The sequence below is a fragment of the Acomys russatus genome, chromosome 28 (assembly GCF_903995435.1).
Source record: "Acomys russatus chromosome 28, mAcoRus1.1, whole genome shotgun sequence".
NCBI classification, from domain to species: Eukaryota; Metazoa; Chordata; class Mammalia; order Rodentia; family Muridae; genus Acomys; species Acomys russatus.
In genome coordinates, this window is record NC_067164.1 from 26,428,981 (window position 1) to 26,573,159 (window position 144,179).

The following is a 144,179-nucleotide window of genomic DNA, read 5'->3' on the forward strand; positions in this document are numbered from 1 at the left end:
TCTGTGTAGGTCACGGGACAATGCATATTGGTTGGTTCTCTCCTTCTACAATGTGGTCTCTAGGGACTGAACTCAATGAGTCAGTTGATTCATCCACTAAGCCATCTCACAGGCTCTAGCAATCCCCCTTTTAGGGTAGTTTAGACTAATCTAGTCTGTTCAGAAGACTACCAAGGGTCCAGTGACAAACTGTAAATTCCAAAAGAAATCATAGATCGCCCTCTTGTGGCCAACACATCTTGGTTGGCCATTGCTGGTGGTGCAATTCTAACCTAGAGAAATGGCAGAAAAACAAGCCCCTGGCTCCCTAATCTTATACAGCCTGTGAATGGTGAATGCATATGTATATATTTTCGATTATATATACAGTATTTCAGTGTTTGCAAAAGCAAATGAAGGAAAATATTTTGAAACCATAAGACATTTGAGAAACCATAACATCCACATTTCAGTGTCAACGAAGCCATTTTTATTGGATTGCTGAGCTCATTTACTATCTGGGACTACTTTCACACAACAGCAGATGTCACCAACTGATAAAACTGAGATTTTTTTTTTTTTTGTATGGTTTGGTTTTGGGGGGTTTTGTTTTGTTTTGTTTTTTGAGACAGGGTTTCTCTGTGTAACTTTGGCTGTCCTGGCCTCCTTTTGCAGACCAGGCTGGCCTCGAACTCACAGAAATCCACCTGCCTCTGCTTCCCGAGTGCTGGGGTTAAAGGCGTGCACAACCACACGCACCTAAAACTGAGATATTTATTCTCTCCTTCTCTTCAGAAAATGGTCCTGTATTCTCAACTCAAAAATTAGGGTGCAGTGGCACATATCTGCAATCCCAGCACTCAGGGAGGCAAGGACAGGTGGATTTCCATGAGTTCGAGGTCAGCCTGGCCTACAAAGGGAGTCCAGGACAGCCAAGGCTACACAGAGAAACCCTGTCTTGAAAAAACAAGATAAAACAAAAAATTTGGGGCACAGCAGGGAGTGAGGTGAATGCCTTTGATCCCAGCACTCAGGAGGCAAAGACATGTGGATCTCTGAGTTTGAGGCCAGCCTGGTCTACAGAGTGAGTTCCAGGACAGTCAAGGCTACACAGTGAATGCCTGTCTTTAAAAATAAACAAAACGGGGTAGGGGCAGTAGGGAAGTCCTGGGATGCTGGGTTACTTTGTAGAGATATAAAATTCAGCTTAGCTTTGGGCTGGAGAGATGGCTTAGTGGTTAGGAACACTGGTTACTCTTCCAGAGGACTCAGACTCATTTCTAGCACCCAGGGGACCCAACATCCTCTTCTGGCCTCCAAAGGCAGCTGCACATACACACAAACAGGGACACACTCATACATGTAAAGGTAGTTTAGCTACACTCACCAAACCTCAACAAAACATACATTTGTGTCAGATCCTAAAGTCTACCCCAGGACACCACAGTCCAAAGCAAAAGAAAGGTTGGGCCACAGGAGAAGAAGGCTTTAGCACAGGCCTCTTCAACACCTCTGACAACAGTGGTGCACATGAGGCAGGGTTCGAATTTGGAAAGTCATTAGTACTAATTTTAGGCATATTGGTTTTTTTGTTTGTTTGTTTTGTTTTGTTTTGTTTTGTTTTTCAAGACAGAGTTTTCTCTGTTTAGCCCTGGCTGTCCTGGATGTTACTCAAGGCTGGCCTTGAACTCAGAGATTTGTCTGCCTCGGCCTCCCTCAGTGCTTGGATTACAGGCATGTGCCACTATGCTGTGTTGGCATGCTAGCCTGAGAGCTAACCACAAAAATTCCCTAGGTTTCATCAGAAAAGGTTTTTGTTTGTTTGCTTGTTTAGCATTCTTTTTCCTGGAAATGTTTATAACGGTACAGCAAAACTAAACTTCCGAGACAATGGATGTCATTAGGTGTCATCAGGGAAGCATTGGAATTTTTTACATGAAAATAGGTCAGAGTATCAGGACAGGCACCTTCATCCGAACCATTTCAACAGTGATTTTAGTCAACATACTTTTCCAAGAACGTGACTGTCTCTAAATCAAAAATAATCCTGTCTCTTCACTTACCAGGAAACTGGGACAGAGGGGAGGACATCCTATTGGGACTCTAGATAAGAGAAGCATGGGAGAATGGCAAAGTCGAAGGATCCAGAGGGTCCTAGAAACCTACAAGAAGAACATTATGACAGGCAGATCTGGGCCCAGGGGTCCTGTTCAAACTATGGCACCAGCCAAGGACAATACATACAGTAAACTTCAAACCCCTACCCAGATCTAGCCAATGGACAGGACATTCTCCACAGGTGAGTGGAGAGTGGGGTCTGACTTTCACACAAACTCTGGTGCCCCATATTTGACCACATCCCCTGGATAACGAGACCTGGTGGCACTCAGAGGAAGGATAGCAGGCTACCAAGAAGAGACTTGATACCCTATGAGCATATACAGGGGGAGGAGGTCCCCCTCAATCACAGTCATAGGGGAGGGGAGTAAGGGGAAAATGGGAGGGAGGGAGGAATGGGAAGATACAAGGGATGGGATAACAACTGAGATGTAATATGAATAAATTAATAAAATATTTTAAAAAGTAACTCTGTCGCCCAGAACTACTTGGGCGCCTCCGTGTTCTGGGATAACTTTGTGTCCAATTTTCTCACTAACTGGTTGGCTCTCTCCAGCCTTTCCTCAGAGCCTGAACCCATGGTTACTACCATTGCTTGCAACAGTTTTCCTTGAGATTTTTCTGGAAGCATAATATCACTTTTGGCATTAGGTGTTGGTGGCCCTGCCATCACTCACGGTGCCACAGCTCCGACTCTGTGCTGACACCACCGCTGTAAAGAGTCCTCTTATTCTTCAAAAAAGACTTATGGCCGGGTATGGGGCGTTCATCTTTAATCCCATCACTTAGGAGGCAGAGAACCCAATATGAATAGATGTGTCCAGAGCAAACATCCTCATCTCACTCCCGAGGCCTTGCCCTAATGCTGTAACTAAGGTGCACGCACTGGGTGTTTAAGGAACAGATGCTTATTTTCTTACAACCCTGGAGGCTAGACAGAGATCAAGACGTGGGTGGGCAGTGTTCACTTCTTCTGAGGCCTGTCTCAGTGGCTGATGAGCGGCTGCCCTTTCTCTTGTGTCTTTCCACGTCTTCTGTGTCCGAATACCCTTTGTATAATGTCATGAGCCATAGTGGAGTAATTAAATAACCTCTTTTCAAGACACTGTCTCAAAGTACAGTCACATTTTGAGTTACTGGGGTTTGGGTTTGAGTTAGGGGAACACAGTTCAGCTCCTGAGAGAGCATTGCGGATTGTCTTTCTGTGTTTAAGTACCTTGCGAGTCTGGACAATGGGCTGTTTAATGTCTTTCATGTGTGGCTAACCTCAGTTTGCTGGAATTCCATTGAGTTTTGTTATTTGTTTGTGTTTGTTTTTAGCAGCATTGCTGCCGTTAGTCCTATCGTCCAAGGCACAAGCGCACGTCCCGTTTCATTCACCTGTCAACAGACTTCCACAGGGAATGTGCGCACTCAAGGTCACCATGGGAAATGGAAGCATCAACATTTGTGGTAGCATAAAGCATAAACTGGACTCTGAATGACATCAGTGATTTCTTTGTTCAGTGATTCCCACGGAACTTAAAAAAAGAAACACGGATTTGACTCGGGAGTTAGCTGCAGGTTGCCAACTCCTGCCCTCAAACTATTGAGTCCTCTGGTCACTACAAAACCAGGGATATATTTGGAAGTGAAAAGTTAATTTGTTCATCTTTTCTCCTTTTTGTTTTGACACCAGTAGCAATACCTTATTTCTAAATACAAACAGCCTGAAGAAAGAATATTCTGAAACTATTCTTGAGGGAAATGACACACCAGTGACATCAGAGCTGAGGGAATTTGCTGACACACTGAATAAGAATAAATAGGCCTAGCCAGGCTTGGTGGTGCACGCCATTAATCCTGCACTCAGGGAGTAGAGGCAGGCAGATCTCTGTCTGGTCTACAGAGAGAGCTCCAGGACAGACAAGGCTACACAGAGACCCTGTCTCAAACAAATTAAAATAAATAGGTAGAGAGATAGGTCCAGTTCTCGGGTGCTGACAAGCCTAATGACCTAAATTCAATCCCCAGGACCCAGAAGGTGGAACCAGAAAACCAATTCCTCCAAGTTACCTTCTGCCACCAAAGGTGTCTGCCTCAACATATATGCACGCAAAACAAAAACGTAATACAATGTTTAAAGAAAGAAGAGAGCCAGCTGGCGAGATGGCTCAGAGGTTAAGAGTACTGACTGCTCTTCCAAAGGTCATGAGTTCATTCCCAGCAACCACATGTTGGCTCACAAGCATCTATAATGAGATCTGTATACATAATAAATAAATATTTTTTTAAAAGAGAGCTATGGTTTCAATTTATGCATTCCATTAAACCTGGCAGGGGTAACAATTCTCATTCATTCTGAGAACGTTATTTGGACAGGTGAACTAGAAGGCAAACGAACAAAAAATGTGGTGACAGGAATTTGTTGTATCAGTTACAGAAGTCCCAGCCCGCAGACTCTTTCCTGAAAAGCTGGCTTCCTGGAAGGCAAACCTCCATGTTCATTTCCAGCTCCCACTCTTCTCTGTGTAGCACTTGAATGCCCATGCCCACCCAGGAAGGGAATGATTAATTCAAATTCGGTCACTGGCCCTGACAGATTATGACTTCCAAAGCTTAATTTTTTTTCAAGACTTAATTGTGTTATCAGACATGAGCCAAACTGAACATCCCCTAAGCTCCCTTTCGCTTATGACAGAGCTCATTTGGTGAACAAAGCAAGTGTGGATTCCGTTGACTGGAAATTTCAAACTGTAATGATTCACTAAGGAATTAGCAAGGAGCAAGGAAGCCTTGTTGAAGATAGGGAGCAGAGCTAGCCAGCTAGCCAGGAAAACACAGGCAACAAATTCAGTGGGTGGAGGAGGCGTCCTCAGAGCTGGGAATCTGTAAACTGTGTTACATAAGGTTGCTATCACTAAGGATGCCGATGAACAGCTCCCATGTTTTCACAATAATATAACGAAAAGCAACTAAAGCTAATGAAAAGCCAGGTCAGAAAGTCCAGCAAAAGGCCTACACCCAGACTTGGTGGGTATCGCTCACTGTGAGTTCCAGATGAGCTGGGTCTGATGCTCAGCAGTCACCCAGAAAGCTGGACGTGTGGAGGGAGAATGTAACCTTGCCTTAGGCTGGGCCCAAGGTGACAGCAGTCTTGGGCAGCTGGACCCCACTGAGCCCTTGTCTTTACAAACTGATAAAGATCTTACATAGACTCAGAGAGAGGACGTTTCAACCCAAAAGACAGGCTCCAGCAACTCTGCCCAGAGTATTGTATTGCAAAAAAGGAAATTCAGTTAGGGAGGAGAAGGACATTGGGGAATCAGAGTGAGAGAGACCAGAGGTTCCTGGACAGTGCAGGGAGTTGGAGGATTTGGGGGGGGGGGGGGGATTCCTCCAGGTCTGGCCCACGGTTGATGATGATGCTTCTTTCAGATAGAGGATCTGCTAGACTCCTGAGCTTTACGCCAGGGGATTTGCCCTGCAGAACTGATACCCAGAGGTGTCGTTCTTGTTCTCCTCAGTCTCCTTTCCCTCCTGCTGAGGGTAGTCAGGTTGTAAGGGAGGTACATGCCTTTAATAAACCCCTAATAAAGTAGAATTAAGGAATCAGAGCCAACAGATGTGGTGGTGTGTCTACAGTCTCAGTGCTCTGAAGGAAAAGAGAAGAGTCATGTGGGGGAGGCTCACAGGCCTGCCAACCTGGAGCGTACAGGGCAGGAAAAAGAAGAGAGACCCTGCTTCAACTCCAGAAAGTTCTCCTGTGGCCACATGAGCTGTGAGTATGTTGTCTCACAAACACCCATCCTCAATATTAAAAAACCCAAACAAGTATCACTGAGTTCGAGGCCATCCTGGTCTACAAAGTGAGTCCAGGACAGCCAAGGCTACACAGAGAAACCCTATCTCAAAAAAGCAAGAAACAAAACAAAACAAAAAAGACTAGCTGGGCACTCTGGTGCAAGCCTGTCATCCCAGGATTTAGGTGAGGCACATCTCTGTGATTTCAAAGCCATCCAGAGCTACAGAGTGAGACTTTGAAGCACCCATTTTTAGGCCAGGATTGTGGTGCAGTTCACCGTGATGCACCACAGACCTTATTCTCACTCAGGACAAGGCCTGGCTCTTGAGTCTCTCATATGTATCACTGTCAGGCCATTTCTATGAATCGCTGTAGTATGACCCAGGTGTCAGGAGAAGTGTTCCCATGAGCCCCACCCTAAGCATGGATCTGTGGACAGATGGCAGCTCTGGGGAGGGGGAGCCAATTCTCTTTAAGGCCATGTCGAGACTCCACTCCCAGAAGCATATGGGGAGCACACACTGGAGTTAATGGGTTAAACTAAAAATAAATTCACTGTATGATAGTCTCAAAAAGTAACAAATATTTATTTAAAAATACCAGGTGGGACCGTAATTAGGAAAGCCACAAGAGGCAGACTCAGGGGCAATAGGCTCTAGTTACTGAATACTCACGAGACACATCCCAGGCAAAAGAGGTAGAATGGGCAGATAAAACCTGAACCACCCAGTACACACTCTAGTCACTAATGCTAATTAGTGCAGAAGTACACTGTCTGCACAAGTTAGGCTTTACAACAGAATTTTGATGCCTGTCTGAAGGAAAATAAATTACACATATGGTACAAATTAAAAAATGAAAAAGAAAAACAAACACTTTACAGATTGTGCTTAACATCATGGAATGCCAGACAGCGTCAATTCTTAGAACAGAGATGTATGTCCCAGCAAGACCGCTTGAGCAGTGTAAGATGGTCCTCACTGCAGAGGACCCGTGGCCGGCAAATGCACATGCAGCTCCTCGCGGGACATCCCAGGGTGCACCAGGCCCCTCCTGCAGAGCCCTTGCTTTCCGGCTGAGTTTCTACAGCTGCTTATATGTCTTTCGTCTGATCGTCTTCTTCAAGCTTTCGGATTTCATTTTTTAAACAATTTATCGTTTCACGACTTGCTTTTAATCTCTCCTTAAGCTCTGCGATTTCAAAGCTTGTTTTTTTCTTGGCAGCTTCTAACTTTTCTCTGGTTTTCACTTCAAGTTCTGCAACTGAAGAAGAGCACTTGAGCTGAGCAATGCTTTCCTCCTACGTTAGGAAGCACCACACAGAAACAGACAGCATTGCCTTAGGCCACGGCTTCCAGCATGAGACGCGGACAATCTGAGGTACAGAGCACTGGACGGGGATGTGGGGGATGGAGAGGCTGGGAAGCCCACGTTCCCCAGGGAGGTGTGCTCTAGAGGATGACATTGCAGTCCCCAAGTCACAGTTAAGGTTTGAGACATCATTTCTCTGTTTGCTCTAGCTACATATTACTTTGGAGTAAGGGGCATACAAACCCAGTGAGCCAGTGAACCAGCCAAAATATTCTGAGCTAACGCACAGATGCAATTTACATAACACAATCACACCACCAAAGCACACCTCGGGTTTAAAAAACACAAAGCTGACTAAACTTGAAATCTAGCTCTACTAGCCATGACACTCTCAGCTCACATTTCCAGTGACTTCCTCATTCTGACATAAGTTACAAAGGCACAGGCCTCACACTATTTGTTGGGAAGACCGTGTGCACTAATGCGCATGTGTGTGGAGGCCAGACAGACATCAGGTGCTTTCTTTCCTCCATCACTCTTCACCTACTGTTCTGAGACAGCGGCCTCACTGGATCTGGAGCTCACCGACTGGGCGAGAACAGGGGCCACGGAGCCCCGTGATCTCCCATCCCTGTAGCAGCAGCTCTTTGCCACCATCTCCAGCGTTTTACAGAGGAGCTGGGGATCCAAACTCAGGGCCCTGTGCACACAAGTACCTCACCAACCAGACCACCTGCCCAGCCCCACTCACAAGACCGAACCAATGTGCACAAAGTACCTGGAATACCCAGTGAGGTGTAAAACACTTCATGAACTATTACTATGATTATTCATGTTGACAAAAAAATGTTATTATTTGAAAATATCTAGAGGGTGGTGATGCAGCTTGTGGTACAATATGCCTAGTGACAAGCTGGATTTAATCCTCATCAATACAATAGCAAAAATAAAAAACAAAAATCTTACCTGGATACATTAAAAATTACCAAATAAGCGGCTTCATTATAAAATAAGATGCATCTGCTTAAATATGTTACTTGGCTACAAAGTATTGCCTGCGGCCAACATCGCCATCTTGTGGACGCCTTAGGTAACTGCTGCTCACAAAGTACAGCGGTTCTCACAAACATCAGGGGGTAGGTACAGTGAAAGAACCTAACCTTGAAATCACAAAGACTTGAGTTCAAACATATCCTTCCTCCCTATTAGCTGGATGCAGCTATTTTAGGTTGCCTCAATTTCTTCTACCACATGACAGTGGAAGGCAGGCATTTCCTAAGGGCCTATGAGGATTAAGAAGGAACTGAGGTTAAATCAAAGCATCACCTAAAAACTGAGCTCACTGTTGTCTCGCATGGTAATGCATGTCTTGTTTCTTCAACTCTTTAGAAATTTACCTTAAAAAATTGGCCACTATTCCAAGAATTCTTTCACCTCACAGAGCATGTGCACACACTTACATTCTGTCTCGTGCTTGTAGGCTCCTAAGGTCAGCTGGCGCGACGTTGTTAACAGTTGCTGCATCATTGCTGTCGGGTCTTGAAATATCTTAAGGGATAAGACAAAAAAAAAAAAAAGGCTGAATGACTCCAAAGATCTCCAGCTTAAGTCTTTTACAACTCACTGTAAGAGCGCACACAAATGCTCAGCAGGAAAAGTATTTGTTGCCGAGCAGGAAAAGTATATGTGAACCTGAGTTCAGCCGAGACCCAGAGAAAAGGAGAGAACCACCTCCCCCACACACAAAGCCGCACTCTGACACTCCCGTAACTGTGTTTAAAGCCCTCTCACTACAAAGTCTCACCATCTCATCGTAGAACTCGGAAACCACTGTCTTTTTCCCCAGCATTGCATTGGTGTCAGACTGGAACAACTTTAGTAAGTGATACAGAGTTACCTATAAAACAGAAACAGGTGTCACTCCAGCCAGTGGTTTGTCACTAGGAAACGCGCCTGCAGTCAGCAAGTCCTTCCTCCCTTCCTTCCTGGATTTTAGAGACCTTCCAGACTGGCTTCAAACTCACTCTATAGCAGAAGGTAGTCCTGGAACCTCCTATCTCCACTTTTCTTTTCTTTTTTGGTATTTCCAGACAGGGTTTCTCTGTGTAGCCCTGGCTGTCTTGGAACTCTGTTTGTAGACCAGGCTGGCCTGGAACTCACAGCAATCCACCTGCCTCTGCCTCCAAAGTGCTAGGATTAAAGGCGTGTGCCACCACACCTGGCCAAGAGGGCCTTGTCTTTAAGCACAAGTGTGCGGAGGCCACAGGACAAGCTCTGTGCTGCAGCACATGCGCCATCACCCCACCAAGCTGTTAAAGTAACTTTATTCTCGAGTCAACTGTTGTCTGGGAGGCTTACTGCATCCTTCTATTAACCTAGGCCTAGTCCTGGAAGCTTCTAGCCTCTAGGTTACAATCTAACCTAGGCCTAAATGTTTTCAGCCTCTGAGACTTACTGCTTAATAAGCTCGCCCTTTCTTGTTCTTACTGAGCTCTGGGCTGGCTGGTTCAACTCAGCTGTTCTGGCTCAAACTCTTCTTCCAGCTGACTTATTAAATCTGGCTTCTCTCTTGGCCTGGAATTGCTCCTCTTGGCCTGGGATTGCTCCGCTTGGCCTCAGACTAACTCGGCAATCTTCTGGCTTCTTATTTTCTGGCTCGTTCCGCCTTCACCTGAGTTCTCTCTCTCTGCAACCCATCTCTCTATTACTGTCCTGGTTAAAAAAAACTACCTCCTCTCTCTATAAAACTGTCTTTTAAGTAGCTTCCCTTTCCTCTCTCTTCTCCTGAGAGTTGGGTGTATTGTATTCTGTCAAATCTTCTGATTCGTCGCCTTTTCTGGCACCCAATTAGACATAACCTTCAAACAGGGGAGCTTTCTTCTACAAACTAACTTTCCCTTTGTTTGGTATTAAAGGCCTGTACCACCACGCCTGGGTCTAAGCTTTTCTTTACCTAACACTTGCTCTATACCAGGCTGCCCTTGAACTCAGGTCTGTTTGCCTTTGTCTCCTGGATTAAAGAAATGTTTGTATTCCAGCTGGATCACACGGATCTAGAAGATCTTTGGATGTGATCTCCTGCCAGAACAGCCATGTTGTTCTGAATTAACATTCCTCTATGCAAACAAGAGCTGGCAAAGGAGTACAAACCAATCCAGGAGCAGAGGATTTCCCAAAAGGTTAGCTAAAGGCTAAAGTCATTATAAGGAAGCAGGACTCTCCCAAACAATCAGAAAACAGAACGCATACTCTGTAGAAGAAAATGAACAAATATCTGCCACTAAATGTCAACAAACAGACTGAACTTACAGATGCCTGCCTTTTTGGGAAAGGACTTGGCCAATGGCAATATTCTACATTTTAAGGGCATTTTCCCGGTTCAACGGGGGATGCACTGGGAGCTTGGGTGGCGCTGGATTACAGCTCTGAAGGACAAGGTCTAACCTCGAGCTAGAGCTCCAAGTGGGGATGTAGGGAAGGGAGAAGGCAATCCCCAGGAGATCAGTGAACAACAGGGACGGTCTTAGATGGGAGGAGGAACTGCCATGAGCAGGGAGCTGCGGCTCCTGGGCCTCCAAATGCTATTAGCTCAGGACTGGCAGGTCTCGTCAACAAGAAGTCGGGCACAGTGGTACGTGCCTGCAATCTTGGGGCCTGCGGCAGGACGACTGCATTAAGTCTGAGCCAGATTCAGTCACAGAGTGATTCTTAGGGCAGTTGGGGTTATACAATGAGAACCTATCACAAAACAAAAACCAAAACAAAAACAAAAAAACCCAGACCAGCAAGCAGGCTGACACGATGGCCCAGTGGGTAAGGCACCTGCTGTAAAGCCTAAGGACGGGAGTTCAATCCCCAGACCTACACGGCAGAAGGTGAGACGCAGGTGTCAGAGAGCTGGCTCTGAGATGAAGAGCACTTGCTCAGGCTCAGTGCCCAGCACATGGTGGTCCACAACCATTCACAGCTCAGTTCCAAAGGATCCAAAGTCCTCCTGTGACCTCCGCTGTGCATTGGTGCTCAGGCACACACACACAGGCAAACATTAGTACACACAACATAAATCATTTTAAAAATGAGAACCAATTCCTGAAAGGTATCCTCTAATGTCCACAAGTGCGCTGCGACACCAGCACACCACATACACAAATAAACATTAAAAAAAAAAATGTTGCAGGGAGGGGAACAAAAGCTAGGAGCAGTAGTGCACATCTGTAATCCCAGCACTCAGGGAGGCCAAGGCAGGTCAAGGCCAGCCTGGTTTACAAAGTGAGTCCAGGACAGTCAAGGCTACACAGAGAGACCCTGTCTCAAAAACAAAACAAACAAACAAAAAGAGAAGGCCATTGGGTGGCCAGGCCTGCTGACCTTGTTTTTTTCCTGGTTACCAAGACAGAGATGGCATCAAAGGTGATGTCATGGCAGACAATGAACAAGGCCTGTTGAGGCCTATATGTACAGAGAGAGTGCTCTACACACCCAGAAGGGCCCACATCCCATTAGGCCTGGCAGACTCTGACTCCTGATCCAGTTGGTTGTAGGCAGCTAGAATTTTCCAACTTTCTGTTTGTTTTGTTTTGTTTTGTTTTTTCCGGGTCTTAACTCTGTGGCTGGCAAGGACTTGAAGGCATTGACATTAATTAGCCTGAGCATATTCAACTTTGCTAGGACATTAACACGGCCCCACCCCAAGTCAACAGGACTCTGGAATCCTCTACCAGGGGCCTGTCTGAGCGTTGCATAGATCTATGGATGGCGGACTGATAATAAAACTGAGATCCTATGAATCAAGGGAATCTTAACTTATGGCATGATCACTAGACATAAGTGTGCATAAAGACCATCTGCACAAACAGCAGCTCGTCAGCAAGTGGTCCGGGTGAACATTTATCACATGATCTCTTTTCTTCTTACAAAGGTTAACGCTACTCACGGGTCGTTCGTTGGGGTCAATGAAAAATATTTTGATGATTATTTCAAATTCACCCCATCCTGTTTCAGTAATTTCATACGGAGGCTTAGTAACAACTAGAGAGAGGGAAAAAAAAACAAAACAATTGTAAATTACTCATTCTGTTCCTGTTCCCTGGTCCTTTATAATTTTGTACGATCAAGAACCCTACCATACCTCTTAAAGGATTGCCATAGCTTTCATGTAATTTAAACTGGATTTTCTTCACATATGCTGACATATCCTAAAATAGAGAGAAATTAGTTCTCCAACAGAAACCCACTTAGCATACGCACACAATTTTATCAAATATACTTTCCTTCGAGATTTACAGAACATAATTAAAACAACATGAGCTGGCTCACCTGTGAGGCATGCCTGTAATCCCAAGTAGCCAAGAAATTGATGAGGAAGACTGAGTCTGAGGGCAGCCTGGAACTTGTCACAACCAACAAACTGAACCACCCACCCCCCAAATCCAACCAACCAAGCAAAGACCAAAAACAAACAAACAAACAAACAAACAAAAACAAAACACTACAAAATAATTATGTCTGGGAAGTAGCTAGGAGGAAAAGAAGAGGAGGAGGAGAACTCAATCTCCAGAAACAATTTATCTGTGTACAGCGTATGTAAGGGAGGGGGATGCATGCCCACACGGCCAGGGGCCCATGTCAGGTGTATGTAAGGGAGGGGGAAGAATGCACACACGGGCAGGGGTCTATGTCAGGTGTATGTAAGGGAGGGGGATGCATGCATACATGGCCAGGGGTCCATGTCAGGTGTATGTAAGGGAGGGGGATGAATGCATACATGGCCAGGGGTCTATGTCAGGCGACTTCCTCTATGGCTCTTCACCTTATTTGGGGGTATAGGGTCTTTCACATAACCTGGAGCTCACCAATTATGTAAGACTAGTTGACCAAGAAGCCCAGGGCTCAGGTCCCCAGCCCCATCCCCGTTCCAGTGATGAGATTACAGGCACCCAGTCCCTCAGCCAGCCTTCATTTGGATGCTGTAGAGCCATCTCAGGTCCCCAGGCTTGTACTGCCTGCACTTGCCTGGTTTAGCCATGTCACCAACCTCCTCCCTCAATTTTTAAAGACGCCCCCATATGTATGTATATATCCATAAGTTCATGTTTGTGCAAATGTGTGGACATGTATGTGTGAATGTGGGTATGAGCATGTGCATACAGGTGCCCAAGGAGGCCAGAGGCGCCAGATCCCCTGGAGCTGCAACTGCAGGCCTTGTGAACTGTCCTATGTGGGTGCCGGGATGAAGTCAGGTCCTATGCAAGAGAAGTCGTTACTTGCTCTTACCTGCTTTCCAGCCCCTTCCCTTATTTTAATCAGAAGACACTTTTGAAAACCGTCACCACTAACTCCATGAAGATGAGGGTTTCACAGTATTGCTTCAGGTGGAAGGAGGGGTGGGGGTTCCCACTTCACGCTCGGAAAGGTAATGTGCACAGTTCACAGTTTACTGTACTTCAAACAACAGTTTCAGGAAACAGCAAACGCCTACCTCATTTCGATACGGCTTTACGTACACTGTCCACTGGTGGGTGTGCCCATCTTCTTCTCTTTTCTTCCCAAAATACCGGGCAACGTTACCGTAAACTATTGGCTTAACGATGGTAACACCCTGAAAGAAGAGCAAGTTTAAAATGGGTAAATATTTCACCATGCCCTGAATAAACAGCATGAGCAATGGCAACTTGCTCTAGGGGACGGCAGTCTGACCGCGCACAGGCTGAGCTAGAACAGGGAGCTCCTCCAGCCAATCTCACTCTCATCTGACATTAACACAATGTGCCCCGTGTGAGGGGCTGGAGCCAGCACAGCAGCTGCAGTTCCCAGTACCCGCGTGGCAGCTCACAGTGCGCCCTATGTGATGGTGCCAGAGACCAGCTCCAGCTTTAAGGGCTCAGGTCCTGAGACCGGGAAGGGACATCAGTGTGAAATGAAGACACGATCACCTGCTGACTTTCAAGCAAGTGGCCCTAACAGCTTGAGCTGTCTTTAAATAAAGACACAATCCTGCTCCCTTGAGCAATGACATCAAGGGCTATTTTATTTAAAGAAAACATAACATCAACACTACATAAGCCCCCTCATTATGAGAAGCTCAATAGTTTCCCTTCCTCCTTCTCCCCTCCCACTGGGTCAGTCACCCCCACCAACCATATTTTGCACTACAAAGCACAATTTCAGCAAGCCAAAAATAAATGTCAAGCCAGCTATGTAGACAGAGTCGTGTCCACGGTACCAAGCAATCTTTCCTGATAAGCACCTACCACTTTCTGATACCATCTTTCTAAGAACCATATTTTAAGTCTCTTATCAAGCACAGCTTCTCCATTTTTCAAGTCTCCTTTGATCAGACATAGCTTCCTCAGAACAGGTATACAGGAAGGACCCATTGTTCTCCATAACTGCCACAGGCCTACTCAGTGTGGCTGCAGCTGTTTCTCTAGGGACATGACTCTATGTTCTAAAATACCCAGGATTAATGGTCACATCTGGAGGATCGATAGAGACAGAGAGAGGAGACAAGGGTCTCTCTGTGTAGCCCTGGCTGTCCTGGTACTTGATCCATAGACCAGGCTGGCCTCAAACTCACAAAGATCTGCCTGTCTCTGCCTCCCAAGTGCTGGGATTAAAGGCATGTGCCACCACTGCCTGTTGAGGAAAGAAGGGTTTTATCCCTCAAAAGAGTATTGAGAGAAACACAGAATCATCCCCAGAGCTTTCAGTGTGTGGGGTTCCAGCCCCACCAGTGACCAACAACGTGAAACTATATTGCAGTGAATAAAAACAGCATGGCAAAAGCAAGGCCAGCTGGTGGCACATGCAATCCAGGTAACAAGCACGGAGGCCACCAAAATTCACCACTGGTCCTTGCTTGGTAGGAAGGGGCCTAAGAGCCTGGCCACAGAACAGTCTGGACAATGAAGCACGCATACGCTACTCCCTGCAGATGCTGCATGGCTACCGCCAACATGTGCGTTATTTTGTGTCTGCATGCAGTACAGATTTACAGCAGTAGATTCCCGTCCTTCCATCACCTGGGTCCTGAGGCCTGAACTGAGGTCATCAGGCTTGGCGGCAAATGCCTTTACTGGCTGAGCTGCCCACGGCTCGAAAGATGGCCTGAAATGCTCTCCTCTAAACCACACTGCCAATCTGACTGGCACTGCTTATTGGGAAAGGCTTTTAAATTAGCCCGTGGCAGTTTATGAGGGAACTTCATTGTTATTATGTACACTGCAGTTTGGATATGAAGTATGCCCCCCCCCAAAAGGCTTATTCTTGAAAGCCTGGTCCCCGGCTGGTGGCACTGAGAGGTGGCAGGGTCAGGAAGCACCAACCTCATCAATGAATTAGTACACTGATGAGCTCACAGCTGAACAGCCTAGTAGGAGGTGAGGCCACTTGGGCTGGGTCTCTCTCCAGGGTCTATCTTGTTCTTGGTTCACCCAAGCCGTCCTCAGCTGCCATGGAGGAAAATCATTTGAGGACTGCAGGCCTAACTTTCTCAAGTTATCCTAGGCTGAAAAGTACAACCTTCTAGAACCTAACATGTGCAAGTACAGAAACATTTTTCACGTCAGCTCTTTGCTGCGTAATCACTTCCTGCCAGCCCAAAGCCTTACCTAAGCCCTTGGGCAAATGGATAGCTCTCTGAAGCCACTTAGAGTAGCAGACGTTTACCTGGCTCTTCTGTCTCCTCTCACATATCAAGACTTTTAAGGTTTTTGAGTGTTTTACACATTCAGTGTCAAAACAGCTACCCATGTATAGATGCTATGACTAAGGCAATATAAAAATAATGACACTGATAAAGATTTTTTTTTTTATGTAAAAGTGATTTGAGGAAAAAGAAATCTTTTTTGTGATAAGCACGAGTGAAAGGGGCGCGGGGAGAGCAACAGGAAGCGGTTGATCCAGCACCAAAAATTAACCAGTGGATGTGGGAAGGTTGGAGGGGGCGAGCCACAGAGATGGCACACTGGGCAAGTCTGCAGCTCAGAGAACCAGAGACTGACACTAAGGATGTACCCACATGGTGACACCAGACAACCGACTCCTGCAAAGGGTCCTCTGGCCTCGCCACCACCCCCCCTCCCATTAATAATACATGTAAAATGCTAACATAAACGTGAGGGGATCGAGTGTCGCAAAGTCCAACATTATGCTGGGACTCTATGACAACGTTCTCTAAAGACGAAAGAAGCTAAGTGCTCTTTGATGACTTTATTAGCCCGGGACCTCGGGAATGACAAGCCTGGGCGAATCTACCCAGGCACCACAGTTAAAAACAGCAGTAAGCGCCCGAGGCTGTCCCAGCCACCCTGGAACCTTTGTCTTTGGCGGGATAGGAGGCGGTGACGGGGGACTCGGGACCCAATGAGCGCCGAGCTTCCGCTCTGCCCGCCGCGGCTGCGCACTAACCTTCACTCTCCCGCCGGAGTCAGGCCCAAATTCCGCCATTCTCTTGAACATATTGTCCCAGGGAAGGAGCCGCGGCCGCCAGGGAAAGAGCTCAGGCCGGCGGGGTCGCCGCTCCCCTCACAGGCCCGCTCCTCCCGCGCGAGCCCGGGCCGAGGGGTTCAGGCTGGAGGAGGACGAGTCACCTGGGCTCGCGGCGCCGAGCAGCCACCTCCTCCTCCTCCACACCCGCCGCACCGGGGTCGGCCATTCAGCCCCGCGGTGGAAGAGCCAAGCGGAAGAAGTGGGGAGCCGGCGACGCCCGCGCATGCGCAACAGCCTCAGGCGCACACTGCGCAAGCGCCGGGACGCCTGCGTACCAGGGGAGAGCCAGTCCAGGAGTTGTAGGGAGAACCTGACCAAACAAAGGAAAAAACGACGGCAGTAATTTTAGGAAGAGCTCCATAAGTTAAGGGAGTTTCCAAGGCACCACTAAGCACCCCAACACCAAATTGATAAACGTTTGTAAATTTAGAGTAGAGATAATCCCACACACTTCCCCAAGATAGACACTGGAATCAAAGCTTCCTGTGGGGGGCGTCAGAGAATTGGTGGCTGAGGGCATGAGGAGGTGAAGAGATCGCTGCCAAGCCCGCAGACCCCCCAGGACCAATATGGTGGAACTAGAGAAATGACTCCTGTTCTCCACCCCCTCCTCATGGCTCAATCTGTTGTGCCAGCCATGTTCAGTCTGAACTCTTTCAGATGCCTCAGGTTTTCTCTGCCTCAGACCTACAACAAAAGCCTCCTAAACCATACCTAGGAGTGGCCACCGTTCTCACTATTCTCTTTCATCCCACTTCCCCACTTAGAACCCTTCTTTCCACCAAGCTCCCCTTTCCCCACCTCCTACTTGAATGCCCCCTCTTAGTTCATGACCTACTGGGTTTAATTTGCATTTCTTGGCCTACTGGAGCAAGAGTAACTCATCTGTGTCTACCTTACTTTAAAAAAAAAAAAAAAAAGTCACCCTTTTCCCAAACAGCCATTGACTGCCAATAGTCAATCCCTTAAGGAAGAGTGAGACCTATAGACCCCTCCTCTCATATCCATGATGAAATGTTAACATGCCAATCTCAGATCTTACGCAGATAACCACAGCTTCAGTAAGTGCATGGCTGCAATAGCCATGTCATGGCTAGAAGGTGCTGTTTTTGCTGCGTGTCTCCTCTCTCTGTCTCTTACATTCTTTATGCCCCTTCTTTCACAATATTCCTTGAACCCTGGAAAGAGTAATACAACTGCCCCATTTGGTGTTGCGCACCCTACCATCTCTTATCCCCAGGCATTTTGCCTAGTTATGAGTTTCTGCATTAATCACTACTCATTGAGGTAAACTTCTCTGATGAAGGCTGGGCATACCACTCAATGGGAGTAATCATGAGATTGAGAAGGAAATTTGACAGCATGGTCAATCCATTTTTGCTAGCTTTTTAATAATTTTTTTTTTTTTACTTTATTTGTGTGTGTGCAGTGTGTGCGTGTGCACATAGCATCACTGGACTTCAGAGTGCACCTTGTGGAAGTCATCTCCTACAATGTGGGTTCTAAGAATCCAGTTCAAGTCATCAGGCTTGATAGCAAGTGCCTTTAATTTTGCCAGCCCCCCCCCCCATTTGATAATCTTGGCTGTTTCTATAGTTGTCCTGCATTTTGGGCCAGTCCTGACAGTTCTTTGGTATGTCCTATCTGTATCTTAACTGTTATGCAAATGCCATTCCTCTGGCTTGATCACGGTTCATGTTCCTTATACTGCAGGATATCCTGATATCCTTAGATGTTCTAAACTGAAACATTCCGTCCAGGAAGGAGACGGGAGGTCCCTGAGATCCAGGAAGTAAACAACTCACAGGTTCAAGAAGTTCTGAAAGAAACAAAGTTCACAAAGCCCCTCCCAAGGTTAAAGGTGATTCCAGGAAAAGAGGAAGCAGAGGTCCCTGGAGAAAGCCCACGTGCATCCTGTGGAATTGACTGGAGGAGAGTCTGTATCCTACTGAGTTGCTTGAGAATCACACAGCAAATTCAAGGTTGTAGACGTTGGGAGCCGTCACCCGTTCTGGCCTGGGCTTTTCAGTGGCGCAGCTGCCTTTGAGTGACCCCTCACTCATACTCTTGTGACTAGCCCCAGTAGATTCATTGCTTTGCCAAGGTGGACTTTAGTGTAATTGTTGCTTTGACCTGTCATCGGTTTCCTCCCCAGGAAAGGTCTCATATGACATTTCCTATGGCTGATTTCTGCTCTACATTTACATAGACTTGGGATACGACCTAGACTTCTTTGAGCTGTTGTACTGGAGTCATGTGAAATTGAAGGAGAGGGAAAAAAAAAGTGGAATGCTCAACATGAACTATACAAAACAATCAGCAAGAGACCCCACACATCTCCTATTTGTTGAGCATTTACCATGTTCTCCTCATTATTCTAGGTGTTTGGAATGTGGAAATAGACAACAGTAAAGAAATCTGCCAGGTATGGTGGTGAACACTTGCAATCCCAGTACTCAAAAGCAGAGGCAGCGTTGTTTTAAACAAAATCTCAATAGTGTGTGATTTTACCAATAAGACTGAGGAGCCAGATGCTGGGTAAAAGCCTGCTAGCGCAGAGAGGCAAGGGAACCACCCAGGCAACTTTCCTCCTTGGCCTATGTCCCTGAAGGAATCCCCCTCTTCCACACTGTCTCAAAAATCTCCTTCAAACTCAATGTCCCTCCCTTCTACGTCCTGTGCATCTCTCTATCCATTCTCCTGACTTCCTCTTCCTCTATATTTTTTTTTTCTTAAAAATCCTATGTTCACTCCCTGTCAACTAGTTGCTTGCTCTGCCTCTTACCTATGGTTGACTTTATTTAATTCCATTTACAAAATTCAAGCAGAAAGCTCTTGGATTAAAAGTGTGTTCTAAAGCTGAGCCACACCACAACTAAAAACAGGTTTTTTCCAAGTAAACACAATCTTGGGGTTTATAGTGTGATCAAATATACTGCAACAAGGCAGGAAGTGTTCAAAGCCAGCCTGAGCTAAATAAAGTTACAGGTAAAGCTGGGCATGGTGGCCTAGCACTGTATTCTCAGCACCTAGGAGGCTAAGGCAAGAGTTTTGCTGAGAGATCAACACCAGATTGGGCTATAGAGTGAGACCTTGGCTCAAAACACAAAAGAATAAAAAGAAAGATTTAGCCAGCCTGAAAAGCTTGTGGAGACCCTGTCTCAAACATCAAAGAAACACAACCAGCCAACCGAGAACAAGCCCTACTTCCTTTTAGGATAATGGTTTAGCATAGTGCAGTGGTTCTCAACCTTCCTAATACTGCGACTCCTTAATACAGTTCCTCATGTTCTGGTGACCCCAACTGATAGGTATTCTCAGATGACTAAACTAGCCAATTCAAACCAAATTAAAGTATAAGGCAGGCTTATTGGGGAAAGCCCTCAGCTACGTTCACCAGTCCCAAGGAATGAGGCCAGGGAAGCCGCCGTGCAGAGAGGAGAGAGAGAGAGAGACAGACAGACAGACACAGAGACAGAGACAGAGAGCTAAAATGCCTGGGTTCCTGGGTTATATAGTGAAGAGCCTCTGGGTGAAAGGAAGCCCAGCCCCTGGCCTGGAAGTTCAGTGTAGAGGGTATGCTAGCCATGCCCTGACAGGAACAGCCTAAAGGATGCTGGGAGAACCTGGAGGCCAGGTGGGCTTTGGTATGTTAAAAATGCACCTCAGCTGCTTGTCCTGGATATGAAACCCAACACCAACGATAAAATTATTTTCGTTGCTACTTCACAACTGTGATTTTGCTAGTGTTACGAATAATAATATAAACCTGTATGCAACCCCATATAAAAGGGTCATTAAAGGCAGCATCCAGGTAAAGGAGGAAGCAACAGCTCCTTTCCCACTGAGGAGTTTGGGAGCCTGAGGGGAGGGCATCTATTACACAGCAGGGTAACGTTAGGTTATCGATTACACCAAATCTATAATTGTCAGAGAAGAGACTTAAATGATTGAAAGGGAAAAAAAATTAGAATGAACTTTGTGATAGAGGTATTTGAAGCGGAAGTTTCTGGTTTCTTTTAAAACTCAGTTGTGTCAGGTGATGTTTTTCTGGAAACTGTCTTGTGAGAGGGTACGTGATATGTTTTCTGGCAACTGTCTCATGAAAAGCAATGTGATGCTTTGTTGAAGAGCAGCACAGATCATTAATCCCTCTCAAGTGACATCACAGTCAGACCAACAGGAACATTCTTTAAGGGTGGAGCAATTAACACAAACAATGTGTGTTTATTTTGAAGCAAAACAAGTGGAAGGATCTCTGGCAAACACTTAGGCCAAAGATCAGCACGTGAAGACAAGTGGCTAATATAAATCTCCTGAGTTCAGCCATGTAGCAGTCGCCTTCAAATTTTTTATTGTAACAGAGTGGGCAACTTAAAAGTTTTTTGGAGAAGTCTAAACAGATGGAGGTCAGATACCACCAGAGCTATGATTTTTGCCTAATATATATATATGTATATATATGTATATATATGTATGTATATGTATGTGTGTGTGCTCACAGGCTACAGTTCCATTCACAAGCTAAAAAAAATAGAGGCTTAACATGATAAATTCACTAGTTAGCCAGGCAGTGGTGGGGCACTGGAGAGGCAGAATATCTGTGAATTTTAGGCCAACCTGGTCTATGGAGTGAGTTCCAGGACCCCCAAGGCTACACGGAGACACATGAAGTTTCTAGTTAACATGAAGCATCTTAGGATAAAGACTGTAATTTGTTACGGCTCTTGCTCCTGTGAAACTCCTCTTTGTTTGAAGGGGAGCTACAGCAGTGTGACCTTTTGCCTAACTGTTCACCATGATATGAAACAGACGAATGATCCGAACAGGGAACCAGCTACACTCCACAGCCCTGAACATACCAAGAGAGATTTCTGTTTTCACAATGTCTTTTCCACGCCACCCTGTAGAGAAAAGTAAATGGAAAGACGTTGAAATAGTTCTTCTCCGTAAGATGCACATTTCAAAACTCTAGATGATCAAAATAACACGCCAATAGCAAAATAGCCATAGGTGCTTCCAGAAGGCGGAACCCAGAGTGGGCACAAAGTAGCTAGCTCTTCCCAGCACCTTCAGGAGAGTGCAGGGCAGCAGGCGCAATCTTCAGTCCTGCTGTGCATTCACTTCCACACAAATAGCTTCAAGAATTGGCAAAGAAGTAGTAGGGTGGTGGTTGGGTGTGTGTGTGTGTGTGTGTGTGTGTGTGTGTGTGTGTGTGTGTGCCCACACACATGTATGTAGAGAACAGAGGAGAATGCTAGGGTTTTTTGTTGTTGTGGTGGTGGTGGTTGGTTGGTTTGGGGTTTGTTCTTGTTTTGTTTTGTTTTGTTTTGTTTTTTGAGATAGAGGCTCTGGTTGGGCCTGCACCTCATCCTGTCGGATAACATAGCACCCTGGGACTGCAAAACCTCCCTTGTTCCTGGCTGTTTCACATGGCTTTTGGAAAGCAATCTCAGGTTTTCATGCTTACGTAACAGACATGTTTACTGGGAAATCTCCTCAGCTCTTAAATGTGAGACATCTCAAAGTATCCTAAAATAAGTCTAGCAACACAAGTGTGAGATTCTGAGTTTATTACAGGATGGTTTTTTGCAAGGTGAAAGTAGTACATTTGTTTCGCTGAAGCCAAGAACTGCAGTTTTTAGCTTTCAGATTGACACTGGCCTTCCAATGTCTGTCCTCAGCAGAGGGCAGCAGGAGGGGAGCTTGAAGAGGTCTGCCTCACCCCATGCCCCACCTCAGACAGGTTGCCCTGTGTAGCCTTAGCTGCCCTGGAACTCACTCTGTAGACCAGTGTGGCCTTGAACTCACAGAGATCTGCCTGCCTCTGCCTCCCTGAGTGCTGGGATTAAAGGTGTGTGCCACCACCACCCCACACAGTTTCCTGCTTTAACGATGTAAACATACATTAATACTTTGCGAATGCTTCACAGTTTTGTTTTTTTGTTTTTTTTTAATACTAGCTGCTTCGTTTCCGACATCAGCCCGCAGCAACTCTAGAGAAGGGTGAGGCAGGAAAGAGGCAGCACAGCAAATGCATCTTCAGTTTAGATTTAGTCAGCTTTGTTCTGTTACGTTCAGCAGGCATGACAAGCCATTCTTTCCATAGTCCATACATCTGTGGCTGTTGGAGGCACGCTGCTCTTTATTCTGTCTCTTTTATCACGGCACGAAGGACTCTTTGTCACTTAAAGAAGTCACCTGGAAGTTCTGGAGTTACTAACCAACATGGTTGAACTTCTCTTTGTACTTCGCTCTGAAGTAAAACATGCTTACAGTTTTTGACTCAGAATTTCTGCAATGAAAAATTTGCCCTAGAGACCTAATAGGGGACTAGAGAGATGGTGCAGCCATTAAGCGCGCCTGTTACTCTTGCACAGGACTGGGATTGCGTACAAGCACCCACGTGGTGGCTCACAACCTGTAGCCATCTATAGCTCCAGTCTCAGGGAATCTGTAGCCCTCTCCTGCCTTCCTTGACCACTAGGCACGCATGCAGTGCACACACATACGAGCAGGGAAAACATTCACACACACAAAACAAAAACTCTAAGCTTAAAAAAAGAAATAATATGAAAAATGGCTAAATACACATGCAGGAATCTGTCCATAGCAATTTGTAAAAGGGAAAATGAAAACAACCTAAGTGCTTAACTGCAACATTTGAATTAGTGAATGACAGGGCGAACATAGTGGAATTTTAGTCACACCTTAAACACACAATAGTTTTGCATTAGTTGATGTGGCACTAATTTTGAGTGGTGAGAGTCTAATTATGAAGTATATGTATGTATGAATTGAACTCTGTCAAGCACACATTAAGCATTTGTATGAGCATGATATAATTTTGTTTCTTTTTTTGTTTTTTGTTTTTGTTTTTTTTTAATACTTTTATTTTATTACACATGTATAAAACAAACTACACACAGCAGGGAGAACCATGTGACAATCATGAGAATAATGAGTTCTATACATATTACATTCATAGTGGCTTGGCCATCTGCATTCGTCTCGTTTGAAGTCAGTGTCTTTCCTGTCTTGTTGGGTCTAGATCTCCGAATGAGATTCAATATCCATCTTACCTCAACTCTAATAGCTTAACTCCTTTATCTTGATCTAAAACGATCTTGTCCCCTAACCAGCTAAACTTGGTTATAGAACTATATTATCTTGTCTTCAAGGCCCCTCAGAGACTTGAGAAGGAATACAACTTAAATTCCTGAGTGAACCAACAGTGTGGGCTAGCAGCCTCCAAAATGTACAGATTGACTTAAGACAGTTTACTGCCTGACCAGTCACCCAATACACTTCATAACATTGGAGCCTCATCTTCAGCTTTCTGGCCTAATATTTCTTCCAGACTTGTTCACAGGGCAGGAACTATTGAGGACTTGCTTACCCTGACTTGGCAGAGTGCGGCGTCGACTCTGCCTGCATCTAAGTTGCCCATTTTTAGGCAGATTCTGTTAGTGGCGGAATGAGGACATTTTGCCCAGTGGCTATTTTGCCACCTTTGAAGCCATCTCCATAAGGAGGCTCTTTGATGCTCATTATCTTCTTTGAGGTTGGCTGGGTGTTGTCAGGAGTTAACTTGTCTTGTTGTCGAAGAAATTTAGGATTGTGAGAACAACTTTAAATGCCATATTCTGTGTGTCTCTGAGGCCTGTGAAGACCTTATTCAACTATTTTACCTCATATATCGATAGAGTCATATTTATCTGTTAGACTTAGGATATATATTCTTGTGTTAAAATCTGCCAGTTATTTGACATGCCCATGTTTTGTATCAATATATTAAATTCTATAGCAATGACTTAGACATAACCTTCATTATAAGTAGCAATTAAGGCCTTGAGTTAAGGAGAAGGTTCAATCATCTAGCTTTTGTTCTATCCTCCCTCTATGTACCTAAATCTCCCTTTCTTTCTTTTCAGCTCCCATCTCCTTGCCTACGTATGCAAGATAAAGGCAAAGAAAGACATTCCTGTGTTTTCCCTAATTTTTCCTCTGTATAGGACCAATAATAACTTTTGACCACCTCCTGATGAGAATAAGCATTTGTAGATAAGGCAAGCATACAGCAACCTATACAACCGCCCCCCTCCCCTTTGAAGGAATGGGGCATTGTTCTCTTAAGGTTTCTTCAGGTTCAATTGGGGCACATAATACTTTGGAGTGGGCCCCCCAAAACTGGAGAGAATGGTTAAGCAATCTAGTGATTGCATTTGTGGTTCAGTTTCTAAATGTTGAGAGATTCCCGGCTTAGTAGGAGATTGCAATGGTGGTCCTAATTGGATCAGAAGTTTTCTACAATGTTGTTCAGGAAGCTGTCCAACTCTGATGAGTAAAAGGAACAGAATCATCCAGGGCTGGATCTAGGAGGATGCAGGATATCAGTGTCCATTGTGCTGGGGGGAATGATTCCTGTCAAGTCTGATCCAGCTGGTTATATAATTTTGTTTCTATACACATGGTTGGTATGCATTCTGGAAGCATATACACAGAAAGTCAGTAATGTTTGTAAGTCACTGGAAACTTACATTGTAGCTGCTACATTTTCTTACTTGTGTTTTCAAAGCTTTATCATGTAGTCATAGATTATTATACAATGCTAAGTGTATTAAAAAATAAACAAAATTTTAAAATTAACATTCTCTTCTGGTAGCTTTAATATTTAACAATTTAATGATTGTTTAATTTTAATATTTAAAATATATGACAGTATCAGAGCTGATGTGTATTTCATGAGCTAACAGCCATGTTCTTTCTTTCTAATATGCATCAGGATTAATAGTACTGGACTGTAGCACATTGTTTTCGTTTTTTAAAAAGTCAGTTTTTCCAATCCATAAAGCCACAGTCTAATTTTCCAGGAGTTACAGTCATTCTTAAGGAGAGTATTTATTTTTTGAAATACAAACTATAAAATTTGGAAATAAAATATCATAATGTTTTAAATTCACTTTAAACTTAGTAAAATATGTATGTAAGCATTGACAATATATTTAAAGTGAATTCAAAACTTTATGATATGTTTGCATGTGTTTGAATGCATATATATGCAACCCTAATGTTTATATATAAACATTATTTAAATACTAAACATATAGTCACATGGATGCTTATTAAACTAATATCTAATTTTCTGTGTTTTAATAGCATTTTACAATAAAAGGACATAGAATCAAATTAACCCTGATCTCCCCCTAAGAAATAGGAAGAATGCATTATCTGAAACAAGTAACACCAGGGCATTTTAGAGACATTCACATACCATTAGAGAAATCTTTCTTTGTGGAAGCACTATCTTTTTATGATAACTATTCTTGTTCATTTTTTTTTTTCCTTGACTGGAGACAGAACCCAGGATTTCATGGATACAAGCAGAGGCTCCACATGAGTGTCACTGGACCCTCCGTTCTTAGTTGAGGAGACAATAATCACTACTTAGAGGTTAAGATGGGATGCTTCTAGGTCTGTGATGAAGCCAAAGTTATGCCGTTGGCGCTGAAGGTCTGTCTTGTGAGTATTCCTGGAGGGTCTGGTGATACCCTCCAGTATTCTCTTGTCTGACCCCTCCCTGCAGGGTATCCATAAGGATTCTCTGTTGGTGGAGTATGGCCATCATCACACCAGTCAGTACCAGCTATTGGTCTGAAACATCCCATAGCTCGTGCTTTGGTCTCCAGGGTTTTCGTTTATAGCTCGTGCGTTATAACCACTCTTCCACTTGGCCAAACACATCCCTGAAAAGAATTTACTTCAGGAATAGATAGCAAGACTCAATGCTTTACACTATCCACCCTGGTGGTAGCCGGTTATACTGTTATTAATAACTTGCTTTATAAGTATAATGAAAGGGTTTGTGTGTGTGTGTGTGTGTGTGTGCGTGTGTGTGTGTGTGTGCGTGTGTGTGTGTGTGTGTGTGTGTGTGTGTGCGTGTGTGTGTGCGCGTGTGTGTGTGCGTGTGTGTGCGTGTGTGTGCGCACGTGTGTGTGTGCGTGTGTGTGTGTGTTCATACTCTTCTGTAGCAAGTGTGTTTATCATCTGAACCATCTCTCTCCTTTGCTCACTGTGTTTCCCAGGCTAGTTTCCCGGGCCCCAGCAAACGTTCCACCACAGCCTCTTGAGTAGCTGAGACACCGTTTGCGGTTCAAAGCCTTAGCTTTAACGGGGCCCTGGGAGAATTTTTTTTTTTTTAATAGTGTTAGTACTTTTGTGATATTAAGCAAGATAAGGTGCTTCTGAAATTACCAAAAAGGCACTTCTGTTGCTTTTATACTCAGCCACCCTTTCTGATCACCCACTCCTTCCCACACATGCTCCATAGTGCTATTTCTCTGAAGGTATGAAGCCGAGGACACTCCCAGTTTGCACCGTCTAGTTCAGTGTCTTTCAGCATTCTGGCCAATTCACATCGGTCACAGACCTTGCCCTGGACAGTGACAGAGAGCAGCAGGCACCCCAGAGTAAGGAGAGCCTGGGAATCACCTCAGCAGCTGCCCAGAGCAACCACACCCCAGAATTTAAGCATCCTTTAAGTCCCTTCACCCTCTACTGGTTTGGGGACACTGCCTAATGAGCTTTGTGCAAAGCAGGAAGTTCTTAGCGGTCCACAGACTTCAAAAGCATTGTTTCCCCCTACTGTCTGAACAGAGATATTCTGGTCTATAGAAAAGGAGGAAATGACACTGTGTGAAGAACTTGGCTCACAAAGAACTGGAGATAGCCCTGTTCCAAAACAGGAAGCTTCTTCTATTTTATCTTGACCATGAGCGTTATAAGGAGGAACAAAGTGGTTAAGCTTGACTGCTTAAAATAAAGTGTTGTTATAAATCAACAGTCTCTTAGAGTTCAATTGTTTTCCGTGCACTTACCATTTTGTAATCATGTTTTTCCATTTAGTACTATCTTGCATAGACCTCCCCACAAAATGAATCTTTTAATATTTACTGCGATATAACTTTGTTTACTCAGGTTCCTTTTCTAGACTTTCTTGATACTATTATGCATTTTGAATGGTTGTGACTAGCGTTCCCCCTCGCCCAAGACAAGGTCTCACTGTGCAACTCTGCCTGGTCTGGAATTACTGTGTAGACTGGGGACACCCTTGTCCTTTCCTGCCTCCTGAGGGCTGGCATTACACACATGTGCCACCATGCCCAGCAGCCAGGCTTCCTTTTTTTCTTTTCTTTTCCTTTAAGTTGCTTATTTATGTCATCTTCCATCATAAGCCAAGGAATAGAAGATCCCTACACTGGTCGTCATTTGATATAAGAAAAGGAAAGAATAAAGCCCTGCATGCTTTCTCGCTGACACCAAGAGTAACAGTGCAAATGGGTGCTGTGAGCCACGGGAGGATGTCCTTTATTCATCTGCGTAGCTGGATGAAGCTGAGTACATGAAAGCTATGAGAGAGAGAGAGAGAGAGAGAGTATAGTTATCATCTCCCCCAGGGACAGAGCTTGGTCCTGATGCAGAGATGGAAATAACGATGAACTTGGATGGCTTCTGTTCTCAGCGATGGTGTCGCTTCAGCAAAACTGTCAGCATGCTCCCTCCTCAGGGCAGTGTGAGGATATAAGTGAGAGCCTCCCGTAGCAGAACTGAGGCCTTCTTGGTGTTGCTGTCGCTGTTTTTGTTCTTCTTGTTCCAGACCCACCTACCATTCGAGAAACCCAGGTACTGCCACAGCATTTTGGACCTGGACCCATAAATCAATATTTTTAAGGATAAAAAAAGGTTATGTGGAGCCGGGCGTGGTGGCGCACGCCTTTAATCCCAACACTCAGGAGGCAGAGGCAGGCGGATGGCTATGAGTTTGAGGCCAGCCTGGTCTACAAAGTGAGTCCAGGATGACCAAGGCTACACAGAGAAACCCTGTCTCGAAAAAAAAAAAAAGTCATGTGCACAACATTCCTAATATCGTCAACACAGGATCTTGTCCCCCTATACCCATACCCATTTCCCTATTAGAGCATAAAAGGTCACTATGAAGCAATGGGACTTCAAAAAGTAATGTCCCATTTAAATTAAAAGTCAAAGCTGTCAACTCAGGGAGCTATGCACTTTCTTTAACAACACTCCCAGAATCCCCAAAGAAGCATCTGCATAGGAAGGAAGCTCCTGAACATAAAAAGTGACACCTCTATAGTCAACTCTGCTTTGCAGGAATGGGCGTTCCTCTCTGCATGGCCCTAGTACTAGTCTTGGCTCCAAGTCATTGTTTGTGCATCCTATTCAAAATCAAGATCAATGACACTTTTTTCTCAGATTAATTTTGATTCTCTAATAATAAGTACTGAGATGGATTTGGAGGATTCAAAATGGCAGAAACCAGATAAATGTCACCAGCTAGTCTTCTTTGTGTCCTTCCTAACCGAGTGCTCAAGATTGTTATCTGTACAACTTTGTTCATTCTGTTTAAAAATCTAACTTTTCAGCCAGGTGTGGTGGCGCACGCCTTTAATCCCAGCACTGGGTAGGCAGAGGCAGGTGGATCGCTGTGAGTTTGAGGTCAGCCTGGTCTACAAAGTTAGTCCAGGGCAGCCAAGGCTACACAGAGAAACCCTGTCTTGAAAAACAACCAAAAAAAAAAAAAAACCCAGACAAACTAATTTTTAATTACTAACATTTGAATAGTTATAAACCTGTGCTTTCTTGTAGGTGCAATAAGCAATGTCTACTTAGCATCCAGAGCCAAGATGCTCTCGGCCATTCAGAGGGACTACTTCAAAGGCAAGGGGTGGTTCTATCTCACAAGTTATTTCTTCTGGTGCAGGAGCTAGAGGCAGTGAAGTCATTCAAGTATAATTTTTGTTTCATTGGAAAAATTGAAGAGGCAATGTAAAAATAAAACAGCAAGCACACACAGTTTTGAACAGAGATTTCAGTCTTCTTTTATAGAATATATGCATTTGTCGTACTGTAGGTTTATTTATAGATTGCAGGTGATTTTGTTGTATTACATTAAAAAAAGAATGTGCAATGTGTTCATAATTAATAATGTATTTTATTTCCAAAAATAAAGGGGTTAATTATGATGCACCTGTGGGCATTAGGGTAGGGAATTGGGAGTTGGCTGTGGATCTGTCAGAAATTGGGCTGTGTCCCCACAGTGGAAACCAACTTTCAAGGTCAAAGTTTTCGCACAACCTATGATAGTCCATAGAATGGACTTGGAGCCTGGGTTAGAAGAACTGCTCTGGACACAGGGCTCTGACCTTTCCCAGTCACCTACAACGACTTGAGAAAAGCAGTTAACGATGAAAAAGGCAGAGGAGATGTAACCCATAGAGAAAGAACTGGAATATAAGATGAGAGGAAACAAATCCCCAGGTGCCCACAGAAAGAGAAATCAGAGGAGAGCAGCCTAGATCTTCCCTACCACGTGGAAGACAGAAGAGAACCTGGAGACAGCATGTAGGGCAGCCATGGACACCAGGACAGGTTACAAGTCTGTCTGTGAAGTCGTTTAAACCCCTCAGGATTCTTTTTCAGGAGGGAGAAGAGCTTGTTGCTCCTTTTGAGGCCAGAGGAAGACTGGGACAACCCCTCTTTTTTGGAGAGAGTGAACTTCGCACTCTGAATTCGAGACTCGGGCACAGCTGAGGGACTGGGATGTGTCTCAGTGAAAGAGTGCATTCTGGCACATGCGGACCCCAGGCTGCTGTCCTGTGGCTTTCTCCTCCCGGGAGAACATGATTACCATCTTGGTGTAAAGAGTACACCCGGGAGCCTTGGCTATGGGCAAAGTAGACTAGCACAGAGTAGCCAGGCACTACTGATAATAGGATTGTCAATACTTCTTAGCAGGCAGAGGAAGGGAGAGTCCCGGGGCCTGATCATGGATTCCAGACGTTACTCCCTTCTGCTCTTTCCCAGTTGATAGTGGTCTTGGGAGATGCTTGAGTGCAATGTAGGTTAGGTGAAAGGGGATGTGGTCATGATGGGGTGGGAATTTACAGTGATGCAGCTACCTGTTTAGACCACTTGTGACTCATTCTTAATGACCCAAATATTAAGATATTGAAAGTAAGTACAGTGAACTAATTCGTGGAATACCAGAACATCTTTTTATCAAAGCATAGGAAAGAAAGGTCAAATTCTGAAGTCTGTAGAACTGTAGGAAGTTCCTGCTTTGCACACAGCTCAAAAGTTGGAGGTCAAAATCTGCCAGAGAAGGGAAGAACTCAGAGGATGCTTAAATAAGAGGCTTGCTGTCTCTAGCCAGCCAGCAGCTGATCCAGCTTCCAGGTCAACATGAAGGCTCTCCTCACCCTGGGACTTCTGCTGCGTTCTGTTCCTGTCCAGGCCAAGGTCTATGAACCCTGTGAGCTCGCCAGAATTCTGAAAGCACATGGGATGGATGACTACTATGGAGTCGGCCTGGCAAGCTGTAAGTCAGAGAAGCTTCCAGAACAGAGATAGGAAAGCAATGAGTGACAAGGCAGGGAGCTGGAGTCAATACATTTATGTGTTTCCTGGGAGTTTGAGTAATTTGACTAAAAGCATCACTTTTTGTCTTTTGAATTAGAGCTGCTGGGTGCGGCCATGCAATACGAGATTCTGGGCCAGGCTAAGGTAATGGGACATGAGGTGCTCTTGGCCTGTTGCTGGTTTATCAGTTGCTTCAGACTCAATAGCCCATGAGAAAAGGGCCTGAGAAAGGATGGGAAGACTCAGTCAGTCATAATGTGGGATCTGAGATCCTGCTTGACATAGTATTGGACTTCACTTCTCTTACCATGGTATGAAACTTTTGAGATAAAAATTTTCAATTTTTTAAAACTTTCTACACAGAGTAGAGGGATCCTATTTGTCTCTAGTGGCTGCATAAAGGAAGGCCTCTGAAATTGAATATAAAGTGATTTAGTTCTGTTCTTCACTCTGAGATGGCCTTCTGTTTTACACAATGGCCCATGTGGATGAGGAAAATCTTCAAGTGTTACTGGGTGAATTTAGGGTTAGGGTTATGGTTAGGGTTAGGGAATAAGTGAGTATATGGATGGATGATGGATGGACAGACAGATGGATGGATTGATTAATATAATCATAGACTAGCCTTTCTTGGTCTATTTGTCTTATTGAGAAGATTCTAAGTAGCTAGTTATGATGCATTTATGTGTAAGCTGGAAACTGAGGCAGAGACTGCCAGTCTTATTCAACATATGATATTTAGTGACATGTTTTGTAAAAATAAAAAGTAATTTTAATGTCGCATGAAAATTCAGCTTGCTATAAGAACATTACTCTGAGGAAAAAAATGTTAATTTTTAATAAATTACTTTTCATCTTCATATATATCCCCTATTAACTTATTAAATCTACTAAACAAGTATTTTTTATTTTAGTATGAATAGAAAAATGAGATAGGAAAATGTTAAAGCACTGAAAGAAGTAGCTATAATAATATTTTTAAAGTCAGGGTTTCAATATGTAGCCCCAGTTAGCCTGGAGCCTCTTTCCTACAGAGGCTGGTTTCCAACCCACAGAGCTCCACCTTCAAGCTTCTGCCTTCCAAGGGCTGGGATTAATGGTGTGTGCCAGCATGCTGCGCTCATGTATTTGGAGTTTTATTGTCTCAATCTTCGACCAAGTTTTTATCAAACAGGCTGCCTCAGTTGTTCTTTCTAGAATGAAGCAGGTGTCAACAGTATGTGCAGTAAGCTTCCTTTCTTCTGTGGCAGTTTCTTTCCTCTTCTGGTTTCCTGGTAGCTGCAGCCATTCTCTGGGCTTCTTCAGCTTCTTGCCGTCTGCAGTCCTCACTGGCAGAGAGACATAGACTTTTTGATGCCATCTCAGGCCTTATCTTTCTTAAACAGAAAAGCAACATCCCTGGTCTTCCTGTACAGTTCAACCTTATCCCAACCACCAAAGGTAGTTCAGGGACTTTCTCAATACAATAACCTTTAGAGCTCACCCAAGCTGTGGAGACTGAGGCAGCCATCCAGGGCCAAACACAGGGCGTGTGTCTTTGGGGTTGTGTTCATTGGGTGAAGCCAAAGGTCCCGAATGCTGTTGGAGCAAACATGTGGTTTCCCTAACACAAATTTTCAAAAATATCTCTGGCCAAGTGATAGTCCAACAACCTCCAACTCTGGGATTTTATCCAAGTCTCTACCAACAACAGTCAAGATACTGATCTGATGACCCACTAATTCATAACAGCAAAGGGCTGAATGCTGTTTTTGTACAGTCAGTGTGAACAGAATTCACATTATATGGTCTTCTGGGAGCCATGAACATATCTGGCAATCCTGGGTGACAAGTATTTGTCTTTTCCAGAAGACTCCTCCTCAGAGGATACTGTTGAGGAAAGAGGCTCATGCTATGGTGGGAGGAAAGATAATCCTCCTCTCCACAAAGGAAAAGGAAGTACTTAGTGCAGTACTTTAAACTTTTGAGTACCTTTTCTTGTGTATTCTCTTACATACTGGTTTGTCCTCAAAATGATTCTCTTTGGAGCACTTGAAAATTACTTGCTGACTTGAAAGGCAGAGGCAGGAGGATCACGTGGAAGACCATCCTGAGCAACACAGCCAGACCCAGGCTGAACTCGTGGAAGCCTAGTGTACAATTTAACCATATGACTGTGCTCATAAGTAAATCCCTTCTAAAAGACAGCTCAAAGAGCAGATTGTGGTATCAAATATAGATCACTTGCTGTTGCTGCTTATTGATAAGTTCTCATTTTCTTTTTAGGGTTATGCTTAGCGCACAATGAGACTGGCTATAACACCCAAGCCACAAAGTACAACCCTGGAGATCAAAGCACAGACTATGGGATATTTCAGATCAACAGCCAATACTGGTGTGATGATGGCAAAACCCCAAGATCAGTGAACGGCTGTGGGATCCCCTGCAGTGGTAAGACAAGGCAGGTTTACAGTGACAGCAAACAACCCATCTGCTCTCATTGTAAGAGCAAAGGTTTTGTGAAGGGAGATAACAGTGAAGGAATCATCAGGAACCAGGGGAGACTGTCCTTACTGTTAAAAAGTCATTCTGAAGTACATCAAAATGACACCAAGACATTAAGATAGGGTGCAGTGTGCTGATAGAATGCTCTGCCTACACATCAGAGGACACTGGGTCCTGCTGACAAAATCAATGAATGAATAAATAAAATAGAGGCTGGGATGATAGCTCAGACAGAAGAGTCACCTAAGGCAATGTTTGACCCTCAGCAGCCACATAAAGCTGACATCGGTGTCAGTTATTTGTAACCACAGCATTGAGGAGTCTATGACAGGCAGACCATGAAGCTCACTGGCCACCCAGCACAGCCTGGTCTGCGTGCTAGTTCTCAGTGGCAGTCTCTGCCTCAAAAAAATGTGGAGTGTTCCTGCAGAACAGCTCCTGGGACAGACCTCAGACTTCTACACACACACACATACATGTGAGGTTCAATGATGTAAATACCAGCACACATATAGACACACATGTTAAAGTTATAATTAAAAAGTAAAGACCTAGCCAGGCAGGGTGCCACAGGCCTGTAATTCCAGCACTCTGGGAGGTAGAGACAAGTGGATATCTGTGAGTTCAAAGCCAGCCTGATCTCCAAAGCTGGATGTGGTGCGGGGAAACAAGCCCTCTGCAAGAGCATGCAGTGCTCTTAGCCACTGAGCCATGTCTCCAGCCCCTGGTTTTTCTGTAGGATGAATTTTCAGAGGTAGAGGCCCAGGTGAGAGTTCTCTGCTTGCTCTGTGTTCCCGTGTGAGGATGAAGAGGGGCTTCCCTCACCATAGCTGACAGCCCCACTCCCTCAGCGACTCCTCCCTCCTGCAGTGCTTCTTCTCTTTGCATCAGTGCTGGGATCCTAGAAACACAAACACATGCACATGCTGAAACACCCCTACCGCTCAAGGACACCCAGGCCTTCAGAGACTTTATGATTGAGAAACAGAGTGACACAATGTCGCATACAGAATCAATGGCTGTCTCCAATAATCACAGATGCAGGGACACTTGGGAAATGATTCTTTTTTAAAATACACTGCTCAGTGTCACAGAAGAAAGCTGGCTGGATGTGAACGGAAAATAGCTCTATAACTGTCCTTGTCATTCCTCATCTTTGTCTTTCAGCTCTGCTGCAGGATGACATCACTCAAGCCACACAATGTGCAAAGAGGGTTGTGAGGGATCCACAGGGCATTCGAGCTTGGTATGTTGGAACTTTGCTTCTGGTGATATATGCAGTCAGAATCTCGAAGGCCCAAGTGTCATTCTGAGAACTGTGGGTTCAGTTGGAGGCTTTCCCTACATCATAATTTTCTGGGAATTTCTGCAGATTGTGAGATCCCACCCATGACTGCTTCCTTGTCAGGCCTCCAGACAAGGGACCTGTGACCCGTACAACACATGTGATGCAGCCCTGACCTGCAGCATGCTGTGCTCTCCTGTGGGATTGGAGAGGACCAAACTGCCATGTAGACATGGCTCCATCAGTCTGTAGCATTTCTGGCTGCACCTACAGACTGTGTTTCACACTAGACCTTGGCCCTGGAGTGAAACTCCATTAGTGCCATGGTTCCCCTCTCTCTCCTCAAGGGTTGAGTATGTGTGTGACACAGATGTAACCATTGATCCCCATGTCTCACTTTCCTTTACAGGGTGTATTGGAGAACCAAGTGTCACAGAGGAGATCTGTCTCAGTATATTCAGGGCTGTGGAGTCTAACTGCTGTGCTTCCCTTCTGCTAATGCTGTCTCTTTCTCACTGTAGGATAGTCATGTGAAAGTTCATACCTACTTCCTTGCTTTACCCTTCAAATACTTATATCATAATATAAAAGGCTCAAAACCATGTAAAAATATAAAGGACTAGACTAACTTGTTTAACAGATGAAATCTCAAGACTTGACAGCACTCAGGATGAATCATGGTCACTGCTTTTATCCAGGTCCAGAAGTAAGACAGAGTGAAGCAGAAGAAAACGGTATAAAAAATAATGTGTGCAGTTGTCAGGGAAAGGAGGAAGTCCAAGGTTGCACATAGCTGAGGAAACAGCTGCCAAGAGACTAACATCCTCAGAGGGAGACCTTCAGTGTTCACAGGAGCAACAGGAAAGAGCCCAGAGGGCAGGAGTGTGCTCCACCTGGATAGGATTCAAATAATGTGAAAGCAGAGAGCAGAGAGTGAAATGCTACTAGAGCTGTTTCCTTAACATAGAGAACTGACCAGGAAAATGTTCCCCGGGGCCAGCAAAGGAAAGACAATGCAACTGTGCTCTAAGAGGCCAATGCAACTGTGCTCTAAGAGGCCAATGCAACTGTGCTCTAAGAGGCCAATGCAACTGTGCTCTAAGAGGCCAATGCAACTGTGCTCTAAGAGGCCAATGCAACTGTGCTCTAAGAGGCCGGCCTACATCCCAGGCTGGTAGCTGGACCTGATAAAGTGGTGTCCATGAATTACTGGTTCTACAGGCAGGAAATAAGGAAGATTGAGGGGTTATGAATCTTGCACCATGATGTGAGAGAGCAGCTAACCCAGGCAATGATTGCTAGGGTCAGAGTTCCTTCTCAGAAGCCCTGAGAGGCCATAGTGTGAAGCCTACATTTTGCTGGTGGCCCAAAGATGTTGATGCTGCCTCTTGGAGGATGCAGGCATAGAATGGAGCGGTCCAAGAGAGGGCCTGTGTATGCTCTGAGTTTCAGAGCTGGAGGGGCCAGCTGTCCAGGGGTTTCAGAGGTGGGTGTGCACCAAGGGCACAGAGAGCTGCAGGACTTGCTGCTTGCATGGCTGTTTTCAGGTCTCCCTTAGGTCTGCTATTTCCTGGCCATGCCCCCATTCTACCCTTTGAGGATGACAATATTAGCAATGGGGACATGGCTTAGTTGGCAAGGTGCTTAACACTAGAGCGGGGCCCTGAGTGTGAATCCACAGAACTCAAGCAAAGGCAGGCCCAGTAGTGAGCAACTGTAATCCAAGTGTTCCTTCTGCAAGGTGGGAAGTAGTGATACAAGAAGCCTGGGAGCTTGGGGGTCAGAAAGTAGGGCCAGCTAGCCTGCTGAACACAGCAGTGAGCAGCACAGCCAATTGGTCTGAAACACAGTAGGTAACGGCCAATCCCTGGGGTTGTCCTCTGGCCTCCACATGCACCCTTACACTTGCGTCCCAATACTCAAACACATGCTTGCACACACATGCACATGCACCATGCAAACCCCTATACACCACACACGTATGAGGTGCTACAGTATGTTGGCAACACACAAAGTGTGTCCATTTCAGCTAGTTTGATTGGGGTTACTTATAGGAGCCGTATAAGAGGTAATTTATAAGATCGTGGAGAAGCACCTTACCTGTAGCTATACCACTGAGGAACATGTCTCTCCCTCTCCTAATAGCTATTAACTCTCAGTAGATCAGCAGGGAGGGGTGGGCCTTGGGATGGCCATTCGTGTTCATCCACTTGACTACATCTGCAGTAAACTAAAGCCCAGGCAGCTGGATACACCAATGAGGGCTATTTCTTAATTAAATCATTTGAAGTGGGAAGACTCACTGTTAATCCAGATCTTATGGGGTTGAAAGAGCCTCCTTTAATGTGGACCACACCTTCTGGTGGCAGCCTATATAAAGGACACTGTAGAAGGAAGCTTTTGCTCTCTGTCTGCTTGCCCTCACCCTCACTGGGAGTCCATTCCTTCACTGGCAGTAGAGCCTGCTTCTTCAGGATCCCTATGTATACTGAAGACCAGGTGAAACATCCAGCCTCGTGGACTGAACAACTGCTGGATCATTTTCCTTTAGACACCATTGTTACACTAGCTGGAACGTGTTCTGTGAGCATCTATCTGTGTATCTATCTATCTATCTATCTATCTATCTATCTATCTATCTATATAATAATATTCTATATATTTATCCTATCTGTTCTGTTCCTCTAGAGAACCCTGAATAATTCAATCCTGAATACTTCTCCGTTTGATTTTTATTATTCTCACTTTATTTTTTCTCCCTCACTTTATAACCCCCCAGGAAAATCTTTCAAGCAGTACAAAAATCACAATGAAGTTATATTCTATTTTTATGTAAATGAACAATTAAAATGTGTATACATAAGAAAAACATGTTCCCTAATACGTTCACTAGTCCAAATGTTTATATATTATGGGTGAGAAACAAACATGAACAACAAGTTATTCCCAAGAACGCATATACATTTGTAACTAAGTAATTTGTTATATATTAAGAGTGTGAGCACACAGGGTAACCTCTCAGCCAGCTTTTTTTTATGTGCAGGCAGCTATTTGTGCATCCAAAGAAAAATCAATTACCATCAAAAGCAATCTTGTAGAAATCTTAAAAGAATCACAAACGTAAAATTTTATATATAAAGCAGTCAGCCATTTCTACTTTAAATCATTAAGGTGTACATCTACTCATTAATACTTCTTGTGAAATCATATCAGGAAGCTGAGGGTGAGAAACAGGATAAGAAAATTAATCATCATCTCTGTCACCATCCCAGCTTGAAATAGTCGCATCCGCCAGTGCTGCTATGAGCCATTGTTCTTGCAGGCTAACCTTCAAAACTCCCTAGCTTTGCTATTAAGAGTGTAGTTTTTCTAACTTCAGATTGTCCCCTAAGATTTTCTGCATGAGATTCAATAGCTGAACCATCTATACCTAAATTTGCTAAACAATCTATTTTTTTCTTAAAACTGTCTATATGAGAGCCACTAGCAAAAAATCTTTACCTAACCTTGCTAAGCAATGTAGTTTTCCCAATTCTTTCTAAGGGTAGAGGTCATTGCCAGCAATGTACATCTGAGGTTCTTTTCCAGGCTGGTGTCTGAATCATTAACCTGCTCCAGCCACAATGCCTGAATGAAATCAAGCATTGTTGTTGTGAGTACCAGTGATACTGCCCAGGGAGGAGCTAGGAGTCCCCTTGAGTATATTATTATATATTATGACAGATGTGGTGACCACAAGGGCAACACACAGAGCTGTGCTCCATATCAGCACAAAGTCTTCAGGACATGTAGTCCTGGGTCATGCCTCTCTGAGATACCCATCGTGGGTATGTTAACCAATGAGGGTTAGCATGAGTTCTAGAGTTGTTTTGCTTTCCTCCTGCATTGCCCCCCAACAGATGTCTGTACCTTGTGCTGACACTGCAGGTTCTGTTGATGTCTGTGGTACATGTTAGGACCAGAGGATGTGAGGATGCCTATGACTTGTGCTGCTGCTGTGGGCCGTGTATTGTCCATGACCCTGCTGTACTCAGGGGCTACTTTGGTGTCCATAGTCTGCGTTACCACCCAAGACCATGTTGGTGTGTGTGGTCTGTGCTGTTGCCTAAGGCCATATTGATGCCCACGGACTTTGTTGCTTCTAGACATCATGTTGTTGCCCGTAGTCTGTGCTGTACTTGAGTTCATGTGGATGTCCATGATCCTTGCTGCCTCTGACTATAAAGGACAAGGAAGCTTCTTTTGCCATAGTATTGATGACTGAAGACTCACCATTGAGAGTGAGAGACATAGAAGGCTTCTGTGACAACATCTCTTCCCAACCCCAACCTCTTCCCCACTCCCCCACAAAAGAAACATTCTAGACAGGAAGCCATTGAAGAGGACTCTTTAAAATTGTGATACAGCTGATGGCTTCAGGCAGAGGTGGGTGTGGAGGAAATATTCAGTTCTTTATGGGGCTGGTCACTGAGAGTCTGACCATGCTTCTATGAGTGTATGACCACCACTTGGACATGGTATTTTTTTTCTTCTTTTGTTTTGGGGGAAGTACAAGGGTAGGGGTGGACCTGGGAGGACTGGGGAGTGAATATGAATGGGGTACATTATGTAGAATATTTTCACTCCTCCTAAGAAGACAAAAAGCCATATAGTATGCTAAATAATATCTGCAATATATAGAGAATTATTGTGAGGACAAACTTTTATCTCTCGATCAAGTGTACTTGCTATTTATGTTTTAAAATATTTAATCACCTCACTCTAGTATTTCAAGAGAAACAGTAAAATGGAAGCATCTGTTTTTCCCCTATCTCCTGCTACAGAGAATGTAATTCAGGGAACTAATGCCATCTCCTCCATTAAAATATATATTGGACCAGTCCCTTAAGTTTGTTTTAGAGTGGCAATAAATATTTAGGTCTGGCCTACAATGAAATTCTTAATTTTAGAACAGGGTCCCAAAACAGTAAGTTATAGTACCTGGTATCTTAGTTTAAGTTACTATTGCCGTGATGAACTCCATGACCAAAACCACTTGAGGCGGCAAGGCTGTATTTCACTTACAGTTCCATATAATGGTTCATCATCAAGGGTAGTAAGAGCAGGAAGCTGGAGGCAAGAGCTAAGGTAGAGGCCATGGAGGGTGGTGCTTACTGACTTGCTCCACATGGCTTCTCTCAGCCTGACTTCTTATAGAATCCAGGGCCCCCAGCCCAGGAATGGCGTCCTGTCCCATCAGTCACTAATTAAGAATATATCCTACAGTTGGATATTATAGGTTCTTTTTCTTGCTAAATGTTCCCTCCTTCTGGTAGGGAATGTGGTGGTGGGGGGGGTGGCAGATGGCCTGGAGTCAGCCCTGAATATAAGAAGTTCTACACTTTGCCAAGGACCTATTAAGGAAGGAGGGAGGGTGGTCAGGTTGCTTTTAAATTTTACCTAGAAATATCCATCTGGTTACTTGCAGGTGAGAATGTAGACACAGGCTATGTGCAGGGGAGGATGTTGACACAGGCTATGTGCAGGTGAGTCTCTAGACACAGGCTATGTGCAGGGGAGGATGTAGACACAGGCTGTGTGGAGGGGAGGATGTAGACACAGGCTATGTGCAGGGGAGGATGTAGACACAGGCTGTGTGGAGGGGAGGATGTAGACACAGGCTATGTGTAGGAGAGGATGTAGGCACAGGCTATATGCAGGGGAGGATGTAGACACAGGCTCACACTATATGTAGGTGTGGATATAGACTCAATTCTGAGTGCCTTGTTGATTTTTTCAATATATAAACAATTTCCCCAGAGACACCACTTCTGAGGAAACGAAGACAAGGTGTGCATCAAAAATCATTTAATGTGAACAGGTGGTGGTGGCCCACACCATTAATCCCAGCACTCGGGAGGTAGAGGCAGGAGGATCGCTGTGAGTTCAAAGCCAGCCTACAACGTGAGTCCAGGACATTCAAGGCTACACAGAGAAACCCTATCTTGAAAAACCAAAAGTAAATAAATAAATAAATAATTTAATGTGACTTGTAGTTTTTCACAATGAGCTTAGTTTTGCCTCTTTGATTTTGGCTGCTACAAGCTCATCTGCCTCAGAGTTAGTTCAGATGCATGAAGCTACTTAAGGAAGGTAAGGACTAGCATAGTTCATTAATGTCTCTGAATACCCTCATGATCAGCAAGAGGCAGGGAAGGCTAACTCAAGGGGTAAAATGACTGACACATGGGTTGAGAATTTACTTCTTAAGCAGTGTACATGGGCCATGTCCAAGAACATACTGTTTTGAAAGGTCAAACATCTGACAACAATGTCTGAGTTCAGGCCATCTCAATTGACACTGACTCAGAGTTCTGTCCTCTTAAATACCCACCTTGCCCACCACAGTGGCTGTTCTGTCTGGGTGCTGAGCCCACTCGCAAAGCCTTGGAGCCCACACAACTACCATTTTAACTCAGACCATCCTGTCTCTTGTAAATGGCTTTGGTATTTTTATCCAACACAAAGGCCATTAAGACAAATTACAATGAAACTTAATGTGAGTCATTTCATTGGTGAAGAACTGATATAAACAGATGTGTGTGGTCAAAGTGATGGATGACTGTCCTATAGTAATTTTTTTCTTTTCCAGACAGGTTTTCTCTGTGTAGCCCTGGGTGTTCTGCAACTGCTCTGTTGACCAGGCTGGCCTTGAATTCCTTGTAGTGTCTGGATTGCTAGGAAACAGCACAACATGTGGGCGTGCCAAACACAAGACCAGTACATTCTCATTTGAAGATGATGACCACTTTCTGGCCCTTTGGTAGCTAGTGTGTCTGCAGTTGAAACTCTTACTTAGTGAAAGTGAGATTAGGGGATGTAGGAAATTTCCTTCCAGTCTTCAGACTCCATCCCATCTCTGGGCATCACCTACATTTAATCTGAGCTATACCCTGGCTCCTGTTGCCCTTTGTAGCAGGAAACAGCTTAATAATACTTTTTCAAACTATGCCAGAGGCCCAAGTAAACAGTGATATTTCTAGCACACTGCCGATACTGTGATAGTTTCTAGTAAAAAGCAAAACACAACAAAGCATGTTAGTGTTGCAAACGCGTCCCTGATGACCCAGCACAAGGAACAGCAGTCTCGGGGGTCTCAGCTGTGCATTTGCCCAGGCACATGAGAGGATTCTCTGTTCCAGAGGATGCCTGCACCCACTCTCTCTGTGCCTGCCCTTCTGCTGTTTCCTCCCTCCTTTGTTCTGCTGCACCTGTTTCCTGCATGCGAAGCCCACTGGTGCTCTGCAGTTCCCCCCAGGGCCAGCAGGAAGAACTCTCCATTCCTATGTCCTTTCATCCACCGTTTGCTTTTCTTACTCTAGGCTGCGAGGGTCTTGTATCCATCTTTCTCTTGCTGGCACCTAGCTATGCCCCTAGAGAGAACTGTTAGATAGGAATAACGGCTGATAAAGACCAATGCTGAGGGCTATCTCAGGTAAGCAGGTTCTTCTGATAACACGAGCCATCAAAACAGGGAATCCATCTCAGGCCCCAATAGAAGGAAAGATGCAGGGAACAAACCAAAGTCCTCATTTTTACAAGATTCCAAAGGGAGTGGATGTTTTAGGATATATGGCTTTACTGTCAGAATAAGGCCATAACTGGAGTTTGTGGGTGACCTCAGGGCTAAACCTGGTACAGACACAGAGATAAAGAAGGAATATTTAGGCTGTGCTTGGTGGTGCTTGCTTGTATTCCCAGCGCTCGGGAGGCAGAGGCAGGCAGATCACTTTGAGTTCAAGGCCAGCCTCGTCTACAAAGTGAGTTCAGGACAGCCAAACTAACAGAGAAACCCTGTCTCTCAATAAAAGAAAGAAAGAAAGAAAGAAAGGAAATGTATTTTACATTGTTGTTGCTGGTGAACAAATTAGAACTCAGGGCTGGAGAGATGGCTCAGCGGTTAAGAGCATTGACTCTTCTTCCAGAGGTCCCAAGTTCAATACCCAGCCACCACAGGGTGGCTCATAACTATCTATAGTGAGATCTGATTGCCTCTTCTGGTGTGCATCAAAACACAAAATAAATAAATAAATCTAAAAAAAAAAAAAAAAAACTTGGATTAAAGGTGTATGCTAGGGCTCAGCCACACCATAGCTAGATACAGGTTTTCCCAGTACACAATCTCAGGGTTCATGGTGTGATCAAATATTCTGTAACACCTACAGATCCAAGAATCAAAATGCTTATTAGAGCAACAGCCATAGATATAAGCCAGAAGATCCATGAAAGGTTCTCAAGCCATCTGTGCAGTGACTCTCACATCTGTTGTCTGATTCTGATTCTTAAAGCACAGTCAGTTAGCTTTTCGGCTCTCTTACCTGGCTAGATTGACAAGACTACTCCCACATTCATAGATGGAAATAGAGGTCCAACCATCAGCTCCACTGAGCAAGGCATGCCCTGTGCCCAGACTCTGGCATAAGGGAGGAACTAGGCACATATCATCCTTTTCTGTAGGCAACGGTTATGTGTAGGTGAGGATGAAAGCAATGTTTATGTTTAGGAGAGTGTGCAGGCACTGGTGATGTGGACTCCCTGTCCAGGCCTGCATGGAACCTCACAGGGGGTCATCTCAGGCTTGCTCTGCCTGTGTGGGCTATGTGCAGCATGCCTGGGGATTGTTTTGCTTGTGGCCTCCCCACTCCACACTTAATGACCCATATCCTTAAGATATTGAAAATAAGCACTGTGCACTTATTCATGCACTGCCAGAACAGCTCTTATCAAAGCAGAGGAAAGAAAGGTCAAATTCTGAAGTCTGTAGAACTGTAGGAAGTCCCGCTTTGTGCAAAGCTCAAAAGTTGGAGGTCAAAATCTGCCAGAGAAGGGAAGAACTCAGAGGATGCTTAAATAGGAGGCTGGCTGTCTCTAGTCAGCCAGCAGCTGATCCAGCTTCCAGGTCAACATGAAGGCTCTCCTCACCCTGGGACTCCTGCTGCTTTCTGTTCCTGTCCAGGCCAAGGTCTATGAACGCTGTGAGCTCGCCAGAATTCTGAAAGCACATGGGATGGATGACTACTATGGAGTCGGCCTGGCAAGCTGTAAGTCAGAGAAGCTTCCAGAACAGGGACAGGGAAGCAATGAGTGACAAGGGAGGGAGCTGGAGTCGATACGTTTTTGTGTTTTCATGGAGTTTGAGTAATTTGACTAAAAGCATCACCTTTTGTCTTTTGAATCAGAGCTGCTGGGTGAGGCCACGCGATAGGAGATTCTGGGCCAGGCTAAGGCAATAGGACCTGAGGTGCTCTTGGCCTGTCACTAGGTTTCCCAGTTGCTCAGACTCAACAGCCCATGAGAAAAGGGGCTGAGAAAGGATAGGAAGACTCAGTCAGTCATAATGTGGGATCTGGGATCCTGGGTGACATAGTATAGGTCTTCACTTCTCTTATCATGGTATAAAACTTTTGAGATAAAAATTTTCAAATTTTTTTCAACTTTCTACACAGAGTAGAGGGATCCTATTTGCCCCTAGTGGCTGCATAAAGGAAGGCCTCTGAAACTGAGTATGAAGTGATTTAGTTCTGTTCTTCACTCTGAGATGGCCTTTTGTTTTACACAATGGCCCATGTGGATGAGGAAAATCTTCAAGTGTTACTGTGTGCTTTTCAGATGCATTTCCACCAGCTACCACATAATAACTAACTTTCAGGGAATAAGTGAATATATGGATGGATGATGGATGGACAGACAGATGGATGGATTGATTAATATACTCATAGACTAGCCTTTCTTGGTCTATTTGTCTTATAGAGAAGATTCTAAGTAGCCGGTTATGATGCATTTATGTGTAATCTCAACAGCTGGAAACTGAGGCAGAGACTGCCAGTCTTATTCAACATATGATATTTAGTGACATGTTTTGTAAAAATAAAAAGTAATTTTAATGTGGCATGAAAATTCAGCTTGCAATAAGATCATTACTCTGAGAAAAATGTTATTTTTTAATAAATTACTTTTCATCTTCATATATATTCCCTATTAACTTATTAAATCTACTAAACAAGTGTTTTTTTTTTTTTTAATTTTAGTCTGAATGGAAATACGAGAGCATGGAAATGTTAAAGCACTGAAAGAAGTAGCTATGTTAAGACTTTTAAAGTCAGGGTTTCAATATGTAGCCCCAGTTAGCCTGGAGCCTCTTTCCTACAGAAGGCTGGTTTCCAACCCACAGAGCTCCACCTTCAAGCCTCTGCCTTCCAAGGGCTGGGATTAAAGGTGTGTGCCAGCATGCTGCGCTCATGTATTTGGAGTTTTATTGTCTCAATCTTCGACCATGTTTTTATCAAACAGGCTGCCTCAGTTGTTCTTTCTAGAATGAAGCAGGTGTCAACAGTGTGTGCAGTAAGCTTCCTTTCTTCTGTGGCAGTTTCTTCCCTCTGCTGGTTTCCTGGTAGCTGCAGCCATTCTCTGGGCTTCTTCAGCTTCTTGCCATCTGCAGTCCTCACTGGCAGAGAGACATAGACTTTTTGATGCCATCTCAGGCCTTATCTTTCTTAAACAGAAAAGCAACGTCCCTGGTCTTCTTGTACAGTTCAACCTTATCTCCAACCACCAAAGGTAGTTCAGGGACAATGACCTTTAGCGCTCACCCAAGCTGTGGAGACTGAGGCAGCCATCCAGGGCCAAACCAGGGCGTGTGTCTTTGGGGTTGTGTTCATTGGGTGATGCCAAAGGTCCCGGTTGCTGTTGGAGCAAGCATATGGCTTCCCTGACACAAATTTTCAAAAATATCTCTGGTCAAGTGATAGTCTAACCACCTCCAACTCTGGAATTTTATCCAAGTCTCTGCCAATACCAGTCAAGACACTGATCCGATGACCTGCTAACTCATAACAGCAAAGGGCTGAATGCTGTTTTTGCACAAGTGGGTGTGAACAGAATTCACAATATATGGTCCTCTGGGAGCCATGAACAAATTTGGCAATCCTGGATGACAGGTATTTGTCTTTTCCAGAAGAATCCTCCTCAGAGGATACTGTTGAGGAGAGAGGCACATGCTATGGTGGGAAAGAAGGTGATCCTCCTCTCCACAAAGGAAAAGGAAGTACTTAGTGCAGTACTTTAAACTTTTGAGTACCTATTCTTGTTTATTCTTGTACATAATGGTTTGTCCTCAAAATGATTCTCTTTGGAGCGCTTGAAAACTGCTTGCTGACTGGTTACATCAGTTGCACCTGCTTGAAAGGCAGAGGCAGGAGGATCACGTGGAAGACCACCCTGAGCAACACAGCCAGACCCAGGCTGAACTAGTGGAAGCTTAGTGTACAATTTAACCATATGATTGTGCTATAAAGAAAATTTCTTCTAAAAGACAGCTCAAAGAGCAGATTGTGGTATCAAATATAGATCACTTGCTGTTGCTGCTTATTGGTGAATATTCTTTTTCTTTTTAGGGATGTGTTTACCTCGGCATGGGAGTGGCTATAACACACAAGCCACAAAGTACAACCCTGGAGATCAAAGCACAGACTATGGGATATTTCAGATCAACAGCCGATACTGGTGTGATGATGGCAAAACCCCAAAATCAGTGAACGGCTGTGGGATCCCCTGCAGTGGTAAGACAAGGCAGGTTTACAGTGACAGCAAACAACCCATCTGCTCTCATTGTAAGAGCAAAGGTTCTGTGTAGGGACATAACAGTGAAGGAATCATCAGGAACCTGGTTAGACTTTCTTTACTGTTAAAAATCTTTCTTAAGTACATCAAAATGATATCAAGACATTAAGATAGGGTACAGTGTGGTGACAGAATGCTCTGCCTACATATCAGAGGACACTTGGTCCTGCTGTCAAAATCAATGAATGAATAAATAAAATAGATAGAGGCTGGGATGGTAGCTCAGATAGAAGAGTCACCTAAGCCAAGGTTTGACCCTCAGCAGCCACATAAAGCTGACATCGGTGTCAGTTATTTGTAACCACAGCATTGAGGACTCTATGACAGGCAGACCATGAAGCTCACTGGCCACCCAGCACAGCCTGGTCTGCATGCTAGTTCTCAGTGGCAGTCTCTGCCTCAAAAAATGTGGAGTGTTCCTGCAGAACAGCTCCTGGGACAGACCTCAGACTTCTACATACACACACATACATGTGCAGGTTCAATGGTGTAAATACCAGCACACATATAGACACACATGTTAAAGTTATAATTATAAAGTAAAGACCTAGCCAGGCAGGGTGCCACAAGCCTGTAATTCCAGCACTCTGGGAGGTAGAGACAAGTGGATATCTGTGAGTTCAAAGCCAGCCTGATCTCCAAAGCTGGATGTGGTGCTGGGAAACAAGCCCTCTGCAAGAGCATGCAGTGCTCTTAGCCACTGAGCCATGTCTCCAGCCCCTGGTTTTTCTGTAGGATGAATTTTCAGAGGTAGAGGCCCAGGTGAGAATTCTCTGCTTGCTCTGTGTTCCCGTGTGAGGATGAAGAGGGGCTTCCCTCACCATAGCTGACAGCCCCACTCCCTCAGCGACTCCTCCCTCCTGCAGTGCTTCTTCTCTTTGCATCAGTGCTGGGATCCTAGAAACACAAACACATGCACATGCTGAAACACCCCTACCGCTCAAGGACACCCAGCCCTTCAGAGACTTTATGGTTGAGAAACAGAGTGACACAATGTCGCATACAGAATCAATGGCTGTCTCCAATAATCACAGATGCAGGGACACTTGGGAAAAAAATTTTTTTAATTTCCTGCTCACTGTCACAGAAGAAAGCTGGCTGGATGTGAACTGAAAATAGCTCTATAACTGTCCTTGTCATTCCTCATCTTTGTCGTTCAGCTCTGCTGCAGGATGACATCACTGAGACCATAAAATGTGCAAAGAAGGTTGTGAGGGATCCACAGACCATCAAAGTATGGTATGTTGGAACTTTGCTTCTGGTGATATATGGAATAAGTCTCTCTAAGGCCCAAGTGTCATTCTGAGAACTGTGGGTTCAGTTGGAGGCTTTCCCTACATCATAATTTTCTGGGAATTTCTGCAGATTGTGAGATCCCACCCATGACTGCTTCCTTGTCAGGCCTCCAGACAAGGGACCTGTGACCCGTACAACACATGTGATGCAGCCCTGACCTGCAGCATGCTGTGCTCTCCTGTGGGATTGGAGAGGACCAAACTGCCATGTAGACATGGCTCCATCAGTCTGTAGCATTTCTGGCTGCACCTACAGACTGTGTTTCACACTAGACCTTGGCCCTGGAGTGAAACTCCATTAGTGCCATGGTTCCCCTCTCTCTCCTCAAGGGTTGAGTATGTGTGTGACACAGATGTAACCATTGATCCCCACATCTCACTTTTCTCCACAGGGAGCCATGGAAAACCAAGTGTCACAGAGGAGATCTGTCTCAGTATATTCAGGGCTGTGGAGTCTAACTGCTGTGCCTCCCTTCAGTTCACCCTGTCTCTTTCTCACTGTAAGGTAGTCATGGCAAGGCTCATATCTACTTCCTTGATTTCCCCTTCAAACACTTATATCATGAAATAAAAACCTAAAAACCATATAAAAAATTAAAATAATGGACTAACTTGTTTAACAGACGAAATCTCAAGACTTGATAGCACTCAGGATGAATCGTGGTCACTGATTTTATCCAGGTCCAGAAGTGAGACAGAGTGAAGCAGAAGAAAACATTATGAAAAAATATGTGTAGTTTGTAAGGGAAAGGAGGAAATTCAAGGTTTCACATGGCTGAAGAAATAGCTGCAGCTGCTAAAAGACTAACATCCATAGAGGGAGACCTTCAGTGTTCACAGGAGCAACAGGAAAGCCACGCAGAGGGCAGGAGTGTGCTCCACCTGGATAGGATTCAAATAATGTGAATGCAGAGAGCAGAGAGTGGAATGCTACTAGAGCTGTTTCCTGATCATAAGGAAGTGACCAGGAAAATGTTGCCTGGGACCAGCAAAGGAACACTAATACAACTATAGTCTAAGAGGCCAATGCAACTGTGGTCTAAGAGGCCAGTATAACTGTGTTCTAAGAGGCCAGCACAACTGTGGTCTAAGAGGACAGTGCAACTGTGGTCTAAGAGGACAGTGCTCTAAGAGGCCGGCCTACATCCCAGGCTGGTAGCCAGACCTGATAAAGTGGTGTCCCTGAATTACTTGTTCTAGAAGCAGGATATAAGGAAGATTGAGGGGTTATGAATCTTGAACCATGATGTGAGAGAGCAGCTAACCCAGGCAATGATTGCTAGGGTCAGAGTTCCTTCTCAGAAGCCCTGAGAGGCCATAGTGTGAAGCCTACATTTTGCTGGTGGCCCAAAGATGTTGATGCTGCCTCTTGGAGGATGCAGGCATAGAATGGAGCGGTCCAAGAGAGGGCCTGTGTATGCTCTGAGTTTCAGAGCTGGAGGGCCAGCTGTCCAGGGGCTTCAGAGGTGTGTCCTGAAGGCAGAAGCCCTACAAAGAGCTGCAGGTCTTGCTGCTTGCATGGCTGTTTTTAGGTCTCCCTTAGGTCGGCTATCTCCTGGCCATTCCCCCATTCTATCCTTTGAGGATGACAATATTAGCAATGGGGACATGGCTTAGTTGGCAAGGTGCTTAGCACTAGAGTGGGGCCCTGAGTGTGAATCCACAGAACTCAAGCAAAGGCAGGCCCAGTAGTGAGCAACTGTAATCCAAGTGTTCCTTCTGCAAGGTGGGAAGTAGTGATACAAGAATTCTGGGAGCTTGGGGGTTGGGGAGTAGGGCCAGCTAGCCTGCTGAACACAGCAGTGAGCAGCACAGCCAGTGAGGGTGAGAGCAAAAGCTTCCTTCTACTGAGTCCTTTATATAAGCTGCCACCAGAAGGCGTGGTCCACGTTAAAGGTGGCTCTTTCAACCTCGAAAGATCTGGATTAAAGGTGAGTCTTCCCATTTCAAATGATTATTAAGAAATAGCCCTCACTGGTGTATGCAGCTGCCTGGGCTTTAGTTTACTGCCGATGTAGTCAAGTGGATGAACACGAATGGCCATCCCAAGGCCCACCCCTCCCTGCTGATCTACTGAGAGTTAATAGCTATTAGGAGAGGGAGAGACATGTTCCTCAGTGGTATAGCTACAGGTAAGGTGCTTCTCCACGATCTTATAAATTACCTCTTATACGGCTCCTATAAGTAACCCCAATCAAACTAGCTGAAATGGACACACTTTGTGTGTTGCCAACATATCATAGCATCTAATAGGTGTGTGGTGTATAGGGGTTTGCATGGTGCATGTGCATGTGTGTGCATGCATGTATTTGAGTATTGGGATGCAAGTGTGAGGGTGCATATGGAGGCCAGAGGACAAGCCCAGGGGTAGAGATCGATTTACATTCAGAATTTTTTGATGCACCAATATTGGAAAGATGTTTTCTTCAAGGCTGTCAAATACAAATAGCCAAAACACTAAAAAGGTGACATTTATATGATTCCTGATTGTGTCATGGTCCTTCTTGCTATAGATAGTAATGTAAATGTATATGTAAAAAATAAAAATGTTTAATTTAAAAAAAAGGAAAAACCCACCAGGCATGTTTTACTTTCTAGTATTGAGTGCAAAAAGAGAATTTCACCATGTTCAGTAATAATTCTAGAGATTCCAACTAATTTAAAGTAAGAAAGAATGCGCTGGGGACTGGAGAAATGGCTCAGCGATTGAGTGCACTCGCTGCCCTTTCAGAGGTCCTGAGTTTGAAACTTGGCACCACATTGGGTGGCTGGAAGCTGCCTGTGTCTTCAGCTGCATGGTCATCCAATGCTCCAAGCTTCAGTGGGCACCAACACTCATGCACACACTTTCACACAGACACATGGTTCAAGTGAACACATAAACAATTTTTTTTAAAGTGTGTGTCTTATCATGTCCAGCACGGTAGGATGAACACAGGTTTCCCACAATTTCATAACAATCACAAGCATGTGCATTCTTGGGAAACACTTTCATGATAGCTTCTTCTTACCCTAACAGAATAAAGCTGGCTAAATCTGAAGAAGGTGCAAATTCTCTGGCAGTCCTCTTTGGTCCTCACTCCTGTCTTTCAGCTATGCTGTGAATGACACCACTCAAGCCATACCCTGTGCAGAGTGTTGTGAAGGCTCCACAAGACTTGGTTTATGTTTTAAGAATAAAAATACCTTACTCTGCTGTAGACACAGGCATCCTCCATCCTTGAACAAGCTATTTCTGTCAACTGATTGAGAGTCTTAAGCTTTTACTTTATCCCACACTCATGCCATTGGGGTCAGCTATCCCGCACTCAGGTCACCAGGGCCAGCTCTCCCACTCTGTCTTAGGGGCCAGTTTTTCCAAGCTTCCTAGGCAAGGGCCATGGACACCCCATGCATGTATACACCACTGCATGGCTTGTGAGGAGAGGCGTTGGCTTTCCTGCACCCATGGCATCAGGGCCAGTTCTACTGTGTTGCCTGGGTGAGGTGTAGGGCCTGTTTTCTTCTGACGGGCAAGGCCAGCTCTGTGTATCCCTTGGCTATAAACATGGTCTCAGGCAGTAGCCCAGACCAGGCATATCTGCATGGCCTTTGGAGGTAACATGGCCCACAGATGTCAACATAGACCCCCACTGCTGCAGGGCCAGGAACCCAGATGTTACTCTTGGTGGCAGCATGGGCTGCAGCTCAGGCAACTCACACCAGGCAGTCCCTCGCCACCCTCACCTATCCAGTTCTGCCTCCCTTCATTGTGCACACAACTCTCTGTCTCTTTCTTTCTCATCTCTCTACCGCTTACTTGTTCATCATGGCAGGCAGAGGGTGGTCTAGGTGTAATCCGAGTTGTGGTGAATGGATGTTTCCCTTCATTTATCTGGGGATATTTCAGGCCCCACAGACTCCTCCAGTACTTCCTGCCTCTTCTTGTTAGCCCTTGGAGGCTCCGTGGGTTTCTCAGGCTCCTTGGAGCTTCACCACAGTCTCATAGCAGAGTGCTGGCTTCCATCCCAGCCATGCTTCAGGTTTTCATCCTTGATGGCTCCCCCACATGCTTCAGCAGCTCAGAGATGGAGCAGATGTTGGGGTGGATCAACTTGAAGCACTAGATCTGAGTTCAGATGGCAGCCAAGTTGTTCTATCCATGGGATGGGGACTTTTCTTTATTAGTGATTGATATGAGAGGGCCCAGCCCATTGTGGGTGCTCTAAGAAAGCACACTGAGAAAGTCTTCAGGAGCCATCTGGTAAGAACACCTTTCCACAGCCTCAGCAGCAGCTCCTGCTGCTAGATCCTGACCTGCTTGAGCTCTGGCTGTTTCTGTCCTTGACGCTGCACATGTGGAGGTAGAGTAAAAATAAACCCTATTCTCCTCACGTTGGTTTTTCACCACAGCAAGCAAAACCCTAACTAACACAGGCTCATCTTTTGGGAATGCAAGCTTAATAGACTCTTTTATGATTATTTTAAGTTGCCTCATTTATGGTATTTTTTATCACATAACAAAAGGGGAAGTAATAGAAGTGTCAGCAAAAGACGCTTTAATGCACAAGATGGGGGAAGGGCACTATTGGCTCAGGCTTTGGAGGCTGAAGTGAGATTTCACTTGAGCCAATGATGCACAGTATGCTCTGAGCATATAGTGAGCATTTCTTCCCACCTTCCAACCAATTAGGTGTAAAGCAATGAGTACATGAAAAGGAAAACTGAGGATGGACAAGAAACAACCACTAAATTCTGTGACAGAGAGTAGAAGAATGGGGATTTAGGATATAAGGAAGCTGATGCCCAACTGTCTGCACAGTGGAACTTTGCTACAGGGAAGACACCAGCGTCAGTGGAGGAAGCACTGTATGGAAGAACACGAGAAGGAAGACTGTGCAGGCTCCATGTGGAGCAGATGAGCTCCTAGATCTTCTCTAGAGGCCCTGAGACTCAGCAGCTAGCCATTTGGACTGTAAAGGTCAGAGGATGAGAAGGAGACGAGCAGCTTAGAGAGGATGAACTGGGAACTCAGGACTTGGACAACAAGAGCAGAACTGAAAGGCTGAGATGTAACCCCATGAAGTGCTTTGTTCTAATATGCATGAAGCCACTGGTTGACCTCAGAGCTAAGAGTCAGTGAGAACCAATAAGAAGATGGCTCCTGCCATTGCCTCCGAAGTATTGGTGTTACAGGTGCCACCTACTAATCCATCACTCTCAATCCACTCCTTTTGAAGTGAGTGTCCTTATTTCTGTCTGACATAATGATCCCCTAGGAAAGAGTCAGCAGGATTCCTCTCTGAAGCCAAAGGAAATACTCACACAAGCCATTATACAGGTCTCCAAGAAACAGCCAGGTTTGCTCAACTAGGTGTATGATCCACCTTGATCTCAGTCTTTCCATTCAGCTTCTTGGTGCTTAAGACTCTACAGTCAACAACTATCACCAGAACTAGACAGAAGCCACTGAAGGAAAATCTAAATGAAGGGAGGGTTTAAGAGGGAACAGAGCAAGAGTAATGATGAATGCCTCAGAAAAGGAAGAGCATTATAATGACCAGCAGGGAACAGAATAAGCCTTATCGTTGACAACAGCACATTTCCTGAAGGAGCTGAGGCCTTCTATGCACTCAGATCTAGGCAAGAAGCTTAGAGCAGTGGAAGAGAGGTCTCCCTTGGGCAGTATGCAGCTGCTGAGGAAGTTGGGGAGGCACTGACCTACCTGGTCAGTCAACAAGCTAGGGAGGAGCCTGCTGCCTCTGAATGAACACTCTGCTGGCCAGTAATTGCCATAGGACCATGCCAGACATGACCGTGACAGAGCAAAGCCAGATGGGGGTCCCTCCTGATTTCTTCAAAGCTTAAACAATGATATGAATTATATTGACTGCTGGTGACAACGGCCTGAGTGTTTGAGCCGTGAAGAGCTGCCCTGTCTATTGGAGGCAGGTACATGTGTGTGTTTGTGTGCACATGCTCATGTGTGCTGTGGAGGTCAGAGCACAACTGGCTGGAGTCCATTTTCTCCTTCCATCATGTGCATCGTGCTTTTGAACTCAGGTAGCCAGGCTTGGAAGGTGGCATCTTGATTCCTCATCCTTATTTCCTGACGTTTGGAAGCTCTTAGATAGGGGAGCTGCTGGGAGATTTGAAGAGACTGCCATGCCTCACACTTATCCAGTAAGTGCTCTGAATTAGAATGTGAGAGCACAGTGAAGTGTGCTGAGTCCATGCCTGGTTAGAATTCACATGCTATGCTCTCTTTGTTCTAGTTCTGAGGGCTCCTTAGCAGATGGAAACCACAGCTAGTGTACCGAATCCCACAGACACTGTGCCTTTCCCAATATGTATTCCCTTGGCGAAGTGTAATTCATGAGGGCAGCACGGGAAGAGATCGGTGATTGGTAATAAGACAGGATCATGATTCAGTACAGTAACCTAAAATAACTAAAAGCTAAATACTGTCACGTGAGCACTCAGATACTGACAAGGTCTCAGTGACTAGGAAGTAAGTGTATGGTGAACACAGTGTGGAAACACTGCAGAAGGGTGTGACTCAAGTGCTAGACAGAACAGAGCAGAGCATTGGGGTTTCCACACATGTGGGACAGGATAGATAGGAAAGTCTCACAGCAGCGATTGTTTGCTTCTTGCATTTTTTTCATTCCATATCTTCAGATCATGGTTAATAATCGGAACAAGAGAGAGATAATGGAAAGTGAGTAAATAAATCAAAGAAAAATGTAACACTGGTAGATGACAGAGCCCATAGCATTCCCACACTTAGAAGGGAAGTCACAATCTAAGAGCCAACGACTATTTGAGAGGAGACAGGGTGTGGGATGCTGGGAGGGGGTGTGGTGGTGGTGGGGTGCATCAGACGACTGGAGTAGACCCTGAAAATAAGAAGTTGTTCACTTTCTCAAGGGTCTATTACGGAAGAAGGAAGGCTGGTCAGGTTGCTTTTAAATTTTACCCAGAAATATCCAGCTGGTTACATGCAGGTGAGAATGTAGACACAGTCTGTGTGCAGGGGAGGATGTAGACACACGCTATGTGTAGGGGAAGATGTAGACACAGGCTATGTGCAGGGGAGGATGTAGACACAGGCTATGTGCAGGGGAGGATGTAGACACAGGCTATGTGTAGGGGAGGATGTAGACACAGGCTGTGTGCAGGGGAGGATGTAGACACAGGCTGTGTGCAGGGGAGGATGTAGACACAGGCTGTGTGCAGGGGAGGATGTAGACACAGGCTGTGTGCAGGGGAGGATGTAGACACAGGCTGTGTGCAGGGGAGGATGTAGACACAGGCTGTGTGCAGGTTAGGATGTAGGCTCAATTCAGAGTGCCATGTTGATTTTTCCCAACAAAGAGACACCACTTCAGAGGAAACAAAGACAAGGTGTGCATCAAAAATCATTTAATGTGATTTGTAATTTTCACAATGTGCTTAGTTTTGCTTCTGTGGCTTTTTGCTGCTACAAGCTCATCTGCCTCAGAGTTAGTTCAGATGCATGAAGCTACTTAAGGAAAGTAAGGACTAGCATAGTTCATTAATGTCTCTGAATACCCTCATGATCAGCAAGAGGCAGGGAAGGCTAACTCAAGGGGTAAAATGACTGACACATGGGTTGAGAATTTACTTCTTAAGCAGTGTACATGGGCCAGATCCAAGAACATACGGTTTTGAAAGGTCACATATCTCCAGACAACAATGTCTGAGTTCAGGCCATCTCAGTTGACACCAACTCAGAGTTCTGTCTCCTTAAAAACCCACCTTGCCCCCGACAGTGGCTGTTCTGTCTGGGTGCTGAGCCCACTCGCAGAGCCTTGGAGCCCACACAACTACCATTTTAACTCAGACCATCCTGTCTCTTGCAAATGGATTTTGTATTTTTATCCTACACAATGGCCATTAAGACTAATTTCAATGAACCTTAATGTGAGTCACTTCATTGGTGAAGAACCGATGTACAGATATGCATGTGATGGTCACAGTGCTGGACGGCTGTCCCCAGCACCCATTGCATTCGCTAGCTGAAAATGGAGGCTGGGCTTAACACAATGAACACAGTAGTCAGCACTAAGCCCCTTAGGAAAAAGCCTCTATTTTGCTCCTGTTTCTCTTTAAATGCTGCTAGTTTGAAGGGGAAAACAAGGATTTTTGCTGTGATGTCCTACAGTGAGAAGGAGACAGCATTAGCTGAAGAGAAGCACAGCAGTTAGACTCCACAGCCCTGAACATACTGAGACAGATCTCGGTTTTGACAGTGGTTTCTCCATGCCACCCTGTGGAGGAAAGTGAGACATGAGGGTCAATGGTTACATCTGTGTCACACACATACTCAACCCTTGAGGAGAGGGAGGGGAACCATGGCACTAATGGAGTTTCACTCCAGGGCCAAGGTCTAGTATGAAACACAGTCTGTAGGTGCAGCCAGAAATGCTACAGACTGAGGAGCCATGTCTACATGGCAGTTTGGTCCTCTCCAATCCCACAGGAGAGCACAGCATGCTGCAGGTCAGGGCTGCATCACATGTGTTGTACGGGTCACAGGTCCCTTGTCTGGAGGCCTGACAAGGAAGCAGTCATGGGTGGGATCTCACAATCTGCAGAAATTCCCAGAAAATTATGATGTAGGGAAAGCCTCCAACTGAACCCACAGTTCTCAGAATGACACTTGGGCCTTCGAGATTCTGACTGCATATATCACCAGAAGCAAAGTTCCAACATACCAAGCTCGAATGCCCTGTGGATCCCTCACAACCCTCTTTGCACATTGTATGGCTTGAGTGATGTCATCCTGCAGCAGAGCTGAAAGACAAAGATGAGGAATGACAAGGACAGTTATAGAGCTATTTTCCGTTCACATCCAGCCAGCTTTCTTCTGTGACACTGAGCAGTGTATTTTAAAAAAAGAATCATTTCCCAAGTGTCCCTGCATCTGTGATTGTTGGAAACAGCCATTGATTCTGTCTACCTGACATTGTGTCACTCTCTCCGTTTCTCATTCATAAAATCCCTGGAGGGCTGGGGTGTCCTTGAGCAGTAGGGGTGTTTCAGCAGGTGCATGTGTTTGTGTTTCTAGGATCCCAGCACTAATGCAAAGAAGCACTGCAGGAGGGAGGAGTCGCTGAGGGAGTGGGGCTGTCAGCTATGGTGAGGGAAGCCCCTCTTCATCCTCACACGGGAACACAGAGCAAGCAGAGAACTCTCACCTGGGCCTCTACCTCTGAAAATTCATCCTACAGAAAAACCAGGGGCTGGAGACATGGCTCAGTGGCTAAGAGCACTGCATGCTCTTGCAGAGAGTTTGTTTCCCAGCACCACATCCAGCTTTGGAGATCAGGCTGGCTTTGAACTCACAGATATCCACTTGTCTCTACCTCCTGGAGTGCTGGAATTACAGGCTTGTGGCACCCTGCCTGGCTAGGTCTTTACTTTTTAATTATAACTTTAACATGTGTGTCTATATGTGTGCTGGTATTTACACCATTGAACCTGCACATGTATGTGTGTGTATGTAGAAGTCTGAGGTCTGTCCCAGGAGCTGTTCTGCAGGAACACTCCACATTTTTTTGAGGCAGAGACTGCCACTGAGAACTAGCACGCAGACCAGGCTGTGCTGGGTGGCCAGTGAGCTTCATGGTCTGCCTGTCATAGAGTCCTCAATGCTGTGGTTACAAATAACTGACACCGATGTCAGCTTTATGTGGCTGCTGAGGGTCAAACCTTGGCTTAGGTGACTCTTCTGTCTGAGCTATCATCCCAGCCTCTATCTATTTTATTTATTCATTCATTGATTTTGTCAGCAGGACCCAGTGTCCTCTGATGTGTAGGCAGAGCATTCTATCACCACACTGCACCCTATCCTGATGTACTTCAGAATGACTTTTTAACAGTAAGGACATTCTCCCCTGGTTCCTGATGATTCCTTCACTGTTATGTCCCTACACAGAACCTTTGCTCTTACAATGAGAGCAGATGGGTTGTTTGCTGTCACTGTAAACCTGCCTTGTCTTACCACTGCAAGGGATCCCACAGCCGTTCACTGATCTTGGGGTTTTGCCATCATCACACCAGTATCGGCTGTTGATCTGAAATATCCCATAGTCTGTGCTTTGATCTCCAGGGTTGTAGTTTGTAGCTCGTGTATTATAGCCACTCTCATGCTGAGCTAAACACACCCCTAAAAGGAAAAAGAGTATTTATCAATAAGCAGCAACAGCAAGTGATCTATATTTGATACCACAATCTGCTCTTTGAGCTGTCTTTTAGAAGGGATTTACTTTATGAGCACAGTCATATGGTTAAATTGGACACTAGGCTTCCACGAGTTCAGCCTGGGTCTGGCTGTGTTGCTCAGGGTGGTCTTCCACGTGATCCTCCTGCCTCTGCCTTTCAAGCAGGTGCAACTGATGTAACCAGTCAGCAAGTAATTTTCAAGTGCTCCAAAGAGAATCTTTTTGAGGATAAATCAGTATGTACAAGAATAAACAAGAATAGGTACTCAAAAGTTTAAAGTACTGCACTAAGTACTTCCTTTTATTTTGTAGAGAGCAGGGCCACCTTTTCTTCCCACCATAACATGTGCCTCTCCCCTCAACAGGTATCCTCTGAGAAGGACAATTCATCTGACAAAGACAAATATCTGTCACCCAGGATTGCCAGATGTGTTCACGGCTACCAAAGGACCAGATGTTGTGAACTCTGTTCACACCAACTTGTGCAAAAACAGCATTCAGCCCTATGCTGTTGTGAATTAACAGATCATCAGATCAGTGCCTTGACTTGTATTGGCAGAGACTTGGATAAAATCCCAGAGTTGGAAGTGGTTGGAGCATCCCTTGGCCAGTGATTTTTTGAAGATCTGTGTCAGGGAGACCACATGTTTGCTCCAACTGAAACCTAGGCCTTTGGCAGCACCCAATGAACACAACCCCCAAAGACACACGCCCTCTGCTCACCCTGGATGGCTGCCTCAGTCTCCACAGCTTGGGTGAGCTCTAAAGGTCATTGTATTGAGGAAGTCCCTGAACTACCTTTGGTGGTTGGAGATAAGGTTGAACTGTACAAGAAGACCAGGGATGTTGCTTTTCTGTTTAAGAAAGATAAGGCCTGAGATGGCATCAAAAATTCTATGTCTCTCTGCCAGTGAGGACTGCAGACGGCAAGAAGCTGAAGAAGCCCAGAGAATGGCTGCAGCTACCAGGAAACCAGCAGAGGAAAGAAACTGCCACAGAAGAAAGGAAGCCTGCTGCACACACTGTTGACACCTGCTTCATTCTAGAAAGAACAACTGAGGCAGCCTGTTTGATAAAAAACATGGCTGAAGATTGAGACAATCAAACCCCAAATACATGAGCGCAGCATGCTGGCACACACCTTTAATCCCAGCCCTTGGAAGGCAGAGGCAGGTGGGTGGAGCTCTGTGAGTTAGAAACCAGCCTTTTCTAGTAATAAGTTCCTGTCTAAGCAGGACTATGCATACAGTGAAACCTTGTCGAAAAATAAAGTAAAACAGCTACTTCTTCCATTGCTTTAAACTACCTGCTCTAATCTTTCAAGACAGCTAAGCCTAGAGGCAGGGGAAACATCTCTAGTAGATTTAATAATGAAAATAATTTAAGAAGAAAAATAAGGTTTTTACCAGAGTAATTTTTTTTTAGCAAGATGGATTTTCAATCAAGCTAAAATTCTTTTTTTTTTTTTTTTTTTTTTTCCTTTTCAGACAAGATGTCACTAAGCAGTTTACGTGGGCATAAATCTGGCAGTCTTCTCCCTCAGTATCTGATGTTAAGATTAAAGATGCATGCATCACATCATGCTACTTAGAATCTCCTCTATACAGGATTATTATACCAAAAAAAGCTATTCTATGATTATATCCATCCATCCATCTATCATCCACCCATATATTCATTTACTCACTGAAGGTTAGTTAGTACATGGTAGCTGTTGGAAACACATCTGAAAAGTACACAGTAGCCCTTGAAAAATGTCTCATCTTCCTCTATGTGAAACAAAAGGCCATCTCAGAGTGAAGAACAGAACTAAATCATGTTATGCTCAGTTTCAGAGGGCCCCACTTATGCAGCCACTAGAGGCAAATAGGACCCCTCTACTCTGTGTAGAAAATTCAAAAAGTTGAAATTTGTCATCTAAAAAGTTTTACCCCATGGTAAGAGAAGTGAAGACAAATACTATGTCACCCGGGATCTCAGATCCCACATTATGACTGACTGAGTCTTCCTATCCTTTTTCAGCCCTTTTCTCGTGGGCTGTTGAGTCTGAAGCAACTGGGAAACCTAGGGACATGCCAAGAGCACCTCAGGTCCTATTGCCTTAGCCTGGCCCAGAATCTCCTATCGTGTGGCCTCACCCAGCCGCTCTGATTCAAAAGACAAAAGGTGATGCTTTTAGTCAAATTACTCAAACTCCATGAAAACACAAAAACGTATCGACTCCAGCTCCCACCCTTGTCACTCATCACTGTCCCTGTGCTGGAAGCTTCTCTGGACCTACCAAGAAGAGACTTACAGTCTGCCAGGCTTACTCCATTGTAGCCATCCATTCCATGTGCTTTCAGAGTTCTGGCGAGCTCACAGCGACCATAGACTTTGGGCTGGCCTTGTTTATCACCCATACTGCCAGGGAAACAAGCTGCACATCTGACTGGAGAAAGCAGCCCCAATGTTTAAATGTCTTCTGCCTCCCTCCTTCCAGTAGGAAAGGGTGGGGTCTCCACATTTGAACTGTGTGCCAAACAGTACGGACTAGCTGTTCTGTTCTCCGATCTCACCAGTTTGGTTTTACTTTCCTTTTTTTTTTTTTTTTTCCTAAGAATTACTCTGGAGTAGCAGGAGTAAGTGTGACAAAACTAGTGTGCTGTTGTTAAAGACTTGGCTCTGACACAAATGGGAGTTATCAGTGAAAGAGGAAGTTCCTTATGAGCAACTATGGAGGAAATCCGTAAGTATTTTATACCACTAAGATAAACGACGACTTCTGACCAGTGTTTCCTTTGCTCGTATTATTTTGTGTACATGCTCCATTTTGGAATCATAGTTTTACTTATATCATATCATGCACATTTTCCTAAAACTGCCACCCCCCCCCCCCGATGTGTACCCTGTTCCCTGGAAGGATGTGTCACAGGGCATCACATTGCACAGGCAGTTCTATTCCAGAACGGTTACTATAAATGTGTATCATTATGAATAAGTGTTTTACCTTTATAGGGAGGTATCCCATGAACATCAGTCCTACCTCCTTTGCACAATGCCTCTCATCTCTATGTTAAAACACAATCTGTCTCTATAAAGCAACAGAACTGCATTGTGGAGGTTGGTCTGATGTATTTTGATGCTAATTACTGCTTGCTGCCTCTGTGACCCACTTGTACCTTGCCTAAGAGCCTAACCTGTTTGACCATTAAAAGCCATCACACCTGGGCGGGTCAAATGGGATAGCTGTGGCTAAGGTTCCAGAGCTTAGAGAGACAGAGAATCTTGGGAGGAAGAAGACTGGAGGAGAGGGGAGGAAGGAGGAGGCTGTGCCGTGGGTTAGGGGAGGAGAAGCACATGGCCGGCATTGATGGAGACTTGGCCCAGATGATGATAATGAGCAAGTATTTGGGATTATGGGCGGGAGGTAGCTTGATAGAAATTATTAGAAGCAGATGGCATGGGATTCCTGCCCCAATATGCGGAGTAGTTTAGGGGATTACTATCTGCCCTGCCCCAGGCTAACTAAGGCTATTTTAAAATGTAACAGGAGTTTGCGTGTTGATTGATTGCTAATGCGTTAGAAAATTCTGCTGTAAGCTGGGCAGTGGTGGCACATGCCTTTAATGTGAGCCCTTGGCAGGAAGAAGTGGGCAGATCTCTGTGAGTTCGAGGGCAGGCTGGTCTATGGAGCTAGTTCTAGGACAACGAGAGCTCTTACACAGAGAAACCCTGTCTCAAAAAAACAAAACAAAACAACAACAACAAAAAAAAAAAAAGGAAAATAAAATAAAATACTGCCCTAATATCATAATAAACATTATTAGACCATATTGGTAAATTAAGCACAACACTACACTATCAGACAGAAATCAAATACATACATTGTCTATGTGTAGTCTTTAAAAGCAATCATCTCACAAGCCTGTGGCTATGCTATAAACTATGCTCTCAACCCTCATATGCACCATGCCTTGGACGTGCATACAAACAAAGATCCCAAGTCATCCCTGTTCATTTACTCTGAACTTACATTGGTGGCAGGTATTCTCTTATTGGCCTGTAGAGATGACCAGGTGAGCTGGATAATCTTATGACAACTCGGCACAAGCTAGAGTTATCTGAAAGGAGGGAACCTTAAGTGAGAAAATGCCCCTACAATATGGAACTGCAGGGTATATTCTTAATTAGTGACTGATGGGGAAGCACCCAGCCCATTGTGATGGTGTCCTCCCTGGGCTGGTGGCCCTGGTTTCTATAAGAAATCAGGCTGAGCCAAGCCATGTGGAGCAAGTCAGTAAGCACCGCTCTCCATGGCCTCTACCTTAGTTCCCGCCTCCAGCTTCCTGCCCTTACTACCCTTGATGATGAACCATTCATTATATGGAACTGTGAGTGAAATACAGCCTTGCCTCCTCACGTGGTTTTGGTCATGGAGTTTCATCACAGCAATAGTAACCTAAACTAAGATACCAGGTACTATAACTTACTGTTTGGGGACCCTGTTCTAAAATTAAGAATTTCATTGCAGGCCAGACCTAAATATTTATTGCCACTCTAAAACAAACTTAAGGGACTGGTCCAATGTATTTTAATGAAGGAGATGGTATTAGTTCCCTGAATTACATTCTCTGTAGCAGGAGATAGGAGAAAAATCCTGATGTTTCTATTTTACTGTTTCTCTTGAAATACTAGAGTGAGGTGATTAAATATTTTAAAACATAAATAGCAAGTATACTTGATCTGGAGGTAAAGGTTTGTTCTCACAATCATTTTCTATATATTGCATATTTTATTCAGCATACTATGTGGCTTTTTGTCTTCTTAGGAGGAGCAGTAATATTCCCCATAATGTACCCCAATCATATTCACTCCCCAATCCTCCTAGGTCCACCCCCGCCCTTGTACCTCCCCCAAAGAGGTACAAAAGAAGAAAAAAATACAAAAAAAAAAACCAAGTCCAAGTGGTGCTCTTACACTCGCTGAAGCATGGTCAGACTCTCAGTGGCCAGGCCCTTAAAGAACTGAATATTTCCTCCACACCCACCTCTGCCTGAAGCCATCAGCTGGGAAGAGCTGCACTTCAGCATCTGTATCACAATTTTAAAGAGTTCTCTTCAGTGGCTTCCTGTCTAGAATGTTTCTTTTGTGGGGGAGTGGGGAAGAGGTTGGGGTTGGGAAGAGATGTTGTCACAGAAGCCTTCTATGTCTCTCACTCTCAATGGTGAGTCTGCAGTCATCAATACTATGGCAAAAGAAGCTTCCTTGTCCTTTATAGTCAGAGGCAGCAAGGATCATGGACCTCCACATGGATTCAGGTGCAGCACAGACCACGGGCAACCACATGATATCTAGAGGCAACAAAGCTCACGGGCATCAACATGGCCTTAGGCAGCAGCACAGACCACACACACCAACATGGTCTTGGGTGGTAACGTAGACTATGGACACCAACATCGCCCCTGAGTGCAGCAGGGTCATGGACAGTACACGGCCCACAGCAGCAGCGCAGGTCATGGGCATCCTCACATCCTCTGGTCCTACCATGTACCACAGACATCAACACAACCTGCAGTGGCAGCACAGGCCATAGACATCTGTTGGGGGGCCATTCAGGAAGAACAACAAAACAGCACTAGAAGTCATGGAATATGGCCTCACCATTTAGCATACCTACGATGGGTATCTCAGAGAGGCATGACCCAGGACTACCTGTCCTGAAGACTCTATGCTGTTATGGAGCACAGTTCTGTGTGTTGCCCTTGTGGTCACTACATCTGTCACAATATATGAGTTGTGTGAGAACTCAAGGCGACTCCTAGCTCCTCCCTGGGCAGTATCACTGACACTCACAACAATAATGTTTGATCTCATTCAGGCATTGCTGCTGGAGCACATTAATGATTCAGACACCAGCCTGGAAAAGAACCTCAGATGTACATTGCTGGCAATGACCTCTACCCTTAGAAAGAATTAGGAAAACTACATTGTTTAGCAAGGTTAGGTAAAGATATTTTTGCTAGTGGCTCTCATATAGACAAATTTAAGGAAAAATACATTGTTTAGAAAATTAGGTAAAGATGTTTTTGTTATTGGATCTCATGTATAAAATCTTGGGGACAATCTGAAGTTAAGAAAAAGTACACTCTTAATAGCAAAGCTAGGGACTTTTGAAGGTTGGCCTGCAAGAACAATGGCTCATAGCAGCACTGGCTGATGGGATTCTTTCAAGCTGGGCTGGTGAGTGAGATGATTAATTTCCTTATCCTCTTTTTTACCCTCAGCTTCCTGATATGATTTCACAAGTATTAATGAGTAGATGCATGCCTTGATGATTTAAGGTAGAAATGGCTGATTGCCTTTTTATATAAAGGTTTACGATTGTGATTCTTTTAAGATTTCTATAGGATTACTTTTTAAGATAATTGGTTTTTTTCTTTTTTGAACTACAAATTGCAGCCTGCTGATAAAGAAAAGATGGCTGAGAATTTACCCTGTGAGCTCACACTTTGTTAATATGTAACAAATTGCTTAGTTACAAATGTATCTGCGTTCTTGGGAATAACTTGTTGTTCGTGTTTGCTTTTCACACATAATATATAAACCTTTGATCATGTGAACCTATTAGGGAATATGTTTTTCTTATGTATATACATTTAATAGTTCATTTACAGATAAATAGAATATAACTGCATTGTGACTTTGGTACTGCTTGAAATATTTTCCTGGGATATATAAACTGAGGGAGAAAAAAATAAAGTTAGAAGAAGAAAAAGAAAAAAGGAGAAAACATTAAGGAAAAAGAAGCTTGTTAGAGCCTACCTGCTGGAGGCTGTATTACTTCATCATTACGTGTTTGTGTGTGTGTGTGTGTGTGTGTGTGTGTGTGTGTGTGTGTGTGTTCTTTTTCTCTCCTTTCTTTTCTTTTTTAGACACTTTGCCACCACCAGTGGAAAGCCCCTGATAGGAGCCACCAGTCCTAGCCCCCATGTACTATAATAGGAGTAAGGCCCCCTCTTGCCACAACCAGCAGAAGCCTCTGCTAGGAGCCAACAGCCCCCGCTAACCAAAACAAATGTAGGTCCTTACTAGGAAGCTATCAGTACTGCCCACCACCAGCAATTTGGTTCTGGCCCCTCAGCTGCCACTATCAGTGGAAGCCACTGCCAGTACCAACCAGTTCCAGCCTGGGAAGTTGCCCTCAGAGAAAGTCTGGAGGGTGACCAGTCAGTAGTCGAGCTGCATCCTGACTCAATTTACCCTGTGATGTCGAAGGTGGTCTTTGATAGACATCGACATGGTCTCTAGCAGCAACAGGGCCTAAGGCAGAAGCACAGACCATGGACATACCCATGGCCTTTGGTGGCAGCACAACCACAGACATCAACAGGGCCTCAGGCAGCACAGAAACTATTATAAAGACAACATTTAATTGGAGCTGGCTTCCGGTTACAGAGGTCTAGTCCATTGTGTAACAGAGAGAAGCATGGAATGGTGCTGGAGAAGGAGCTGAGAGTTTTGTATCTTCATCTTCAGGCTGTAGAAGGAGACTGTGTGCCACACTGGCAGAGCTTGAGCATAGGAGACCTCCAAGTTCACACCATCAGTGACTCATGGTCTCCAAAAAAGCTATAACTCCAAGAGGTGTCACTTGTTTTGGAACAATCATTCAAACACATGATTCTGTAGGGGCCATACCTATTGAAATCACCGTGTGTGTGTGTCTCTGTGTGTGTGTGTGGTGTGTGTGTGTGTGTCTCTGTGTGTGTGTGTGTGGTGTGTGTATGTGTGTATGTATGTTTGTGTGTATGTGTGTGTTTGTGTGTGTGTGTGGCCATCCCCATGAGGCAAGGCCTGAATTATTCACTGTTCTCTAGAGAAACAGAACTGATAGGATAAATATATAGAATATGGATACATAGATAGATAGATAGACAGACAGACAGAGAGACAGAGAGATGGATAGACAGATGCTCACAGGCCATGGTCCAGCTATGGTGTAACAATGGTGTCTAAAGTGTCTAAAGTAAAATGATCCAGCAGTTGTTCAGTCACGAGGCTGGATGTCTCACCTGGTCTTCAGTATACATAGGGATCCTGAAGAAGCAGGCTCTACTGCCAATGAAGGAATGGACTTGCCAGTGAGGATGAGGGCAAGCAGACAGAGAGCAACAGCTTCCTTCTACAGTGTCCTTTATATAGGCTGCCATAAGAAGGTGTGGTCCACATTAAAGGAGGCTCTTTCAACCCCATAAGATCTGGATTAACAGTGAGTCTTCCCACTTCAAATGATGGTGTATGCAGCTGCTGGGCTTTAGTTTACTGCCGATGTAGTCAAGTGGATGAACACGAATGGCCATCCCAAGGCCCACCCCTCCCTGCTGATCTACTGAGAGTTAATAGCTATTAGGAGAGGGAGAGACATGTTCCTCAGTGGTATAGCTACAGGTAAGGTGCTTCTCCACGATCTTATAAATTACCTCTTATACGGCTCCTATAAGTAACCCCAATCAAACTAGCTGAAATGGACACACTTTGTGTGTTGCCAACATACTGTAGCGCCTCATACGTGTGTGGTGTATAGGGGTTTGCATGGTACATGGTGCATGTGTGTGCAAGCATGTGTTTGAGTATTGGGACGCAAGTGTGAGGGTGCATATGGAGGCCAGAGGACAACCCCAGGGATTGGCCGTTACCTACTGTGTTTCAGACCAATTGGCTGTGCTGCTCACTGATCTGTTCAGCAGGCTAGCTGGCCCTACTCTCTGACCCCCAAGCTCCCAGGCTTCTTGTATCACTACTTCCCACCTTGCAGAAGGAACACTTGGATTACAGTTGCTCACTACTGGGCCTGCCTTTGCTTGAGTTCTGTGGATTCACACTCAGGGCCCCACTCTAGTGTTAAGCACCTTGCCAACTAAGCCATGTCCCCATTGCTAATTCCCATTTCAAAGGGTAAAATGGGGGCATGGCCAGGAAATAGCAGACCTAAGGGAGACCTGAAAACAGCCATGCAAGCAGCAAGACCTGCAGCTCTCTGTAGGGCTTCTGCCCTCAGGGCACACCTCTGAAACCCCTGGACAGCTGGCCCTCCAGCTCTGAAACTCAGAGCATACACAGGCCCTCTCTTGGACCGCTCCATTCTATGCCTGCATCCTCCAAGAGGCAGCATCAACATCTTTGGGCCACCAGCAAAATGTAGGCTTCACACTATGGCCTCTCAGGGCTTCTGAGAAGGAACTCTGACCCTAGCAATCATTGCCTGGGTTAGCTGCTCTCTCACATCATGGTGCAAGATTCATAACCCCTCAATCTTCCTTATTTCCTGCCTGTAGAACCAGTAATTCATGGACACTACTTTATCAGGTCCAGCTACCAGCCTGGGATGTAGGCCGGCCTCTTAGAGCACAGTTGCATTGGCCTCTTAGAGCACAGTTGCATTGGCCTCTTAGAGCACAGTTGCATTGGCCTCTTAGAGCACAGTTGCATTGGCCTCTTAGAGCACAGTTGCATTGTCTTTCCTTTGCTGGCCCCGGGGAACATTTTCCTGGTCAGTTCTCTATGTTAAGGAAACAGCTCTAGTAGCATTTCACTCTCTGCTCTTTGCTTTCATATTATTTGAATCCTATCCAGGTAGAGCACACTCCTGCCCTCTGGGCTCTTTCCTGTTGCTCCTGTGAACACTGAAGGTCTCCCTCTATGGATGTTAGTCTTTTAGCAGCTGCAGCTGTTTCCTCAGCTGTGTGAAACTTTGAATTTCCTCCTTTCCCTGACAAACTATACATATTTTCTCAAAATGTTTTCTTCTGTTTCGCTCTCTCTCACTTGTGGACCTGGATAACAATCAGTGACCGCGATTCATCCTCAGTGCTGTCAAGTCTAGAGATTTTGTCTGTTAAATGAATTAGTCCATTACTTTAAATGTTTATAGGGTTTTTAGGTTTTTATTGTATGCTATAAGTGTTTGAAGGGGAAAGCAAGGAAGTAGGCATGAGCCTTGTAATGACTATCCTATAGTGAGAGGGGGACAGTGTTAGACTCCACAGCCCTGAACATACTGAGACAGATCTCCTCTGTGACACTTGTTTCTCCATGCCACCCTGTAAAGGAAAGTGAGGTATGAGGTCAAAGGTTACATCTGTGTCACACACATACTCAACCCTGGAGGAGAGGGAGGGGAACCATGGCACTAATGGAGTTTCACTCCAGGGCCAAGGTCTAGTGTGAAACACAGTCTGCAGATGCAGCCAGAAACGCTACAGACTGGTGGAGCCATGTCTACATGGCAGTTTGGTCCCCTCCAATCTCACAAGACAGCACAGCATACTGCAGGTCAGGGCTGCATCACATGTGTTGTACGGGTCACGGGTCCCTTGTCTGAAGGCCTGACAAGGAAGCAGTCATGGGTGGGATCTCACAATCTGCAGAAATTCCCAGAAAATTATGATGTAAGGAAAGCCCCCAACTGAACCCACAGTTCTCAGAATGACACTTGGGCCTTCGAGATTCTGACTGCATATATCACCAGAAGCAAAGTTCCAACATACCAAGCTCGAATGCCCTGTGGATCCCTCACAACCCTCTTTGCACATTGTATGGCTTGAGTGATGTCATCCTGCAGCAGAGCTGAAAGACAAAGATGAGGAATGACAAGGACAGTTATAGAGCTATTTTCAGTTCACATCCAGCCAGCTTTCTTCTGTGACACTGAGCAGTGTATTTTAAAAAAGAATCATTTCCCAAGTGTCCCTGCATCTGTGATTATGGGATACAGCCATTGATTCTGTATGCGACATTGTGTCACTCTGTTTCTCAACCATAAAGTCCCTGGAGGGCTGGGCGTCCTTGAGCAGTAGGGGTGTTTCAGCATGTGCATGTGTTTGTGTTTCTAGGATCCCAGCACTGATGCAAAGAGAAGAAGCACTGCAGGAGGGAGGAGTCGCTGAGGGAGTGGGGCTGTCAGCTATGGTGAGGGAAGCCCCTCTTCATCCTCACACGGGAACACAGAGCAAGCAGAGAACTCTCACCTGGGCCTCTACCACTGAAAATTCATCCTACAGAAAAACCAGGGGCTGGAGACATGGCTCAGTGGCTAAGAGCACTGCATGCTCTTGCAGAGAGTTTGTTTCCCAGCACCCACATAGCAGCTCACAACTGTCTGTAACTCCAATTCCATGAGATCCAAATGCCTCTTCTGGCTCCCACAGGTACCAGACATACACAGGGAGCACAGACCTATATGCAGGAAAAACACACTCACACATAAAGATAAATTAATCCTTAAAAAAGAAAACAATTTATAACCCTTGTATGAATAAAGGTCTTCATAGTGGTTTATAACCAGTAACATGGAAGCAGCCCCGCTGCTTTAAGACCTAGGACTTTAGACTGGTGTTTCCCAGCTCAGAATATTTTACTGTAAATGTATTCCCTCTTTAAGATGACAATTCAGGTCAGTATTTGCTCCTGTGGGTATGGTTTTGATTCACAGCCAAATGATGCAGCTGTGGAAGGATAATATAATTTGTATAGCAAATGAAAATTTGTACACGTGGTCATGTAAAGAATATGTGCATCATATAACTTTTCATGTACCTCCAGCATAGATTTGCATTCTACAACAGTACTTTCAAGAAGTTTCCAGTCGAGTGAATCTCGTGTACTAAAACAGAAGGTGATAATCCATTTTTTCTTGTATTTCTAATACTTTCCAATGATTACAGATGAGCATACAAAACAGTCTTAAAGACTGACTAAGCAACTTACAAAGAATGTTCCATAATCCGTTTTCTCTTGGGAAATGTAACAACCAAGTTCTACAGAGTAGGAATTGATACAGGTGCCTGTCAGAGGACAGCCCTGGGAATGGTCCACACTGTGAGGTGGAGTCTGCCATTGGGAACTGGCTTGCAGATCAGCCTCTGCTGGTTGGGCAGTGAGCCCCACGGAGCTGCCTGTCTCAGACTCCTCCGTGTTCCGGTTACAATGCGTGTTGTTTTCATTGAAAATCCCAGATTGTTCTATTTTACCAAAAAAGACTCAGGAACCAGATGTTGGGGTAAAAAACCTGATAGCTCAGAGGGACAGAGAAAATACCAGCCGACCTTCCTACTCAGCTCATTTCCCAGTGGAGAAGACCCAAAAGGCTCACTAGCTCAGCTGACAGGCCAGAAGGAAAAGGCCAAAAAACCCAAGGCCAATGGCTTGCTAGCTCAAAGCCCAAAAGCCAAAGGACAAAGAACTGAGGAGCTCAAGAGCTAGGGCACCAAAGAGCTAAAACTAAAGAGCTAAAAAGAGCTCAAGCTAAAATCCCAAGACCCCAAGAGCTAAAGCACCCTTCTACACTGTCTTAAATACCCCTCAACCCAAAGCCCCTCCTACTCTTTAATCCCTGTCAGCTGATTTCTTGCTCTGCCTCTTGACCTCAGGCTAACTTTATTAAATTCTGTGTACAGATAGCTCTTGGATTAAAGGTATGTGTTAGGGCTCAACTACGCCAAACAAAAAGACAGGTTTTTACAGTTCACAATCTCAGGGATCACACTGAGATTAAATATTCTGCAAAAAAATGCATGCTACCAAAGTAAACTTTTAGGTAGCTGTTGAGGGTCTGTTATGTTGGTATACAGGCAATTCAATTGGCATGTCCTCAGGGGCCATTAGGGTCCTAACAATGTCTTATGTCACCACCAGCATCCTATGTCATCACCTGGGCCAGGTTTGTGGCAGATAAGAGCCTGCCTGCCAATTGATGGGCCCTCTCTCACTCTTCTGCTCTCTCTCTCTCTCTCTCTCTCTCTCTCTCTCTCTCTCTCTCTCTCTCTCTCTCTCTCTCTCTCTCTCTGTCTGTCTCGTGTCACTCTCACCCATAAACAGTTTCTGTGATCCTTTCCCTAATAAACCTTCCACATGACACTGGCTGTCTGATGTGACTTTATGGATTATGACACATAAGTCTGCCGCCGCCTAAACTCCAACATATAGCATCCTGGCTAAGACAGGCCCTCCTGGCACCTGTGCTTCCCCCTGTGGGTGGAAGTCACACCAGTAGGGGGCCCTATTCCTGGCCCACCTGCTTGCAGGCTCACTTTCCAACTACCCAGTCACTATATTCCTACATGCAACCTCGGTTTGATTGGTGAATTTCCCTTCCTGGTCGGCATAAACGCTTCTCTAGGTCCCAGGGGCTGGCTGCTAATCCTCTTGCATCCAGCTTGTATATCTGAAGCATTGGTACCCTCAACCACAGCCCTCAAGGCTATGGCTGACTTTCATTTAGGACCTTTTCCCTTGGGTACGATTTGCCTCTACCAGCAAGGTTTCCTCTGTCCTTCGTATTGCCCTCAGTGTCTCACCAGTGACTAACAAGACTCTGGAACAGGCTTTGCCCATTCCTTGAGTCAAACATCACTCTTGGAGTGCCTGAACAGGCCACTGACTCCTACTCTCACCCATGGCAACAGTCCATTCGTCCATCCCTCCAGGTTCCCCTCTGGGATGCCTTCTGGGCCTAGTGTCAGCTTTAAGGGCTTCTAAGCTTTCATGCCTCTGAAACCAAACTGGCCTTCAGTATCCCTTAGATAATGGATCCAAATGGCGTTTACTGTCACTTTAGAGACCAACATTATACGCCATTTTTGTTTGTTTGTGTGTGTGTTTGTTTGCTTTCGAGACAGAGTTTCTCTGTTACGCAGAGCCCTGGCTGCCATGGACTCTCTTTGTAGACCAGGCTGGCCTCAAACTCACAGAGATCTGCCTGCCTCTGCTTCCCGTGGGCTGATTTAGAGGTGCGCGCCACCACGCCCAGAAGGGCGGGATATTGTTAATTACCGCCAGCAATTGGTTAAGCTGAAGGAGGTTCCCTATGTTCAGTCTTCTCTTCTTCACTCCAAATGACCCTTCTGTTCTTCCTGTTCCCTGACTCAGCTCCTTCCCACTATAAAGTCTCATCCTCAAGAACCAACCTCCATCAGCCCCCAACCCACAGCTTCTTACCTGTCTCTGGTTTCTTCAGCGGTCTCACCTCCCTCTCCAGTCACAGGCTGCTCTGATGCTCCTACTCCAGCATTGGCCTGTACCCCACCATCAGTCAGCCTGCAGCAAGCAGCTTTCCCAAGGCTACTCCTGAGGTGTGTGTAGACCACTTGTCTGTTTCTACCTGTCTGGGAGTCTGATCCCAAATTCCTATGTAAGAGTCCAATTCCTCCACACGGCTCTCTGTGCATGAGGACCTGCTCACTTTCCACAGCTGCCAGCCCCTCCCCTACTCCTGCCATAGGCCTGCTGGAGCCCCAACTGGTCACTTTCTGTCTCCCCTCCTCTCCCCAATGGACTCTATTTCAGAAACTTGGCCTCATTGAAAGCCAAAAATTGGCATTCCAACTCCTCCCCATGCTCCCAAAGTCTCTGATCGCTAAGGAACTACTTGCCAACTCTTAAATAGCATTCTTTACACTCTGCTCGCAAAAATAATTTGTTAAGTTTATGCCATAAACACTTACCTAACGGTTTGTATAATTGCTTACTGGAAATGATGCTTAAAATCTAAGTTCAACTCTGGTTTCAACGTGTGTGTGTGTGTGTGTGTGTGTGTGTGTGTGTGTGTGTGTGTGTGTTTGTGTGTGTGTGTTTGTGTGTCAATATATGTTTGTAATATCTATAGAAACACAGATATTTATAAATAGCAACCAAATCGAATCACATTGCCTGCAATTGGCCATGTGACTTCACCATTTTTGATGGCCACATGGTATAAAACACCAATTATTAAAGTTCTTAGACCTAATGAACTCTCTGTGTTTTATTTTATCTCTTTTTAAACTAAGAAAGAAACATGTCTCACTTGAAACTGGCATCAACAAAGATTTCACATCCTCCAAGTCAGAAGGAAGCCGCCATTTTCCAACAAAAAGACCTTCCTCCTACCTCATGGCCCTGTCCTAGTTCCTTGTCTTTTCATTAAACAAATAGGGAGGAATGTCATGTTGGTGTGCAGGCAATTCAACTGGTGTGCCCTCAGAGGCCTTTAAGGTGCTGACAAAGACCTATGTCATCACCTGTGTGAAGTGCTCATCAGGTAAGAACCTGTTTGTCACCTGGCATGCCCTCTCACTGCTCTGCTCTGTCTCTCTGTCTCTCTGTCTGTCTGTCTGTCTCTCTGTCTCTCTGTCTGTCTGTCTGTCTGTCTGTCTGTCTCTCTCTCTCTCTCTCTCTCTCTCTCTCTCTCTCTCTTTCCTGCGACCCTCATCCAGAAACTGCTTCTGTGTTTCCTTCCCTAATAACCCCTCCCATGTGAACCTGCTGCTTGGAGTGACTATATGGATTATGCCACATAACTTCGACACTTAAACCTCCACAGGGTCAAACCTTGGTTTAGGTGCCTCTTGTGTCTGAGCTTTCTTCCATGCCTCTATTTACTTTATTTATTCATTCGTTGATATTGGCAGCAGGACGAGTGTCCTCTGATATGTAGGCAGGGCATTCTATCACCACCCTGCACCATATCTTGATGTACTTCAGAATGACTTTTTAACAGTAAAGACAGTCTCCCCTGGTTCCTGATGATTCCTTCGCTGTTATGTCCCTACACAGAACCTTTGCTCTTACAATGAGAGCAGATGGGTTGTTTGCTGTCACTGTAAACCTGCCTTGTCTTACCACTGCAGGGGATCCCACAGCCGTTCACTGATTTGGGGGTTTTGCCATCATCACACCAGTATCGGTTGTTGATCTGAAATATCCCATAGTCGATGCTTTCCTTTAAACTGTTGTAGGTTATAGCTTGGGTGTTAAAGCCACTCTCATGCTGAGCTAAACACACCCCTAAAAAGAAAAAGAGTATTTATCAATAAGCAGCAACAGCAAGTGATCTATATTTGATACCACAATCTGCTCTTTGAGCTGTCTTTTAGAAGGGATTTACTTTATGAGCACAATCATATGGTTAAATTGTACACTAGGCTTCCACGAGTTCAGCCTGGGTCTGGCTGTGTTGCTCAGGGTGGTCTTCCACGTGATCCTCCTGCCTCTGCCTTTCAAGCAGGTGCAACTGATGTAACCAGTCAGCAAGTAATTTTCAAGTGCTCCAAAGAGAATCTTTTTGAGGACAAACCAATATGTACAACAATTAAGAAGAATAGGTACTCAAAAGTTTAAAGTACTGCACTAAGTACTTTCTTTTCCTTTGTGAAGAGGAGGGCCACCTTTTCTTCCCACCATAACACGTGCCTCTCCCCTCAACAGGTATCCTCTGAGAAGGACGATTCATCTGACAAAAACAAATACCTGTCATCCAGGATTGCCAGATGTGTTCATGTTGTGAATTCTGTTCACACCAACTTGTGCAAAAACAGCATTCAGCCCTATGCTGTTATGAATTAACAGATCATCAGATCAGTGCCTTGACTTGTATTGCCAGAGACTTGGATAAAATCCCAGAGTTGGAGGTGGTTGGATCATCCCTTGGCCAGTGATTTTTGAAGATCTGTGTCAGGGAGACCACATGTTTGCTCCAACTGAAACCTAGGCCTTTGGTATCACCCAATGAACACAACCCCAAAGACACACGCCCCTTCTGAGCCCTGGATGGCTGCCTCAGTCTCCAAAGCTTGGGTGAGCTCTAAAGGCCATTGTCCCTGAACTACCTTTGGTGGTTGGAGATAAGGTTGAACTGTACAAGAAGACCAGGGACGTTGCTTTTCTGTTTAAGAAAGATAAGGCCTGAGATGGCATCAAAAATTCTATGTCTCTCTGCCAGTGAGGACTGCAGATGACAAGAAGCTGAAGAAGCCCAGAGAATGGCTGCAGCTACCAGGAAACCAGCAGAGGAAAGAAACTGCCACAGAAGAAAGGAAGCCTGCTGCACACACTGTTGACACCTGCTTCATTCTAGAAAGAACAACTGAGGCAGCCTGTTTGATAAAAACATGGTCGAAGATTGAGACAATCAAACCCCAAATACATGAGCGCAGCATGCTGGCACACACCTTTAATCCCAGCCCTTGGAAGGTAGAAGCTTGAAGGTGGAGCTCTGTGGGTTGGAAACCATTGTTCTCTAGGAAAGAGGTTCCAGGCTAACTGGGGCTACATATTGAAACCCTGTCCTTAAAAATATTACTATAGCTACTTCTTTCAGTGCTTTAACATTTCCATGCTCTCGTATTTCTATTCAGACTAAAATAAAAAAATACTTATTTAGTAGATTTAATACATTAAAAGGAAATACTTATGAAGATGAAAAATAATTTATTTTAAAAATCAAGTTTTTTTCTCAGAGTAATGTTTTTTATAGCAAACTGAATTTTCCTGCCATGATAAAATTATTTTTCTTTTTAGAAAACATGTCACTAAATATCATATGTTGAATAAAACAGGTAGTCTCTGCCTCAGTGTCCAGGTGTTAAGATGAGAGATGCATGCAGCATAGCAGGCTACTCAGCATCTTCTCTATAAGACTATTAGACCAAGAAAGGCTAGTCTATGAGTATATCCATCCATCTGTCTGTCTGTCTGTCCATCATCCATCCATATATTCACTTACTCAGTGAAAGTTAGTTATTACGTGGTAGCTGGTGGAAATGCATGTGAAAAGCACACAGTAACTCTGGAAGATTTTCCTCATCCACCTCTGCCATTGTGTAAAACAAAAGGCCATCTCAGAGTGAAGAACAGAACTAAGTCACTTTATACTCAGTTTCAGAGGACCTCCTTCATGTGGCCACTAGAAGCAAATAGGATCCCTCTACTCTGTGTAGAAAGTTTAAAAAAACATTTTTTTTTTTTTATCTCAAGCTCCATACAATGGTAAGAGAAGTATAGACAAATACTATGTCATTCAGGATCTCAGATCCCATGTTCTGACTGACTGAGTCCTCCCATCGTTTCTCAGCCCTTTTTCTCACAGGCTATTGAGTCTGAAGCAACTGGGAAACCTAGCAACAGGCCAAGAGCACCTCAGGTCCTATTGCCTTAGCCTGGCCCAGAATCTCCTATCGCGTGGCCTCACCCAGCAGCTCTGATTCAAAAGACAAAAGGTGACGCTTTTAGTCAAATTACTCAAACTCCATGAAAACACAAAAACGTATCGACTCCAGCTCCCTCCCTTGTCACTCATTGCTTCCCTGTCCCTGTTCTGGAAGCTTCTCTGACTTACAGCTGGCCAGCCTGACTCCAACATAGCCATCCATTCCATGTGCTTTCAGAATTCTGGCGAGCTCACAGCGTTCATAGACCTTGGCCTGGACAGGGAGAGAAAGCAGCAGGAGTCCCAGGGTGAGGAGAGCCTTCATGTTGACCTGGAAGCTGGATCAGCTGCTGGCTGACTAGAGACAGCCAGCCTCCTATTTAAGCATCCTCTGAGTTCTTCCCTTCTCTGGCAGATTTTGACCTCCAACTTTTGAGCTTTGCGCAAAGCAGGAACTTCCTACAGTTCTACAGATTTCAGAATTTGACCTTTCTTTCCTATACTTTGATAAGCGGTGTTCTGGCAGTGCATGAATAAGTGCACAGTACTTACATTCACCATCTTAACAATATGGGTCATTAAGTGTGGAGTGGGGAGGCCACAAGCAAAACAATCCCCAGGCATGCTGCACATAGCCCACACAGGCAGAGCAAGCCTGAGACGACCCCCTGTGAGGTTCCATGCAGGCCTGGACAGGGAGTCCACATCACCAGTGCCTGCACACTCTCCTAAACATAAACATTGCTTTCATCCTCACCTACACATAACCGTTGCCTACAGAAAAGGATGATATGTGCCTAGCTCCTCCCTTATGCCAGAGTCTGGGCACAGGGCATGACTTGCTCAGTGGAGCTGATGGTTGGACCTCTATTTCCATCTATGAATGTGGGAGTAGTCTTGTCAATCTAGCCAGGTAAGAGAGCCGAAAAGCTAACTGACTGTGCTTTAAGAATCAGAATCAGACAACAGATGTGAGAGTCACTGCACAGATGGCTTGAGAACCTTTCATGGATCTTCTGGCTTATATCTATGGCTGTTGCTCTAATAAGCATTTTGATTCTTGGATCTGTAGGTGTTACAGAATATTTGATCACACCATGAACCCCGAGATTGTGTACTAAAAAAACCTGTATCTAGTTATAGTGTGGCTGAGCCCTAGCATACATCTTTAATCCAAACATTTTTTTTTAGATTTATTTATTTACTTTGTGTGTATGAGTACTGTTTTAATGAACACCACAAGAGAGAATCAGACCACATTACAGATGGTGGTGAGCCACTATATAGTTGCTGGGAATTGAACTCAGGACCTCTGGAAGAACAGAGCCGTCTTTCTAGCCCCTAATCCAAGAATTTTATGTTTATTGTAAACAGGTCATTGTGGTGTGGCTCAGTCCTATCACAGATCTTTAACCCAAGAGCATTTTGTAAACAGGGTCAAATAAAGTCAACCATAGGTCAAGAGGCAGAGCAAGCAACCTCTTGTCTTTACTGAACATAGGAAAAAACCATAGAGAGGGACAGGAAGTCTGTATGATGGATAGAGAGACACACAGGAAGTAGAAAGGGACATTTGGTGTGATGATGTTTTAAGACAGCATACAGAAGGAAAACAAGCTTTTTTCTTTTTGGGACACGGGCTGAGTAAGAAGGTCAGCTGGGTTCTTTCTCTGCCTCTCTGACCTAGCATGTTTTCACCCCAGCATCTGGCTCCTCAGTCTTTATTGGTAAAATCAAACGTTGGGGATTTTGTTTACAAACAACATTAAGGCCCCTCTCCAATCCACATGCTGATCCAGCTACTCTAGTATCTCCTTTCACAGGCTGCTTTGACACTTGAGTGAAGCAGTGCCTAATGCAGGACACAGGTTCAGCCTCTGGCCTAAGCTCCAGCATATGATAAATACAGGGAAACAAAGCCCTGCAACAGGCCAGCCTAAGAGGAGGAAGCCAGCTCTGTCCCAGTTCCTTGGACCTCCACCTCCCTTTACCTTCTGTCCTCTAGACCGTGGTCCTGCTGCTGTTAATGTAGTTGCTCTGACAGACAAGGCTTGAGTTCTAATTTAATTTTTTAAAGATTTATTTATTATGTATACAGTGCTCTGCCTACAAGTACAGCTGCACGCCAGAAGAGGGCACCAGATCTCACTATAGATGGTTATGAACCTCCACGTGGTGGCTGGGAATTGAACTCAGGACCTCTGGAAGAACAGTCAGTGCTCTTAACCACTGAGCCGTCTCTCCAGCCCCAAGTTCTAATTTGCTCAGCTGCAACAACAATGTAAAATACATTTTCTTTCTTTCTTTCTTTCTTTCTTTCTTTCTTTTATTGAGAGACAGGGTTTCTCTGTTAGTTTGGCTGTCCTGAACTCACTTTGTAGACGAGGCTGGCCTTGAACTCAAAGTGATCTGCCTGCCTCTGCCTCCCGAGTGCTGGGAATACAAGCAAGCACCACCAAGCACAGCCTAAATATTCCCTCTTTATCTCTGTTTCTGTACCAGGCTTAGCCCTGAGGTCACCCACAAACTCCAGTTATGGCCTTATTCTGACAGTAAAGCCATATATCCTAAAACATCCACTCCCTTTGGAATCTTGTAAAAATGAGGACTTTGGTTTGTTCCCTGCATCTTTCCTTCTATTGGGGCCTGAGATGGATTCCCTGTTTTGATGGCCCGTGTTATCAGAAGAACCTGCTTACCTGAGATAGCCCTCAGCATTGGTCTTTATCAGCCGTTATCCCTATCTAACAGTTCTCTCTAGGGGCCATAGCTAGGTGCCAGCAAGAGAAAGATGGATACAAGACCCTCGCAGCCTAGAGTAAGAAAAGCAAACGGTGGATGAAAGGACATAGGAATGGAGAGTTCTTCCTGCTGGCCCTTGGGGGAACTGCAGAGCAGCAGTGGGCTTCTCATGCAGGAAACAGGTGCAGCAGAACAAAGGAGTGAGGAAACAGCAGAAGGGCAGGCACAGAGAGAGTGGGTGCAGGCATCCTCTGAAACAGAGAATCCTCTCATGTGCCTGGGCAAATGCACAGCTGAGACCCCCGAGACTGCTGTTCCTTGTGCTGGGTCATCAGGGACGCGTTTGCAACACTAACATGCTTTGTTGTGTTTTGCTTTTTACTAGAAACTATCACAGTATCAGCAGTGTGCTAGAAATAACACTGTTTACTTGGGCCTCTGGCATAGTTTGAAAAAGTATTATTAAGCTGTTTCCTGCTACAAAGGGCAACAGGAGCCAGGGTATAGCTCAGATTAAATGTAGGTGATGCCCAGAGATGGGATGGAGTCTGAAGACTGGAAGGAAATTTCCTACATCCCCTAATCTCACTTTCACTAAGTAAGAGTTTCAACTGCAGACACACTAGCTACCAAAGGGCCAGAAAGTGGTCATCATCTTCAAATGGCAATGTACTGGTCTTGTGTTTGGCACGCCCACATGTTGTGCTGTTTCCTAGCAATCCAGGCACTACAAGGAATTCAAGGCCAGTCTGGTCAACAAAGTAGTTCCAGAACAGCTAGAGCTACACAAAGAAACCCTGTCCCAAAAAGATATGAAAGAAAAAAAAATGATTCATGGACAGTCATCCAGCACTTTGCTGGTCACACACACCTGTCACACACACCTGTTTATATCAGTTCTTCACCAATGCAGTGATTCACATTAAGTTTCATTGAAAATTAGTCTTAATGGCCTTTGTGTTGGATAAAAATACCAAAGCCATTTACAAGAGACAGGATGGTCTGAGGTAAAATGGTAGTTGTGTGGGCTCCAAGGCTTTGGGTGTGGGTTTAGCACCCAGACAGTTAGAACAGCCACTGTGTTGGGCAAGGTGGATTTTTAAGGAGACAGAGTAGATGGCAACTGAGATGACCTGAACTAAGACATTGTTGTCTGGAGATATGTGACCTTTCAAAACAGTATGTTCTTGGACCTGGCCCATGTACACCGCTTAAGAAGTAAATTCTCAACCCATGTGTCAGTCATTTTAACCCTTGAGTTAGCCTTCCCTGCTTCTTGCTGATCATGAGGGTATTCAGAGACATTAATGAACTATGCTAGTCCTTACCTTCCTTAAGTAGCTTCATGCATCTGAACTAACTCTGAGGCAGATGAGCTTGTAGCAGCAAAAAGCCACAGAAGCAAAACTAAGCACAATGTGAAAATTACATATCACATTAAATGATTTTTGATGCCCAGCTTGTCTTTGTTTCCTCTAAAATGGTGTTTCTGGGGAAATTGTTTAAGTATTGAAAAAATCAACATGGCATTCTGAATTAAGTCTACATCCTCCCCTGCACACAGCCTGTGTCTACATCCTCCCCTGCACATAGCCTGTGTCTACATCCTCCCCTGCACATAGCCTGTGTCTACATCCTCCCCTACACACAGCCTGTGTCTGCATCCTCCCCTGCACACAGCCTGTGTCTACATCCTCCCCTACACACAGCCTGTGTCTGCATCCTCCCCTGCACATAGCCTGTGTCTACATCCTCCCCTGCACACAGCCTGTGTCTGCATCCTCCCCTGCACATAGCCTGTGTCTACATCCTCCCCTGCACATAGCCTGTGTCTACATCCTCCCCTGCACATAGCCTGTGTCTACATCCTCCCCTGCACATAGCCTGTGTCTACATCCTCCTCTACACATAGCCTGTGTCTACATCCTCCCCTGCACATAGCCTGTGTCTACATCCTCCTCTACACATAGCCTGTGTCTACATCCTCCCCTGCACACAGCCTGTGTCTACATCCTCCCCTGCACATAGCCTGTGTCTACATCCTCCCCTGCACATAGCCTGTGTCTACATCCTCCCCTGCACATAGCCTGTGTCTACATCCTCCCCTGCACATAGCCTGTGTCTACATCCTCCCCTGCACACAGCCTGTGTCTACATCCTCACCTACACATTTATTAAACTAGTTGGAATCTCTAGAATTATTACCAAACAGGGTGGAATTCTCTTTTTGCACTCAATGCTGGAAAGTAAAGCATGCCTGTCATTTTTTTTCTTTTTTCAAATAATTAAACATTTTTTATTTTTTACATATACATTTATATTATAACACATATTCAATGAACTACCTATAGCAAGAATAACCATGATACATCAGGAATTATGTAAATGTTATATTCTTAGTGTTTTGGCTTTTTGTATTTGACAGCCATGAAGAAATGAGGTGCGTCTTTCCTATCTTGGTGCGTCTAAAGTTCTGAATGTAAATCGGTCTCCGTCACATCTTGTCATTATCAACTTAAAACAGCTATCTAGACTGAAAAGCGTATTAACCTCTAAACAAATTTCAGACTGTCCCACACAGAACTCTAACTTTTAAAGCCTGGAATTTCTCAACATTTAGAAACTGGACCACAAATACTATTCCTAGCTTGTTTAACCCTCTCCCCAATTTTATTTGGGCCACTACAAGGGCATTATTCATCCCTAATGAGCAGGAAGAACCCTTTAGAAAACAAAGCCCCATTGCCTACACATAAGGGGGTCAGGTAGGTTTTTGGGTGCTTTCTAGGGCGATAGAGGGTTACTATTAATGGGAGTTGGTTACAACTTATTATTGGTCTTATTTAGAGAGAAAACAAGGTTAGACTCAGAAACGTCTCTCTTTTCCTTTATCTTACATTCTTAGGTTTGGAAATAGGGGTTGAAAAGAAAGAAGGGGGAATATAGAAATACACAGGGAAAATAGAACGAAAAGTAGATTAGTGAATCTACTCCTCAACTTAATACCTCAATTGTCACTCACAACCTTATTTTTAATTCACTTGTATAGAATTTTGTATATAGATGCAAAATAAGTTTAATTTTAGATACAGTGCTACAGAATTCAAATATAGGATTATATACATATATATACATAGAATAATACATATATATATTCTATAATGAGGTATCGTCCCCATATAACTCAATTATCATACAAGGTTTACTTCCAATACTTTGAAAGTGCTATTGCAGGCTGTTTAGGATAAATAAGTTATACAAGTTAATTGTTAGTTGATCAAATCATGGTCATATCAATTACTAGTCTACTTTCACAAGAATATACATATTAGGGACAACAGATACATAGGATTCTATAGAAAGATAAGGTAAAATAGTCAGATAAGGTCTTCAAAAACCTCAAAAACATACAAAATATGGCATTTAAAAACGTTTTCATTATTTTAAAGATTCACTGATAATGAGACAAGTTAACCCTGGCAACATCTAGCCTACCTCAAAGAGGATGATGAGCATCAGATAACTTCCTTATGGAGATGGCTTCAAATGTGGCAAACAAGCCACTGGACAAAATGACCTCGTTTCTACCACAGACAGAATTCTGCCTAAAGTTTGGATGCAGGCTGATTCGAAGGCCAAACTCTGCCAAGACAGGGTAAGCAAGTTCAAATAGTTCCTGCCTCACAAATATGTCTGTCAGATGTATCGGGCCAGAAGGCTGAAGAAGATGCTCCAATGTTATAGAGTTCTGGGTGACTCCAGGTGGCAAACTGTCTCTGTCATCTTCTCACTTGGAAAGCTACTAACCTGCACTCCCCACTTACTGACATAATAAAGTCTATTCCTTCTCAAGTCTCTGATGGGGTTGAAGACCAGGGAGCTTAGTTTTACAAAAAAGCTTGGTAGTTTTTTTACTTGACAATTCTAGCATTGAAAGTTCTTCCTGAGCCAGGCATGGTGGGGCACGCCTGTAATCCCAGCACTTGGAGGCAGGGGCGGGTGGATCTATGTGAGTTCAAGGCCATCCTGGAATACAAAGTGAATCCAGGACAGAAAAACTATGTCTCGGGGAAAAAGAGAAAAAAGAATGAAAGAAAGCTCTTCATGAAGAAATGGAAACTGTATTCAAATGTGTATGAGTAAAACTCTTCTTGACAACTTTCCAACAGTACCACTGAAACATTCTAAGTGCTTAATAGTAACAGATGGTTCCGTGAATTATAGAATATTTGTGTAATAGAATTTTATTTACTTTTTCAGAGACTATATAGATTTATATTGGTAATATGGAAATAATTTGAGTAATAGGAAACAAAATATAGAAAAGTCCGGTTGTTCTCCGATCTCACCAGTTTTGGTTTTACTTTCCTTTCTGTTCCATGGAAGGATGTGTCACAGGGCATCATATTGCCCAGTTAGTTTCTATTCTAGAATGGTTTTTGTTACTATAAACGTATATCATTATGAATAAATGTTTTACCTTTATAGGGAGGTATCCAATGAACATCAGTCATACCTCCTTTGCACAATGCCTCTCATCTCTATGTTAAAACACAATCTGTCTCTATAAAGCAACAGAACTGTATTGTGGAGGTTGGTCTGATGTATTTTGATGCTAATTACTGCTTGCTGCCTCTGTGACCCACTTGTACCTTGCCTAAGAGCCTAACCTGTTTGACCATTAAAAGCCATCACACCTGGGTGGGTCAAATGGGATAGCTGTGGCTAAGGTTCCAGTGCTTGGAGAGACAGAGAATCTTGGGAGGAAGAAGACTGGAGGAGAGAGGAGGAAGGAGGAGGCTGTGTCGTGGGTTAGGGGAGGAGAAGCACATGGCCGGCATTGATGGAGACCTGGCCCAGATGATGATAATGAGCAAGTATTTGGGATTATGGATGGGAGGTAGCTTGATAGAAATTATTAGAAGCAGATGGCATGGGATTCCTGCTCCACTATGGGAAACGGTTTAGGGGATTACTACCTCCTCTACCCCAGGTTAAAGCTATTTTAAAACATATCAGGAATCTGTGTCTTGATTGATTATGAATGTGTTAGAAAATAAGTCCCTAAACCAGTACGTGGTGGCACATGCCTTTGATCTCAGCACTTGGGTGCAGAAGCAGGCAGATCTCTGTGAGTTCGAGGCTAGCGTGGTCTATGGAGCTAGTTCTAGGACAACTAGAGCTCTTACACAGAAAAACCCAGTCTCGAAAACACAAATAGAAAGAAAAAGAAAAAATAAAATACTGCCATAATAATAATATTTAGGCCTTATAATAAACATTAATAGGCAATACTGGTAAATAACCACAACACTACATAATCAGACTGAAATCAAATACATGCATTGTGTATGTGCAGCCTTTAAAAGCAATCATCTCACAAGCCTGTGACGGTATTAGTTCCCTGAATTATAAACTATGCTCTCAACCCTCATATGTACCATGTCTTGGACGTGCCTACAAACAAAGATCCCAAGTCATCCTTGTTCAGTACTCTGAATTTTTGCTGGTGACAGATAATCTCTTATTGGCCTGTAGAGATGACCAGGTGAGCTGGATAATCTTATGATAACTTGGCAAGAGCTAGAGTTATCTGAAAGGAGGGAACCTTAAGTGAGAAAATGCCCCCACAATATGGAACCGCAGGGTATATTCTAATTAGTGACTGATGGGGAGCGCCCAGCCCATTGTTGTGGTGTCCTCCCTGGGCTGGTGGCCCTGGTGTCTATAAGAAATCAGGCTGAGCCAAGCCATGTGGAGCAAGTCAGTAAGCACCACTCTCCACTTATTGTTTGGGGGACCCTGTTCTAAAATTAAGAATTTCATTGCAGGCCAGACCTAAATATTTATTGCCACTCTAAAACAAACTGAAGGTACTGGTCCGATGTATATTTTAATGGAGGAGACGGTATTAGTTCCCTGAAATTATTTTCTCTGTAGCAGGAGATAGGGGAAAAGCCTGATGCTTCCATTTTACTGTTTCACTTGAAATACTAGAGTGAGGTGATTGAATATTTTAAAACATAAATAGCAAGTATACTTGATCTGGAGGTAAAAGTTTGTTCCCACAATCATTTTCTATATATTGCATATTTTATTTATCATACTATGTGGCTTTTTGTCTTCTTAGGAGGAGTGGTAATATTTCCCATAATGTAGCTCAATTCTATTCACTCCCTAGTTCTCCCAGTTCCATCCCCACCCTTGTACCAAGGGTGTACAATAAAATACCTAGTCCAAGTGGTGCTCTTACACTCGCTGAAGCATGGTCAGACTCTCAGTGGCCAGGCCCTTAAAGAACTGAATATTTCCTCCACGCCCACCTCTGCCTGAAGCCATCAGCTGGGAAGAGCTACACTTCAGCATCTGTATCACAATTTTAAAGAGTTCTCTTCAGTGGCTTCCTGTCTAGAATGTTTCTTTTGTGGGGGAGTGGGGAAGAGGTTGGGGTTGGGAAGAGATGTTGTCACAGAAGCCTTCTATGTCTCTCACTCTCAATGGTGAGTCTGCAGTCATCAATACTATGGCAAAAGAAGCTTCCTTGTCCTTTATAGTCAGAGGCAGCAAGGATCACGGACCTCCACATGGAGGATTCAGGTGCAGCACAGACCACGGGCAACAACATGATGTCTAGAGGCAACAAAGCTCACAGGCATCAACATGACCTTAGGCAGCAGCACAGACCACACACACCAACATGGTCTTGGGTGGTAACGCAGACTATGGACACCAACATCGCCCCTGAGTGCAGCAGGGTCGTGGACAGTACACGGCCCACAGCAGCAGCATAGGTCACGAGGTCATGGGCATCCTCACATCCTCTGGTCCTACCATGTACCACAGACATCAACAGAACCTGCAGTGGCAGCACAGGCCACAGACATCGGTTGGAAGTGTGTGTGTGAAGGAAGAACAGCAAAACAACTCTAGAACTCATGGAATATACCCTCACTGGTTAACATACCCACGATGGGTATCTCAGAGAGGCATAGCCCAGGACTACGTGTCCTGAAGACTTTGTGCTGATATGGAGCACAGCTCTGTGTGTTGCCCTTGTGGTCATCACATCTGTCATAATATATAATAGTATACTCAAGGGGACTCCTAGCTCCTCACTGGGCAGTATCACTGGTACTCACAACAATAATGCTTGATTTCATTCAGGCATTGCTGCTGGAGCAGATTAATGATTCAGACACCAGCCTGGAAAAGAGCCTCAGATGTACATTGCTGGCAATGACCTCTACCCTTAGAAAGAATTGGGAAAACTACATTGCTTAGCAAGGTTAGGTAAAGATTTTTTGCTAGTGGCTCTCATATAGACAGTTTTAAGAAAAAAATAGATTGTTTAGCAAATTTAGGTATAGATGGTTCAGCTATTGAATCTCATGCAGAAAATCTTAGGGAACAATCTGAAGTTAGAAAAACTACACTCTTAATAGCAAAGCTAGGGGCTTTTGGAGGTTGGCCTGCAAGAACAATGGCTCATAGCAGCACTGGCGGATGCGACTATTTCAAGCTGGGCTGGTGACAGAGATGATGATTAATTTCCTTATCCTGTTTTTTACCCTCAGCTTCCTGATAGGATTTCACAAGAAGTATTAATGGGTAGATGCATGCCTTAATGATTTAAAGTGGAAATGGCTGACTGCCTTCATATGTAAAAGTTTAGGTTGTGATTATTTTAACATTTCTATAAGATTACTCTTGATGGTAATTGATTTTTCTTTGGAACCACAAATAGCTGCCTGCACATAAAGAAAAGCTGGCTGAGAAGTCACCCTGTGTGCTCACATTTTGTTAATATATAACAAATTGCTTAGTTACAAATGTACGTGGGTTCTTGGGAATAACTTGTTGTTCATGTTTGTTTCTCAACCACAATATATAAACATTTGGACTAGTGAACGTATTAGGGAGCATGTTTTTCTTACGTATACACACTTTAATTGTTCATTTACACAAAAATAGAATATAACTTCATTGTGATTTTTGTACTGCTTGAAAGATTTTCCTGGGGGTTATAAAGTGAGGGAGAAAAAAATAAAGTTAGAAGAATAAAAATCAAAAGGAGAAGTATTCAGGGTTGAATTATTCAGGGTTCTCTAGAGGAACAGAACAGATAGGATAAATATATAGAATATTATTAGATAGATAGATAGATAGATAGATAGATAGATAGATAGATAGATAGACAGACAGATGCTCACAGACCGTGGTCCAGCTAGTGTAACAATGGTGTCTAAAACAAAATGATCCAGCAGTTGTTCAGTCACGAGGCTGGATATCTCACCTGGTCTTCAGTATACATAGGGATCCTGAAGAAGCAGGCTCTACTGCCAGTGAAGGAATGGACTTCACAGTGAGGGTGAGGGCAAGCAGACAGAGAGCAACAGCTTCCTTCTACAGTGTCCTTTATATAGGCTGCCACCAGAAGGTGTGGTCCACATTAAAGGTGGCTCTTTCAACCCCATAAGATCTGGATTAACAGTGAGTCTTCCCACTTCAAATGATTTAACTAAGAAATAGCCCTCACTGGTGTATCCAGCTGCCTGGGCTTTAGTTTACTGCAGATGTAGTCAAGTGGATGAACACGAATGGCCATCCCAAGGCCCACCCCTCCCTGCTGATCTACTGAGAGTTAATAGCTATTAGGAGAGGGAGAGACATGTTCCTCAGTGGTATAGCTACAGGTAAGGTGCTTCTCCACGATCTTATAAATTACCTCTTATACGGCTCCTATAAGTAACCCCAATCAAACTAGCTGAAATGGACACACTTTGTGTGTTGCCAACATACTGTAGCGCCTCATACGTGTGTGGTGTATAGGGGTTTGCATGGTGCATGTGTGTGCAAGCATGTGTTTGAGTATTGGGATGCAAGTGTGAGGGTGCATGTGGAGGCCAGAGGACAACCCCAGGGATTGGCCGTTACCTACTGTGTTTCAGACCAATTGGCTGTGCTGCTCACTGATCTGTTCAGCAGGCTAGCTGGCCCTACTCCCTGACCCCCAAGCTCCTAGGCTTCTTGTATCACTACTTCCCACCTTGCAGAAGGAACACTTGGATTATAGTTGCTCACTACTGGGCCTGCCTTTGCTTGAGTTCTGTGGATTCACACTCAGGGCCCCACTCTAGTGTTAAGCACCTTGCCAACTAAGCCATGTCCGCATTGCAAATATTCCCATTTCAAAGGGTACAATGAGGGCATGGCCAGGAAATAGCAGACCCAAGAGAGACCTAAAAACAGCCATGCAAGCAGCAAGACCTGCAGCTCTCTGTAGGGCTTCTCCCCTCGGGGCACACCCACCTCTGAAACCCCTGGACAGCTGGCCCCTCCAGCTCTGAAACTCAGAGCATACACAGGCCCTCTCTTGGACCGCTCCATTCTATGCCTGCATCCTCCAAGAGGCATCATCAACATCTTTGGGCTACCACCTAAATGTAGGTTTCACACTATGGCCTCTTAGGGCTTCTGAGAAGGAACTCTGACCCTAGCAATCCTTGCCTGGATTAGCTGCTCTCTCAAATCATGGTGCAAGATTCATAACCCCTCAATCTTCCTTATTTCCTGCCTATAGAACCAGTAATTGGTGAGCAATTACTTTACCAAGTCCTGCTACCAGCATGAGATGGAGTGTGGAGGTATTGTGAATGTGTGGAAGAACTGTCAATAAAGCCCTATTTAGCCAATGAGCTGGGCAGAAGGAGGGAGTGGAAGGTTGGAATCTGGGGAGGAGAATGAGGAGAGTCAGTTGGAGAGCGAAGGTTGACGGAGTAGGAAGATGAAGGGGAGAATGGCCAGACGAGCATCACAGTGGCAAATGCTTGGGGTATATGTATAAAATATCAGTTTAGAGTAGTTTGTTTACCATAGTTTAGGAATAGATTTTAATTAGTGTAGTTTCTGCCCAGCATAGAGCTGACAGCCTAAAAGTACACTTCTGTTTCCCTGCGTCAATTATTTACTTCTTAGCCCTAACCAATACATTTGTATTGTAACAAAAGAGGCAGCCTCTCAGACGACAGTTGCACTGGCCTCTTAGACCACAGTTGCACTGGCCTCTCAGACGACAGTTGCACTGGCTTCTTAGACCACAGTTACACTGGCCTCTCAGACGACAGTTGCACTGGCCTCTTAGACCACAGTTGCACTGGCCTCTTAGACCACAGTTGCACTGGCCTCTTAGACCACAGTTGCACTGTCATCTTAGACCACAGTTGCACTGGCCTCTTAGACCACAGTTGCACTGGCCTCTTAGACCACAGTTGCACTGGCCTCTTAGACCACAGTTGCACTGGCCTCTTAGACCACAGTTGCACTGACCTCTTAGACCACAGTTGCACTGGCTTCTTAGACCACAGTTGCACTGGCCTCTTAGACCACAGTTGCACTGGCCTCTTAGACCACAGTTGCACTGGCCTCTTAGACCACAGTTGCACTGGCCTCTTAGACCACAGTTGCACTGTCATCTTAGACCACAGTTGCACTGGCCTCTTAGACCACAGTTGCACTGGCCTCTTAGACCACAGTTGTACTAGACTCTTAGACCACAGTTACATTGTGTTCCTTGCTGGCCCTGGGGAACATTTTCCTGGTCACTTCCCTATGATCAGGAAACAGCTCTAGTAGCATTTCATTCTCTGCTCTCTGCTTTCACATTATTTGAATCCTATCCAGGTAGAGCACACTCCTGCCCTCTGCGTGGCTTTCCTGTTGCTCCTGTGAACACTGAAGGATGTTAGTCTCTTAGCAACTACAGCTGTTTCCTGAGATGTGTGCAGCCTTGAACTTCCTCCTTTCCCTGGCACACTACACATATTTTTTTCATACCATTTTCTTCTGCTTTTATCTGTCTCACTTGTGGACCTGTATAAAAGCAGTGACAATGGTTCATCCTGAGTGCTATCAAGTCTTGAGATTTCCTCTGTTAAACAAGTTAGTCCATTACTTTAAATATTTTATTTATATGGTTTTTAGAGTTTTATTTTATTTTATGTATATGAGTGTTTTGCTTGCATGTGTGTGCACAAACCTCCTCAGAGGTCAGAGATGGTGTTGGGTCCCCTGGAACCAGGGTTCCAGATAGTTGTGAGCCTACTTGTGGGTGCTGGGAACTGAACCCTGGCCTTCTGCAAGAGCAGCCTGTGTTCTAATCACTGAGCCACCTCTCAGCCCCACCCACTCCATTTGTTTTGATCTCACCTCACTGAAGTTCTCAGGATGTGGGTACAATGCAGGCAGCTTCTTTCCTGAATATAATACTAATGACCTCTATCCCAGTTACAACAAAGGAATCTATTCTAGAAACTCTAGAGCATGACTATTTGTGACATCAGTTCTTTATTATTGTTTTTAAATCTGGCATTGGGAAGAGATTCTATGACCTTTTGGATGCTAAGCAGTAATTCTTCCACTGAACTACATGCCAGACTTAATTTCTTTATTAACTATTTTTGAGGCAGATGGTAATGCATTCTAGAAGGAAATACAGTTATTTCAAATGTTTATGATGTGTCATAGACAGGAAATTTCTTCTAACTACAGTGAGATGGAGCCAGGTTTTCACCCCCAAACTGTCTTGTCTCACTGTTGCAGGATATACCACAGAAATAAATGGATGGCCCACACCCATGTGCTATTCAGAGTGTTATTAAGTGGAGTTGGGGGATCCCAGGAGAAGTTGGAAAGAGGTACAGGGTGCGGTGTCTGTGACTGAAAACTTTGCATACATGCATGGAATTTTCCAAAAATAAATACTTGACAGATTTTAACACAAGAATAGATATCCTAAGTCTAACAGATAGATACGACTCTATCGATATATGTGGTAAAATAGTTGAATAAGGTCTTCAAAAGCCTCAGAGACACACAGAGACTGTTCTCACAATCCTAAATTTCTTTGACAACAAGACAAGTTAACTCCTGACAACACCCAGCCAACCTCAAAGAGGATGATGAGCATCAAAGAACCTCCTTATGGAGATGGCTTCAAAGGTGGCAAACCAGCCATTGGGCAAAATGTCCTCGTTCCTGCCACAAAGAGAATCTGCCTAAAAATGGGCAACTTTGATGCAGGCAGAGTCAACGGCCGCACTAAGCCAAGTCAGGGTAAGCAAGTCCTCAATAGTTCCTGCCCTGTGAACAAGTCTGGCAGAGATATTAGGCCAGAAAGCTGAAGATGAGACTCCAGTGTTATAAAGCGTTTTGGGTGACTGGTGAGGCAGTAAACTGTCTTAGGTCAATTTGTCCATTTTGGAAGCTGCTAACCCACACTTCTGGTTCACTCAGGAATTTAAGTTTTATTCCTTCTCAAGTCTCTGAGGGGCATTGAAAACAAGATAGTATAGTTTTACAACCAATCTTAGTTGATTAGGGGACAAGATCGTCTTAGATTAAGTTATAAAGTTAAGCTATTAGAGTTGAGATAGGATAGATATTGAATTTCATTTGGAAATTTAGACCCAACAAGACAGGAAAGACACTTACTTCAAACTGGATGAATGCAGATGGCCAAGTCACTATGAATGTAACATGTATAGAACTCATTATTCTCATGATTGCCGCATGGTTCTCCCTGCTGTATGTAGTTTGTTTTATACATGTGTAATAAAATGAAAGTATTAATTTAAAAATTTTAAGACATTTGAATGTGCTCTAAGACCTCTGTTAAACGTAGTGAAATGGGTGCATAACTCCATGCTCCTCTCTGCCAAATGCAATGAGAGTATCAAAAAAAAATAATAATCTTTTAAAACATCCAGGCCAACTCATGCCTCCACCTGCACTGTTCTGTCTCCCATTGTTTGGGATGCTGCGGTGGGAATTCAAATGACCTCATGAGTTGAAAAACAGCTTGAGCACCACAGGGAGACATGGTCGCATAAAGAAAACCTGTGTGAGCCAAAAAGCACACAGAAGACATGAAGCTAGGCAGAAACAGCCACGGAACTTTGCAATCCAGAGGTGAAGGACAGGAACCTAGAGGGCAGAGAAGGACACGTAAGCGCCCACAGCAGGGAGAGCAAGCCTCTCATCTCCTGACACCCACGCAGCACTCAGTGACTGTGGACAGAAATAGCATGGCAGTGAGAACAGGGAGGCCAGTGGGAAGTCTCCCTGTGAAGGTCAAAGTTCCAGACCAGGAGCACAGGTTGCCGACTCTCCATACCTCAGAGAAGAGCGGCAGGACCGAACAGTGGAAAAGACAGCTGGAGACCCCGGACAGTCAGTGCAGGCTTGAGATTTGACAACAGCTCACTGGTTAGCTTCCGTGGGGGCCATTAGTCAGCTCCCAACCCTGAGAAAGGAAGGAAGCCAGGAGAGGGTTGTGGGGGCGCAGGGAGGCAGAAAGGAGTTGGGGGAGTGAAGATTTGGGAAACAGAGGAGAGAGAGCCACAGGTGAAGGTGGATATACAATAGAAAAGAAGTAAAATTATGGATTCTGAGCCTTAAGCCTCTCACTTGTCTCCTTCACCCCCTCTCCGCCCTTTCATTTTTTTTTTTTTTTTTTTTTTTTGGTGTTTATTGTTTTCACTTATTATGACTGAGTGTTCTCTCTCTTTCTCTCTCTCTCTCTCTGTGTGTGTGTGTGTGTGTGTGTGTGTGTGTGTGTGTACTACTTGCATACCTGGTGCCTACAGAGGCTAGAAAGGGCATTGGATCTCCTGGAACTGGACTTACAGGTGATTGTGGACCACTGTGTGGGTGCTAGGAACTGGGTCCTCCAGAAAAGCAGCCAGTGCTCTCAAGAGCTAAGTCACCTCTCCAGGATGCCTTTGGTGTTCTTGAGATCGGGATTCGCTTTGTAGCACAGGCTATCCTGCGGTTCATTTTGTGTTCCAGACGGTCATTGAATTGATGAGAATCATTCTGTCTCATCAACACATGTCCTAGGGTTACAGGGGACAGCAAACAAGATCTTTACCCAGCCTTTCTGTCTGTTTCACACAATTTTCTCCCAGGCAGGAGAAATGCCCAGTGATGCTCATGTTGGGCTCACAGGACTGAGCTGTGCTCAGCTCTATTTAATGTCACCCTGATCACAGATGGTCCATTAAGTTCCTTAGTCCCTAAGATTATATACAGTCAGCCAAAGATCACTAGATACCAGATGGAAGCCACTGCCTGAGAGACCAAAACAGAAGAGAAGGGACCAAGAGGAAACAGAACAAAACAAGTGAAAGAGATCAGAGAGACAAGGGCACCATGGTAAATGACCAAAGAACACAGAGAGACCTTCCTGTTTGCATTAGGCACTTTCCTATCACTGTGATATACCATAGCCCGGAGAACTGATAAAGCAAAGTTAACCTGGCTTACTTTTCCAGAGGGCTAGAGTCCACGCAGGCAGAGCAAAGGCATGGTGGCAGTGGCTGCTGCTGCAGCTGAGATCACAAGCTCAATGCACAAGGAGGAGGCAAAAAGCACTAACTTGAAGTGGTATAAGTCCTTTAAAACCTTAAACCCACCCCAAGTGACTCATTTTCTTCAGCAAGGCCACACCTCCCACTCCTCCCCACCACCTGGGGGGCAAGGATCCAAATGCTGCAGGCTTATGGAGGTCTTTCAACCACCACAGTGTTCATAAGTGAGAACATGTTTACTGAAAATAATAGTGTATCTCTCTCCTATTTGGGCTTTGAACAAAGGCAAAAGCCCTCTGCTGGCCGGCGTGTAGCTGCAGAGGACACTGGACAGTCACTGACTGCCCTTGTCAGTTGATAGGCTGCTGGGAAGGCCTCTGGCCCTGAATGACAAACTCATCTAGGCAATAATCATCATGAGCATCTCAGACATGACCATGAAAGATTGGAAGTAGTCTCTCCAGGATTGTTTTAAAAGAATAAAAATTAATAAGCTGGAGAGATGACTTCTTGGTTATGAGCACTGGTTGCTCTTCCAGAAAATCCAGGTTCAGTTCTCAGCACCCACGTGCAGCTCATAATGATCTAAACTCCAATTCTAGGGAAGCCATTAACTTCTTCAGCATCCTGGGGGAATGAGACATGTACAAAATGCACAGATGTACATGTAGGAAAAATAGTCATATGGAGGTCAGAGGACAAATGGCTGGAGTCCATTTTCTCCATCCATCATGTGCATCCTGGTTTTGAACTCAGGTAGCCAGGCTTGGAAGGTGGCATCTGTGATTCTTATTTCCTGACATTTGGAAGCTCTTAGATAGGGGTGCTGCTAGGAGATTTGAAGAGACTGCCATGCCTCACACTTAACCAGTAAGTGTTCTGAATTAGAATGTGAGAGCACAGTAACGTGTGCTGAGTCCATGCCTGGTTAGAATTCACATGCTATGCTCTCTTTGTTCTAGTTCTGAGGGCTCCTTAGCAGATGGAAACCACAGCTAGTGTACCAAATCCCACAGACAGTGTGTCTTTCCCAATATGTATTCCCTTGGCAAAGTGTAATTCATGAGGGCAGCATGGGAAGAGATCAGTGATTGGTAATAAGACAGGATCATGATTCAGTTCAGTAACCTAAAATAACTAAAAGCTAAATACTGTCATATGAGCACTCAGATACTGACAAGGTCTCAGTGACTAGGAAGTAAATGTATGGTGAACACGGTGTGGAAACACTGCAGAAGGGTGTGACTCAAGTGCTGGGCAGAACAGAGCAGAGCATTGGGGTTTCCACACATGTGGGACAGGATAGATAGGAAAGTCTCACAGCAGCGATTGTTTGCTTCTTGCATTTTTTCATTCCATATCTTCAGATCATGGTTAATAATCGGAACAAGAGAGAGAGAGATAATGGAAAGTGAGTAAATAAATCAAAGAAAAATGTAACACTGGTAGATGACAGAGCCCATAGCATTCCCACACTTAGAAGGGAAGTCACAATCTAAGAGCCAACGACTATTTGAGAGGAGACAGGGTGTGGGATGCTGGGAGGGGGTGTGGTGGTGGTGGGGTGCATCAGACGACTGGAGTAGACCCTGAAAATAAGAAGTTGTTCACTTTCTCAAGGATCTATTACCGAAGGAGGGAGGCTGGTCAGGTTGCTTTTAAATTTTACCCAGAAATATCCAGCTGGTTACGTGCAGGTGAGAATGTTGACACAGGCTATGTGCAGGAGAGGATGTAGACACAGGCTATGTGCAGGGGAGGATGTAGACACAGGCTATGTGCAGGGGAGGATGTAGACACAGGCTATGTGCAGGGGAGGATGTAGACACAGGCTGTGTGCAGGGGAGGATGTAGACACAGGCTATGTGCAGGGGAGGATGTAGACACAGGCTATGTGCAGTAGAGGATGTAGACACAGGCTGTTTGTAGGTGAGGATGTAGGCTCAATTCAGAGTGCCATGTTGACTTTTCCCAACAAAGAAACAATTTCCCCAGAGATACCACTTCAGAGGAAACAAAGACAAGGTGTGCATCAAAAATCGTTTAATGTGATATGTAATTTTCACAATGTGCTTAGTTTTGCTTCTGTGGCTTTTTGCTGCTACAAGCTCATCTGCCTCAGAGTTAGTTCAGATGCATGAAGCTACTTAAAGAAGGTAAGGACTAGCATAGTTCATTAATGTCTCTGAATACCCTCATGATCAGCAAGAGGCAGGGAAGGCTAACTCAAGGGGTAAAATGACTGACACATGGGTTGAGAATTTACTTCTTAAGCAGTGTACATGGGCCAGGTCCAAGAACATACTGTTTTGAAAGGTCACATATCTCCAGACAACAATGTCTGAGTTCAGGCCGTCTCAGTTGACACCAACTCAGAGTTCTGTCTCCTTAAAAACCCACCTTGCCCCCGACAGTGGCTGTTCTGTCTGGGTGCTGAGCCCACTCGCAGAGCCTTGGAGCCCACACAACTACCATTTTAACTCAGACCATCCTGTCTCTTGCAAATGGATTTTGTATTTTTATCCTACACAATGGCCATTAAGACTAATTTCAATGAAACTTAATGTGAGTCACTTCATTGGTGAAGAACTGATGTAGAGATATGCGTGTGATGGTCACAGTGCTGGACGGCTGTCCCCAGCACCCATTGCATTAGCAAGCTGAAAAAATGGAGGCTGGGCTTAACACAATGAACACAGTAGTCAGCCCTAAGCCCCTTAGGAAAAAGCCTCTATTTTGCTCCTGTTTCTCTTTAAATGCTGCTAGTTTGAAGGGGAAAACAAGGATTTTTGCTGTGATGTCCTACAGTGAGAAGGAGACAGCATTAGCTGAAGAGAAGCACAGCAGTTAGACTCCACAGCCCTGAACATACTGAGACAGATCTCGGTTTTGACAGTGGTTTCTCCATGCCACCCTGTGGAGGAAAGTGAGACATGAGGGTCAATGGTTACATCTGTGTCACACACATACTCAACCCTTGAGGAGAGGGAGGGGAACCATGGCACTAATGGAGTTTCACTCCAGGGCCAAGGTCTAGTATGAAACACAGACTGTAGGTGCAGCCAGAAATGCTACAGACTGAGGAGCCATGTCTACATGGCAGTTTGGTCCTCTCCAATCCCACAGGAGAGCACAGCATGCTGCAGGTCAGGGCTGCATCACATGTGTTGTACGGGTCACAGGTCCCTTGTCTGGAGGCCTGACAAGGAAGCAGTCATGGGTGGGATCTCACAATCTGCAGAAATTCCCAGAAAATTATGATGTAGGGAAAGCCTCCAACTGAACCCACAGTTCTCAGAATGACACTTGGGCCTTCGAGATTCTGACTGCATATATCACCAGAAGCAAAGTTCCAACATACCAAGCTCGAATGCCCTGTGGATCCCTCACAACCCTCTTTGCACATTGTGTGGCTTGAGTGATGTCATCCTGCAGTAGAGCTGAAAGACAAAGATGAGGAATGACAAGGACAGCCATAGAGCTATTTTCCGTTCACATCCAGCCAGCTTTCTTCTGTGACACTGAGCAGCGTATTTTAAAAAAGAATCATTTCCCAAATTTCCCTGCATCTGTGATTATTGGAGACAGCCATTGATTCTGTATGCGACATTGTGTCACTCTGTTTCTCAATCATAAAGTCTCTGAAGGCCTGGGTGTCCTTGAGCGGTAGGGGTGTTTCAGCATGTGCATGTGTTTGTGTTTCTAGGATCCCAGCACTGATGTAAAGAGAAGAAGCACTGCAGGAGGGAGGAGTCGCTGAGGGAGTGGGGCTGTCAGCTATGGTGAGGGAAGCCCCTCTTCATCCTCACACGGGAACACAGAGCAAGCAGAGAACTCTCACCTGGGCCTCTACCTCTGAAAATTCATCCTACAGAAAAACCAGGGGCTGGAGACATGGCTCAGGGGCCAAGAGCACTGCATGCTCTTGCAGAGGGCTTGTTTCCCAGCACCACATCCAGCTTTGGAGACCAGGCTGGCTTTGAACTCACAGATATCCACTTGTCTCTACCTCCCGGAGTGGTGGAATTACAGTCTTGTGGCACCCTGCCTGGCTAGGTCTATCTTTATAATTATAAGTTTAACATGTGTGTCTATATGTGTGCTGGTATTTACATCATTGAACCTGCACATGTATGTGTGTGTATGTAGAAGTCTGAGGTCTGTCCCAGGAGCTGTTCTGCAGGAACACTCCACATTTTTTTAAGGCAGAGACTGCCACTGAGAACTAGCACGCAGACCAGGCTGTGCTGGGTGGCCAGTGAGCTTCATGGTCTGCCTGTCATAGAGTCCTCAATGCTGTGGTTAGAAATAACTGACACCGATGTCAGCTTTATGTGGCTGCTGTGGGTCAAACCTTGGCTTAGGTGACTCTTCTGTCTGAGCTACCATCCCAGCCTCTCTTTATTTTATTTATTCATTCATTGATTTTGACAGCAGGACCAAGTGTCCTCTGATGTGTAGGCAGAGCATTCTATCACCACACTGCACCCTATCCTGATGTACTTCAGAATGACTTTTTAACAGTAAAGACAGTCTCCCTGGTTTCTGATGATTCCTTCACTGTTATGTCCCTTCACAGAACCTTTGCTCTTACAATGAGAGCAGATGGGTTGTTTGCTGTCACTGTAAACCTGCCTTGTCTTACCACTGCAGGGGATCCCACAGGCGTTCACTGATCTCGGGGTTTTGCCATCATCACACCAGTATCGGCTGTTGATCTGAAATATCCCATAGTCTGTGCTTTGATCTCCAGGGTTGTAGTTTGTAGCTTGTGTATTATAACCACTCTCATGCTGAGCTAAACACACCCCTAAAAGGAAAAAGAGTATTTATCAATAAGCAGCAACAGCAAGTGATCTATATTTGATACCACAATCTGCTCTTTGAGCTGTCTTTTAGAAGGGATTTACTTTATGAGCACAATCATATGGTTAAATTGTACACTAGGCTTCCACGAGTTCAGCCTGGGTCTGGCTGTGTTGCTCAGGGTGGTCTTCCACGTGATCCTCCTGCCTCTGCCTTTCAAGCAGGTGCAACTGATGTAACCAGTCAGCAAGTAATTTTCAAGTGCTGCAAAGAGAATCTTTTTGAGGATAAATCAGTATGTACGAGAATAAACAAGAATAGGTACTCAAAAGTTTAAAGTACTGCACTAAGTACTTTCTTTTCCTTTGTGAAGAGGAGGGCCACCTTTTCTTCCCACCATAACACGTGCCTCTCCCCTCAACAGGTATCCTCTGAGAAGGACAATTCATCTGACAAAGACAAATACCTGTCATCCAGGATTGCCAGATGTGTTCATGTTGTGAATTCTGTTCACACCAACTTGTGCAAAAACAGCATTCAGCCCTATGCTGTTATGAATTAACAGATCATCAGATCAGTGCCTTGACTTGTATTGCCAGAGACTTGCATAAAATACCAGAGTTGGAGGTGGTTGGATCATCCCTTGGCCAGTGATTTTTGAAGATCTGTGTCAGGGAGACCACATGTTTGCTCCAACTGAAACCTAGGCCTTTGGTATCACCCAATGAACACAACCCCAAAGACACACGCCCCTTCTGAGCCCTGGATGGCTGCCTCAGTCTCCAAAGCTTGGGTGAGCTCTAAAGGCCATTGTCCCTGAACTACCTTTGGTGGTTGGAGATAAGGTTGAACTGTACAAGAAGACCAGGGACGTTGCTTTTCTGTTTAAGTAAGATAAGGCCTGAGATGGCATCAAAAATTCTATGTCTCTCTGCCAGTGAGGACTGCAGAAGGCAAGAAGCTGAAGAAGCCCAGAGAATGGCTGCAGCTACCAGGAAACCAGCAGAGGAAAGAAACTGCCACAGAAGAAAGGAAGCCTGCTGCAACACTGTTGACACTTGCTTCATTCTAGAAAGAACAACTGAGGCAGCCTGTTTGATAAAAACATGGTTGAAGATTGAGACAATAAAACTCCAAATACATGAGCGTAGCATGCTGGCACACACCTTTAATCCCAGCCCTTGGAAGGCAGAAGCTTGAAGGTGGAGCTCTGGGGGTTGGAAATCGTCCTTCTGTAGGAAAGAGGTTCCAGGCTAACTGGGGCTACATATTGAAACCCTGTCCTTAAAAATATTACTATAGCTACTTCTTTCAGTGCTTTAACATTTCCCTGCTCTCATCTTTCTATTTAGACTAGAATAAAAAAGGACTTGTTTAGTAGATTTAATAAGTTAATAGGAAATATATAGGAAGATGAAAAATACTTTATTAACAAATTAACATTTTTCTCAGAGGAATACTCTTATAGAAAACTGAATTTTCATGGCACATTAAAATTATTTTTCTTTTTAGAAAACATGTCACTAAATATCAAATGTTGAGTAAAACTGTCAGTCTCTGCCTCAGTGTCCAGGTGTTAAGATGAGAGATGCATGCAGCATAGCAGGCTACTCAGCATCTTCTCTATAAGACTATTAGACCAAGAAAGGCTAGTCTATGAGTATATGCATCCATCTGTCTGTCTGTCTGTCTGTCCATCCATCATCCATCCATATATTCACTTACTCACTGAAAGTTAGTTATTATGTGGTAGCTGGTGGAAATGCATGTGAAAAGCACACAGTAACTCTGGAAGATTTTCCTCATCCACATGGGCCATTGTGTAAAACAAAAGGCCATCTCAGAGTGAAGCACAGAACTAAGTCACTTTATACTCAATTTCAGAGGACCTCCTTCATGTGGCCACTAGGGGCAAGTAGGATCCCTCTACTCTGTGTATGTAGAAAGTCCAAAAATTTGAAAGTTTTGATCTCAAGCTCCATACAATGGTAAGAGAAGTGAAGACAAATACTATGTCACCCAGGATCTCTGATCCCATGTTCTGATTGACTGAGTCCTTCCATCCTTTTTCAGCCCTTTTCTCATGGGCTGTTGAGTCTGAAGCAACTGGGAAACCTAGCGACATGCCAAGAGCACCTCAGGTCCTATTGCCTTAGCCTGGCCCAGAATCTCTATCGCATGGCCTCACCTAGCAGCTCTGATTCAAAAGACAAAAGGCGATGCTTTTAGTCAAATTAACTCAAACTCCATGAAAACACAAAAACGTATTGACTCCAGCTCCCTCCCTTGTCACTCATCATTGTCCCTGTTCTGGAAGCTTCGCTGGAGGTATCAAGAAGAGACTTACAGTCTGCCAGTTTGACACTCCTGTAGCCATCCATTGCACTTGCTTTCAGAGTTCTGGCGAGCTCACAGCGTTCAAAGACCTTGGCCTGGACAGTGACAGAAAGCAGCAGGAGTCCCAGGGTGAGGAGAGCCTTCATGTTGACCTTGAAGCTGGTTCAGCTGCTGGCTGATTAGAGAAAGCAAGCCTCCTATTTAAGCATTGTCCAAGTTCCTCCTTTGTCTCTCAGCTTGTGACTTCCTACAAAGCAGGAAGGTCCTACAGTTCTGAGGGCTTTAGCGGTGTACTTTCTTTTTCCAGAAGTCTGATGAGAGATGGTCTGCGGTCCATGAATAAGTGCACAGTACCTGTTTTAAATATCTTAGTGACATGCCTCATTAAGACTGGAGAGGCAGGGTGGGACCGGAAGAAGAGGAGGAAGAGGACTGCAGGAGGGATGTAAAGTGAAGAGGTAAATAAAGAAAACAAAATGTGGAGGGATAGTTTCTGAAAGAGGATTTTTCTTCTTATGAAGTTAGGTAACTAAAAGAAAAAGAACACTGATATTTGCAGTTAAAGCCAGCAACTACTTTTCACCAACATTCCTTCGTATGTGTGCATCCGGCATTTTGCACTGATTTCTTGCTTGAATCATTTTATGTATGTGGGTTTCCCCAAATAGGCCCACCACATACACTTGTTCTCTAGAGGGATATGTCACATGACCTCACATCGCTTAGCCATTCTGCTCTAGAATGTTCTCGTGGCTAGTCGTCATTTGTATTACTAGTATAGGGGAGGCTCCTGTGAGCTCATGCCTAGCTCCTTTTACATAACGCTTTGCCTCCCCTCTCCACATTAAAACCTAAGGTTCAAACTGAACCAAACACATAAATGTAGCTATATACAACCTTTACGTGTGATCCTTTCAGGAGCCTGTGGGTATTTTTGCTTTATACTTGTAATTTTACCATTTATTAAAGGTAAAACAAATGGGCATGCCCAGGAAATGGGTGTGTTTATTTTTATGGAGAGAGTTATATCTTTTTTTTTTTCCTTGTTCTTTTTTTTTCCCCCCCCCTGTGGGTATTTTTTAAGTAAAGTTTTCATTTCCTGATACAGAAAAGACAACAAACAGAATGTTTCTTTAAGCTTTTTGATTATTACCCACATTCTATGTGTACGGGCATGTGTGCATGCATGGCTGTGTACCCAATGTGAGCCTGGGTTCTCTAGAAGAATGAGTGCTCTCCACTACTGTGCCAACTCTCCAGCCCTTGTGGGCATCCTTAAAGTGACACTATCGGAAAGCAAGGGCATCAGGCCATGGATCTGTACTGAAGGAGAGACTCTATGTTACACATAAAGTCATCCCTCTGTAGTCATGGAATTTTCATTAGTGGCAGTTTCTGTGCTGATCACACAGAATCCCTCAGTACTTGTCACCCTGAGACAAAACAAATGCACTGATCTAGTGTGTCCATTAGAAAAGGAAGAGGTGGTATTGATGTCCTAAATAATTTGTCCCAGGGCAGGAGATATGAACATTAATAAGATTTAACCTTATTTTATTATTCCCTTAATAGGCTGCGCAAGGAGTTTAATAATAAAATGGCAATTTGGCATACTTTCTGGGTAGCGATTTGTCCCCAGGGAAATTTGCTATATACTACACATTTTATTTGGCAAATTGTATGCATTTTGCTATCTTAAGAAAGGTAGTGGTACTTCCCAGATTTTTTTTTTTTTTTTTTTATCATATTGCCTTATTATGTAGTCCTGGTTGGCTGAATTTTTGCGGGGATCCTCCTGCCTCTCTCTAAGTGCTGGGACTATGGACGTCTCCACAACACACAGCAACAGCTACCTTTTGCTTATTCTTGATTCACAATCTATTCAGCTGCCTTGTGGCCAAAAGTAGAAAAAAAAAAAATAATTCCTTATGCTAAGCAGTAGCGGCTTCAGGCTTAGAAGACAAAATCCATGAAGGCTCTCTTTGACTTTTGACTATGTCTAAAATGCAAAGAAAAAACAAAGATTTCACCACAATTTGTTTCTAAAGAATGGCCTGTGAATGGAGGGCTGGACACTTAGTTCTGACTCTGCTTCCTTGGTTTTTTTGTTTGTTTGTTTGTTTTTGTTTTGTTAGTTTGTTGTTGTTGCTGTTTTTGAGACAGGGTTTCTCTGTGTAGCCTTGGCTGTCCTGGACTTGCTTTGTAGACCATGCTGGCCTCGAACTCACAGCGATCCATCTCGTCTGCCTTCAGAGTGCTGGGATTAAAGCCATGCGCCACCACGCCCCCGGTTTTCTGCTCCCTTGTAAATGCCATTAAAATACTAATGAAAGAGTCTTAAGTGCGCGTGTCTGGTGGAGCTGTCTTTACTACCGCATACTCTGGAAGCTGAGGGGGATGACATTCACGTCTCCCTAAAGGCCCTGCCACAGAATGAGACTTCAGTGTCACAAGATCTCCGGTTCAGCCAGAGGTGTAGGAGAAAAGGATTTTCTCCCCCAACAAGTATTAGAGCTCTCTTAAAACCTCCACTCTGGCAGTAAACGGTTACAGCTCTTTTTGTAAAGCCACATTAGCGGCAGACTGTGTGGGTGAATGGCCACGCCAGACCGCGTTACTGCCCGGGTGCAGCAGCAGAGCATTCAGACAACTGCTTCATGAGCAGCCCATAACCGAGGCTCAGAGCTCAGAAACCAAGATAGGCAGAAGCTCAAAACTGGTTTCGTTCAGGCAGACAAAATTGCCTGTAGTGGGGTGGAGCGGCATGAGAAAAATGGGGCAGCGATCCTCACTGACACACAGGTGACAAGCAGAAGCTCACAGCGGCCAGTCGCACAGGCTGCCTGACCAGCAGTCAAGCCCCAGGGACCCAGCGATGAATTCTTCGGGGAGAAGGGGAGCCCTGTCTTCCCCAGAATAAATGATGAGTCTCAGATAGTCTTTGATGCTGGCCCATTTATTTCATGTGAAACAGGGACTTAAAAACCTGGGACAGTGGGGGACATTTTTGTGGATGAATGTATTTGATTGGCTGCAGCACTAGCGTACTGAGATGCCTCAGGAATTCCAGGTGCTTGCTGAACGGGGTCTACCAGGAGAAAGGGGGTTGATACTGTTTTTTTCCCTATGGACATTCCTCGGGTAGAGGATGTGGGGATTCGGGCTCCCCAGATCAGGAGAAGAGGGAGCCCTGCTGACAAAGGGAGTCATTTTTGCACCAAGCCCAGGGGCTATCCAGTAATGCCAGACTTCAACTTTTAACAACAGGGTCTACAGTGGGAGTTCATTTGAGCATAGGAGTTGGAGGGCAGCCTGAGAACCAACCAAACAAACGGGCTGGAAAGATGGCTCTGCAGTTAAAAGCATTGGCTGCTCTTGCAAAGGACCCAGGTTCAATTCCCAGGATCCACATGGTGACTCACAATCATCTTTAACTCCAGTCCATGGGATCTGACACCTTCTTCTGGCCTCTACAACACCAGGCACACATGTGGTACACAGACACACATGTAGACAAAACATCCACATACATAAAAATAAATACGTATTTTTTAAGTATGTAAGCTAACAAGGCAATGGAAGCACAGAAGCTTTGAGGACAGACAAGAACCAACAAAACACAAAGAAACAAACAACCCTTTTGTGATCAAGACAGAAAGATGGTAGTTTATGATATATTTAGGATATAAGGGAACTGACACCTAAGAGTGTACAGAAAGGAAAGTCAAGGAAAATCAAACTGGCTCTTGACCTACAACCTAGAAAATACGAGGCCAGTAGAAGCCACATTGTATGACAGTCTATCAGTAGTATGGCTGGTTGGAAGTCTCTGTGTGGAGCAGCTAAAGCCCCAGACAAGAGAATAGATTGCTGACTCTTCAGTCTGTAGTGAAAGATTGGAGGTCACTCTCTGAGATGATGGACTTGGCAATCATTCATTACACAGCTGTGGGTCTAAGATGTAGGCTGATGGAACAATGCTGCTTGAATTCATAAGGTATTTTTTTTAACCAAGCACTTAAAAAGAAAAAAGAGGAAGAGGGGTGAGGCAAGTGAGTCACAAGAAAAAGGCAGATGTTAAATAGGAAAATTAAACAAAACTCTACATCCCCTTACCACTTCCTTTGATGTTATTGAGGCAAGTCCCCACTCTAGTGCAAACTCTGCTGGAACTCACCATGGAGTTCACCTTAAGCACCCTGGGATTGCCTGTGAGCCACAGAGCCCCTCACATTGAATCGGCCCCTTCTGAGTTCTGGGCACCTTGATTTCTGTCTGTCACAAGTATCTCCCAGGCAGGAGGCAGTAGGATCCCTCTCTGGGATCCCTCTCCAAAGCAGAACAAAAGACATAACTGTTGCTAACCTTCAGGCCCAGAAGAGCAAGCTCTGCTCATTTCCCTCTGGCGTACCCGACCCTGACCACAGACTTTCCATTCAGCCTTGGAGCTTAAGACTGTTTACACTCAACCAAAGTTCACCAGACACTGGCTGGAAGCCAACGCCCAAAAGAGCAAAACTGAAAAGAGGGGCTAAACAGTAGTTCCCAATCTGTAGGTCACAACCCTTTTTGGGGGGCGGGAGGTGTCACCACAACATGAGGAACTGCATTAAGGCATTAGAAAGGTTGAGAACCACTGGAAGAGGAAATGGAGCAACACAAAATAAAATAGGAGTCACAACGAATGCTTTGGCAATCAGAGAAAATATCATATGCATGGAACAAGCGAAGATTCTGTAATAAAGAAATAATCAGAAAACAAACATATAAATTATAAATCAGATCATATTTAGAATGAGATGGGAAACTGGAAAGGAGATAGTCCATGGGAATCCCATGAATAAACTCTTCTGCAAATGGCTTTTTGTTCCATGACTCATGTTCCTAGAGCCCGACAGGCAATCTCAGATGTTTCATTCTCTTGTGATATTATTCCCTCAATCCTATTTTCTACGAGTAGTAAATAATTAAAGTTCCTGTGGGCCACCATATAAAGATGTGGGGGGAAACTGCATGAAAGCAAAACGCCTTTGAAAATCCTTGATGTGGCAAGACAAGATCCCTAGTGATGCTGAATCCAGCCTTTGGAATGCATTTTGTCAGAGTGAAAATAGTGTTTCGGTCCTACATCCTGTGATATATGCTGAGGACCTCCAGAGACCAGGGTAAGCACATGCCCTCCATTCATTCCTCAAAGGCACTACCCCGGTGGGGTTTGGGCTCAGGGGTCCGGAGGACCTACCCTCACCTGCATTGTGGCAGTAAGGATGCTAAGAAAAGATACAGAGGAGGTGGAGGTGGGACAGCTCCTTCTGATCAACTGAGAGAAAACCAGATGCTAAAAGGTCCTTTTTCCACTGTGGAGCTATCCTCCATCTGTCTGGACAATGATTTTGTGACACAGGACCAGCAATTGGGTCAGATTTGCTTCCCGTCTCAGTAAGCCTTGACCCCAGCCCACATATGGCATTTAAATGGCTCCATGAGTCGCACTGGGTTGATTAAAAAAAAAAAAAAGCAAAACATAATTTGGGTTCACTGAATCCAAACCGGTGTATTTTTATTAAAAGCTAATAATCACTTTCTGGCTTTTTATTAATCAATAATGTAGCTGAAACTGCTCTTTCTGAAAATTAGATCAAGATGCTGGCAAGCTGGGGTCTTCTGTCACCTTGCAAGCTCTGGGTATCACTGACTTTTAAAGCTGGCTATCATCTGGTTAGTATTGCCTTTTGGGTCAGGTTTATTGTAAGAAGAAATTACATTATGCAACATATTCTAGAAGACTAAGCAAAAGGAATTAGCTAAACTGCATTGCTAATACTGCGCTTCAGTTTTGAGCAAGACGTGTTTAGAAACACGTTGCTTGATTAACTAGCCTGAAAGACAGCGGCAGCCTAGTAAGATCCTGCTGTGCATCGATCCCCAGCCCTCAGAATTTGCTGCTGCTGCTGCTGCTGCTGCTGCTGCTGCCCCAGATGCAGATGTAGACCACAGTGCCCTGAAGCTCACCTACATGCCACCGGAATGTCAGTCGTATTTTGAGAATGTGTCTATTGCGTTTTCCCGCTTGCAACTTTCTTGCTTACTAGTCTTAAGAAAGTACAAGTGTTGCAAGTTACTAAAGGAGCTCAGGGAGGGTGGTCAGTAATGTGAAAGGAGGCAGTGTGGAAAAGGCAAGGAGGAGATGGCACACACGTCTGAAGGAGTCACCAAAAACAACTGTAAAAGTAAAAAACATTTCAGTACAAAAGATAGTGGTTGTTAAGAGACTTCTGTAGGTATGTTTGAAATGTGAAACCCGTTTAGTGAAAAACATGCTTGGTTTTAAGCTCTTAACTAGCTTTTAACAGTTTTCTGTATTGGGCATCTTTGTATGTTTGTAATCTAACTCTCTCAGTGGACAAGGCTGATTCCAAAGTGTTTAACCAGCAACTCCAGTTGACTACACAGGCCATTTCCTTGTTCCTCAGGAACCAGAAAGTTCTTGCCTTCGTAGAGTTTGTAGCATAACATTAGAGGGACTGAAAACAGCTTTCAAGTGTAAGTTGTACAAAATGTTAGGCACAGTATCTGTGCGAATACACAGAAGTGATAACCTAGTGAGGGAGGTTCCATCTGAGACCTCCATGGCAGGCATCCCAATGAAAGAGGTGTGGAAATTTAGGTAGAGTGAGACTGTAGGGGCACGTTTTAAAAGGCCAGAGAAAGGACTGGAGAAATGGATCAGAGCTTAAGAACATGGTTGCTCTGCAAAGGACCAGGGTTTGATCCTACCACACACATGGTTCCTCACAACCATCTGTAACTTCTGTTCCAGGGGCTTCAGTGTCGTATTCCAGTCGGTGTGTGCCAGACACACACATGCTGCGCACGCGCGCGTGTACACACACACACACACACACACACACACACACACACACACACACACACACCTAGACAAAACATTTAAACATATAAAATAAAATTAATCTTGGAAGAAAACAAATATCATGGCAAGAAAAGGCTGAGGAAGTCATTGAAAGCAGTGTAGGGTAGCTACTGAACAGCAAGGAAGATGAGACTGAAGAGCCAGGGCCAGACCTAACCACTTAGTCCTCAAAGCAATGGAATCCACAGCTTAACTATCAAAACTACATAATTACAAATGAAAAAGAAACAATACTTATCAAATGTTCAAAGGGGAATTCACTTAAATTTTAAAATTCTCACAATCCATGTGCATGAATATACATTTTACAGAGGAGTAATAGGTATATTGAATGGGTAAAGTATTTTGCCCAAAGAAATGCAGTGAGTGGCTTGGGCTTAGATTCAGGTCATCTCATTCCTCTCATATCCACCACACAACTTTGTAAAACAGAACTTAGAAGGGAATAAATTCTTTTGGGACTGAATTTTAACCCTTGACACACTGTAAGGTGTCTATCCACGCCAATTTCTGTCCCTACCACCATTCTGCATATAATATATCCATCTGTATCTACCTGTGTATCATCTGTCTGTCTGTCTGTCTGTCTATCTACCCATCTATCTATCTATCTATACTTGTATTTTCAAAGACATGTGTTTCCAGGCTTATGAGTTTATCCTGTGGTTAAGAACATTTGCCTCGCTTGCAGAGAACCAGAGTTCAATTCCCACATGGCTCACAACTGCCTGTAACTCCAGTCCCAGGAAATGTGACACACGATTCTGACCTCTAAGGGTAGAAGGTATACATATGGTGCACAGGCATACATACAGGCTACATCTAAGCTGTCTGTTTTCTTTTAAGATGTTTGTCTACTGCTAGGGGATACTACTAAGAATCTGGAGAGATTATAAATATCCTTGCTGTTGATAGAACTGATTAGTTCTGATGGCCTTTCTTATGAATGCTTTCCCAATTCTCCATTGTTTCTTAAGCTTTCAGGACCAAAGCAAACAGAACTTTGGCTGAAAGTCTTCCTCTTTGTACATTATAAACAGATGTTTCCTTCCTACTTTAGTCTTGTTATAACATCCCCTTCCGAATTTTCACAATAACTGGATATTCCCCATTAAGAAATATATTGGAAAATCATAGTGCAATCTCTAGCTAAATTTTCAAACATGTTACGAAATCCAGTCTTGTTTGCAAAGATCTGAAATGTTCCCGTTTTTGTTTCCTGTTTTCAAGATTCCATTTCTGTATTAAATGTAATCTTTATATCTGATGTTCCATATAATCTTTCCATTTGTGTCTGTGCAACAGTGTACTCATTAAGCTCACTTTCATTAAACTAGAAATTGTTTATTTCATTTTCTAAATGACTTATAATTGCAGTACAAACTGGGGAAAATGAGGAAATGGTCACAAACTTAGGAAGCAACATAAAATACTTTCATTTCTTCTCGTTCCTCTTTTTCTTGGTCCTGGGGATCAAATCCACAGTTTTATTCATTCTGAACACCCATTTTACCACAGGGCCACATCCTCAGCCCAGCTTCTTAGCAACAGTAATTTGTATGTATTCATATAACAGAAAACGGTCCCCTCTTTCCTTTTAACATCACTCAAGGTAACTGAACAATGACAGTCATGGTGATTTAAGGTTCTCCTGTTTTCAAGTCCTTGGGATAAAGCACAGGTCCCCACATATGCTCAGCAAACAATCCACCACTAGGCTAACCCTAGCTCCTAAGCTAGTCAGGTGCTTGCTCCAGCATCTTGCCCCTCTGTTTCTCTCTCTTACATTTCTTGGAAGTATCTAGTTGCTTGCATGGGATAGCCTACTTCTTAGTTGAGTGGATATTGAACCCACAAACACAGCACTATTTATATGCTTTAAAAAGTTTTTGTAAGTAAAAGGTTTTTATTAGGGGCAAAGACACACACACACACACACACACACACACACACACACACACATACACACACACACACACAGAGCAGGCACAAAGAGAGAAAAGACCACAAATAAAGAAGGGACTTGGGAAACTGAAGCCCAGCCTCTCCTTGAGAGATTTTTGGGTTTGTTTTGTTTTTAGCCTTTGAAGGGTCTTCCTCCTCTAACTTAGGGTTAGTCAGTTTGAAGAAAGATTCACCCAAAACTGTTGTGTAAACATGTCCTAATATGGCCTTGAACTTGTTGAGCCAAGGTCTCTACTGGTAGGAGAAAAGCACATAAGGTCTTTGTTTTAAGCAACTGGCTTTTGTCTCAGATCAGAAGAGTGAGGAAGAAGTCAGCCATCTTGTAAGTTGACCATCTTTATTACCTAATCATGGCCCCTCTCCCTACTTGTCTGCCTTTCGGAGAATCTAACTCCTAGTCCTTCATTTTCTCTTCTCAGAGGTCACCTTAACTGTTAAAGGTTTGGGGTTGGCACAAATTGCTTCTAAGCTGGCAAAGAAGATGATGATTTAGAAGGGATGATATAGATGACATAAGTTGGAGTGCCTCAGAAGAGAGCCAATCTAAAAGGCCATGATAAAACGTGACATACAGCAAAGATCCAGACTGTAAGGCAGTCCTGTGATGGCAGCATGGATTCTTGAAGTGTGTTGTGTGAGGGAGGAAGTATGTGTAACATACAAAAAGTGAAACTCTTATTACTCCTACAATTTCTATTGAAAGTAGTTCAGAAATAGTTGTGGGAGCTTTGCCCTTCTTAGAGGAAAAGAACAGGCTAGAAAACCATCCAAAGTAAGCAGGCTACCAGGATGAGACTTGATAGGCTGTGTGACCTTATGGTGGGGAAAAGGGTCTCCTTCTGTCACAGACCTAGGGGAGGGGAAAGGGGTGAAAGAGGGAGAGAGGGAGGAACAGGAAGATAAAAGTGAGGGGATAACAATTTAGATATAATCTGAATAAATTAATAAAAAGGAAAAAAGAAAACCATCCAAAGAATTCTTGGCAGGCTTTGCCACAGGGGTAGCAAGCCCAATGATTCTTTTTCCACTGCTGTCCATTGCAAGATGCATACCTACCCTGAGAGAGGCCATTGGTTTGGCTTAAGAACTTGAGATTTTTTTTCACTCCAGTGTAAACTCAGAAGTTGACCATAGACTTTCCTCCATTACAACCTAAGGGGGACATTAAGAAACAAAGATAATGAGAAAATTCTTTGACATTATGATTAACATAAGTCCTACTTAGTAAGATGATGTGTAACCATATAGCTGGCTGGACCATGTAGCAGAAGAAGAAGAAGAAGAAGAAGAAGAAGAAGAAGAAGAAGAAGAAGAAGAAGAAGAAGAAGAAGAAGAAGAAGAAGAAGAAAGGAGGAGGAGGAGGAGGAGGAGGAGGAGAGAGAAATGGTCCTTATATCTTGATTGATATGTTTTGTTTGCTAGTTCAAAGTGCAGCTGTGCAAAAATTGTTTGCTACATCAGATTCCTGCATGTGGAACAAATGACTGGAGACTCTATAAGAGAAGTCAGTTAAAATAATTGTTCTGTTAGCCACACCCTTCCAGCTATAGTGTCTCTGTTCATGTACCAGACATAGAATCTAATTGATAATCTAAAAGAGAAATATAATGCCATTGGGTGTGTGTGTGTGTGTGTGTGTGTGTGTGTGTGTGTGTGTGTCTTAGTAGAAAAATTAAAACAAGTCAACCTATTTTTGCAGGCACAAGCAACATATGAAGACAAGCTAGAGAAGTTAAGACATAAACAGAAACCTTTAATATGAACCCAGATGGAGCTCAAAATAAGAGACCTAGAGTCTGAATTCTTTAAAATGAAAAGTCAAGTAGAATATAATCAAATAGAAATGAAAAACTATAAGCAGCTCCACCTAGAAGATGCCAAAATTAGAAAACCATTGTCTAGCCAAGCGTGGTGGCACACATCTTTAATCCCAGCACTCGGGAGGCAGAGGCAGATAGATCGCTGTGAGTTCAAGGCCAGCTTGGTCTACAAAGTGAGTCCAGGACAGCCAAGGCTACACAGAGAAAACCTGTCTCTAAAAACCAAAAAAAGAAAAAGAAAGAAAGAAAGAAGGAAAATCATTGTCAAATAAACTAAGCAAAACAGACAAAAGGCTAGCAAAGGTCAAGACCAAACTTCTCCTAGACAGAAAACAGAAGAGAGCTTCACACTACAGCACTGTTGATACAAAATCTGCCCTGGAGACCACTTGTCCTAGAGACCTTAGTAATGAATATATAGCAGGGCCAAGCTATAGCTAGAGGTCTTTGATATCAAAGGCTCAGTGCTTTAATTGTGAGAAATGTGGACATTTAAAACAAAACTGTGAACAAGGCATCTCTATGAGCAATGGTTTTTCTAAATATAAACCAGAAAGAAGATCTAGGCTTCCAGGAGTGTACAGGCAATGTGGCACAGGCAATGTCCAAGAGAGATAGCCAAGGCAATTTCTTGCTGTCAGGAAACAAAATAAGGGGCCTAGTTCCATGCCCCACAGCAAAAAGTACAATAAAGTGGCCTCTTGTCAGGCAGGAAATAACAAGCAGGCAAAAACAAAACAAAACAAAACCCAAAACTTCAACTAATTATTGCAGATCTAATACATGTTACTGTAGACAGTGCTGCTCTAGACTTGGCCATAGATAAACATCTTATACTATCCTCAAAAATTAAATGTTACCAAAATAACTACTGGAGTTATGTTCCTTTGCCCTCAGAGACAGTAGGAATGGTCTTAGGAAGGAGCAGTTTGACTTCCCAAAGATTCATTGTGCATTCTGGAATTATAGACGAAGACTGCAAAGGAGAAATTAAAATAACGTATTATGTAAAAAAAAAAATATGCAATTTAATATGGGTGATAGGATTGTTCAGCTGTTACTGTCTCCCTATAACAAAGGCAAAGCCACTCCAATAGAAAAAACAGGAAGGCTTGGAAGTACAGGAAAACATGTATTTTGGCAAACGGTTATTAATGATCAGAGGCTAAATTAAAGTTGCAAGTGAATGACATTGAAAAAGGTTTGATGGATACAAGAGATGATGTAACTATCATTGCACAAAAATCTTGGGATTCAAAATGGCCACTTCAAATGGTTTATACCCAGTTTCTACAAATTAAAAAGTTATCTCTGATAAAACAAAGTGTGCAATGGGTTAAATGTGTGGGACCAGAAGGTCAAATAAGAAAGTTAAGGCCTTATGTTGCTGACATAGCCATAAATTTATAGGGACGAGTTTTATTACAGCAGTGGGGAACTCAGATTAATATTTCCTCAATACCAGAGGCAATCCCTCAAATAAGAGGTGAAATGAAAGTTGAGTTTGGGGGAAGGTATTGAAAAATGTCAACCAGAATAACCACAGACTGTACAGGTTGTCCAAAAACAGGACACAACAGGGATTGAGTATCCAAGTTTATGGGGGTTACTGCTAAAAGTATACCAATGACTCTACCTTAAAATGGTTGACATTAATCCATACCAAAGTAAAATATTTAAGACTAGTAGATTCTACTTTTTTTTTTTTTTTTTTTTTTTTTTTTGAGACAGGATCTCTCTGTGGTAGCCTTGGCTGTTCTGGACTCACTTTGTAGACCAGGCTGGCCTCGAACTCACAGTGATCCACCTGCCTCTGCCTCCCGAGTGCTGGGATTAAAGACATGTGCCAGAATATGCCTGATTGTAGCACCTGGATTAGGATTACCCTGATGTGTGAGGTAATATTCTGAGTCAAGCCTTAGGTTAACAGTGATTTTTAATTTCTGTTCACAGGTTTTTGGTCATCAAACAGTTTAACTTGCTTCCTTTGATACACAGATGTTCAGGTTAGAAGGAAAGGTGTCTAAGGGGACCTTCTTTGTTAGAGAGAAGAAAACAAAACTGCCATCTCATTAAGCCTGCCAGATGGTACACTGCACCTTTAATCCAGCAGTTGGGAGGCAGAGGCAAGCAAATCTCTAAGAATTTGAGTCCAGACTGGTCTACACAGTGAGTTCCAGAACAGCCAAGGCTACACAATGAGACCCTTTCTCAAAATAAACAAACCAACAAATAAACACCAGTAGCTCAACAGTCACACTCTCCTATCCTTCCAAAGTTTGGCCAATTATACCTGCCTTATGAGTTGGTGGTCCTCAAAAGAAATCATGAAAGGAGGTCCCCCAAAATGTTATCATCTAGGGGTCTTAACTGAGGTCATTTTCTCGGCCAGTTAAAGAATTAAAAGGCAAGAAAATCTTGAGCGTGATGGATAGGAACAGGGAAAGTCTCAAACATAGAAAGCAGGAGCAGAATCAGGTGGCCAAGAAGGGCTTGTATTGGGGTTGAGGAAACCCACATACAGAAAGCACACAGAGAAAAGGCCCTCTGCAAAGAAGAGGCAAGACTTGGCCTTTATCTTCCCCTAAAGGCTAACTAGTCTGTAGATGAGGCTGCTATCAGTGTCTCACACATTCCTTTTGGAGAAGAGTGAACTGACTGATGAGAATTTCAGTACTGCGGACAAACTGGACTGTTACAGGTCCAGAGGCTAATTGCCTTTACTTGGACTACTTTTAGCCTCCCAGAACAGTCATTCCTCGCCCACCTCTGTTTTGGAACTAACATCCTGTAACTAACTGATAAAACCCTTTGGAGTCTATTAACTTAGCAGACCCACTGGCTTCCACCAACCCAAAAACTAAGAATGGCATCAGATAGTATCTTAGGTTTATAGGAAAGCTTCCCCCATCCTGCCATAACCAAGTCTCTGATGCACACATCAATGTCTTTAAACTTGCCTTGATTTACGACTTGTCTCAAGATAACCAACTAATACACAAAAAATATTAAGTATAGTTATAAAGTATTGTGATATAAATCTGAATTTATGGGAAGTTATAACTAAAAAAGAAAAAAAAAAGAAGAACTGGGCTGAGGCTGAGGCTCACTGGTACATGCTTGCTCAGCATATGTGAGGCCCTGGGTTAATTCCCCAGCACCACATGAAAGACAGCAGGATCTAGAAACCATGACACAATCTGAAGGTATCTTTTCTGAAAGCCAGGGTAATCCCTAGTATTATTATGCAATAACACTGCATTCAGCCAAACTTCTTAACAGGATACTAGTTTAGAGAAATGCAAGCATTCCTTTTAATGTACAACATTAAACTATTACTACATTTCAGCAACCCTTGGGTGCTTATCAGCGATTATCTGTTGTAGATAAAAGTGAAAACCCATTCATATGTATGCATCATATATACAATGCACCACCAAGTCATTACAATATAGTGGAGTGTTTATGATTTTAAAGGCTTATTTTTATTATATGTATATGCGTGTCTGTGTGGGTATGTGCATGTGAATGGTGTTGGACACCCCCACCCCTAAGCCAGAATGACAGGCTGTTGTGAGCTGCCTGACATGGGTGCTGAGACTCAAACCCAGGTCCTTTGCAAGAGCAGCAAGTACATTTGACTCTGCGCCACCTCTCCAGCCCACACGTCATGTCTTGATTGATTTACTGGGCCTTAAAGGGGCAATGGAACTATGATTTACAGTTCCATTCCTCCATTTCTCTGAGAAATTTTTATAATCTAAAGATAAACAAATAAACTTTATCAAGTGTAAATATAGTTTTGTAATAATACAGAGGAGAGGAGAGATAAGAGATAGCAACAGTACAGAATTATTTCTATTGCATATATGGGAAGACATAAAGTGGAGGAAAAACCTAACTTGAAGGAGCCAGGGCTATAGAGAGAGAGAGAGAGACCCTGTCTCAAACAAACAAAAATGTGCGGTAATAGACTTTCCCATGTTCTATATTTAGGGCCTCTCTGTTGTGAATCCTTAACACTTTTTTTTTTTTCAAAGAACTAGCACAAGTGAATGCTTTCCTACATTGTTTACACACTTAAGATTTCTCTCCATTGTGAATCTTTTCATGGCATCTAAGGGGACTGTGATAAGGATATTGTTACATTGTGTAGAGGCATACGGTTTCTTCTTTTACATATCTAAGCAAAATTCTGTGTACTGGAGGGTTCCCAGGTGTCTTACATTCACTGAGTTTCCTGTAAATCCTCACGTGCTTCTGAAACCATTCAGAAGAGATGACGGTGCTTCCCACATGCTCCCTCATGTATGTGGATTCTCTGCTTACTCCTCACACTCATATAATTTGTGTCCTGTCTGAACATCAATCATCAGTTTGTGTGGTTTTTTTTCCTTTCTGGAATTATCATAGGTATCTCCAATGTTCTAGCCTTCCTTGTTTTTTATTGTTCTTGGGTTTTGGTTTTTTGTTTTGTTTGGGGGGCGGGGTTGGGGAGTAAGTATCCAGGTTCCTGTGACATTCCTTCTGGGAAGAACCCAGCAAAGCCCATTCCTCCAGGGTGAAGCTCACAGCCACCTTTTCAAAAGCCATATACTCCTTTCAGTAGTAATCCTTAATATTTTTTTTTCAAAATAATTTTTTAATTAATTTATTTTTGTTACATGTCAATGGTTATCCCATCCCTTGTATCCTCCCATTCTTTCCTCCCTCCCATTTTCCCCTTACTCCCCTCCCCTATGACTGTGACTGAGGGGGACTTCCTCCCCCTTTATATGCTCATAGGGTATCAAGTCTCTTCTTGGTAGCCTGCTATCCTTCCTCTGAGTGCCACCAGGTCTCCCCCTCCAGGGGACCTGGTCAAATACAAGGCACCAGAGTACGTGTGAAAGTCATACCCCACTCTCCACTCAACTGTGGAGAATGTCCTGTCCATTGGCTAGATCTGGGTAGGGGTTTGAAGTTTACGGCCTGTATTGTCCTTGGCTGGTGCCATAGTTTGAGCAGGACCCCTGGGCACAAATCTGCCTATCTTAATGTTCTTCTTGTAGGTTTTTAGGATCCTCTGGATCCTTCTACTTTGCTATTCTCCCATGCTTCTCTCATCTAGAGTCCCAATAGGATGTCCTTCTCTCTGTCCCAGTTTTCTGGTAAGAGGAATATCAAATGGCTGAGAAACACTTAAAGAAATGCTCAACCTCCTTAGTCATCAGGGAGATACAAATCAAAACACCTCTAAGATTCCATCTTACACCCATCAAAAATTCAAGCGACACCACATGCTGGCAAGGATGTGGAGAGAGAGGAACACTCCTTCATTGCTGGTGGGAATGCAAACTAGTACAGCCACTTTGGAAATCTATCTGGTGCTATCTCAGAAAACTGGGAATAGGACTTCCTCAAGACCCAGCTGTTCCACTCCTTGGAATATACCCAGAAGATGCTCCAGCACACAACAAGAAACTTTGCTCAACCATGTTCATAGCAGCCTTATTCACAATAGCCAGATCATGGAAACAGCCTAAGTGTCCCTCAGTAGAAGAATGGATAAAGAAACTGTGGTACATTTACACTATGGAATACTACTCAGCTATTAAAAACAAAGAATTTCCGAAATTTGTGGACAAATGATTGAGCTAGAAATGATCATAATGAGTGAGTTAACCCAGAAGCAGAAAGACTCAAATGGTATATACTCACTTATATCTGCATACTAGCCCAAGGACCATGTCCCATGAAAGCAAATCTGAGTTTGAGACCAGCTTGGTCTACACAGTACTTTCCAGGGCAGCTAGGGCTACACAGAGAAACTCTGTGTCAAAAATAAAACAAAACCAAAAAACCCTGGGGATCTGAAGCAATGACTCAGCAGTTTAAAGCATTCATTGTCCTTTCAAAGAACCAGCATCGGGCAGCTTCCATCTTTTGTGACTATAGATCCAGGAGATCCAATGCCCTCTTCTGACCTCCACAGACATTTGTATGTGTGTGTTCACACATGTGTGCCCGCCCGTTCCCTAACCCTAGCCCTAACCACGCTCACTCTTGCTACTAATGTTAGCCTAGTCTTCCTTAGGAAAGGCCAATAATGGTCCTTTTGCCAATCTGAGACACAAATGTTGCTAAAGAATGTGGAGTAGATTTTCTACTTGTTTTCTCTGTTGCCAGGATGCTGATTGTGTTTTTGCTCTGATGTTAAACATCAACATGGCAACCTAGGACTGAGCACTGAAAATTGAAGCTTTTTCTTAGCCCCAGAAAAGAGATGACAAAAGCGAATCCTTCCACACCAATCTTGTCCTTTCCCACAGAATCAGGATGAGCCCTTACTTCACCAGGCTTTGGCTTCACACATATAAAGCTCATCAAGATACTGCAATACAGGAAAGAATCCAAAGCCTGACCAAAAGGGAATGTAAAGAAAAGAGAAGCTGCGAAAGTGGCTCAGCTGGGAAAGTGCCTGCCAACTACAAATCTGAGTTCAATGCCCAGTGTCCACATGGAAAGGTAGGGAGGGTGATACAGACCTTACCATGTTGGTGAGGGAAAATCCAGTGGATTCCTGGAGCTCAGTGGCTAACCAGGCCAGTGAATCAGTGAGTTGCAGTTTTATTTGTTTGTTTTTAAAAAAGCAATTGAAGAATACATTTGGCCTCTGTAGATATATATACACAACACACACACACACACACACACACACACACACACACACACACACACGAAAGGAAAGGAAAGGAAAAGAAAGGAAAGGAAGAAGAAAAGAAACATAGGCTAAATATGCTTGTAATCCTAGGACTTGGGAGGTAGAGGCTCTGGAGTTCGAGGCCAGCCTGGGCTTTGTAGGCAATTCAAGGACAGTTACTCAAGACCCTATCTCAAAAACAGCAACAAAAAAGAGATACAAACTACAGAAGGTTAATGAGTCCTTTTGAGGAGCAAAGAGGCCCCCAGCTGCTGTTACCACTGAAGCAGAAGGAATATCCCATCACAGATGGACATAAAGAGGTTGGCCTATTTTTCATGGAAATGTAATGGCCACTTAGTGGTAGAGATATTCAGTAGCAGAGAAAGTCTACACCCACAAAATCGTGTTTAAAAGTCAGTTACTCAAGGGTAATGGACAACAACGGTGGAAGTAGAAAAGAGCCCCTCTTGAGGCATGTGGTCATTCCTGTGAGTTCAAAGCACTTTGTAAAGGCAAAGGGAACAGGGCAGGGACATTAAAAGAAATCTACCAGTTGACTTGACTAATGAGAACAGCCCTGGGTGGCTCAGCTTCCATTGCTTTGTGAGCACTGAGCTCAGGAGCAGTTGTGAGGACAACGGGATACCCCCTCCCCCCTTGTTCTGTAATCCACTCAGCCAGCCGGTGCCTTTAATTGGGGAATTAAGGATGTATGCATTGGGCTACAGAAATGGCTCATGAGGTAAGAGCATTGGCTGTTTTTTTTTTTTTTCCAAAGGATCTGGGTTTGATTTCTAGCATCTCTAAGGCAGTGCACAGCCATCTGTAGCCACAGTTCTAGGGGATTCATCATCTGACCTCCATGAACACCAGGAATGTGCACAGATATACATGCAGGCAAAACACTCATACATATAAAATGAAGAAACAGTGTGTGTCACCACGACGCAGCTTATTTATTTCTTTTAAGTCTCTGCTGGATCACATGCTGTGATGGTTAGTCTTGAATATCAACATGACACACCTGGTAAGAGAGAACTTCAACTGAAGAACATTCTCCATCAGACTAGCCTGTAGGACTTTCTCTGGGGCATTTTCTTGACTGGTAATTGGTGTACAGCTCACTGTAACAGAAGCATGCCTATGCAAGTAGGCCTGAGCTATATGAGAAAGGTAACTGAGCCAGGTGGTGGTAGGGAGCACCTCCCAGCCTCCCAGCACTTGGGAGGCAGAGGCAAGATGATCTATGTGAGTTTGAGATGAGCCTGGCTTACAGAGAGTTCCAGGACAGCAGAGACCCCATCTTTAAAAACAAAACAAACAAAAAAATGTAACTGATCTAGTGAGCAGCTTTCTCCCATGGTTCCTGTCTCTGCTCCTACTTGAGTTCCTGCCCTGACTTCCTTCCAGGGCAGACTATTACCTGGAAGTAGGAATCAAATAAACCCCTCATTCCTCAGATTTTTGAACACATTATTTATCAAAGCAACAGAAAGCAAACTAGAACATAAATCTATACTACAATAAAAAGCTGATGAGCTGTTTCATATTGGAACCTTCACAGTGGGCAGAAAAAAGTGATTCCCTTAAATTGTCCATTGATGTCTACATGTGCAGCTGTGGCATATGTGGTCCTGAGATGGCTCAGATGGTTAAGAGCATGTGTGGCTTTGCAGAGGACTCAGGTTCAGTTCCCAGCACCCACATGGTGGTTCACAACCATCCATAACTCATTCTAGCACTCTTCTGACTTTGATAGGCACCAGGCATGCACATGATACAGACACATGCAGGCAAAAACACTCATACATACAAACTTATTTTTAAACAAATTTAAAAGCAAGATTGGTTATACACCTATACTGTGGTATTAGGGATGACTCTCGTGTGGATACCAACTCTCATGGATATTTAAGTTTCTCTCTCTCTCTCTCTCTCTCTTTTTTTTTTTTTTTTTTTTTTTTTTTTTTGGTTAGTTTTTGTTTTTCAAGACAGAGTTTCTCTGTGTAGCCTTGGCTGTCCTGGACTCACTTCGTAGAACAGGCTGGCCTTGAACTCACAGCAATCCACCTGCCTCTGCCTCCCGAATGCTGGGATTAAAGGGTGCCACCACCACCCAGCGATATTTAAGTCTCTTAAAAGACTTCCTTTAGTATTTTATATGTGATGATACGGCAGTAAGAGCCTGTTTGTTTATCTAGGTCTCCCTAAGTAGCTTTAATTTTGCAATAATTTTCCAGATAAGATATTCTTGACTGACGGTACTTTGAATATTTCACATCATTCTTTTCTTGTATACAAAGTTTCTGCTGAGAAACTTCATAATTTAACAAGACCTCTCTTGTACATGTTTTCTCTTGATACTTTCAAGATCCTCTCTATGGTTTCTGACGGTCTGATTATGATTTGTCCTTGTGACGTTATTCATGTGTATGTATGTGCATTTCTCTGATCTTTAAGTAGGGTCTCTGCCTCTTTCCTCTCATTACCCATTCTCAGTAATGTACTTGTTGTTCCAGCGCCTTAGGACCATAAGGCTCTTAGGCTCTCTTCATTTCTTTTTTAATCCTGCCTTGGTAATTTTAAATTTTGTTGCATATTAGGTTTCCTGATTTTTTGTTTGTTTGTTTGTTTTCTGGAAGTAGAGACTATCTATGTAACCCTGGAACTCACTATGTAGATCAGACTGGTCTCAAGCTCACAGAAATCCACTTGCCTCTGCCACCTGAGTGTTGGGACTAAAGGTGTGGGTCACCATGCCTGGCAGGTTCACTGATTCTTTATTTTACCTTGCTATGTTTGAATGATTTTCCACCCAAAGTGCATATATTAAGATGTGCTTCCCAGGTGTGGTGCTGTTGAGGTGGGAGAAATTGAGAAGAGATGCCTTGTGGGAAGTTTTTAAATGCTGCTTTGCCTTGAGAAGGGAAAATAGGATCCTAGGTAGTCCTCCGTGCTGCCTGGCTTGTGATATAAATGATTTGCCTCAACATGCTCACCCCACCATGGCCACTTAGTATCAGTGTCAGAGACCCAACACAACAAGACTGTCTAGCCTTGAGTTGGAACCTCAAAAACCATAAGCCAATTTTTTAAAATGCTGCCCATATTTTGTTATAGGTATGCAAAGCTAATACATACCTGTTCAAGTTTGCTACTCAAGCCCTATGGCAAGGTTTTGAATGCAAGTATATATTCCTTAGTTCCATAACTGCTTTGCTCTTACAGTTTCTACCTTTGTTGACATTTTCAGTTTCTTCACACATGGATTTCCTGGTTTTGCTTAGTTGTCTGTGCTTTTATATCTGTGAAGCATCCTTCTTGTGATAATTTTAAATTCTTTGGCAATCCATATATTCCATTTCTATCAAGCCACCTTCTGGAAAGTGGTGTGTGCCTGTGTGCACTACACCTCATCTTTCACTCAACTCAGTACTCGCTGATTACTTAGTGTAGCTGCCAGAAAGCACGGTCTGTCTCTGCCCTTCCTCCCTGACTCTGTGCTAGGGTTATAAACATGAGCAACCACCCCACCCCACCTGCCTATTGCAAAGTTTTTGTTTTTAATGCTAGTGCTAGGGGTTTGAACTCCGGTCTTTATGCTTATATGGCAGGCACGTTACCAACTGAAGCATCTTCCAAACCCACATTTTAAATGAGGGTGTTACTTTTCTTTTTTGTTTGTTTTTCGAGACAGGGTTTCTCTGTGTAGACCAGGCTGGCCTCGAACTCACAGAGATCCCTGTCTCCTAAGTGCTGGGATTAAAGGTGTGCATCACTATGCCCAGCTACATCTTACTTTTCTATTACTATAATGCAATACCCTGACAAAAGCAACGTAAGAGACAAAGGGTTTATTTGGCTCACAGTTCATCATGATGGAGAAAAGGTAGCAAGAGTCGAAAGCTGATCACATTGTGCACAATCAGAAAGCAGAGACATGGTAATCATAGCACCAGGGCTCCACCTAGTGTCTGCATGTAGTACTACTGATTTGGGTATATTTTCTTTTGGTAATTATGTTAGTGCTTCGACTCAAAATAGTATTTCAAGATAAATAAGGCAAGAAGGAAGGGGGGGGGGCGGAAGGAAACCTCTCATGAGAAAGACAAATAGTCTGTCACAGAAAGATCACAAAATAAGATTCACTAGTGTTATTTAACTCAAGAAGAACATTTCACAGCAGTCAGCTTCAGGAGAGGCTCACCACAAACAAGACACATCTAAATCCCACTATCCCATCTAAGAAAACGAATACTGGCATTTTTGTGAGGCATCACATGAAATTCGATGTTTTGGATTTACTTGCCACTGAACTAAAAATACCATCCCTTAATTGCACTTGTCCTGACCCTTAGACTACCACTGACTAACAGTAGTATGTGCAGAATAACTTTATGGCTACTCCGAGAGAACAACAGCATCATCTCATTCCTAAGAAACATATGCCTTGATTTTATTTGAAATAAAAAATTCAAAGCAATGATAATTTTTAAATAATTTTTCAGGTCACATTATCTTTCTTCACATATAAATTCTCTGAGAAGATTGTTTTAAAGTAGGACTGTTTTGTCATGTATTGGAAAAATATCTAAGATTTCTTTATCATTTCTAGGTATGATGGTAGCTTAAATAGCCTAGAATCCATTTTATATAATAGGTTATTGCACTGTATATATGTGTGTGTTGTCAAAATGTTTTACAGCCCAAGCAGTAAAATAGAAGATGAGAGCTATTGTGTCAGCCACATCAGAACACATACGTGGTCTCTGTAGGCGCTCCTCCTTGCCTGTATTCCATTCCTTCCTACCCTACAATTAATATGCTGAATTGTGTTAATCATTTTCTTGTACTACTTTCTTGAACTACTTTCCTAATGCAAGAACACATTTGCAATTTTGCCTATGTTTTCCAGTAAGTTTAACACTTGCAGCAAAAAAGGACCTTGCAGTTATTAAGTTATTAGCTACACCCGTTTCTAAATTAATTCTGTATTCATTGGCTCAGTCAATTTTTGAATCTAGTTTATTTGTAGATTCACATTGTATATTTGCAAATGACTCCTAAAAAAAATAATTCCTGTCATATTTCCCCGATTCCAAGATAAAGGAAATCAACTACTGTATCCCACAAAATGCGGAACCCAAATTGGTTTTTGATGCTCATACGCAATAGCATTGAGATGGACTGTATGCAGTCTCTCTTTTCCTCAGCAGCCCAATGTTTCTTTAAAGTGGCCATTATGTTAGTCTTTGTCTCCTTCCTTAGCCCAATGCTTTCTTTAAATGTTCTAGCACATTCATTGCTTTTGTCAACGGGAGAAATATCTCATTTCCTGTTGTAGAAGACAAATATATACACTTTCACCTAGGGCTAAGAGCAAAGTAACCAGACTCTCACATTTTATTTAAAATTAGAAGAGTACACCTTGTTTAAAAACTAAAACCCTAAATGAGACCCTGTAAGTCAGACAGTGGCTAAATGCACTTGGTCCCCCTCTGCAACACTGAATTAAACTCAGCCCAGTGTTCTGAATTCAATCTCAGAGATTCCCACATTTAGGAAAGAACCAATTCCCTCCAACTGTCTTCTGACCTCCACACAAGCCATGCCTCCCAATAATTAACATGTTAAGGAGCTAATCTTTTAATGTGGAAAGACAGCCTGGGATGTAACTCAAGTGTACTTGCCTACAAACCCACAAGACCCTGGGTTTGAGCTCCAGAATAACAACCGGAACAAAATCCCCAAGTAATATTAAATGTATTCTCTAATTAAGGCAGTAATGTATTGAAAATCAAAATAATCTTTTAAATAACTTCATGTATTTTGAACGAATTTAGACAAGAAGGAGCCCAGTAACATCACCAGGAGAGTCAGCACATTATGGTGCCACTCTCTAATGTATGTGCCTCTTGTAAGTAGAGGCTTTAGATTTAAAAAGAATTTTTAGAAATTCCTAGGCTGTTAGTACATGAGCCTGCCCTTTGTCACATAACTCAGGGTCTGTATTAAGTGCTTTCCTTATTGCTGAAACAAGGTATCTGAGCAGAACTACTTAGCTTATTTTGGCTTAGTATAAGGGGAATCCCAAAATGGCTGGGAAAGCATGGAGGCAGGAATATAGTTAAGTGCCAGTAGCCATGATTAGTTCCCTTTTCCCTGTTAGGCCCCAGCTCATGAAATGCTGCCCCTCAAGGTTACAGGGCCCATCTAGATGACCCCTCAAAGGCATGTATAGACAGTTGTCTTCCAGGTGATTCTATATCCTGCCAAGTTTACAATCAGTATCAACTATCAAAGGCTCTAAACCTTTTTTTTTTTTTTTTTTTTTTTTTAATAAGGTCTCACTGTGCACCCCCAGCTGTCAGGGAACTCACTATGTAGACCATACAGGCTTTGAACTCAGACTCAAGTGCTGGGATTAGAGTACACCACTATGCCCAGCAGACCTCAAATCTCTTTACTGATTTTTCCAAATGAAAAAATTACAGATTTACCTTTTACACAATTTACAAAAGCTACACAAACTTATCACTAGATGGCAGTACATCTCTAGCATTTCAGTAAAAGATGCCTAGGTTATAGCTCAGTTGGTAGTGCTTGCCTAGTATTGGAAGGACATAGACTGGATCTGTAATGTTACAAAGCAAAATAAATCACGGTAAGGGCTGGAGAGATGGTTTAGAGGGAAAGAGCAATGGTTTTTTCTTCCAAAGGTCCTCAGTTCAACTCCAAGCAACCACATGGTGGCTCACAACCATCTATAATGAGATCTGGTGTGCAGGAATGCAGGCAGAACACTGTATACATAATAAATAAACCTTTTAAAAGTAAACAAATCACCATAAAAAACAAGTTTTTTAAAAAGGCATCACTCCTTATCTCATAAACTGAAATTTAAAAGCACTCAGGATTCAAAAGGATATGGAGGAATATGTAGGTTGCTTTTGTACCTACAGACATAAAGGTAGATCAGATCCAACAGTTCAAAACTCACTTCCTTTCTTTGTGAATGTATAATTTATTTTTGTTTTATGTTCACTAGTGTTTTTCTTGCATGTATATCTGTGTAAAGGTGTCAGAAGCCCTGGAACTGGAGTTACAGACAGGTGTGAGCTGCCATGTGGATGCTAGGAATTGAACCCAGGTCCTCTGAAAGAGCAGGCAGCCAGTGCTCTTAACTATTGAGTGTATACTTCGACCTTTTCCAAACCTATTTTATTTGAGGTCCCTTCCAACCCACCTACCCTAGATAGGAAAGAAAAGAGGTTAATGGGAACAGTAGACCATTTTGGACTCAGTCCCTGGGAGAGATTCTCCTGGTGTAGTTGGTAGGATTTCAGCAGACCAGCAATTCAACCAAAGTTGCTGCTGGAACCTGGAACAGCAGCCGGAACCCCGAGCCCGGAAGTGTTCTCTGGAGTGGTTCTCCTGGAGCTTCTCGAAGTGGAGCGATGAACAGCCAAACTACAGGAAACAATACCAAGACCCAAAAGCCCCCACCTCCTGTTCATATATATATCCTCTCAGAGTCTATACTAAGATGTGTTTCAGATAGCAAAAACCAAGCTCCCTCACAAAGTAGCTCATCTTCTAGTGGATAAACATCACCTGTTCTCTCACAAGTCTGTTCCCCATCCCACACTTGGGAATCAAAACAAAAACATGTTTACATCATTACATATCCCACACTTGGATCAAAACAAAAACATGTTTAAATCCACAAGTGAGCCATCTATCCTACTCCAACTGTTAATTTTCTTAATCGAATACTTGAAGAAATGATTTTTAAAAGATATCTGCACTAAAGTAAAGATACAATGATCCCTGATACTAACAAAAATACCCCCAAATAGCCAAAATAAGAACTAGCTTACATTATGGTATAAATCTTAGTAACAGATGGACATTATAGGCAGTCTAAAATGGGTTGGGTGAGGTGGCTCAGGTCTATAATCTTTGCAGTTAGGGACAGATGTGGTGGTACATCCCTTCAGTTCCAACACTCAGGAGGCAGAGGTAGGCAGATCTGTGGGAATTGTAGTTAAATGCAGAATTCGGCTCCCAGCCCCGCTGATGCCAATGTTGCTAGAGGCCACTTTCTACACTGAGTTTTTAGACCACTTAGTTAAGAAGTTGGCATTTTCCTTGTAACACCAACAATGACACACACAACATAAACTTATGGTCCAATCACTATGTTAAGTCATTTATTTCTATACTGTAACATGCCATCAGAACTTTTCTCTGACCTCAAAACAATGAATGTAAATACAAACAATTGGCTTAATGAAAACTGAGTGAGATATACTGAAATTTTTGAATGGCTTTGTTGTTTTGTTTAAGATGAGACAAGGTTTCTCTGTGTAGAGTTGGCTGTCCTGGAACTTGCTCTGAACACCATGCTGGCCACAAACAGAAACTCACCTGTCTCTGCTTCCCAAGTGCTGGGGTTAAAGGTGTGCGCCACCACCACCCAGCTTCAGTAAGTCTTTAAATTTTCTTTAACACTTTTCCCTGGTTGAGACAGGTACTCATTACATACCTCTGGCTATCCTGGAACTCTTACCAATGAATCTACTTTTGTGTTGAAAGGGCAGGATATTTAGCTCAGCAGGACAGCAATTACCTAGCATGTCAAGGGCCCTTGGTTTAATTCCCTATGTGTAAAGGAGGCTGGAATGGAGAGCAAATCTTGAGCCCTTAACACACGTTAGTCTGACCATTACGTGCTGAACTATTTTGAGTGAACGGTGAAGATAAGCCTGAAGTGTTAGTGCAGACATCCATGATACTGCAGGCAGCACTGTATGTACCATTAAAAGATTCAAAGGGAACAGCATGGCGGCCTGTCTGAAAACCCAAGAAACCAGAAATAGCAGAAACAGGCTGAGCATAGTGAGAAGGGGACAACGAATTAGACTAGTCAGAGAAAGAACCAGACAAAGCTCAGAGTGGAAGTTCATTTATTTACTCACTTTACATCCAGATCATAGGCCCTTCCTTCTGGTTCCATCCTTCCTCCCTCTTCCTCCTACTAGCCCCACCCCCACTCCCCCGCCAGTGTAAAGTTCTTAAGGACTGCAGCTTTACTGACAGAAATATGGAGCCTCTGCAAGATTCTGAGGATACTGACATGTGCCATAAAGAGACTATGTAGTATCAAGGGCAGAAAGCAATGTAAATAAATATAAGAAGTGGTCCTGGGAATTCACTGATAATAGACTTCTTAATGTATTCGATGTGAGATGTGTCTCCAAGTTTTAGGACGAAGCAACTAAAATGTCAGAGTGAGTTGAGAGTTAACTGGGAAGAAGGAATGTGCCAAAGATTAGAGTTTGGTATTGGCATGTTAAGTTTGGGATTCCTATATTTGGCCACCAAGCAATTGAAGTTTCAATTAGAAACTGACAGCATGTGGTGTGTGGTGGCACACATCTTTAACTCCAGCACTTGGGAGACAGAGGCAGGTAGATCTCTGAGTTCATGACCAGTCTGGTTGTGTTCCAGGACAGCCAGGGAGAGGGGGAGAGACCAGGAGGAGGAGGAAGAGAGAGAGGAAGAGAGAGGAGGGAGGGAGGGAGGGAGAGAGGAGGGAGGGAGGGAGAAAGAGACAGAGGGAGAGAGAGGGAGGGAGGGAGAGAGAGAGTGGGAGAGAAACATGAAGCAGGGAGGGAGAGAAACATGAAGGGGGGAGGAAGGGAGGAAGGAAAAAGAAAATAAGAGGGCTGGAAAGATAGCTCAGAGGTTAAGAGCTGCTCTTCCAAAGGTTCTGAATTCAATTCCCAGCAAACCACATGGTGCCTCACAACCATCTGTAATGAGATCTGGTGCCCTCTACTGGCATTCAGGCACATATACAGGCAAAATACTATATAAATACAAATAAATAAAAGAAAATAAAGCTACAGCACAAGTATAGCTTACAGCTATGTAAGTTACAAAAGCACTAAAGTGGGGACACTAAACTCCCTTGGAAGTACTCAAAGAGAAACAAACACAAGACACTCTAAGGAGCTTAAAAATATTGTGAACTTTAAATTTCCCTTATAGCAGTTCAGGTTGGGTCTAATAAAAGATGTCATGTTCTGTACTTAATATGTCTGTAAGTCCAGGAAACAACTGGGAGGTAACTAAATCACTGTACATTCTTCTCAGATGATCAATCTAAAACAGCTCAATAAAATGGGCTACAAGCTTTAAAGTTTCTGTGTGAATTCTTTAAAGAGCTGGCTTACTCAAGGGATAAGAGTTGCCAGCACTCCTAAACCAGGTTTAGAATCTAACAATGTTTATACTACACAACATGAGGTCTGCTATTAGCTGTAAAAAGCCACCCACCTGTGAATTCATAGCTGCTAGATCAGTATCACATCTTTTAAATCAGCTGTGCTCCTAGGATGAGATGCTCCAAAGTGGTACACGAGGCTCAATTTTACTCTAAATTTGTACACGCTTTAATTTTTATTGTGTTGTTTATGCATCTAAGTGTTATGTGTATGTGACCATGCCTTGTGTCTTCAGAGTCCAAAAGTGGGCAGTGAATACTGTGGAACTGAAGTTACAGTTGTGAGCTGCCATGTGAGTGCTGGGAATTGAACCTGAGTCCTTCGGAAGAGCAGCCAGTACTCCTAACTGCTAAGCCATCTCGCCAGCCCCTTCCCCAAACTATCTACCTTGTCTCTGACAATTACAAAGGTAGACTCTGCACCAATATTTTAAAAATTATGTACACATGTGTGTGCATACCAATGCAGGTACACGAGAGGTTATAAAGTGCTACCAGATGTGGGTAATGTGGACCAAACTTGCTCTCCAAAAAAAGTACACACTCTTATGAACTGAGCCCCTGCCTATTTATGTGAAATATTACTGAGCTTCTATACCCTGACTTACATACAAAGCATTTCGCAAGGTAAGAGTCGCTACTCAAGAATTGTGGAATTGAGCTTTTACAAATATATTCCTGATTACAGTTATCAGTACAGCTTAAAAATTAGGGCAGAGGGGTTTAGCATGATAGGGATGGGCAAACAATAACTGTAAAACTAGAATCCTAAGAGCATTTTCTAACCTCCACTCACTTTTTTGCTCGTCACAACTCCTCAGAGCCTCCTTTGTAAAACTTATACAGTGTGACTAAAAAAAGTACGTAAGAACTAAAAGTACAAAACCCATTTAAAAACACAAACTCTCAAGCAGGGAGGGCATGGGTAAACTGTATTTTGTGGCTAGAATTATAAACACCAAACTAAAAGGTGAAGATGACAGCCTTCATCCATAGCTTTATCCATCTACCTTCCTGTGAAAAACAGATGCATGCAAATCAACTGCCACCAATAAAATAGAGCATAAAATTAGATGGTCACATATAGCCTTGATAAAGCTAAGAAATATTAAATCTAAATATAGGTCACACCTATACAACATCTCAATTTCTACTTCAAAGTAAGCAGGTCACTAATTACGAATACTTCCTGTCCAATAAGTACAAACCTATAACCTTGCACGTATTTATTTTCCTTTAAGAAATTTTCTTTTTCCACCCATTCACTTCATATTGATCTCAATGAGTTTCTTTTGTTTGCCTCCTAAAAGTATGAATATACCAACTAGACTGTTCACATTCCTTTTACCACTATCCAAGTTCTTACCACATTTAGCCTTTTCGCTATTTTAACTGTAACTAAAGGTTATGAGACTTACGATTTAACCCTAGGTTCTCATGGCTACATGATTGCCATTTCTTGGACAGCAAAATATTAAATGTGCACCTTCTAAAGATCTTCTAGTGTTCTCCATCTTAGTCACTGGAATGACATCACACATGCTCGCCATCATGTACTATTCCACTGACCCTGCATGTCACCTCATTTACTTTCCCTTTTTTATTCCATTTTCTGATAAAGCTGTAAGCTTCATTGGCCTATCTAATCTCTTTTCCCAACTTAATCTGCAGCAGATGCTTAGAAATACTGAATTGTGACACGTCATATACACTAGTCACTTCCTGTGATATTTAAAGTAATTTTTAAAATTACATGACTTGGAAGGGGGCATGCATGCCACTGTGCCTGTGTACAAAAGGCAACCAACAGGAGTTACTTATCTTCTTAGACCTCATGAGACCTGCAGATGGGACTTAGGTCTTCAGGAGTGGCTCAAGGACCTACCTGTTGAGCCATCTCACTGACTCTAAGGTCGGAGACTCCAGCGTTAATAAATCTTACAGCTTTCATGTTTCTTACTACCTGTTTTAGGTAAACAAGCATTCTTTAAAATCCTACTACACTGAATTCTTCTCCCCACAGGTTTTTTCCACAATCTGCTCTACAGGGAAAGTAGGTACTTCCCTCTTTACCAGATTTCAGTATAATGTTAAGGAAGTAAGCCAAAGCTTTCTATAAACCTTCCTCTCACTTAATGTGGGGCCTAACTGGGTAGACATGAGGGCTTAGCAGGTAAGCACACCAAAAAGCATGATTTTGTGGTGATTTAGGACATGATTCCTAAAAGCCAATAAAAAACAGAAGAGAGGTGTCCTTGGGGGTTGTTTGTTGGTTGGTTTGGTTTTTTGAAAGTTTCTCTGTGTAACAGCCCTGGCTGTCCTGGAACTCCTGAGTGTGCACCAACAGTCGGGTAGCTGTAATCCCAGCAATAGGGAAGGTAAAGGCAGGAGGATCTCTGAGTTCAAGGCCGGCCCAGCTACATAGAGTGAGGGACCTGGTGTGGTACACACCTTTAATCTCAGTATGAGTGCTGAGGAAATTCACCCATCTGATCACAAGCCTCAGTGTGCCAATATGGCAGAAACAAGAGAGATGCTATCTTAAGGTGCAAAGCAAGATATATGCTGTCCTTAAATCTGACTGGCATGTGCCTACACAACACAGACACATAAGGATAGGGCGAACCAGTAACTTAGTTTAGCCTTAGACTAGAGATTCTCCTATGTCCATCAAGTGATGGCAATTACAGGCAGACAGTACCATACCCGGGGCTGAGTATGCATTTTGAAGTATGAAAATCCTGCATACCTGATCAGAATCAAGGTGCATACACAAACTCCTAAGCACTGTCAATGAAAGATAAAAGCTGATAAAGGGGCTGGGCATGGTGGCGCTTGCCTTTAATCCCAGCACTTGGGAGGCAGAGGCAGGTGATCATTTTAGTTCGAGGCCAGCCTGGTCTACAAAGTGAGGCCAGGATAGCCAAGGCTATACAGAAAACTGTCTCAAAAAAACAAAATCTAAACAAAGTTATTTCATGATTGGGCTTAGGAAACACAAGTAGGAAGACTAAGAGAATCATCTTGAGTCTCTTGTTTAACAGGCAGAAACAGCTGTACCAGGTTGGAGCTGTAATTCAATTGGCTATCTCGAAGGAAGCCTTGGGTTTCAATCTCTAGCACTGCAGAAACTGGGAATGGCACCATGTCCATTATGACAGCACTCACACATGGCAGAAGAATCCCAGATTCAATGTCATCCCTCAGCTATTCCCTAAGTTTGAGGGAATGCAAGCTGTAACTGATTCCTTTTTGTTTGGTGTGTTCTTTACTCAAGACATCCCCAGTAACTTTCAGTTACATGCTCCTTGTTGTTATACTAAGGCTATAGACAAATTATTCCAGTGATGAATGCAACTTTAAAATGCATAAACAGTAACAAGAAAGCTAACAATGCCATGTAAGCACTGACAGTAACTAAATTGTTTAGCATTGTTATTCAGAAGTGGCATGTAAAAACTTGCCATCCAATTCAACATTTGCCTATCAAGTATTTCTCTTTCTTCTTTAAAAGCATACTCTCGTATAGTCCAGGAGGGCTTGGATCTCATGCACGAGATGAAGATAAATCTGAACTTTTGATCCAGAGTGCTGAGATTACAGTTGTGTCCCACTATGGCTTGTCTTGTGTGGTGCTGTGAATCAAGCCCAGGCTTCCTGCATTGTATGCAAATTCTCTACCAACTGAGCTGTATCCCCAGTCCCAATGGATCAGATATTTCAAGAACAAATCTATTACTATTGGAAAGTATGTCTTATACTGTTCTCAAGTTATCTGGTAAAATAAGTTGCTGTGTATGCTGGGAGAAAATAACCACTCTCAAGGAGGTTGGCTTAGACAAAACACAAATGAGCATCTAATCTATTAATACTATATTTATTCAAAGTCAAACCAAGAAGGACAAACTGCAAAGTATTATCAAAACTTTGTTTTTATTTCCAATACAAGTTAAATACCATGCTTGTTACTAGCGCAGTTTAAGGCCAACAATGGCCATATAGCAACCTGCTGAACAGTCACCTAAATGCTAAAGAAAGAAAAGACAAAGTAAAACATTAAACACAAAATTGCAAATACAAACGTTTTAATGAAATGGGAATGAACCTTTTGAAAGAAGCTAATATGGAAGTCTAGTTTTCATGGACATCAAAAGGATGCCTATTTAATGGAATCTTACCTTGTGCACAGAAATCTTATGAAGTCACCACATTCAATAGCTAAAATCTCAAGACTTTCTTTGGCCTTCTGATATTAGACAATTTATTTACAAAGGGTGGTTATTCAATAACTCATGGGTACTGTAATATGATACAATTTTTCGTTGCTAAGGGTTTTCCATAAAAAATTGTAAAACAACTTTGTAAGGCTGTACTGGGCTGTAAACTACTTTGCTAATACACCATGGGATGCAGAGAAAGAAATAATAGACCTTTTTAAGGCTAAAGTCATAAATGTTATAGTTGCAGTCCTCAAAATACATGATTCACCCCAAAGGACCATTTCCCATTAAATACCACCTGAGTACTACAATTTTCAAAGTAAAAAATAAAATAAGATAAACAAACATGAATTTATCACTGTATTTTAAAATAATTGAATACATAAATGCTGAGAATTGTTATGCAGGAACAGTGAGGCGTGTGTGTGTGTGTGTATATATGTATATATGTGTGTGTATATATATGTATACACACACACACACACACACACCCCTTCAAAATAAAATATTTTTTCCTAAAATTAAGGGTAAGAGTCTGTCCAATTATGAAGTGAATGTAATTTACTCCCATGGTGGAGTTTTAGGGTGTAACATGAAAAAAATGCTCGTAGTATTTACTATCCACAGGTACCATTCAAGATTTGTGTGACTTCGATTAAATCTTACCTAGTATTTTAAAAGCCTCCCAGTACAATATAACTAACGTAGCAGGAAGTCTTTAAAATACTGAAATCTGCCTATATGTAACCAAGAGTTCATACACCCCATACAAAAAAACAGTAGATAATATATTCAGTGAATGCCAACGACCTGGAACTTTAAAGAAACATTGGGCTAAAACAAACCTAAACCAATCTGAACATAATACAATGGCCTGAATATTTTGAATATTCATAAATTCATATTGCTTCTTTCTAACACAAGAAAGAAGAGTATAAGAAGTATAAGAACTTCCTCCCAGAAGCCTAGACGCTTAGTACATTTTCTATTTTGACTTAAAATGAAACTAATTCTAAATCTTTATTTAAATAAAATCTAAATTTTAAAAAAATCTCATGTTATGAACACAAAAAAACACCACATATAAGGCCACATCTCAATAAATTCATAATTTTTGGTTGAATGTTTATTTAAAAATCAGTCTAAGGCTTCTAGGAGTCAAGTTGCTAAAAAATAAATACACCAGTGTTTAAACTGAATATTAATGTTAACACATACACTATAAGAACATAAAAATAGAATGCTTTGCTACAAAAATCCTACTTAATATGTTTTAGCGTAAGTGTCTAGTATGTACAATGAATAGGCGTGCATTTAGTAAAGTACATACAACCAGGGGAAACATTTACAGAGGACTATAGGTTGCAAATGAATGTCATGAATAAAATTTAAAAATCATTTATCTGTGTAATAGCAAGAATCTCAACACTGTATTCTCAGTAAAGACTCAGAATATAAACTTCCTCTTAAAATAACTTAAGCTGAAGCTTAAAACAATATTGGGGCCACCTTGTAAGATACACAGATGCAATGACCATTTGGGTAACAAAACTAAAATGCCAAGAGCACTCCAACAGAAGAGTCTTGCAGTAGCATCTCATTGTATGAAACAGCATGTACTTAGGTTATTGGCACATTCAAATACACAGGGAAAGAGAAAGTCTTACCCTTTCCAACAATTTCCCCCTTCACTATAAAATATTATACAACATTCATTAAAATGTTCATGTTTAATTTTAGAACTGACTTTAAACTAGTAAAAGCTAAAGCAACAGTCTCCATAGGAGAATCAAATGAAAATAATATCTTAAGCTACATGTTATTTGTGAATTCCAAAATGTAATCAACTGCTTAAGAACATTCTAGGTGAAAGAGCCATTAAATGAGCTAAGATACACGATCAATAGCTATGGCAAGTCGCTCAAAATCTTGATGAAAACTGACAAACACTTGTATATTTACACTAAAATAATCCTTTCTACAAAAGTATTTCCTTTCCCTCAAAGCAGTGTATTGAATTCAACGTGCTGCTCCAGGATAAACACCATGTGAGTGCTCTGCCACTCATCTAACTTTGCTACTAGTTGCAAGGAATGTGACTGCACAGCACTAGGCAATGCTAGGATTCAAGATAAACTCAAGCTGGTTTTCATGGCCACTATATAAACTCTCCCTCACTCCTTTTTGATCCTCTCTCTCGTTTTTGTTGTTTTTTGGTGTCTTTGCAAAGATTTCTCTCTTTGGACTGCTTTTACACATTAAAATAACAGAAGGGCTTTGACAAATAAAACAAGGCTTGAAATTTTTACTTTTACTGTTATACATTCATGTGTTATCACGTAGGAGACTTTGCAAATTTGGCCAAACCAAAGTTATTTTATTTCTTCCTGACAACACTTAAAATAATCGACTAGCAGCAGCACTCACACTATCTGCAACCAAAGTCACTTAATGGAATAAGCCAAGCAAAGAGAGGATGACAGAAAGGAAGCAAAAGGTTCAACTGATTTAAAAACAAAAAAGAAAGAAATGAAAAGCAATGAAAGATTAAAATAGTACAAAATCTCCAGTTTCATTTCAAGTATATGTATTTGTGATTCCATTTTTAAAGTTTTCAGAGAAATTTTACCCTCGTGGACATTTTACTTACCTTTTAATCTTACTATTAATTAATTTCCCTTGTAAACTATGTCCAAACGTCTTCACATTAGGGTATTGCAATTAAACTTTAAAAAAAAAAAAAAGCTAAGAAATGACAAAAACTTACAATACCTATACACAAAACAATAGATTTTGATACAACTCTCAAATTAAAAAGGCAACTACATTTCAACAAGATTAAACACTTAAGAAAAATCATTTCTGAGAGCTAACAACAGTTCTTCTAGTAAACACCAATGATCCCTTGCCCAAACACTCTGCTCACAAAACGTTTTAAAATGAACTGGCAGTGGTATGGATGTTTTAAAACTAATTTTTGAGTACTTTAAAAGCAGAAACGATGAAACTGAAGAGAAGTACAAATCTCTCACGCTGCACATTCTCTCTAGCCATGGTACATACCTTAGGCATTGCCCTTAGATTGAGACAAACTTCAAAGTCAATGCATAATATCCAAAGATCTCTCATAGGTAAGAAGATCTTTAAAATATATTTAAAACAAATTAGCTTAAGGATTTTTATTTCAAATTTATTTAGTAATTCTAATTTTTACCTTTCTATAAAAATAGGTCATCGAGTTGACCATTTGTCTGGTAACTTTGCAGAACACATGCTAGCCAGGTGCTTTTAATACAGCCTTTTATTATAGTTGGCTTTAAGAAGTTCAGCTCATTAACTAACTCTCAACAAGCGTAAATCAACAAGGTTACAGGAATATACATAGAATTCCTTGAACCATGAAGACAGGATGTAACTGTAATCCCTTATAACACACACTCAAGAATCAGCCCAATGTTAGTAAACGTCACACCCTTCAGAAATCTTTATCAAACAGGGTTTCTTTACTCATTTATCTGCTGTATGGCCGTATTCACACTGCCCATGGCACCATCAGCATGATACAGTAAATTACTGCATCAAATCAGAATTATCAAAGTCTCTCTTAAATGCTAGCAGTTCTCAATTAATTTTTCAGTATATCTGGGTTGTAATTAAGCTGCACTACTGTAGCAAATACATGAATTTTTACCAAAAATGTTACAACCTCAAATTTTTTTTTACCCCTAACACATTGACTAGATTGCTGTATCTGTCAAATTTCAGTTTTTACACGGTTACATACCATTCAGCAAAATCACAAGCTAACTAGGTAAAAACAGCTAGAAAAGCAGAATATAGAAATAGTAAATACCCATGTAATCACCTATTCTAATATCAAAATCAAGGGCAAGAGACACTTAATTAGTTATGTTTAATTCACTGAACGCAAGATTAGATTGATGCATATCCAAACACGCTATTGCAATGCTTTTTTAAAGGACAGTAAAAATGTTGTCATAGTAACATTATCTTTAGATATTGCTGAACACAAGACTTTCCCTGAGGTGTAAACATCAAATAACTTGAACAGCTTTACACATCAGCCCCGTTAAACAGTTTATTACAACACTACATCTATTGTAATCAAAGTGGTGCTGTTTACAGACATTATCATATGAACATTTTAACAAGAACAAACTACTATAAAAACAAGCATTTACTTGACTTTTTTTCCAATTGCTTGCACATTATAATGGCCAAATATATATAACCAGTAATAAAGTTGCAAAAGCTATTAACTTTTTAAAATCACACAGGTTTCCTTCAAATAAAACAGTTAAGCAACATAAAAAATAAAGTAGAGCTACTGGTTACCATTTATGCAGATTTGCTTTATTCAGATCTATTCCTGCTCAGTTTATCCATGAATCCTTCCTTACAGGCTCAGTTCAATCACAAGAAGCAAACTGCTGGACAAGCGTCACTTTTCCCCCATGAAGACTGTTTTGTCTTGGAAGGTGTTCCTCTTCCTTCAGCTGTAATGTGTCAAAATTTGTGATGTAGATTTTGCTATTCCCCAAAATACACAGAAAAATGGCTTAGCTATACATACACAAGTCGTGCACCTACTCACGGTTAGGTATTCTAACACAAAACAAAAGGTAACTCAAACAGTAGCTGCTTGTGTGGTGGAGAAATGCTCCTTATTTACAAATTCAAAAATAGAAAATTGTCATATTTCATTCTTTTTACATATCAACATTTAAAATTCAGTGAAGACCATTACTGTATACAATATGTGCTAATTTTAAAAAGAAAAAGTTACAATAACAAATGAAAACAGAGCAGCTACTGTTTCTGTGATGATTGAGAACAGCCATAAGTCATTTTCTAAAATATGCATACTACAAAATAAGTGGGAAAATGCTTGGATTTGAATGTAGATATTTTTCATTCATCCACATATCAACTTATTTGACAAATGCTGAACTGAATATAAAATGCAATGAAATTCACAAATTAACTGTATTTGACAGCATACATGAAATTCTGCCAATCTGTTATAAATTAATGGAGTTCCATGTTACAAAATTTATAAATAAATACCTCAGATGGACATTAAATCTGACATCCACATACAAATCTTTAGACACAATACATAATTGAGACATTACTTTCATCCTATTTCAGCTATATCCACTAACCAAACATAAACTAATGAGCATCTACAATGATAAATTTCATTGAAAACTTACATAAAGGGGGAGAGGGAAAACCAACAATAAAATTGATAATATAGTCTCAGTAATACATATTTATGTAAACTTCAAGTTAATGTCCAAAAAAGAAACATTAATTTTAAAAAATAATCACTGAAATACCAAATATTTAAAATACTAAAAGGGTATTTTAATGTTTTCCAAAAGCATACAATGCTTAGTGGCATTGTCCTAAAAAAATAATTTTCAAAAGATTCTCTGCTTTATAATCAGGAACAATTTTTGTGACAACTACAAATCTTTGTGTTCATTTCTCTACTGCGAGAATCTTAAAAGTATCAGTATGCATACACATGTTCATACTAATAAAACCTTAAATCTTGAAAGAACAAAAGGAAAGGTTCTTTCTCATCTAAATACTATGTATCTGCATATTTTTAGAGATATTTACGCTATTTATAGTAATCATCTTTTGTACCTTTGATTTTATATGTTGATGAGGCTTATATAGGAGTTATTTAACAGAAGAAAGTCTACAACATCAGTTTTCAAATGTTTCACTTTTACAGGTTACAATTCTTGTAGGTCTTTTGGTTTGTCTTCTGGGATAGATACAAAGGACTAAATCCAGCACTACACACACACACACACACACACACACACACACACACACACACACACACACACACACACACACTCCACACACACACAACCTACTCTAACAACCTACACTAACACATCCAGCACTGGTGAATTTTAAAAACAGTAAAGCATTAAAGGAAGACAAGGCACATGTTTTATTCTATAAAAAAGATTACAGGAAAATTCATAAATCCTACTAAAAAGAAGTGTTGTCTCTCCTAATATTTCTGTTGTGTTGTAAGGGATGAAGAATGAATCAATCACTGAGAGAAAAATTATTTAAAGTCACAGTGCAAGGAAAGGGATATATATGCATGACCCCAATGGAAACTTACTACTTTAATACAGGATATCCTGTTTGTGAGGTCATAATATACATATTTAGGCAGAACTAATAATGCACTCATCTTTTCCTTCATTATATTACAGATAGGTCTTTACTAACTGGTAAACCTTAAATTTTCACCATACAGACATAAAATTTAGGGAATAGTTTAGAAGCTTTTATTTCTAATTCTAAACACTTTACATAAACACAAATTTTACAATCTTAAATGGAAGCAAAATTTGAAGGCAATACAACCCATTTTCAATTCCGTACTATAGTCTCAAATGTCTAAGTAGACAGCTACATAAACAAAATTATCAAAAAGCTTAAAAGTAACATATACATTCAATGCCCATAGTAAAAATAGCATTTGCTCAAATCTGTAATGTCAAATTCACACAATTACTTGCTTTAGCTCTCAGTTATAAAGGAACCTATGTGAACAGCTGCTAAAGGAACTAAAGCAATGAAACTACACTTTAAAGTTAAAGCAATAAAACGTCACTACAGAGTGAGATGCCTACATTCTGAGATAATGTGCTGCCAAACCATCATGAACAGCTCAAATTGAGTTTGTTACTTATAGATGCAATCTTAGCATTATTCGTCATTATTCATGGTAAAATTGTCTTTTTAAGTAAAACATTCTAAATCTATTTGATGAGAATTCTCATAGGTTTTTATGTTGGGTGTCTTTATTTCTGAAACAAGGTCTTACAGAGGCCTGGCTAGCCTGAAACTCTACATGTAAACTAGGCTCACCTGAACCTCACAGAATCCTCTTTAGGTGCTGAGGTCACAAGTGTATATTATCATAGTGAGCTCTTGCAGATTTTCATAGTAATGTGCCAAATATAAAAGGATTCTCACATAATTTTAGAAATGCAATGCTTTCAAATAAGTAAAATTTACCCTTCTAGATCTTAAATTTTCTCCTTAATGAGGAATGGGGATGAAGGCGGAAACAGAAGCATATAAACATAATGACTCTTAAGCTTCATCTTATGTTGACACAGTACATAAAAAACAATTGTTTATTACTGATGTTCACAAAAGGCTCCTAACTACTGAAACAGTTTGTCTTTCCTGTTTTTCTCTTGTGTTTTAACATCATACTTACCCCATTTCAACTAAAGTTTGTTACTACTCTACAAAATACACAATTAAGTAGTCTATGGAACTGGCTGCATAGAAATAAACTCCATCACAAAAAAAGAAAAAAGCTTGGTGCCAAAGAGTCATCCAAAAAATATGGACATTTCAAAATAAACTGTTTGTTGCTTAGAATTCACCCACTGTCAAGATCTTGTTTAACCACAGAAAGCAAAAGTGTAAATTTGAGTAACATGAATGACAATCTTCTCTTCCTGGTTAGTAGGTTTCCTTTCAACAATGCTAATTGAATATTCATTTAAAACATTAGTTATTCAAAACAATCCAATATACAAACTAAACAATGGTAGGGAGTTCACACTGAGATGAAGGTGAGAAAGCAAGGTGACTCACATTGGCATTGAATTTTTTTAAGACAGAGAACATCAATTATTTATAAACAAAACTATATTCTTAAACCACAGTGAGCAAAACACTATACATATATATCCAAGAGATCACTTCCTACCCTCTCTTTGTCACTTCAAGTAAGACAGTGTAGGGTCAAGATAGATTTTACAAATACTAAAACCATCATCAGGAATCAAAAAATAAACTGAGCCAGCATAGCAAAATGAAGCAAAGCAGTTGAGATAGATGGGAAAGCATAAGAAAACAAAGCTGGGAATACTAGGCAGGAAACAAGTGATCTAGAGTTATAGAAGTAATTTTGAAATCCTGTGAACAGTTTTCACTCCCTAGGCAATGAAAAGAATTTCATTTTCACAAAAGCTTCAGCATAACACTCCTAAGGAGGTGGTGCATCTTAATAGAAAGGAAATGCTTTCCTTTGGGCTTTCTCCCAAACTAACAAAAGCTATAATATAATCTGAATAAGCAACACAAAGCATCCTAAATTCTGTGCAGTAAATAAATCCAAGTTAACGACATTTATGCCAGCAGTAATCACAGCTATTTTACTCAGGTTCCAAACACAGTGGGGGGGGGGGGCAGTAATCACTTGAGAACATGTGAATCTCATAAGTTAGGAAGAGGAGCCTGAATAAAAAGCATCTAGAAAAAGAATTTGCTTTCACTTTTCTTCAGTACACAAAACTCAGTTTAACAGAAACTGCTGAGTGGGGCTATTCTAAAGCAGTAGTAAGTTAAACAAAACCTAAAGAAAGGACCTCAACTATAACTTCAACAGTAACATTACTTCCATTAAGAACACAACCTTACATCTTTTATTTTGCTCAGAGTGGTCTGAGAATAGAGGCAAAAATTACAGTATATGAAGCACAACGCATTTACACTCTGAAATTTACAAAACTTATTTTTTTTTCTCATTGAAGTATTATTACCCATTTGAACTTGAGTATGGAATGCTTTTAGAAAAACTAATACATTTTCAAATGAGAATGCTATTGACATTACCCAAAAGTTCAAACACAAAAAAAAACTTAGAATGGGACAGACATTAACAGCAGCATCTCCCTTCACCCACCATCATCACTCATTAGCATATTACATTATTAACTTACACAAAGACTGACATTTACTTTATTGTTGAAGTATTTCTTATTCCATTTAAATTTTACAAGGAAGTTCAAAAGGACTCATATTTAAAAACTTCTAAAGAGGTCAACAGACCTTATAATGGTAATAAAATTTGCAAATAGGTTTGCACTCCAATATATGTATTTATCCCAGCCCCCACCCTCTTACTCACATCTACTTCTACAATACCTCTTGGAATATAGCAAAGGTACAATGATCCAGGAAAGAATCCTCTTTCCCCCTCTAGAAAGGCTTTCGTAAATTTTGCTTGGATGAAGGCACACACAATATTACAATTCAATTCTGATTAATGTACAAACAAAACATGGGATTTGGGAAATGGTACATCACTGATTGCAGAAAACATCAACTGCATACTAAGAAATTGTAGTTAATGCCTGAATGACATGGAACTCAAATCATGAATATTTAGGTGTATACTCTCAACTGGATTGTAAATTCAAAGGATGTAAAAATTAACAATGAAATTTTCAAAGGAACATACTTGGTTTACTGAATTAATTTTATGAACACCCATAAGGAAAACTGCTACTAATTAACTCTACATATGAACTGGTTGGATGGACACACTGAATTACTGGAAATGTATCCAAGTTTCACTATCATATCTTTGGTACTATAAGATGGCTGATAAACTACAAAGCCTAAAATAAATAAATAAATAAATAAACAAATAAATAAATAAACAAATGAATAAAAATACAACTTATAGACTCTGTTCTTTATTAAATGACGTATCAGACATTTCATGCGATAACTTGGCCACAATCCACCTTAAGGGATTTTTACTAGGAATAAAAAAACTTCATTTAAAATTCAGCTAAGATTTAAATGATACAACATTCAGTTTTTATACCAAAACAGCACAATTTTAGTAATTTTAAAATAGAGAAATGTTTTGAGTATTAAAATTTTAATGCAGAGTATAAGTAGTAAAAAAAGTTTTTATAAATATTCAAGGGCATATTTAATATGTAAGACAAAGTATTAAAATGGGCTTTCTCACTTCAAAAAGCCCTTAAACTGTAAGGTTACTAACTTATGTTCCATAAAAGAATTACTTTTCTTTTTCAAAAAGGATCATGTGTGTTATATGAGAAACTGCTAGTGACAGAATTACATACATGATAAAGCCAATTACAATTTAAATATTAACAATTTTCAGGACTGAATTTTCAGTACGTTTCTGTAAAGAATTTAATTATAAAGGACTTGTTTTAAGTCTAACTTAATTCAAATATTCCATTAATATATGAAGCTGTTTACAGAATAACCTGCCACATACAAAAGATTCACAGTGCTTTTTCCCCACTCTTCATGAGTAAACACTGTTCACAAATACAAAATAAAATTACATGTAAAAATGAAGTATAAACAGACAACTCATTTTACTTTATGAAAAAAATGTACACAAGAAATTTTTTAAATACAGAAAAAAAAAGACAATGATTATGGCTTATGAGTGAAACAACAAAGAAAATTGTTCCCAAGTATTTCTAACTTGGGATGTCTGGCTTGGCAATTACTTGGCAATGTAAAGTTTTTAGATATGTAACCTGAACCCACTTTATGTCTTCTTTGCAAATAAAAAGATAGTGTTCCTTTAAAAAACAAAAATCAAATGCTAGGAAAAAAATTTTTTTTAATTTTTTAAGGAAAAAAAAGCACTTTCAATGCTGAAAAACAACCTTTTGTATTATAATCTATTATAGTGTTAGATTTTCTTAAAAAGTTTCAGGGACAAATGAAGTTAGTTCAAGGAAGAAAGGATAGAAGTTTTATTTTTAAAAATCCAAGCACAAAAAAACTCATTTCTGAAACAATGCCCTGGTAATTTTGGATTTTAAATCACATGCAAACAATGTATGTGATTACAACAATCCCAATTTTCAAATTTTAGAAGTAGACAATGAGTCCTCTTGATTATTTTTATTGCTTTAAAACCACAATCTGAGTGAAATCTAAAAGTCACAGATAACTCATGAATACAATATTTAATGGAAAAAAGGTTAAATGTTTTTTACCTGAAATGGCTTACCTGTTTTCAGACGTTTCCAGAAGATTAAATCAGAACAAGTACTTGGACCACTTAAAATGTAGGTATATTTACTGTATAAACAACAGCCTTGGAGTTATAATTACTGTTAAAACACACACACATACTAAATAAAATAACAAAAAGGAATGCCCACCTTCTAACGGTGACGGTATTCTCGCTCTCGGTCACGTTCACGATCCCGGTCCCGATCGCGATCCCGATGTCTCTCTCGTTCTCTGCTTCTCTCTCTGTAATAATCATCATGGCGATCTCTACTCCGAGATTTATGACGCCGACTCTTTTCCCGTGATCTACTATGGTCCCTTTCTCTTGATCGTTCACGTCTTCTAAAAGAAATTACTGGATTAATGCTGTCCATAACTGTAAAGCTTCGAAAGACATTCAATACAGTTTTCCTTTTATCACTAGTTTTATTTTCCATGGTTTCAATTACAAGTGAAGCAGTCTAAATATAAATCTAAAATTTCAGTAATAAAACATTGTTATGCCATTCTGTTAGCTGTAGGAGTAGAGAAAGTCCCAAGTGAGTAAAGTTTTGAATAACTGTGTTATTGACATGGCCTTGGCCATGTGGGGACCACAAGGCCCTAACCAAACCCCATGAAACACTGGCAAAGGGGGTTCCCATACAGACCAGGCTCAAGAAAGGTGGTCAAGCTGTACTCAGGAGCCCAAGTATGAGTGTTTAGGAATAAATTGGTCAGTGAGCATAAAGATTAACAAAGGCAGCTTCCTCTAGGACGGTTTTTCAAATAGCAACTGCTACTCTACAGAGACCACCTACCTAGACAAGTCTGCCCCTCCCCCAGTATTGCACCTAATATATGAAGTTCCAAGTTACAGGTTGCAGTGGTAGCAGAACCTTCCTGATTCTGGCTCTCCTGAAAATGTATCTGTCCTTTCTTCATTCACTTGCAGTCCCTAGTCATGTTTCCAGGACCCAAGCCACCTAGATTGAGGTATTCATCATCATGAAATCTGTCATCTTGCTCCTCCCTGCTTGCTTGTGAGCCACTCCATGTCCAGTGTACCCACACTATATGCTGTGTGCTCATTAATTATTCAGTATCTGTTGTAAGGATCATGACAGTGCAGTGC

General features: G+C 42.9%; 4 protein-coding genes across 10 annotated transcripts in view; 1 reads left to right on the plus strand and 3 right to left on the minus strand.

Moving 5' to 3' along the window:
• Positions 1 to 6,974: 6,974 nt before the first annotated feature.
• On the minus strand, positions 6,975 to 16,880 carry Yeats4 (YEATS domain containing 4). Its single transcript, XM_051170855.1, has 7 exons — positions 16,601 to 16,880; positions 13,671 to 13,790; positions 12,321 to 12,387; positions 12,126 to 12,220; positions 8,997 to 9,089; positions 8,653 to 8,740; positions 6,975 to 7,144 (listed from the first exon to the last, which is right to left on the minus strand). Exons 1-7 carry the CDS (start codon positions 16,649 to 16,651, stop codon positions 6,975 to 6,977), a joined length of 684 nt encoding a protein of 227 aa, XP_051026812.1. The 5' UTR covers positions 16,652 to 16,880.
• A 14,063-nt stretch (positions 16,881 to 30,943) lies between these two features.
• LOC127211032 (lysozyme C-1-like) lies at positions 30,944 to 35,365 on the plus strand. Its single transcript, XM_051170860.1, has 4 exons — positions 30,944 to 31,079; positions 33,386 to 33,550; positions 34,772 to 34,850; positions 35,299 to 35,365. The coding sequence occupies exons 1-4, from the start codon at positions 30,944 to 30,946 to the stop codon at positions 35,363 to 35,365; spliced, it is 447 nt and encodes a 148-aa protein (XP_051026817.1).
• Positions 35,366 to 55,800: 20,435 nt separating this feature from the next.
• Positions 55,801 to 100,449, minus strand: LOC127211030 (lysozyme C-1). Of its 3 annotated transcripts, XM_051170859.1 has the most exons (4): positions 100,277 to 100,449; positions 57,852 to 58,016; positions 56,563 to 56,641; positions 55,801 to 56,115 (listed from the first exon to the last, which is right to left on the minus strand). In XM_051170859.1, exons 1-4 carry the CDS (start codon positions 100,410 to 100,412, stop codon positions 56,049 to 56,051), a joined length of 447 nt encoding a protein of 148 aa, XP_051026816.1. In that variant the 5' UTR covers positions 100,413 to 100,449; the 3' UTR covers positions 55,801 to 56,048. The 3 variants fall into 3 exon arrangements, 1 of the variants encoding a protein (XP_051026816.1); XR_007833349.1 differs by lacking the exons at positions 56,563 to 56,641; positions 57,852 to 58,016; positions 100,277 to 100,449 and adding exons at positions 68,601 to 68,679; positions 97,769 to 97,936; XR_007833348.1 differs by lacking the exons at positions 57,852 to 58,016; positions 100,277 to 100,449 and adding an exon at positions 97,769 to 97,935.
• Positions 100,450 to 134,660: 34,211 nt separating this feature from the next.
• The window catches only part of Cpsf6 (cleavage and polyadenylation specific factor 6), a 31,294-nt gene continuing 21,775 nt past the window's right edge, over positions 134,661 to 144,179 (minus strand). For 2 of the 5 annotated variants that reach the window (XM_051170839.1, XM_051170836.1), the window contains 2 exons: positions 143,215 to 143,404; positions 134,661 to 136,695 (listed from right to left, as the gene is read on the minus strand). In XM_051170839.1, coding sequence (XP_051026796.1) covers positions 143,218 to 143,404 — 187 coding nt within the window. In that variant the 3' untranslated portion in view covers positions 134,661 to 136,695; positions 143,215 to 143,217. Of the gene's footprint in view, positions 136,696 to 142,687; positions 143,132 to 143,214; positions 143,408 to 144,179 lie in introns of those variants that run through there. The other 3 variants (XM_051170837.1, XM_051170834.1, XM_051170835.1) reach the window with 2 other exon arrangements.

What these genes read in the sequence shown, in the direction of transcription:
- Yeats4 (XM_051170855.1), bottom strand. Translation starts at nt 16,651, where the DNA reads ATGTTCAAGAGAATGGCGGAATTTGGGCCTGACTCCGGCGGGAGAGTG. An exon ending in ACTCCGGCGGGAGAGTGAAG is followed by an intron (nt 13,791 to 16,600) that starts GTTAGTGCGCAG and finishes CTCTTCTTTCAG; the next exon opens with GGTGTTACCATCGTTAAGCC. An exon ending in TAAAGCCGTATCGAAATGAG is followed by an intron (nt 12,388 to 13,670) that starts GTAGGCGTTTGC and finishes TCTCTATTTTAG; the next exon opens with GATATGTCAGCATATGTGAA.
- LOC127211032 (XM_051170860.1), top strand. Translation starts at nt 30,944, where the DNA reads ATGAAGGCTCTCCTCACCCTGGGACTTCTGCTGCGTTCTGTTCCTGTC. An exon ending in CTGTGGGATCCCCTGCAGTG is followed by an intron (nt 33,551 to 34,771) that starts GTAAGACAAGGC and finishes TTTGTCTTTCAG; the next exon opens with CTCTGCTGCAGGATGACATC. An exon ending in CCACAGGGCATTCGAGCTTG is followed by an intron (nt 34,851 to 35,298) that starts GTATGTTGGAAC and finishes TTTCCTTTACAG; the next exon opens with GGTGTATTGGAGAACCAAGT.
- LOC127211030 (XM_051170859.1), bottom strand. Translation starts at nt 100,412, where the DNA reads ATGAAGGCTCTCCTCACCCTGGGACTCCTGCTGCTTTCTGTCACTGTC. An exon ending in GAGTGTCAAACTGGCAGACT is followed by an intron (nt 58,017 to 100,276) that starts GTAAGTCTCTTC and finishes TTTTCCTTTTAG; the next exon opens with GGGTGTGTTTAGCTCAGCAT. An exon ending in CTGTGGGATCCCTTGCAGTG is followed by an intron (nt 56,642 to 57,851) that starts GTAAGACAAGGC and finishes TTTGTCTTTCAG; the next exon opens with CTCTGCTGCAGGATGACATC.